Here is a 120,387-nt window from a genome sequence, read left to right on the forward strand (position 1 = left end):
TCAGGACCCCCACAGGACCACCACAGAGCAGGTATTATTTAGGTGGTGGATCATTCTCAGCACTGCAGTGACACTGACTTGGTGGTGGTGTGTTAGTGTGTGTTGTGCGGGTATGAGTGGATCAGACACAGCAGCGCTTTAAACACCTCAGTCACTGCTGGACTGAGAATAGTCCACCAACCAAAAATAACCAGCCAACAGCGTCCCGTGGCCAGCGTCCTGTCACCACTGATGAAGGTCTAGAAGATGACCAACTCAAACAGCAGCAATAGATGAGCGATCGTCTCTGACTTTACATCTACAAGGTGAACCAACTAGGTAGGAGTGTCTAATAGCGTGGACAGTGAGTGGACACGGTATTTAAAAACTCCAGCAGCGCTGCTGTGTCTGATCCACTCATACCAGCACAACACACACTAACACACCACCACCATGTCAGTGTCACTGCAGTGCTGAGAATGATCCAATACCTAAATAATATCTGCTCTGTAGTGGTCCTGTGGGGGTCCTGACCATTGAAGAACAGCATAAGAGCAAAGCATGCAGAGAAACAGATGGACTACAGTCAGTAATTGTAGACCTAAAAAGTGCTTCTACATGGTAAATAGAGCTGATAAAATGGACAGTGAGTAAAGACACAAGGAGGTGGTTTTAATGTTATGGCTGATCGGTGTAATTGTAATCTAAATAAAATCTGTCCAAAAGTCAGTAAAAATTTAGTACTGTGCATTTGTTTACAGTTTTGAGGGGGTCTGTAGTGCATTTTTGCTGACCCGATCATGCAGTGATAAGGAATGCTTTTACTACACAGTTGCAGCAGAGCTACAGTCATAGGAAATGAGCCAAAAATTGCTGAACAAATTAGTTTTTGGCTGTTGGGGAGCAAATTTGAACATTGGGACGATTCAGACATGGAATAATTTTTTTTTTTTTTTTTTTTTTTCTGGCAGATTTGAACCAGGGTTGTGCAGAGCACTATGCATAACAAGCTTTGCTAAAAGCCACTGCTATATCAAATAGAGCAAAGTTGAGAGTAATCCTCCACCTGAACGTAGGTGGTTTCATTGTAATGGCAATGCATTGGGAAATAATAGGTTTTACACACCATGAATTGGTCATATTGTTTCATTAAAAAAAAAGAAATTATTTGCTGCACAGGTGGCGCAGCAGTAAAACACGATAGCACACCAGAGCTGGGATTTCGAATACATCGTATCGAATCTCAGCTCTGCCATCCGTCTGGGCTGGGCGGCCATGTGAACAACGATTGGCTGTTGTTCAGGGTGGGATGAGCCGGACCAGGGTTCCTCATAACTGGTGCAATTATGACCACTGCTTATCAGGGTGTGGCTCTCCGTACACAACGCTGATCCACATATGAACTCGCCTCGTGCAGGTGAAAAGAAGCAGTCGGTACTATGCATGTGTCGGAGGAGACGTGTCAGTGGCGAAGCTCCTCAGTCGGCAGTGGAGGGTTGTATCGGTAGAGGTGAAGCGTAACGCAATCAGGGTAATTGGCTACGACTAAATTAGAGGAGAAAATTGGGGGAGGGAAAAAAAGTAAAGAAACTATTTGAAGTAAACAAAGATACTTTACCCAAATAATAAATAAATCTCACATGTAACAATATAAAAAACGAGATAAAAACAGTGTTAATAAACTAAAATTTAAATATCACGTTTCAAGTTTTTTTTTTTTTCAAAATAAACACAAAACAAAATTATAATAATAATAATAATAAACAAGGAGTTCACATAATTCCTTCTCACAATATTCATTATTTTTACGATCTCTACAATTCCCGATTGGAGGTAGTCAGAACACTAACAGTACATTTTTCTTCATTTTTAACTGTAATATTTTGTGACGCATCAATGACCCAAACAGTACAAAACGGCTTTGAAAGTGCATTTTTCAGGAGGTTCCACAGGGATGTTTTAAATGCACAGAACTGACCGCTTTAAAAGTCACACACTTACAGGTCAAACACATAAAGTTATGCGAAGTCAGATGGATGAGCTGTGATTCTAGAGTTGGTGATGCTGAGAAGGTGGCTGATCTCTCTCTCTCTCTCTTCTCACTCACTTACACACACACACGGCCCTGAAATTAGAGAGCAAATACAGAACAATTACATCCGGGAATAATTTGATCACATGGACTTAACTGTGATTATACAGTACAACTCAAGGTCTACATTAGTCAGTATCTGAATATCTTCCAGTAGCACTGTGGGAGTGAAGGCTCCACAACTAAGGTGGTACAATCACTAAGTTTTTTTTTCCACCAATTTTCTCCCCTAATCTAGTCGTATCCAACTACCCAGGTTGCATTACACTTTTGCCTCTACCGATACAACCCACCACTGCCGACTGTGGAGCTTCGCGACTGACACACGTCCCCTCCGACACATGAGCAGTAAAGAATGCCTCTTTTCACCTGCACGAGGCGAGTTCATATGGGGATCAGCCTTGTGCACAGAGAGCCACACCCTGATCGGCATTATTCCCCAACTCTGCGCAGGCGCCATCAATCAGCCAGAAGAGGTCGTAATTTCACCAGTTATGAGGAACCCTGGTCCGGCTCATCCCATTCCTGAACAACAGCCAATCGTTGTTCATGTGGCCGCCCAGCCCAGCCGGATGGCAGAGCTGAGATTCTTCTTTTTTTTTTTTTTTATGCATTTTCTCCCCGTTTTCCTCCCGATTTAGCGTACTCAATTTTGTCTTTCGCTGCTGGGAGATACCAGATTGCATCCGAGAAGAGCACATCGCTATACACGCCTCTTCCGCCCTGTGCACAGCCCTCCTCTTCTCGCCCATCCTTACACAGCATATAAAGACCCACCCACCCACACATAGTCCGGCCCCCACCCTGCAGATACGGTGGCCAATTAAGATCTGCTGCAGGCACTGCCAATCATGCCCGCTAGATGGCAGATGGCGCCCAGCCGACCGGTGGCAACACCGAGGTACAAACTGAGGAGTTCAGAAACTCGGTGCTGGTGTGCCAGCAGAATATCCCGCTGTGCCACCTGGGCGCCAAGACATGAACTTCTAAGTATTTATTTAACTTTATTTAAGTCAGATCTAAAGTTGTCAATTGATCACAATTTAAATCTAGGTTTTAAATCGCCATTATGGTACTAAACATGGAGAAATCCAAGAACGATGCAGAGCATCACATCTGAAGCTTCGCATGCAAAACTGCACAAGCAACAAGAACTTTTTTTATAAAGTTTTACAATATCAGGACTGAAGCAGTCAAGATCGATTACTATTAAATAGTAGGGGTGTAACAAATGTAGTGATGTGCATCGTGGACATCTGCGTGATTGCACGTGCGTTCTGTAATTTATTAGTGATGGGTCGGTCGCGAACAATCCGGCTATAAGAGTCGGCTCTTTAAAATGAATGACAGAATCCTGAGCCGATTCGTTTTTTTCCGGGGTTTTTTCCGTTTCCGTGGTGGCGTTAGCAGGAGGGGAGGGGTTACAGACGCACACACACACACACACACAGTGCGCACACGAACAGGAGGGAGTGAGAGAGAGAGCGCGAGAGAGAAAACTTGGAGTTTTACACAGCGCTCAGTGTTCAGTCTACCCACATCTTATACATGTCACTGTGTATTGTAGCAACATCTGTCCTCTCAGAGAGAAACAGGGCAGATCATAACAGAAAGGAGAAACAGGATCAACCCCTCAGAGATGAGCTCCTTGGTTTTTCTGAATGCCAATCTTCACTAAATACTTACAAATACTGTCACCTGGATGCTGCTTTTTGTTTTACACATTTTCATTTATATTTTGTTGAGTGATACTTTGTTGATGTTGTGTTGTTCCATTGTAGATGCAAATTTACAAATAATATACAGAATCAGACCTTTTTGTCTAATTAAGATGGGTCTTTGTTTTTGTATTTTATAATTTATTGTTGTGGCACTCTGTTCCACGTTGAGTATATAAATAAAGCCATTTAAATAAACATTTAATACAATGTTGTTGTTTTTTACATTAGTAATTTATTTTACATGTAATTTGTTAATAAATTAGTTCAAGCAACAAAAAAATCTGTTTAAGGACTCAGCTCAGCTCAATGAGCTTGTTTGATTACTTTGATTTTCAATTTAAGATGGCAATAAGTAACTTAAATTTGGTAAACCTGTTAGGTTACAGTAAAGTACTCTGTTCTTGGTAATTACCTTTAATTGCAGGGGACTGAAGTTTTTTTTTGTTTAAAAATTGTACAAGAAAATGTGAATTGTTTTGCACTGTTTACACTTAAAAAAAATCGTGAGAAAATCGAATCGTGAGCTCAGAATCGTGAATCGAATCGTGAGCTCAGAATCGTGAATCGAATCGTGAGCAGAGTGTATCGTTACACCCCTATTAAATAGTGAAATAATGCTGATGTTTTTACTTTGCCTGCTTCTCATTAACAGTAACATTGTCTCTTAAGAACAGCTTATTACAGTGTACAATGTACTGCTTTTTATAAAAATATACAACTAGTATTGCACAGAATTAAGTTCACCCTATTATTCCATCCTCCAGAACAGTCCCAGTTTCTTATGTGACCCTTCGGAAAATTTAATTGCCCACCCCTGAATTAATTCGTCTCTTGTCTTTTAACACCTGACCTGTTGCATCAGGTCTGACCTCTCGCCTTGTTGCTATGGAATCTTGCAGCCTCGTTGTGAGTTTGTACATGAGACTGAACTCCACTGGTGCAGAACGTTCTATACTCTCAATAAATTTTGTGTGCTCTGTTGGCACAGCTGTCTATGACCTGTCACCTCATAAAAAGAAAGTGTGTGGTCTGAAAGGCCAAATGGAATCCCACAACCACCAAAAGGTCTGCCAAGAATTAGAAGCAGCTAGAACACGGGTGACATTTAAAGCAAAGTGTTGAGTTTTGAAAAGAGTAGATAAATTCACTGTGTTAGTAACAGTCTTCTTATTCTGCTGTGTTTTCGCAGCAGCTATTCAAGACTAATGACTGAAATTTGACTGTTCAACAAATATTTGACATTAAATTTAAATGTTTTTGGATTTTAGCTTTTAGAAATGCTTGTTGCAGATGCCATGAAAAGGTGGCAGGATTTATCAGATCATGCTGTTTATACTCAATCAAAGCATATGATTAGTTTATTTAATATAATTTAGTGTAATAAATAGCTGTGTTAGAGCGGGTATAAGAGTGTTGTGTGCTGCCTTTACATATCATTGATAAATAAATCAGACTTAATCTGGTGGACATGATTAAAATCATACAAATCCTGTCTAGTGGTTCAAATTGCCCACCAACTAGTCAGTTTAAAAATTATAGTATTTTACCTATTTAATATGGGGTCCAGGGTTAGAATTCCCAGAAGTGCTATCAGCTGGTTAGGCATCTACATACAAACATGATCGTGATGATTTGGCGCCCTGTCTGGGGTGTATCCATACCTTGCACCCATTGATTTCGGGATTTTGGTTAAACATGAAAATGAAGTAATGGTGGGTCATGGTGGGTCTGGTTTCCCCAGAAACAGTGGGCGCAAGGCAGGAATACACCCCAGGCAAGTGCCAGTCTATCACAGGGCTTCGGCCATCCATTCCTCTCAGACGTGACATGGCCAATCACCTGCTGAGATTGAAACCCAGATCTCAGCGGTAGTGGGCCAGCATAATAAGACTGTTCCACATGCCAAGTATCTACTATAGGACTTATGCAGGTTTATACTTACTTTAATTAAAACTGAAGAGGTTTTGACTGTTCAGCAGACATCACATAATGGCACATTCTCCCGTTCTGAGTTTTTAATGATCCACTCAATCGCATCCCAACCCTACAGAAAACAGACACTGGTGTTAATAAGCTAATACACCGAATTAAGCACTATTGAGCAACTACAGCGTCATGCAACGTACAATAAGCAATTACAGAAGAATTAGAACAATATGTAAAATGCAAGTAAAAATAGACAGCAGTGACAGCACCCATTACAGGGTTATAAACATTATTTATAATTAGATTTAGCCAAAAAAAACAACAAAGTCTATACTACAGTACAATACATTAAACATTGTGTTGATGTACCAGTTTTAATTAGAATAAAGATTTTAAAAACAAATCAATGCATTTTACCCACTCTACCTTATTTAGTATTGAGGTTTTGGCATAAAGTTTTAACCAATAACCAACTGTTTTATGTCGATGGTAGCTTACAGAACATAAGAACATCACATGCATAGTAGCATATCCACAGCTTCATGCTTCATATAATGCTTTATATAATTAAAAAACTGCATTATATATTTTTAATTGTTGGGATTGTTTTGTACATTCAAATTTTATGATCTGGCATATAAAAAAGCATGTGTCATTTGCAGAGGTAGGCAGAGTATCAAAAACCTTTAAACAAAGCACTGTTACGTAAATACAGTAATAAGAATAAAACAATCAAATGCAAATAAAAGACAAACTACTGTAAATAAATGAAAAGAATACATAAGTATGTCCAAATAATAAGTGAATCTTTTAAATCAACATTTAAAGACATCATATATGCTGCCTAAATAGGGTTTGAGATATCAAGGTTGTAAAACCTGTGTAATGTACTGTATGTCCAATGGAATCTCATTAGTAATTCAGTAACATTCATAAAGGTCAGTACCACTTACATGAACACAGAATCCAAAATATAAATAGTAAAAATGTTTTAAACAGTATTTTATAAATAATGCATATCGTAATTAGTTCATAATTATTAACATATTCATATGCTGGCAAATTCAGTTTTGGTTTGTTATATTTGAGCCAAGCTGATGAAATATAAAAATACTTCATTGAATATTATTTCTCAGACATGGGCGAGTCCACAAGTTACAATTTGCTTCAAATTGTACTATTTATGGAAAGCCTGTGAAACAATTTGTGAGATCTGACAGTCCAGAGCTATGCGATTCTGGAAATGCAACAAAAATGATGAGAAACTAATGAACACTGGAAATGGAAAGCTCCTCCATTAAAAAATACCACTTTAATGTCTAGTAAGGTGAATTTTCCATTAGAATACACAATTTTTATTTATTTTTTTTGCAATATACATCTATCAGCCATAACATTATGACCACATCCTTTTTCTACACACATTGTCCATTTAATCAGCTCCACTTACCATATAGAAGCACTTTATAGTTCTACAATTACTGACTGTAGTCTATCTGTTTATATGCATGCTTTGTTAGCTCCCTTTCATGCTGTTCTTCAATGGTCGGGACCCCCACAGGACCACCACAGAGCAGGTATTATTTGGGTGGTGGGTCATTCTCAGCATTGCAGTGACACTAACATGGTGGTGGTGCGTTAGTGTGTGTTGTGCTGGTATGAGTGGATAAGACACAGCAGCGCTGCTGGAGTTTTCAAACACCTCACTGTCACTGCTGGACTGAGAATAGTCCACCAACCAAAAATATATCCAGCCAACGGCACCCTGTGGGCAGCGTCCCGTGACCACTGATGAAGGTCTAGAAGATGACCAACTCAAACAGCAGCAATAGATGAGCGATCGAATAGGGTCCCGACCATTGAAGAACAGCATGAAAGGGGGCTAACAAAGCATGCAGAGAAACAGATGGACTAGTCAGTAATTGTAGAACTACAAAGTGCTTCTATATGGTAAGTGGAGCTGATAAAATGGACAGTGAGTGTAGAAACAAGGAGGTGGTTTTAATGTTATGGCTGATCGGTGTATAGCTACAAAAAAAAAGCACTATCCATATTAAGTAATAATGTGAAAAATGCCTGTTCAGTGAATTCAAAGTTAAACTGCCATGCAAAGCTAGACTTATTTTGTAGCTTAGACTATATTTTATTATGCACATTATTATCATATATATTTTACCACAGGTCTGTTTGTTATAATGCTTAGCGTGTTCATTGTGTACCAAAAACTACATTTACAAAAAAGGACATTTAAGAAAAAGTACCACTCTAATATTAAAGCAGTAAATTCCTCAATTGTAGCAAATTACGTATTGTGTCATTTGAGAACTATTTTGAAGCTTCCCCTTTAAACTCATCATGTGACATGTCGTAGAGGATATTCCAGCGTAATATGTCAAAAACTGACCTACTTGTTTTGTGTGATGCATTCTAGCCATTTCCACTTTATGCATTCAAACCTACTGTATGTAGCCCTAATGGTCCTACAACACAAACAATCATTGTTCTTCACACTTTTTTTCGCCAGTGAAATAGTTCATCAGTTTTTACATGTATTTGATTAATATACGGCTAACACACATCAGCTGATTCATGTATTTCATAGTGATGTGACCGCAAAAATAAATGAGAACTATAATTCCTGCGATTGTTTTGGAGTTTGATCCCATAGCAATAGAATCCGTGCTGAAAACTTTCCCCCTTATGGCCTAGATCTGCACGTCAACAAATCACTCCGTTTGCAGCAGTGTCACCAGCCTTAATGCTCTGAAGACATTGGCTGTTACAGAATGAGTTCATTTTATGTCAAATTAATCCTCCTGCCTGGTAGAAGCTGGCGTGAGGAGCAGAGGAATAAAGACAACACAGTAAGGAAGTGTCGGCCACAGTAAGGAAGGACGTGGCCAGTGGCTTTACGTGTGTCAGAGAAAGTGCATGCTAGCCAACAGCCCACATCAGCCAGCAGTGTGCATAGGGAAATTAAATATATTCTCAGATTGGATCAGTATAAATAGGGAAAAATAGAAAAGGTCAGTATGTGCACACTTCAGTGGAGGAGAATAAGGTTTGATGGTGCTATTTGGTACAGTGCATCAGTTCTTTTAACTGCTAGTATCGCACGTATGGCTGAAAGTGATATTTAATATCTTAATATATGTGCTCCAGTGATCCAGTCCCTGGTTCTGCAATAAGCATTGTCATCTATACAGAGTCATTAGTGTAACCCTACGTACAGACCGGCAGTGACTTCATAGCATTATCATCGCCTGTGGGCGTTTGGTTGCCATGGTTTAACTGACGCCAAGCAAAAAAAAAATGCCATGGTAATACAGTGTACTTATTGTACTTACAGTGTACAGTGTACTTACTGGCTTGAATCTACAGAGCATATTCAAAACCCTTCCATCTTCCATCTTTAGTAGGAACTATTATCTATGAAGCAAAAACGGAGAGTACCAATTCAAGGTGGTGGAGATAATGTGCGTACCACTTTGCTCAATGCTTTATTCCTATGGGTAATCATCACACCACTTTGCTACTAATTTGCATAAAGTTTAACTTTGCTTAACTTTTCACAGACTCCTCCCACTTTATGTTGCTAATGTTTGCTCTGCCTACAGGTACTCGATTGCATTGGGTTTGAGAACAGAATCTGTAGTGTTTGTACCTTTCTTGCATTAGCAGACATACTAACAGCCATCAGTCCCTCAAGGTAACTGCTCAGACTCACTCCTTTCACTCTGATTATCGCCTCCTGGGTTAATATTGTGCTGGATTAAAAAAAATAAATGATGAACACAATGTTGCCATTGGACTAATATTGTATAAAAATTATTTTGCTGTGCTGTAAAAATTAAAATGCAATATTAAAAATAACTACTTACACGTCTGGATTTTCTGGATGTGGTCTGTAAACTAGTCTCTCATCTACAGATACTAAATTAGTAAGGGTTATCTAAAAAAAACCGTAACAAAATTATTATTAATAGCTCACATAAATCTCATCATAGCTTCCTAGTAAAATACTTTAGGAAGGAAATTACTTGTACATCAGGAAAATAATATCAGTGATTTAATTATCCTAAAGCTAAGTATAAAACATGCAGTAAGGTGGTTACAATTTGTTTATAAAATAATCGAATATGTATAGAACAATACTATAAACACACAATAATTCAAACAATTTAAAGATATTCGTTTTAGCTCAATACTCACATTTGTCGAGCAAAGCTCCATTTTCTTCTCATCAGGGTCGACAATGGAATGCTCTTTAACATAAGTTAGGGTACGACTTGTTCCCAAAATCTACAAAAAAGTGAGATGTATTCAGTCATTTTCAGCTGAAGGTTCATGTACATTGTTTCATGTTAACATTTCTTAAAAAAGTAATTTTACCAAATATGAATATGAATGAATGGCTTCATTTGTCCTATAAGTATACACACATAGACATGGAATTATTGTCCAGCTTGTTTGGAAGCTGAGGTCAGAGCTCAGGATCAGACATTGTACGGCACCCCTCAAGCCAAGAGGGTTAAGGGCCTTGCTCAAGCGCCCAACAGCAGTGACTTGGTGGGGCCAGGACTCAAACCAACAACCTTTCAATTGGTAATCAAGAACTCTACCCACTGAGCTACCACTGTCCCCTAAATATGATCATTTGGGTCACTTACACTATATGGTAGAAAACCTTCAAAATATAAGGACGAACCTTCAAAAAGCAAATAAACGTTATGCTTTCAACTGTGGCCACAGTCTGATGAAGGCCATACTCATGTTTGAGGACTCATGTCTGTGATGCTGTGCACAAAGGCAAGGCAACAAATCCATTATTTGATGAGTTTGGTGTGGAAGACATAAGTGGCCTTCTGAGAGCCCCAACAGGTGAAAAGATCAAATATTCTCATAATTTACAATTTATTGTTTTTTTTATTTATTATTATTACTTTGGATTTTTGCCTCAATTAGTTTCAGATAACATAAAGGCTTTTAATTTATTATATAATAAAATAATGTCATTACTTTGAATATCATTACTTCCCTAAATCCTAGAAACCATAGCCGTCTTTCTGTTTCCTAAAAATACTGCAACAATCATTTGAACTATCATCAGCTGGATAAACAGGACTGACAGACTTTTAATAGAATGCCTTCAAACAATAAATTGAGTATGCAATAACAAAGGCACACACGCACCCAGGCAAGCCACAATGTGATCACATGGTCTGTATATTGCCGTTTTGGTAACAGATCTCATTCTTATATAGTCCCTCCACGTCCGTCCTCTTAGATTATTGCCGGGTATATTTTCCTGCTCACACATTTCATATTAACATCCACCCGCAAGTCTACTGGCTTCTACTGGCTTACAGAGCATTATAAAAGCAACAGTGAGCATTTCCAAGCTCAGGCACTGATGTTGGATGAGAAACCCTGGCTTACAGTTCTAATCAGGGATGCTATTTTCTTGTCTATTTACTTGAAGCAACAACCAACACTGTTAGTTATTGATGGTTAACTGTAGTGCTGGGCAGTAGGGTGGTTCATTTGGTATACCGACTTAAATTCCTCGTACAGCATGGATTTTTTATATACTGCCGTACTGTAGCACAGTTAATACAACAGCTGTAGGCTTCAACAGGCAGCAGTGTTAATTTTGACAGCAAATTTTGATTTAGTTTTAGTCATAGTCTTTTGACTAAAATGTAATTTAGTTTTAGTCATAATTTAGTCATCTGAATTGTTTTAGTTTTAGTCTAGTTTTAGTCGACTAATTATCATAAGAATATAGTCGACTAAATCTACAGTCGATTCAGTCGACTAAAATACATGTTTGTTTGTTTGTTTATTAGGATTTTAACGTCATGTTTTTACACATTGGTTACATTCATGACAGGAACGGTAGTTACTCATTACACAAGTTTATTCGATTCTCAAGGTTATATCGAACACAGTCATGGACAAATTTAGTATCTTCAATTCACCTCACTTGCACGTCTTTGGACTGTAGGAGGAAACCGGAGCTCCCGGAGGAAACTCACGCAGACACAAGGAGAACATGCAAACTCCACACAGAAAGGACCCGGACCGCCCCACCTGGAGATCAAACCCAGGACCTTCTTGCTGTGAGGTGACAGTGTTACCCACTTAGCCACCGTGCCGCCCTAAAATAAATATAAAGGGTGTAAAATGTAAATGCTTTTTCATCAGTTCCCTTAAATTATTTAAGTCATTATATACACTTACACAAAATGAAAAATTTTTAACCAGTTATGGAATATTATTAATGTTTGAATGTGCAATACACACAAAACCAGATTTAACTTATTTCAAACAACATCTTTATTTACCTGACCTTGCTTATTGAGCATAACAATAACAAAATATTAATGACCAGTAGGCCTGCTCTGCCTGAAAAATATATGCATTGTTCATAACAAATTGCATATTACATTCTTTATAAAACTTGGTGCCGTAAAAGCAGCAGTGCCATTATGTTGCCATTATACTGCCAGCAGTGCCGGATGTCGTTTCAGATTTGTTGTTTTTACCCGTGATCGTCGCCCCACATGGTTTACACATCGTCTTGTTTTTCACGACGTCAAATGAGAAATGTGTCCATATATCGGCTCTCCTCTTTCTCCCTGTTGACATTGTGGAGTTAACTTAGTTCCATGAGTAACGACAGTTCACAGGCTAGTCTGGTCTTCCCGGGTTTAGATCAAATTTGTGCGTGTGGTCTTACCACGGTACTGCAAAAGAGATTAGTACTGATTGGATGGCTACCCGGCTTGTCCCGCCTCTCCACAAAACTAAATCAGTTCTGATTGGATGTCGTCCCTGCCAAACATTTTCGTCTCGTTTTTATTCGTTGACGAAAGTGTCGATTAATTTCCTCATAGTTTTTATCCTTTTATGTAGTTTTTATTTAGTTATCGTCTCGTTACGTTATACCAACAACACCGAAGCAAGCTGGAAGTGTAGATATATAAAGTCATCCAATTTTCTACAACAGACCTGTGATCAAGTTGTACAGTGGAGTCATACATCAGTTACAGTATAACGGTATAACTGCACGTCATCAGTGGTGACTGGATACTGCAAACGTCGTTTTATTTGTTAAAGGAAGAGCTAATGGTAATTGTACAATAGTTAAATATTAAATTAATAATAAACATTGCATATACAGTGGGGTCAAAATGTATTTAGTCAGCCACTGATTGTGCAAGTTCTCCTACTTAGAAAGATGAGAGAGTTCTGTAATTTTCATCATAGGTCTCACCAACTATGAGAGACAAAATGAGAAAAAAAAATCCAGGAAATCACATTGTAGGATTTTTAAAGAATTTATTTGTAAATTATGGTGGAAAATAAGTTTTGACCTCTGTCATTGCCAACAAAGGTTATGTTACAAAGTATTGAGTTGAACTTTTGTTATTGACCAAATACTTATTTTCCACCATAATTTACAAATAAATTATTTAAAAATCCTACAATGTGGTTTCCTGGATTTTTTTTTCTCATTTTGTCTCTCATAGTTGAAGTGTACCTATGATGAAAATTACAGAACTCTCTCATCTTTCTAAGTAGGAGAACTTGCACAATCAGTGGCTGACTAAATACTTTTTGGCCCCACTGTATTTCACCTGTTTCACATGTACCGATTCCATCATATATTGTGTCACTTTGTGGGGCCAAGCAAACCTTACAGTAATCAAAACCTTCATTATATACATGGTGAAATGAAAATGTTTATATATTCTATGTATGTAAGAGTCCCAGTCATACAAAAATAAAACATACTGTGATATACCGTGAAACTGTCAGAATCTTAAAAAAATACCGTGATACAAACTTTCGGTCATACCGCCCAGCCCTAGTTAACTGTTAAAATATAAAAACAGGCTTTTACAGACCTCAGTAATTAGCGGGGTGTCCACATACTTTGCAGCCATATAGTGTTTTCCTGAAAATACTCACCGCTCGGACCACACTCGGCAGGCCCCACTCGGTGCTCAGGAGACGATGACTGTGAAGGCGACCGTGCTTGTCCATGTTTCTATCCAGAACGTCCACTCCTACCACGCTGGGGTTCATGGGGTTGGGGTATTTTCTCATTGCCGCTTTGATTACTGTTTCCCAGGGGTAGCTGAGAGATAAAAAGAGAGAGAGATTTCTGTTTAGAGTTTTGGTTTGTTTAAGTTAGCTACAACACTTCAACAAATGTTTTACTGCTCGTAATACATAGTACAGCTTGTATTATGGTGCTAAAAATAAATTATTTCTGCAACAGTTCTTTTTATATGTGAGTAAATTATGAATCTTTTACAAATGTGTGTTTTTTTTTCTCTGAATTTTTGCTGGATCAACAATATACAGGAAAAAATTACTTTTTACTTTGTGGCACCCAATAAAAAGTACATTAAACAGTGGTCTCTTGCCAAAACCCAAACTGTCACTCAGTTCTGCACAGTCTGTCCAAACTTCTGCTTTTTCTCCATCCACATGATCAGCAATAAACTTCCATCCAGCTTTAATGTGCATACTTTGAAGCAGAGGCTTTTCTTCACAGCAGTTGGAAAGTTCATATTTGTTATATTTTCTAATTTCCAGAAAGCATGAGGTGATTGGATTGTGTTTTTCCCCAGTCTTGGCAAGAGAAGATTTTCTTATGTAAATTTTTATTGGTGTAGTCAAACTGATAATTGTACACTTCTATGGTTTCTATGTGCATTTTTTAACAAAACCTACAACATACAGTATGAAACATATGAAATAATTCATAACATAGTTTAAACATAAATAACTTCAAGACAGAAAAAGAACAGACTCAACTGTATACAGTGGTACCTTGAAACTCAATGTCAGTTGGTTCTGGAAGTGGCGCAGAGTTTAAAAGGTGTTGAGTTTTAAAGTATTTTTTTCCATAAAGATGTATAGGAAACCTATTAATGCATTCCATGGTCTTAAGGAACTGCATATATTTTAGGCTAATGTAAAATAATGAGGATGTTTTTGACACTTATACACTGAAAATAACACAAATATAATATAAAAAACACTGAAATACAATTAAAAAAATGTTAAAAATCAATGAAGAATACAATTAAACCGCAATAAAGGCAATAGCGTTTGTGCTAATTGGGCCATTATTTCTTATGGATTGTGGCAGTGCACAAAACTTAACGTGACATTGTACTAAACAACAAGTGAGGATTTTCATTAGTGGAGAAAACTTATGAGCAGTAATAATTAAGAGAGGTTTAGTGTTTCTATGTGGTCTATGATGAAGTCTTACTGCACCGCTCAAGCCAAGCGCTGAACAAAGCCGCTGTTCATTGGTAATTTGAAGTTAGATAAATAATAATAATAATAATAAAAGCTGAACATGTTGAGTTTAAGATAAACGTTGAGTTTAAGGATACAAATTTCTCAATGCAGATTTTGAGTTTAGGGGACGTTGAGTTACAAGGTACCACTGTATTAATGAAATGCCAAAAAATTCATTAGCTAGAATGACATTTCTCATCTGATGTATAAATGAGGAACTAGCAACAAATAGAGCAAACGGGGAAACATAGATGCAGCACTCTTACAAAAAGGCTTTTTTTAGACTTTATTTCATCATCATGATATTTCCTAGAGAACGTGAAAGTGAGCATTTATAAAAACACAGCAATAACATATCAGAAAGAAGTAAACACCTAATAATGTGACTGTGACATTTTACTTTGATGCAAGAAGCAAGTGCCCAACAGGGTTTTTTTCCTTACACTGATACACTTTATGGCTAAAGGTACAGTACTGTGCAAAAGTCTGAGGCCACTAGTTTTGTTGTTTTTAGTAAGCTTCTATTGACCATCCATATTTATTTTTGTGGTTACTTTAGTAAGATACAAGATGCAACCCCAAATCAGTTGGGACAATGCAAATAAAATAAAAATGCAGTGTTTCTTACATTTACTTTAACTTTTATTTGATTGCAGACAGTTTGAACCAAAGATATTTCATGTTTTATCTGCTCAACTTCATTTAATTTGTTAATATACCTCCATTCCTGCATTTCAGGCCTGCAACACATTCCAAAAAGTTGGGACGGGGGCAATTTAGGGCTAGTAATCAGGTGAAAAAACTAAAGTGATGTAATTTTAAACAGGTGATGTCAACAGGTGATTGTAATCATGGTTTGGTACAAAAGCAGCATCCAGAAAAGTCTTTGATGAGCAAAGATGATCAGAGGATCTCCAGTTTGCATGAGAAAATTATTAAAATGTTTAAAAACAATGTACCTTAAATAAAGATTGGAAGGGATTTGCATATTTATCCCTCTTCAGTGCATAATATCATTAAACCATTCAAGGAATCGGTGGGAATTTCAGTACGTAAAGACCAAGGGCTCAAGCTTAAGCTGAACGCCTGTGATCTTCGATCTCTCAGACGCCACTGCATCAAGAACCGCCACTCAACAATAGCTGATATAAACACACGGACAAGAGATTACTTTGGCAATATTTGTCAAGCACTACAATACAGAGTTACATGCACAAATGCCACTTAAAACTTTACTGTGCAAAAAAGAAACCTTATGTTAACCATGTCCAGAAGTGGCATCGACTTCTCTGGGCTCGGAAGCATCTAGGATGGACCATCACACAATGGAAATGTGTATTGTGGTCAGATGAATCAGCATTTCAGGTCTTTTTTGGAAAAAATGATGAAATGTAAATGACGAAAAAGAGCATCCAGACTGTCATGAGCAACAAGTCCAAAAGTCAGGTTCTGTCATGGTATGGGGCTGTGTCAGTGCCCTTGGCAAAAGTCATTAACACTTCTGTGATGGCAGCATTAATGCAGAAAAGTACATCGAGATCTTAGAGCAACATATGCTGCCTTCAAGACGTCATCTTTTCCAGGGACGTCCATGCATTTCTCAACAAGACAATGCAAATCCACATGCTGCACACATTACAAAGACATGGCTGCAGAAGAAGAGGGCTGCCTGCAGTCCTGACCTGTCCCCAATAGAGAATGTGTGGAGATTTTTAAAACGGAAAATGCAACAACGGACCCTGTACTGTTGCACATCTTAAGACATGTTTGCAGGAAGAATGAGACAAAATAAAAGCTGAAACACTAAATCACTTGGTATCCTCAGTGCCAAAACGTCTTTTAAGTGTGGTGAAAAGGAATGGCAACATTACAAAGTGGTAAATGCTTTACTGTCCCAACTTTTTTGGAATGTGTTGCAGGCCTGAAATGCAGGAATGGATGTTTATTAATAAATGAAATGAAAGTTGAGCAGATAAAACATGAAATATCTCAGGTTCATCCTGTCTGCAATCAAATAAAAGTCAAAGTAAATGCAAGAAACTTTATTATTTGCATTTTCCAAATCCAAAGTTTGATACTTAAAACATCTTCTACTAGTGTACGTTAGCTTTTGACCTCAATTGTATATTAATGAAATGCCAAAGATTCCATTAGCTAGAATGACATTTCTCATTTGATGTATAAATGAGGAACTAGCAACGAATAGAGGAAACGGAGAAACAGATGCAGCACTCTTACAAAGACTTTTTTAGACTTTATTTCATCATCATGATATTTCCTAGAGAACGTGAAAGTGAGCATTTATAAAAACACAGCAATAACATATCAGAAAGAAGTAAACACCTAATAATGTGACTGTGACATTTCACTTTGATGCAAGAAGCAAGTGCCCAAAATATCAGGGTAACCCTCCAAGCGCAAAACCAAACATGACGGTGTTTTCTTTACACTTTATGGCTAAAGGTACAGTACTGAGCAAAAGCCTAAGGCCACCACTAGTTTTGTTGTTTTAGTAAGCCTCTAATGACCATCCATAGTTATTTTTTGGTGACTATGGTAAGCTACAAACAGAAAATACAGAAAATCAGTACAGAAAATAGAGAAGTTGGTATGTAGTGTGACCTCTGTTAGCACTAAGCACATCTTGAGCTCTGTTGGGGATCCCACACTGCTTCTATAATATTCAGGTCTGGACAGTCCATAACTGTCAGTGTTTTATTTGCTGTTTTCTAGAAATATGATTTCACTGCATTAGCCCCACCAATTTCTGTGCTGATTAATTATGGAAAATTATGATTTCATGTCTGTCCAATGTTGGTAATCATTGGCAAATGATGTGATTAAAAGTTGGTCTCATACATATTAGCAAGCTTCCAATGACTCATACAACATGTACACCGATCAGCCATAACATTAAAACCACCACATTGTTTCTACACTTACTGTCCATTTTATTATTCTTTAATGGTCAAGACTCTCCCAGGACCACCACAGAGCAGGTATTATTTAGGTGGTGGATCATTCTCAGCACTGCAGTGACAATGACATGGTGGTGGTGTGTTAGTGTGTGTTGTGCTGGTATGAGTGGATAAGACACAGCAATGCTGATGGAGTTTCTCACGGTCACTGCTGGACTGAGAATAGTCCATCAGCCAAAAACATCCAGCCAACAGTACCCCGTGGGCAGCGTCCTGTGACCACTGATGAAGATCTAGATGATGACCAACTCAAACAGCAGCAATAGATGAGCGATCGTCTCTGACTTTACATCTACAAGGTGGACCAACTAGGTAGAAGTGTCTAATAGAGTGGACAGTGAGTGGACACGGTATTTAAAAACTCCAGCAGCACTGCTGTGTCTGATCCACTCATACCGGCACAACACACACTAACACACCACCACCATGTCGGTGTCACTGCAGTGCTGAGAATGATCCACCACCTAAAAAATACCTGCTCTATGGTGGTCCTGTGGGGGTCCTGACCATTGAAGAACAGGGTGAAAGCAGGCTAAAAAAAGGTATGTAGAGAAACAGATGGACTACAGTCAGTAATTGTAGAACTACAAAAGGCTCCTGTGTGGTAAGTGGAGCTGATAAAGATGACATTATTAAGGGTTCCATTTAGGTTTATAGGACCAGGTTCAAATGTAAAGGGATCTCACACTAAATACTTGCCAGTTATTTAATGCTGCATCTTCTCTATTTTCTGTTGGGGTTTTTTTCTAATAAAGAGAGAAATAATTATATATGGTAATATGCCATTTTACACCATTCCTAAAACAACAAATCTAATGGTGGCCTAGCATTTTTGCATGTGGGCCCCCCTCACAATTATTGAGTTCATATAAAAAAATCATATGCTTTCAACTTTTAGCTGAGGCAAGAGTTTGGAGGAGGTCTTCCTGTTCTGGCATGACTGTGCCAATGTGCACAAAGCCAAGTCCTTAAAAACATTGTTTGAAGGGTTTGGTTTGAAGGAGCCTCAATCACATTCAGCATCGTGGGATGAACTGAAATGTTGATTGTGAGCCTGAACATGAGCAAGTAGTTGCTTAATGCCCTGAAATTACAGCTACAAAATAAAGTCAAATCAGAATGAAGCCCTCTGTGAGGGCACAACACAAACACAAAGCTTGATGTAAGGAGCACCAATCTTGGACCCATGAGCAACAGGGCACATAATATCATCTAACTGGTCAACTCTTACAGTATTTCCTACATGTGAATAAAATTATGTTAAACTCTACTATTATGCTACGGGTCAATTTGACCCATTTCCACCTTTGAGTTGTATGAAATAAGGGTTTTTACCTTTTTTTAATTAGAGTACTGAACTTGCTTGTAAAGTTTGGTCACACTGATGTGTTGTCTAAGGTCTGTACAATGTTTGTGTACAAAGATAATGTCTCGGGTCATTTTGACCTGGCTGTTTTAAGTGCATAGATAGTTTCACAGACCTAAAATAAAAACATGTACAGTGTATCACAAAAGTGAGTACACCCCTCACATTTCTGCAAATATTTCATTATATCTTTTCATGGGACAACACTATAGACATGAAACTTGGATATAACTTAGAGTAGTCAGTGTACAGCTTGTATAGCAGTGTAGATTTATTGTCTTCTGAAAATAACTCAACACACAGCCATTAATGTCTAAATAGCTGGCAACATAAGTGAGTACACCCCACAGTGAACATGTCCAAATTGTGCCCAAATGTGTCGTTGTCCCTCCCTGGTGTCATGTGTCAAGGTCCCAGGTGTAAATGGGGAGCAGGGCTGTTAAATTTGGTGTTTTGGGTACAATTCTCTCATACTGGCCACTGGATATTCAACATGGCACCTCATGGCAAAGAACTCTCTGAGGATGTGAGAAATAGAATTGTTACTCTCCACAAAGATGGCCTGGGCTATAAGAAGAATGCTAACACCCTGAAACTGAGCTACAGCATGGTGGCCAAGGTCATACAGCGGTTTTCCAGGACAGGTTCCACTCGGAACAGGCTTCGCCAGTGTCGACCAAAGAAGTCGAGTCCATGTGTTCGGTGTCATATCCAGAGATTGGCTTTAAAAAATAGACACATGAGTGCTGCCAGCATTGCTGCAGAGGTTGAAGACGTGGGAGGTCAGCCTGTCAGTGCTCAGACCATACGCCGCACACTGCATCAACTCGGTCTGCATGGTCGTCATCCCAGAAGGAAGCTGACGCACAAGAAAGCCCGCAAACAGTTTGCTGAAGACAAGCAGTACAAGAACATGGATTACTGGAATGCCCTGTGGTCTGACGAGACCAAGATAAACTTGTTTGGCTCAGATGGTGTCCAGCATGTGTGGCGGCGCCCTGGTGAGAAGTACCAAGACAACTGTATCTTGCCTACAGTCAAGCATGGTGGTGGTAGCATCATGGTCTTGGGCTGCATGAGTGTTGCTGGCACTGGGGAGCTGCAGTTCATTGAGGGAAACATGAATTCCAACATGTACTGTGACATTCTGAAACAGAGCATGATCCCCTCCCTTCAAAAACTGGGCCTCATGGCAGTTTTCCAACAGGATAACGACCCCAAACACAACCTCCAAGATGACAACTGCCTTGCTGAGGAAGCTGAAGGTAAAGGTGATGGACTAAACCCAATTGAGCACCTGTGGCGCATCCTCAAGTGGAAGGTAGAGGAGTTCAAGGTGTCTAACATCCACCAGCTCCGTGATGTCATCATGGAGGAGTGGAAGAGGATTCCAGTAGCAACCTGTGCAGCTCTGGTGAATTCCATGCCCAGGAGGGTTAAGGCAGTGCTGGATAATAATGGTGGTCACACAAAATATTGACACTTTGGGCACAATTTGGACATGTTCACTGTGGGGTGTACTCACTTATGTTGCCAGCTATTTAGACATTAATGGCTGTGTGTTGAGTTATTTTCAGAAGACAGTAAATCTACACTGCTATACAAGTTGTACACTGACTACTCTAAGTTATATCCAAGTTTCATGTCTATAGTGTTGTCCCATGAAAATATATAATGAAATATTTGCAGAAATGTGAGGGGTGTACTCACTTTTGTGATACACTGTATTTGATGTATACTGATGTTATGACTGGTTCTGATTGCCCTAAACGGGTAAAAAGGAGCTTCCACACAGTTCTTCTCAGTTCTGCAGCAGGCATTATCTGACACAGAATATGGAATATTCAAGTCTACACAGGAAAGCTATGTGGAGGAGCATCTGAAGAGAACCAGATAAGGGTAGTGCTGGATATGAGCAGAGGTATACAGGGTCATAACACAACATGTGAGAACTTCTTCACAATCTACCACCTGACCATGTTAGGAACAATAAAAAAACAAGCCATAATTTCAGAGTGAGCTTGTAGATGCAAGGTTCTTTCAAGATGCAGCTCTGAGTGCAAAAAAAGACATCAAGTCACTAATTATTCTGCACTCTAATGTCACTAAAGGAGGAGTTGACAACCTGGACAAAGTCACATTGGCATATAGTTGCCAGCGCATGATTGCACATTGGCCTGATTTCTGATTTTCTGATACATGTAGATTCATCTCACAAACCTATATAATTTGGACTGAAATCAATGGAATGAGGGCAAATTGCAAATTGACGTTGGATTTTTCTGGAGGAGCTTGTCAAAGCACTCATCAGTCTCAAGATCCAAAGGCAAACCCGGCCACCTCAATCTTTGGCATCTGCAGCCATTTTCCAGAAAATTCAAGCTGGTGTATCAACACATACAGCCAATCAGCAAACAATGAATCCAGTGGGCACAGGTGAATGCAAGATAGTAAAACTAGCAGCAAAAGTGTCCGGTGCAGGAAATACATCTGCAGAAAACACACTTACAAGTGAGGGGATTGTTTGACAAAAAATGTAAGTCTATGTTACCATGTCACTATGTAATTAACAGTATTTTCACAATGCTACAGTTTATTGTTTAATAAATAATAACTAAATAAATAGTTTAAAAATAGTTTCTCATAGTTTATCTTTCTGAATTTGATAATTCTTAATAATGTTTTACAGTTGACCTCTTGCATGGTTTTAAGTGTATTTGAACTGTATGGGTCAATCTGACCCGTAACATTATGGGTGTAATTTTTTTCAAATATAATAGGAGGGTTAAGAAAGCCAAAACTGCCAGCACATGGAGACCATTATGTCCAATGATTATGACAGATGAACGCATACCAGCTAGCAAACATGACACAGGACCAGCATGGTGTAAACACTCTCACCTTATAATGAAAATGCACCCATACAGGTGCCCAGGTGGCGCAGCGGGATATTCCGCTATCACACCAGCACTGAGTTTCTGAACTCCTCGGTTCGAAACTCGGTGTTGCCACCGGTCGGCTGGGCGCCATCTGGTGGGCATAATTGACAGTGCCTGCAGCAGATACTAATTGGCCACTGTATCTGCAGGGTGGGGGCCGGACTATGTGTGGGTGGGTGGTTGGGTCTTAACACGCTGTGTAAGGACCCTGATTGGCAGAAGAGATGCCTGTGCAGAATGCAGGGGCGAAAAGAGGAGGGCTGTGCACGTGTCGGAAGAGGCGTGTACAGCAACGTGCTCTCCTCAGATGCAATCTGGTATCTCTCAGCAGCGGAAGACAAAAATTGAGTGCGCTAAATCGAGAGGAAAATGGGGAGAAAATGCATTAAAAAAAAAATAAAAAATAAAAAATAAATAAATAAATAAAAATAAAAATACAAATAAAAATGCACGCATACACAGTAAGGTGATTCTCCTTTTTTGCCAATTAATTAATCATCAGATTTAAAATTCATTAAACATTTATGAGGTGTTCTCGAGCACAGACTTTCTCCACCTATTCCTCAAAGAACTGAAAGACTTGAGATTCTTCTACAAGAATGCTCCAGCTTGCTACAACCCCTGGCAAAAATTATGGAATCACCACTCTTGGAAGATGTTCTTTCAATTGTTTAATTTTGTAGAAAAAAAAGAAATCACAGACATGCCACAAAACTATCATTTCTCAAACTGCCAACCCTCTGGCATTAAGAAACAATAAAAAAAGAAACAAATATAATAGTTGTGGTCAGTCACAATTGCTTTTTTTTAGATCAAGTAGAGGAAAAAAATATGGAATCACTCAAATCTGAGGAAAAAATTATGGAATCATTAGAAAACACTGCACCATTATTACTTTGTTGCACCACCTCTGGCTTTTATAATGGTTTAAACTCTCTGAGGCATGGAGTTAACTAATGACAAACAGTATTCTTCATCAATCTGCCTTCAACTGTCTCTTGCTGTTGCCAGATCAGCTTTGCAGGTTGGAACCTTGTCATTGACCATTTTCTTCAATTTCCACCAGAGATTTTCAAATGGATTGAGATCCGGACTATTTGCAGGCCATGCCATTGACATTATATGTTTTCTTGAAGGAAAGTTTTCACGTCCTTTGCCCTATGGCAAGATGCATTATCATCTTGAAAAATGAAGTCATCATCACCAAACATCCTTTCAACTGATGGAATAAGAAAAGCGTCCAAAATTTCAATGTGGACTTTGGCATTTATTGAAGACCATCTCCCCTGTGCCTTTACCCGACATGCAGGCCCATATCTTCAACAACTGTGGAAATTAACATGTTTTCTTTAGGCAGTTATCTTCATAAATTTCATTGGACAGACACCAAACAAAAGTTCCAGCATCATCACCTTGCCCAATGCAGATTCGCGATTCATCACTGAAGATCACTTTTATCCAGTCACCCACAGTCCACGATTGCTTTTCTTTAGACTACTTTAACCTTGTTCTTTTCTTTTTAGGTGTTAATGGTGGCTTTTGTTTGGCTTTTCTGTATGTAAATCCCATTTCTTTTAGGTGATTTCTTACAGTTCAGTCACAGACATTGACTCCACTTTCCGGCCACTTGTTTCTCATTTGTTTTGTTGTGCATTTTCTGTTTTCAAGACATATTGCTTTAAGTTTTCTATCTTGATGCTTTGATGTCTTACTTGGTCTACCAGTATGCTTCCCTTTTACAACCTTCCCATTTTGTTTGTACTTGGTCCAGATTTTAAACACAGCTTACTGGGAACAACCAACATCTTTTGCGACATTCCACAATGATTTATCTTCTTGAAGGAGTTTTATAATCCTCTCATTTGTTTCAACTGACATATCTTGTGTTGGAACCATGATTCATGACAATCTGCTTTGTGCAACAGCTCTCCGAGGTGTAAGCACTCTTTTTAAACTGAAGAATAATTAGCAAATCTAATCTGCTGCAGATGTTTTGTTTTTAAACTGCAAATTACAGAGTGATTCCATAATTTTTTCCTCAGATTTGAGTGATTCCATATTTTTTTCCTCTACTTGATCTAAAAAAAGCAATTGTGACTGACCACAACTATTATATTTGTTTCTTTTTTTTATTGTTTCTTAATGCCAGAAGGTTGACATTTTGAAAAATGATAGTTTTGTGGCATGTCTGTGATTTATTTTTTTTCTACAAAATTAAACAATTGACAGAACATCTTCCAAGAGTGGTGATTCCATAATTTTTGCCAGGGGTTGTACAACATAACATTCTAAACTTGTATGACAGCATACAAGAAGACTGAGGCATTTCTGGAGAAGTGTGTAGTCCTTCTCAGATCGTTTGTATTAATATAATGTTAAATGTTTCTAATAGGTTTCTTAGCGTCCTTGAGCTTGGTTAAAGGCACTATATAAGTGTAACCTATTATTATTATTATTATTATTATTATTAATAATATTTTATCCATTAACTGAATATCTCGTAAAAACTTTGTGGACCCAAGTGGTGCTCATCCACTATATAGCCAAAAGTAAGTAGACACCCCTTCTAATGAGTGACAGGCGTTTCACCCAAACCAACTGCTAACAAGTGTATCAAATCAATTATACAAAAATATATAAAAGAATTTCCTAATGCTTTAAATTTCTGTCCCTGCAAGACACAGAGCAAGATCAATAGACATGCTCAATAGACAAGAGCAACCATATACACAACCTTTGGCCTACAAAAAGTCCTTACCACCCCCCCACCCCACCCCACCCCACAGTATGCCAGTAGGCAAAAATAGAATTTATGGATGGAAAGCAAGGAGGAAATTACTGCCAACCAAAATAAACATTAATACTAATATTGGCTAAAACACCTGGATGACCCTCAAGGGTTTTGGGAAAATGTTTTACTGAATGGCAAATCAAAGCTTATAAAAAACATATTTCATATTTTATCTAACATTTACATTTACGTCATTTAGCAGACGCCTTTATCCAAAGCAACTTACAGTAATGTGACAGTATACAGTCTGAGCAATTGAAGGTTAAGCGCCTTGCTTAAGGGACCAACAGTGACAACCTGGTAGTGGTGGGGCTTAAACCAGCGACCTTCTGATTACTAGTCCAGTACCTTAATCACTAGGCTAGGACTTGCCTCAAACAAAAAGCAAATGAAGCATTTTTCATAATACTGAGATTATACTAAAAGTATAAGGGCAAAGGGGTATCGTAAAGCGGTTATGCTTTATCTCTACGTGGAGCACTGGCTGTTTTCGAGTAAAGAATAAATGTCATTTTCTTTAAAGAAATTCTTGTTGATAGGGTAAGGTAATCTGTCTGTGAGATGACACTGAGGCTTATGAAGTAATACAATGATCTAAAATACAAAAGTAATTTTACATAATAACTTTTGGAGAAACAAGGGACATAATTGAAGTTTTAAAGTGGCCTTTAAATAAATAAATAGTTAATACAAATGTGTTGAATATTACTTTCTGAAAAACTGTAATCTGAAACATGTCATTGTAACAAATAGGCAATGACAAAGGACATCTGAAGAGTACAATTCGGTTTGTACCACTGTGTTAATATTTCTTTATGATCAAGTCTACATGTGTTACACAGTGCTACGATTATTTTCTGTATTTACTATTACTGTACACAACACCCCACAAATTAAATGATTTTTATAAGAAAATGATCCGCAAGCCATGTTCATTCATCTATGCTGCATAGATCATGATCGTTTCCGGCCTTACTGCAGCTCTACCTGAATATATGCTCCGTGCTCCAGATCTTCATTTCTGCAACGTGATCACAGATCCCGCAAAAAGAGAATCGATCAGACTACAAACACAAAATAAGATTTATATTTCTGTAGCTCTGCTCAGCTAATAACAGCATCTTCTTCTTTGTGTAACACGGAACCTCGCCGTCATCGTCACGCCGGCTAACAGCTACATGCTCTCCGTCCACACTCGAGGCTTCCTTGTGAATATCAAGCATGCGTCAAATATGCGCAGCGCACACCAACTAAGGCACCGCAATGTTTTCAATAACGCAGCTTTTGACAATATTAGCATTTTAATGTACAATCTTACTATATTCTTACTATATTCTTGCTGTACATAACACGGTTACTTATAAAATAAATTCATACGCCTCAAATAAAACGTCAGTGTATCATAAAGAGACCTGAAATACATTTTTAGACCAAGTACAATGGTTTATCAAACCAAAATCTTCAACCCATGAAAACAAGAAAGTGGTCACAATGTACATAGTTACAGTTCTGACATTTGCAACGTATTAATGTAGTTAAAAAGTCTAAATAAAACCCTTTTAGTGGTTGTAACAATGTTGCCAATGCGCTGCAATGTAATTTAAGTAATTAAGTAACTGTTTTGCAACACAGCAGTCTGCTTCTTTAGCACACTGTAAAATCCTTATTATTCGGTAATTCTATCATTTTGATTTTGATTTTTTTTACCATTTGTCATTCAAGTTAAGAATGAAGTAAAGTACAATTTTTGTCTTGTCAGTATTTATTTATTTATTAGGATTTTAACGTCATGTTTTACACTCTTTGGTTACATTCATGACAGGAACGGCAGTTACTCATTACACAAGGTTCATCAGTTCACAAGGTTATATCAAACACAGTCATGGACAATTTTGTATTTCCAATTCACCTCACTTGCATGTCTTTGGACTGTGGGAGGAAACCGGAGCTACCCCTTTTCCACCAAAAAAAACGTGGTTCTTGAACCGGTTCTGTTCAGGTTTCTCTGAACCTTGGTGTTCTGTAGAGAACCGACGCGCGTTTCCACCAGTTTTTGAGAACCAAGCAGCGTCATCATCGGTGGGCGTTACTTAACGAAATTTAAGAGAAGTAATAACATGGAGGAGTGTGTGGATTATGTGCGAGCATTTGTGCTGCTGTTACAGATGTTTGTTTTTATGTAAAAAGCATCGATCTAACTATCGGTGATAAGAAGACGTGACTTGTTTGTCTCAGTTGTTGTTTTCTTTAGTTTATTGACGTGAGAGGAGTTTTGCGCTTCGCTCTCACCGCGACTCTCGGCGCAAATAGCCGATTTGCTCAGCGCTTAGCTTGAGCGGTGAAACATCATTAAAGTTCCACAACATGAACATTAATCTGTGTGAAATAAACATCAAATCCACTCTAAAATACCACATGTATCTGTGTTTAGCTGGATTTACTTCACGTGTGTTTATGCAGCTCGGGGAGTTGAAAAAGCTTCATGCTTTATTTTTCACGTTAAGCGTTTTTCGTTCTGTCCGGGTCACTTTTATCTCATAATATCACACAATTCATCTTTTTAAAGGCGCTTTGAAAATAGAAGCGGCAAACTGGTTCAAAATGTAATCAGGTGAAGTTTAAAAGATAAAAATGCAGCATTAAGCTCCATACGAGACTCCAGCGGACGGCATTGTTGCTAACGCGCTATGCTGTACAACATGACACGCCCACTGACGGACGTCACGGTTCGGGCTGAAAAACCAAGTATTCTGTGGTGCCAGATTGGCCCGCTAGTTCACTGTCTGGAACCTCTTTTTTCCGGTGGAAACACGCGGAACCGGTTCAAAATCAAGTTCGGGAACCGGAACGGGCTCCGTGCCGCGTCGGTGGAAAAGGAGGAAACCCACGCAGTAGGGTTGCCAACCATCCCGTAAAATACAGAATCATTCCTTAATTGGAAACTAAACGTGGTGTTCCGTATTGAACTGATACGGGACGCACTTTGTTCCGTATTTTTATCAGTGGGAGAGAAATGCTGCAGATTAGACTGAGACAGGGTAATATGTATGAAACAGAAGGAAACTGCTGCTACCGTGGTAATTACAAAGCGTTTGGTTATTATTTTAAGTAGTAACACAAGCAGGGCCGGCGCATTTTAAGTAGTAACACAAGCAGCGCCCCCCCCCCCCCCCCCCCCCCCCGATTTTCTCACTGCCCCCCTAAGCAACGCAGTCCAGAACGGGGGCTGCATGTCAGTGTGAAGATGGATTATGTAAAAATGTTGTTTGCACTATTGAGAAAAAATGTTACCTATGACGGTGTAAGACCCGTTATATTTTTTATAGGTGCAACCCTAACTGCCTACCCCCCTCCGCTCCCGCTCAGGTAAACACCTGCCATTTCACCCCCCACCCTATGCCCTCCGCCAACCCGCCAGCCCAGGGTGTTCCTTATTTCCAGTTCTAAAAGTTGGCAACCCTTCCACGCAGACACGGGAAGAATATGCAAGAATACCCCTCCTGAGGATCGAACCCAGGACCTTCTTGCTGTAAGGCGACAGTGTTACCCACTTAACCACCGTGCTGCCCCTGTTAATATTTACATTTACATTTTCGACATTTAGCAGACGCCTTTATCCAAAGCGACTTACATTAGTGTGACAGTGTGTACAGTACAGTCTGAGCAATTGAGGGTTAAGGGCCTTGCTCACGGGCCCAACAGCAGCAACCCGGCAGTGGTGGGGCTTGAACCGGTGACCTTCTGATTACTAGTCCAGTACCTTAACTAGGCTACAACGTCCCTATATTTAACATTATCCCCACAACCACATCTAAATAAATAAATAAATGTAACCAATATATGGTGTGTTACTGCCAAGCTTTCATTTTCATTTTAGTTCATTTACAGACCAATTAACTTATAGTAACTGCTATAAAATTATCTTTTATCAGGGGACTTATCTGACTGCAGCACTCATTTCTACTGTCTGTCAGTCCATCTGACATGAACTTGGGTCCATATAACTTAGCGTCATTCCTGTACTGTGGTATTTCTCTGTGTGTAAAACAGTTTCAGGTTGCATTTATTAATGCTGTGGTTTATTAATTTATTAATGCTGTGGTTTGTTTATTAGGATTTGAACATATGTTTTACACTTTAGTCACTTTCATTTAGGACATGTGGTTAGGTTACACATGATTCATGAGCAGTTTTGTATCTCCAATTCACCTAACTTGCATGTCTTTGTATCTTCAATTCACCTAACTTGCATGTCTTTGTATCTTCAATTCACCTAACTTACATGTCTTTTGGACAGAAAGGAAATTGTCCAACTGGAAATTTAACCCAGGACCTCACTGCTGCTGGGCGACAGTGCTATCCACCAAGACACCGTGCCACCCATACTCTGAAATAGTCCAGAGCCCATGTGGCTAAATTTTACATTAGTATGACTCATTCTCATTCAATCTGATGGCTCAAGATCACATACATTCATCAGTGGTCTTGCCTTGTTAATGCTGATACCAACGCTGCTGCTCAGAAACCCCAGCAAAAAGCTAAATCTAACACTGCTGCACCACAGCACAAAGCTAGATCAGAATATTACTTCCCCTTCAGTTACAAAACAGATCTGAATTACTGCAAGGCCTTTGTGAGATTCCCAAATGCAGTGAAAACACAGAAAGAGCCAGAAGTGTCAGCCAGTCACAGTGGCACAGCAATGTCACCACAGACACCCTTGTTGTACTGGTGCTGGTCATAAAATTAGAATATCATGAAAAAGTTGATTTATTTCAGTAATTCCATTCAAAAAGTGAAACTTGTATATTATATTCATTCATTACACACAGACTGATATATTTCAAATGTTTATTTCTTTTAATGTTGATGATTATAACTGACAACTAATGAAAACCCCAAATTCAGTATCTCAGAAAATTAGAATATTGTGACAAGGTACAATATTGAAGACACCTGGTGCCACACTCTAATCAGCTAATTAACTCAAAACACATGCAAAGGCCTTTAAATGGCCTCTCAGTTTAGTTCTGTAGGCTACACAATCATGGGGAAGACTGCTGACTTGACAGTTGTACAAAAGACGACCATTGACACCTTGCACAAGCAGGGCAAGACACAAAAGGTCATTGCTAAAGAGGCTGGCTGTTCACAGAGCTCTGTGTCCAAGCACATTAATAGAGAGGTGAAGGAAAGGAAAAGATGTGGTAGAAAAAGTGTACAAGCAATAGGGATAACTGCACCCTGGAGAGGATTGTGAAACAAAACCCATTCAACAATGTGGGGGAGATTCACAAAGAGTGGACTGCAGCTGGAGTCAGTGCTTCAAGAACCACCACGCACAGACATATGCAAGACATGGGTTTCAGCTGTCGCATTCCTTGTGTTAAGCCACTCTTGAACAAGAGACAGCGTCAGAAGCGTCTCGCCTGGGCTAAAGACAAAAAGGACTGCTGAGTGGTCCAAAGTTATGTGCAGTTATGAAAGTAAATTTTGCATTACCTTTGGAAATCAAGGTCCCAGAGTCTGGAGGAAGAGAGGAGAGGCACAGAATCCACGTTGCTTGAGGTCCAGTGTAAAGTTTCCAAAGTCAGTGATGGTTTGGAGTGCCATGTCATCTGCTGGTGTTGGTCTACTGTGTTTTCTGAGGTCCAAGGTCAACACAGCCGTCTACCAGGAAGTTTTAGAGCACTTCATGCTTCCTGCTGCTGACCAACTTTATGGAAATGCAGATTTCATTTTCCAACAGGACTTGGCACCTGCACACAGTGCCAAAGCTACCCAGTACCTGGTTTAAGGACCATGGTATCCCTGTTCTTAATTGGCCAGCAAACTCGCCTGACCTTAACCCCATAGAAAATCTATGGGGTATTGTGAAGAGGAAGATGCGATACGCCAGACCCAACAATTCAGAAGAGCTGAAGGCCACTATCAGAGCAACCTGGGCTCTCATAACACCTGAGCAGTGCCACAGACTGATGGACTCCATGTCACGCCGCATTGCTGCAGTAATCCAGGCAAAAGGAGCCCCAACTAAGTATTGAGTGCTGTACATGCTCATACTTTTCATGTTTATACTTTTCAGTTGGCCAACATTTCTAAAAATCCTTTTTTTGTATTGGTCTTAAGTAATATTCTAATTTTCTGAGATACTGAATTTGGGGTTTTCATTAGTTGTCAGTTATAATCATCAACATTAAAAGAAATAAACATTTGAAATATATCAGTCTGTGTGTAATGAATGAATATAATATACAAGTTTCACTTTTTGAATGGAATTACTAAAATAAATCAACTTTTTCATGATATTCTAATTTTATGACCAGCACCAGTATATGTTGGCAATGACACAAGCAAGCAAGAGTCTGAAGTTTTAAAAAGAGACTTTAATTATCTGTTTAACACACTTAGCAAACTCTTATCAGTAATGTACAGTCTTACCAGTTGTCCTCTACTTGCATGGGGAACTAATACGTTCTCAAGGTTACTTGGATTAAACACTTGGCTACATAAATGCTGTTGGTCAAATGATTTGAACCTTACTGACAACTTTAGCTTGTTTTTTTAGGGGGAAGAGATTTTTTTATGGAGATGGACTGCACACTAACAAGAGGGGTGTCAAATCTGACAGAGAACCTCATTTTCTCATTGCACAATTTTCCCACTCCCTATTATTGGAGACACGTCAGCAAACAAAACCCAGGTACTCTGCAGCTGACGTAATCACTCCAGAGCCATATCATCCTCCTCCCACTGAGAATGCCCTAGGGGAGCTGCAGACACTGGATGTGAATGGTAACAATCAACTTTATCAGATTCTGGAGACAACAAAACCTTAAGAACAATCCACACTGTCCTCTATTTCCACCACTCCATTACCCCACTTAAACCTTCCAGCAACCATGGAGAAGCTGATATGGGCTGTGGGCTGTCACTTTTCCTGTTAGCCAGCCCTCCAGTACAAAGAAGAACCATTACAGCTTTTCCTCCACCCTCATCTACTGCTTCAACCTCACTTCCCTTGACCAGACTTTCCCCTTAGAAGAATCAAGCTCTGCTACCACCCATAGCACCTTAAAGAAAAAGACAAGCTCCTCAACTACCAAAAAGGCAGCTTTTCTACTTTATAGTCAGCTGTAGGTCCACCCAACTTTGGTGAATTGACATGTTTCAGGTCGGCTGCTGCTACAGTAGTGATGTCAGCAGTACATGTTTTCAAAACAAGCTTGGACCCTGTGTGCCTGTAATCTGTTCTATTCCTGTACTTATCAGAAACAGAAAGAACTGAGTGTACATGTCAGATACTGTAAATGGAGATCTGCAGTATGTAACGTGAGTCAGAGCTTCTAGAGAAAAGTACATAAGTTACTTAGCTCTTCTATATATTATATCTCTGAGAAACATGTCTCATTTAGTTAATGAATTGATTACAACACATGGGCTTTATTTTGATCAGTCATGGCTAAATTAATGCAGTGCTGCAACTGTATGAATAAAGTCTTATAATGTGTAAGCAGAAAAGGTGAAGGTCCAGCTGCTGTGTTCCATTTGGTGACTTCACATCATTTAAAGATCTCAATTCTGTATGTGACTCCAAAAACAAGTATGCAGTTTCTTGGCAACATGTCCTTTGGATGGTCAATATGTATGTTAAAATCAACAGCAATAACAAAATGTTTAAATGCCTTGAGCACATCACTAACTGGATGAAACAGAATTTTCTTAGGGGGGGGGGGGGGGGGGTTGGTGCTGGAGCCTATCCCAGCTTTTGAATGGGCGCAAGGCACACAGTAACACCCTGGCACCAGTCCATCGCAGGGCAGGCACAAATAAACACACACACACACACACATAGGGCAATTCAGTGTCTCCAATTAACCTGACTGCATGTTTTTGGACTGTGGGAAGAAACCGGAGCTCCCGGAGAAAACCCACACAGACACAGGGAGAACATGCAAACTCCACACAGAAAGGACCTGGACCACCCCACCTGGGGATCAAACCCAGGACCTTCTTGCTGTGAGGCAACAGTGCTACCCACCGAGCCACTGTGCCGCCAACAGACTAAACACTGAGAATCAGCATTTAAAGCTCTGACTTTAGATACTTTTATATCCAGACTTAAAACATTCCTATTTGACCAGGTTTACAACTCAGTTTAAAACACTGCTCACTTTTTATTCTGCTACAGCATGTTACTTAATTTTTTTGTTTTGTTTGTTTTATTAATCATGTTTTAACAAACAAAAAATGGGATAAGCACAAATGAATGTGGTGGCAAAAATAACAGCCACAAAGTAACATATGAAAAACATAAAACATTTGCAGCCCATACTGGAGAAAGATGATAGAAAGGAAAGGAGCAGAAATTAAAACTGGTTGTCACAACAGATCAAGCTACTAAAAGCACCTGTAACAACCCAGGTAAGAGAAAAGAATGAAAACAAGCCAGGAATGGCAAGGCATGATGGCACCACATCTGGGGCAGCTCACTCATACAGGGCAGTTTCCTTATTATGACTGAAAAGTGTTGCAACACCGGGTGAGTTTCCAGAAAGAGATCTAAGTGTGCTGGTTTCATAAACCAGCAGAAAACCAGACATGATCAAGCCCAACATAGTTTCAGAAAACATATGTTTGCCAACAGAGGAGCTAGCAAATCTGTATAAAAAAAAACCCTGATAAATAAAAACACTTCCACCTGATTTTCAAAGCTGGTTTCTTTTGCCAAATACTAATCTTTCGGTTTTATGTTTGAACAACAGCAAATACTGGTTAGTAACTCCTTTGCATAAACATTTTCATAAACATTTTTGAAACACATTTTCTGATTCCTAATAAGCATAAACATGTTAAAAACAAAACAAATACTGGTCTAAATTGTTTTAGCAAAGTTTTCATTCTTTAGTTGAGCTACTTTACTGTTGTATGTAATAGAGCTGTCTAGTTTCATGTATAAGGAACACAGCTACCCTACATATACCAGTGTTTTATGTGGGCATTTCAATGGACTTGGGGGGCGGCACAGTGGCTATGTGGGTAGCACTGTCACCTAACAGCAAGAAGGTCCTGGGTTCGATCCCCAGGTGGGGCGGTCCGGGTCCTTTCTGTGTGGAGTTTGCATGTTCTCCCCGTGTCTGTGTGGGTTTACTCCGGGTGCTCCGGTTTCCTCCCACTGTCCAAAGACATGCAAGTGAGGTGAACTGGAAATACAAAATTGTCCATGACTGTGTTTGATATAACCTTGTGAACTGATAAACCTTGTGTAATAAGTAACTACTGTGTCTGTCATGAATGTAAACAAAGTGTAAAACATGACGTTAAAATCCTAATAAACAAACAAACAAAACAATGGACTTTATTCAGCAGCCTCTATTCCTTCGGGAGATATTTTCTTTGTGTGGCAGAATTTGTCCCTGATCACTCAACAGAGCATTTGCACAGCTTGGCACTAAAGTTAATTGCCTGGCTTGCTATTTATCCAATTTATCTCAGTGGTGTTTAATAGGCTTGAGGTTAAGAATAGTGCTGTTTCTTTGCACCAAAATCTCACTTATAATCTCACTTAAAATAATTGATTTTACACTTATGTTAGCACTTATGTTAGGGTGTGACTGAAATACCCAATCGCAATCATTAGGATGGGTGTCCACATACTTTTGGTTATATTTCATACAGCATACACCAATTAGCCATAACATTAAAACCACCTTCTTTTTTCTACACACATTGTCTATTTTATCAGCTCCACTTACTATATAGAAGCCCTTTGTAGTTCTACAATTATTGACTGTAGTCCATCTGTTTCTCTGCATGTTTTGTTAGCCCCCTTTCATGCTGTTCTTCAATGGTCATGACCACCACAGGACCACCATAGAGTAGGTTTTATTTGGGTGGTGGATCATTCTCAGCACTGCAGTGACACTGACATGGTGGTGGTGGTGTGTTAGTGTGTCTTGTGCTGGTATGAGTGGATAAGACACAGCAATGCTGCTGGAGTTTTTAAACACCTCATTGTCACCGCTGGACTAAGAATGGTCCACCAACCAAAAATATATCCAGCCAACAGCGCCCTGTGGGCAGCGTCCTGTGACCACTGATGAAGGTCTCGAAGATGACCAACTCAAACAGCAGCAATAGATGAGCGATCGTCTCTGACTTTACATCTACAAGGTGAACCAACTAGGTAGAAGTGTCTAATAGTGGACAGTAAGTGGACACGGTATTTAAAAACTCCATCAGTGCTGCTGTGTCTGATCCACTCATACCAGCACAACACACACTAACACACCACCACCATGTCTTTGTAACTGCAGTGCTGAGAATGATCCACCACATAAATAATACCTGCTCTGTGGTGGTCCTGCGGGGGTCCTGACCATTGAAGAACAGGGTGAAAGCAGGCTAAAGAAGTATGTAGAGAAATAGATGGACTACAGTCAATAACTGTAGAACTACAAAGTGCTTCTATATGGTAAGTGGAGCTGATAAGTAGGACAGGAGGTGGTTTTAATGTTATGGCTGATCAGTGTATTTCATAATGCTGTATAAATACATGAAGCTGACGTGCAAGATCATGGTGCAGTGTAACCCATCTGCTGAAGAATGAACGAATAACAGTGAGGTCAACCTGGGAATTCCTCAAGGGGAAGCACCGTTTGGGGCGCATGCGCACTGATGCAAGTGTGCTGCTGTGGTTTCGGTTTCAAAAGGATTAGTAATAAAGTGATGTGAAGTGGTGTAACCGCTCATTTTGTGTATGTGTTTAGCTGATGGACAGAACTTTGTCCGATATGACTGTTTTATCACCCGGTAAGTTTTCATTTAATACTTATTTAATGTTTAATTTTTTAATAATACACGTAGAAAGCCGAACTCGAAAACAAGGAAGTGGTGATCGGCTTCATGTATTATTACGGTTACTCACGTAATTTGCTTTGTATCTCAAACTGCACATAAAGATTTTGAGGCTTTTATGCGGTACATTTATAATTTATTTTTGGACTGCAAAACCCTAATTCCAATATGCAAATCCTGATTTTAAGTTATTGCAAACGCCAGTTGTTTCTGCCAAGAGGGGCACAATGAGTTATTAGATCTAGAGGTGCAAGTTTTACATCGGTGATACAGGTTTTAAATTAATATTTATTTTAAATAAACGTAATGCTTAGTTAACAGCTGCGCTTTTGTGTTCACTTTGTGTTGTCATTATGTTATATTAAAATTCAGGAAGATCCGAAGCGTTTAAATGTCACATTTGCTATATACATATACACTGATCAGCCATAACATTAAAACCACCTCTTTGTTTCTACACTCACTGTCCATTTTATCAGCTCCACTTACCATATAGAAGCACGTTGTAGTTCTATAATTACTGACTGTAGTCCATATATTTCTCTACATACCTTTTTAGCCTGCTTTCACCCTGTTTTTCAATGGTCAGGACCCCCACAGGACCACCACAGAGCAGGTATTATTTAGGTGGTGGATCTTTTTTCAGCACTGCAGTGACACTGACATGGTGGTGGTGTTTTAGTGTGTGTTGTGCTGGTATGAGTGGATCAGACTCAGTGTCCACTCTATTAGACACTCCTACCTAGTTGGTCCACCTTGTAGATGTAAATTCAGAGACGATCGTTCATCTATTGCTGCTGTTTGAGTTGGTCATCTTGTAGACCCTCATCAGTGGTCACAGGATGCTGCCCATGGGTCACTGTTGGCTGGATATTCTTGGTTGGTGGACTATTCTCAGTCTAGCACTGACAGTGAGGTGTTTAAAAACTCCATCAGCATTGCTGTTTCTCATCCACTCTTACCAGCACAACACACACTAACACACCACCACCATATCAGTGTCACTGTAGTGCTGAGAATGAGCCACCACCCAAATAATACCTAGTCTGTGGGGGTCCTGACCATTGAATAACAGCATGAAAGCAGGCTAACAAAGCATGCAGAGAAACAGATGGACTACAGTCAGTAATTGTAGAACTACAAAGTGCTTCTATATGGTAAGTGGAGCTGATTAAATGGACAGTGAGTGTAGCAACAAGGAGGTGGTTTTATGGTTTTATATTATGGCTGATCGGTGTACATATACAACCCGAAATCAGAAGGAGTTGGGACAGTATGGAAAACGCAAATTAAAAAACCCACAGTGTTTCTTACATTTACTTTGACTTTTATTTCATTGCAGACAGTTCGAACCCAAGATATTTCATGTTTTGACTGGTCAATATCATTTCAGTTATACATACACAATATACATACTGTACATTACCGCATTTAAACCTGCAACACATTCCAATAAAGGTTGGGACAGGAAAATTTAGAGTTAATAATGGTTTAAAAACAGGTGATTGTTATTGATTTGGTACAAAACAAGTATCCACATAAGGCTGAGTCTTTGAGGATCAAAGATGGGCAAAGGATCTCCAATTTGCCAACAAATGTGTGAGAAAATTATTGAAATGTTTCAATGCAGTGTTCCTTGAAAGTCTAAGCCTAACACCTGTAATCTGTAAACCGTCATTTATCTACAGCTGATTTAACTACATGGACAAGGGATTTCTTTGGCCAACCTTTGCCAAGCACTACAATATGGAGTTACATTTACAAATGCCACATAATTCTTTACTTGCTAAAAAAAAGAAGGCTTATGTTAACCAAATTCAGTGTAGGCCACTGGATGTCCCTTGGATACAACTAGTTAAACCATGTCTCCATAGACCTTGCTTTTGTGCTCAGGGGCATAAACATGTTGTAAAAGAAAGGGGATTTCCCCCAAACTGTTGCCACAATGTTTAAAGTGTTTTATTTATCTTAAATAATTCTGATACACCTAGCAATGAATGTTGCAGAAGCAACTAAATTGAATCATTGGGACAGGCTCTACATACACCGATCAGCCATAACATTAAAACCACCTCCTTCTTTCTACACTCACTGTCCATTTTATCAGCTCCACTTACCATATAGGAGCACTTTGTCATTCTACAATTACTGACAGTAGTCCATCTGTTTCTATGCATGCTTTGTTAACCCCCTTTCATGCTGTTCTTCAATGGTCAGGACCCCCACAGGACCACCACAGAGTAGGTATTATTTAGGTGGTGGATCATTCTCAGCACTGCAGTGACACTGACATGGTGGTGGTGTGTTAGTGTGTTGTGCTCTGTGGTGGTCCTGTGGGGGTCCTGACCATTGAAGAACAGGGTGAAAGCAGGCTAAAAGTCAGTAATTGTAGAACTACAAAGTGCTTCTACATAGTAAGTGGAGCTAATAAAATGGACAGTGAGTGTAGAAACAAGGAGGTGGTCATAATGTTATGGCTGATCGGTGTATATTTGGCCATATAGTGTAATTTGTTGGCTACACGTTCCAAAAAAGTTGGGAAAAGGGCGTATTTACTACTGTGTCCTTTTAACAGCATTTTCGGCAAATATTTGGGAACTAAGGACACCAGTTGTTGTAGTTGTAAAAGTTCATTTTTTTCCAGATGTTGCTTGGTAGTAAGAGGTCTCCTTTGTTGTACATTACGCTTCATAACATTGCAGCTGTAACCATTGCATTGCTGTTGGTTGATCTACAACCTGCCTTAAGATTATTATTTTAGTAATAAAATCTTTATGAATAAATAAATGTATTTTCTCTCCTTGAATAGAGAAAGCTCTGCAGCGTGAGCTGAACACACTGAGTAAGTGTATGTCTGCATGCATGGTACAGCAGATCTCCGTTTGCCTAAGAGGCTCACGTGTACTTACCGACCATGAGGTTCAGATAATCCGTGCCGAGCCTACAGAATCCCAGCAGGCCGCACGCCTCCTGCAAACACTCCTGCGCAAGGGCAGCAAGTCATGCCTGCTCTTTTTCCGATGCCTGAGTGCATGTGACCGGTCGCTCTTCCATACCGTTACTAGAGGTGCAGGTAAGTGCATAGTGTTTGGTTAATAAAGGAATCTAAGAAGACTGTCTCTAATTTGTTTGTCTGTCCTGCAGTGAAAGTATCCGATGAAGATCACCGTCATGAGAACTGTTCATTTTCAGGTATGTATTAGTAGTTTTTGTTTTGTTTTGTTAAGTGACTGTATAGTATCTAAATGATCAGAACAGCAGTTTATGGGGTGGTCTAATATGCTTGCCTACCATTGCTGGGAGCTCGAGCTTTGAGCTTGAATCGCAGTGGTGTTATCGACCTGGCTGAGCATCTAATAGGCACAACTGACCATGCCAAATGAAGGGTGATGCTGTAACTGACACCACTGCTGACTGGTTTGTGTGTCGGAGGGAGATGGGGTTGTTCTGCAGCTCCTCCTCAGTCAAAGCAGGAGTGGTGCAAGTAGCAAAGCAATTCCAAAAGGAAACGGGAACAATGCAAAATAGAAAAGTAATTTATACACTGATCAGCCATAACATTAAAACCACCTCCTTGTTTCTGTCCATTTTATCAGTTTCACTTACCATATAGAAGCATTTTGAAGTTCTACAATTACTGACTGTAGTCCATCTATTTCTCTACATACTTTTTTAGCTTGCTTTCACCCCATTTTTCAATGGTCAGGACCACCACAGAGCAGGTATTATTTAGGTGGTGGATCATTCTCAGCACTGCAGCGACACTGACATGGTGGTGGTGTGTTAGTGTGTGTTGTGCTGTTATGAGTGGATCAGACACAGCAGCGCTGCTGGAGTTTTTAAATACCGTGTCCACTCACTGTCCACTCTATTAGACACTCCTACCTAGTTGGTCCACCTTGTCGATGTAAAGTCAGAGACGATCGCACATTTATTACTACTGTTTGAGTTGGTCATCTTCTAGACCTTCATCAGTGGTCACAGGATGCTGCCCACGGGGCGCTGTTGGCTGGATATATTTTTGGTTGGTGGACTATTCTCAGACCAGCAGTGACAGTGAGGTGTTTAAAAACTCCATCAGCATTGCTGTGTCTTATCCACTCATACCAGCACAACACACACTAACACACCACCACCATGTCAGTGTCACTGCAGTGTTGAGAATCATCCACCACCCAAATAATACCTACTCTGTAGTGGTCCTGTGGGGGTCCTGACCATTGAAGAACACGGTAAAAGCAGGCTAAAAAATATGTAGAGAAACAGATGGACTACAGTAAGTAGTTGTAGAACTACAAAGTGCTTCTATATAGTAAGTGGAGCTGATAAAATGGACAGTGAATGTAGAAACAAGGAGGTGGTTTTAATGTTATGGCTGATCAGTGTATAAGACATGGTTTGACTAGGTGTGTGCAAAGGAGCTCTAGTTGTCAACACAGAGCCCTTGGTCACAACCCTAAACTTACTCACTATATTGACAAAACTCACTATATTGACATATCTCTGCAGATATGATACGCTTTTAGAAAGGGTTCCAAGAAGAGTGGATGCTAAAAAGTAAAGAGGAAGCAATTAAATAAAAATGCATCTGGTTTTGGAATAGGATGCCCAGCAAGCTCATGGACCAATACGTACATATAGTGTATGTAATTTCATGCTATATAAATAAAATGGCACACAGTATGTTGACCTGCCTATTTCTGAGTTCAGGTATTTATAAAACTTTTAAGAATTCGCTCAGGGTGCTCAGGTGGCGCAGCAGTAAAATACGCTAGCACACCAGCGCTGGGATTTAGAATACATCGTATCGAATTTCAGCTCTGCCATCTGGCTGGGCTGGGTGGCCGCATGAAACAACGATTGGCTGTTGTTCACAGGGTGGGAAAAGCCGGACCGGGTCCCTTATAACTGGTGCAATTACGACCTCTGCTGGCTGATTGATGGCACATGCACATAGTTGAGGAATAATGCTGATCAGGGAGTGGCTCTCCGTGCACAAAAGCTGATCAGCATATGAACTCGCCTCGTGCAGGTGAAAAGAGACAGTTGGTACTGCGCATGTGTCGGAGGGGGCGTGTGTCAGTTACAAAGCTTCTCAGTCATCAGTGGAGGGTTGTATCGGTAGAGGTGAAGCATAACGCAATCAGTGTAATTCAGTACGACTAGATTAGAGGAGAAAATGGGGGGGCGGATCTGCTCAGATAGTTACTAACTTAAAAACTTCTAGCTAGAGCCGCTCAGGTGGCGCAGCGGTAAAAAAAAACACACGCTGGAACCAGAGCTGGGATCTCGAATACATCGTATTGAATCTCAGCTCTGCCTGCCGGCTAGGCTGAGCGGCCACATGCACAACTATTGGCCTGTTGATCAGATATGGGTGGGATTAAGCCGGATAGGGTCTCTCTCGCTAATTGATGGTGCCTGCACAGAATGTGCAGAGTGCTCTCAGGGTGTGTCTCTCCGTACACAGTGCTGATCTGCACTGCACTTGTCAAAGTGTAGGTGATAAGATGCATACGGCATGCTGCCCATGTGGGCGTCGTTCTCCTCATTCAGAGCAGGGATCGGCATTGGTGGAGAGGAAGCATGACGCAATCGGGCAATTGGATGCGCTAAAAGGGAGGGAGAAAATGCATAAACAAAATATAAATATATATAACTTCTAGCTAAAAGTTTTAGCTTAAGAGCGATTTTAGCATATTACCAATCTTAGAAAAAACACTCTGAGCTCAGTAAGAAGCAGGACTGACCCCATTGCTAGGTGGGGTTGTTAACCAGACCAAACACCCCCTTCCCCTCCTAATTATGATTTATTCTAAGCCTGTTTTACGCTAAATACACACCTATTTATTTAGATTTGGGCATTTTCATCCAGCATTGGTGCCCTACCTCACAACTGATCATTTGAGTCACAAATTACGACAGACCCTTTTGCAAAATCTTGTAAAGGTTTTTTCAGGCTGTTATAGCTGCAAAGAGGGGACTCGATATGAATGTCTTTTAATCAACGACCCCATGATCAGGTGTCCATGTACTTTTGCTATACAGTGTACATGTTTAATTTTCTATTTAAATCTGCATCACACAGTGGTCCTTTATTCTGTTTTTTCTGTCTTTACTTTTGACAGGAACAACTGGAAGCAATCCCTCAAGTATCATAAATATTCACAATTCCCTACTGACCAACTGCATTATTGGAAGCAACAATGGCTTCCGCTGTCAACTCTCTAAGCCTGATGTCACTAGTGGTAAGAATAGCTCAAAAGTGTTTAACATCTGCACCATTGTCAACAAAAAATAAAAAAAACAGCTCAAGCTCAATAGCTCATATTGCAAGAAATTTAGGAATTAAAACTTCCACTGTGAATGATAATATTACAACTATTAAAGGAATCCAGATACATCTTTGTGCCTAATGGCACAATTCCCAGATGCCACTACATGCTTCTGTATGCTTCTACAGAAATGCTTCTGTACTGAATGTCACCAAATGGACTAGAAATACAGTGGTACCTTGTAACTCAACGTCCCCTAAACTCAAAATCTTTGAAACTCTGCGCCCTTTGTCAAGAAATTTGTACCCTTAAACTCAATGTTTCCCTTAAACTCAACATGTTCAGTTTCTCTAAAAAAATTTATTTATTTAATTTCAAATTAACAATGAACAGCCACTTTGTTCAGCACTCGGCTTGAGCGGTGTGGTAAAACGTCATCAAAGTGCGCATATGAGATGAATCTGCATTTGTGTGGAATAACCGTCAAATCCACTCTGAAAGCATCCACATGTATCTGTGTTTAGCTGGATTTTCCTCCTGTTTCACATTTAAACTTGTGTTATAGCTCGGGGCTCTAAGAAATTGTAAATTGAATAAGCTTTTTTTTTTGGAGGGAGTCTAAAATGCTTATCTTTAAAAAGCAGCGCAAAAGCTAATGTGCCGCTTGTCGTGTGAATGCTCCTTTACGGAACGATATACGAAATTCTAAGATCAAGAATCTCCACGATTAAGAAGCATAAGGAAACAATTAAGAAATAAAGGTGAACTGCAGGTTTTATTGTATTTTTTATTGATTTTTATACTGCACAGAATCGAGGGATAATGAGGACCCAGGGTGTGGCTCTCCATACACAAAGCTGATCCACTTATGAACTCTGGTAAAAAGATGCAGTCGGCTACTGCACACGTTTCAGAGTGTGTCAGTCACGGCTCTCCTCAACCAGGGTGGAGATCCACATCAGTAGAGAGGAAGCATAATGCAATAGGGTGATTGGATACGACTAGATTGGGAGGAAAATTGTAGGAAAATGCATAAAAAAGGCCCTGTGATGGATTGGCGCCCTGTTCAGATTATTCCTGCCTAGTGCCCAGTGTTTTCCAGGAAACAGGACCAGCCATGACTCTGACCAGGATAAAGTGGTTGATGACATTAAATAGGAACTGTATAACAGTGTAATTGAAGAAACTGAGTCAAGTATTTCGTATCTTATAATTTTACAATATTAGTCAGGTTATTTATTTATTAATATCAGTGTATTTAGAAGGGATGTTAGTGATGTGCACATCTGTACGTACTAATACCTATCTGTTACGAACATTAATCAATGATTAGCTAAACCCAACCAAAAGAATTATACACACTTATTCATTTACTTGCTCACTCATATTTTAAAGCAGGGAATCCACCTGTGCACAAAGAGCTTAACGGGGAAAAAATACAATTGAAAAGGTTTCCTCTTTTAAAACAAACACAATGGCCCTAAAACAATGCTAGTGGTGTAGTCCAGACCAAAGGTTTTAAGTCAAACAAAGATAGGTGGCTTTGAGTACACCACTGGTGGTAACCCATAAGCATTCAGTTCCCAATTTGTTCCAACTTAAAATGTGCTTGTGTTAAAGGGCAAGTATTCAAGATTCAAGATTCAAGATTTACTTTAGTCATTTTACTGTACACCAAAGTGTACAGAAAAAACGAGATTACGTGCATTGGTTCACGTTAAAAACACCACAGGTTTAAAAGATAAGAAATATATATAGAATAGTAATAGAATAGTAAAGTTAAATAATACTACTAATAATAATACTGACATTACGAAAATTGCACATTGTGAAAAATTCACAGTGGTTATACATAATGATAATTATTGCACATTTTGTTATTGCACATTTTGTTACTGCTTGTTAAGATTTAAGGATATTGCACATGTTATATCCATAGATGAAAATATGTACTTCTTTTTCTGACTAAATGCTTATAGCTCTGATCAGGAAAAAACTGGCAACCACAGTGGTGTGAATTGCATATGGGTAATCTAAATGGGTCACCCAGGAAATGGACCTGCATGTCTGCATGGTGTGAAAGTGAAAAACTTTTCATGTTTTTTACACTTAAAATCTATCTTTTACACTTAATATACACTGATCAGCCATAACATTAAAACCAACTCCTTGTTTCTACACTCACTGTCCATTTTATCAGCTCCATTTTGTAGTTCTACAACTACTGACTGTAGTCCATCTGTTTCTCTGCATGCTTTCTTAGCCCCCTTTCATGCTGTTCTTCAATGGTCAGGACTCTCCCAGGACCACTACAGAGTAGGTATTATTTAGGTGGTGGATCATTCTCAGCACTGCAGTGACACTGACATGGTGATGGTGTGTTAGTGTGTGTTGTGCTGGTATGAGTGGATACCTCACTGTCACTGCTGAACTGAGAACAGTCCACCAACCAAAAATATCCAGTGCTCCATGGGCAGCGTCCTGTGACCACTGATGAAGGTCTAGAAGATGACCAACTCAAACAGCAGCAATAGATGAGCGATCGTCTCTGACTTTACATCTACAAGGTGAACCAACTAGGTAGGAGTGTCTAATAGAGTGGACACTAAGTGGACACGGTGTTTAAAAACTCCAGCAGTAGTTCTTCTAATTGTAGAACTACAAAGTGCTTCTTTATGGTAATTGGAGCTGATAAAATGGACAGTGAGTGTAGAAACAAAGAGGTGGTTTCAATGTTATGGCTGATCTGTGTATCTTTTACACTTAAAATAGGCTGAACATTGCAAAGGTAAAATTTATCTGATGACAATCTTGAAGGAGGCAAGGATTTAAGTATTATGTCCACTTGCCATGCCATCATAGTGTCGATCTCTTGAAAGTTAATAATCAGTCAGAGAATTAGGTTAAAAGGAGACATTGAAGCAGCTGTTATTTTGAAGTCAAACATTAATTAATTGAGAAACAGTACATTTGTAGTACATTTCATCCTATCGATAAATATTCCAAAAGGTTTTGTTCTGCATTTGTTGCTTGAGTGAAACAAAATGTTTAATCCTGTTTTAATTTTTTGTTTAAAAGCAAGGTGCTCTGGCAGCCCACCACCACTATGATGTGTAGTATTTACAAGATTATTTACTTTGCAGTATAGTATTTTCATTTCCTGTGCATTTGCCAACATGTGCTTTTTTCTAAACAGGTACAGTGGAGCCTATGCCAAGGAGTGATCAGCAGATGGCAACATCAGACCCGGCGCAAACCATTCAGGTGGAAAGCTCAAAAGTAAAGTATGTCATTATTGGGGACAACAACCATATGAGCGTTACCTGTGTGGAATCAGAACCTGAGGAAGAAATTGAGAGCGAGTTTGAAGATTTGGATGGATGACGGGGATGAAATGGAACTTAAGCTGTAACTTATTATTTAGATGATGGATTTTTCTATGGATTATAGTGCATTAAACACACTATCATTTGTCATGATGGTACATTAAACTTTACATTAAAGGCATTGGATTATGCCTTACTTCAGAACCCAGTGAAAACCAGTTATGGTTAGGAAAGTATGCACATTTGTGTGACACATTTGTAAAGTTTTCTGATATGTGAAAGCTGCTGTATCATAAGGTGTTAGTGTTGCTACATTTCTGTTATTTCTGTTACAAAATGAATTCAGACTGTGGTGTGTATTTTTGATAGGCCACAGATCACCTTTGAGCCCTGCTCTTTTATGCATGTGGTTTTTTTTTCATTTCCGTTTTTATATGTATATTATATGTATATTTTAATATAAATATGTGTATTTATTAAATTTTTTACCTATTTATGTTAATATAGACCAAATATTATTTGAAGATTTTTTCATCTGGGTATGGATTTGCATCTGAATACACCTTGACCATGGCCAGGGTATAATAACAATGCATATGTCTAATGAAGAGAGAGAGTTCAAGTATTATGGGTTATTTAATAGGGTGTAGAAACCAATGTTACATTTTACATGTTGTGCACTAGTCATGGGTGGCCAAGGCTCATTGATGCACGTGAGGAGTGAAGGCTGGCCAACAGACGAGCTACTGTAGCTCAAATTGCTGAAGAAGTTAATGCTGGTTCTGTTAGAAAGGTGTCAGAATACACAGTGCATCACAATTTGTTATGTTATGTGGCTGCATTGTCGTAGACCAGTCAGGGTGCCCATGCTGACCCCTGTTCACTGCCAAAAGCGCCGACAGTGGGCACGTGAGCATCAGAACTGTACCACAGAGCAATGAAAGAAGGTGACCTGGTCTGATGAATCACGTTTTCTTGTACATCACGTGGATGGCCGGGTGCGTGTGCAATGCTTACCTGGGGAACACATGGCACCAGGATGCACTATGGGAAGAAGGCAAGCCGGCGGAGGCAGTGTGATGCTTTGGGCAACGTTCTGCCATCCATGGGTCCTGCCATCCATGTGGATGTTACTTTGACTTGTACCACCTACCTAAGCATTGTTGCAGACCATGTACACCCTTTCATGGAAACAGTGTTTTCTGATGGCTGTGGCCTCTTTCAGCAGGATAATGCGCCCTGACACAAAGCAAAAATGGTTCAGGAATGGTTTGTGGAGCACAACAACGAGTTTGAGGTGGTGACTTGGCCTCCAAATTCCACAGATCTTTATCCAGTCGAGCATCTGTGGGATGTGCTGGTCAAACAAATCCGATCCATGGAGGCCCCACCTTACAATTACAGGAGTTAAAGGATCTGCTGCTAACATCTTGGTACCAGATACCACAGCACACCTTCAGGGGTCTAGTGGAGTCCATGCCTCGATGGGTCAGGGCTGTTTTGGTAGCAAAAGGGGGACCAACACAATATTGGGAAGGTTGTCATAATGTTATGCCTGATCAGTATATATATCATATATGTAATCATTTTTACTGCTTTATACTGTTGATGTTCACAGTAGGTCCATTGCCACTCAGACCATGGAAGTCCAAGACAAAAAGCCAGTCTACAACACACTTATCCAATTGGAAGGGGGGGGGGGGGGGGGTGTAACCTATCCCAGCTTTTCAATGGGCGCAAGGCACACAGTAACACCTTGGACGGGACACAGTCTGGACGGGGCGCCAGTCCACTGCAGGGCAGACACACATACACACACCCATTAATCTATAGGGCAATTCAGTGTCTTCAATTAACCTGACTGCACGTTTTTGGACTGTGGGAGGAAACCGGAGCTCCCGGAGGAAACCCACACAGACACAGGGAGAACATGCAAACTCCACACAGAAAGGACCCAGACCACTCCGCCTGGGGATCAAACCCAGGACCTTCTTGCTGTGGGGCGACAGTGCTACCCACCGAGTCACCGTGCCGCCCACACTTATCCATTTAGGGGCAAATTACAATAGCCAATTCAGCTGTATGTAACCGAACTTTAGGTCATGCAGACTAGCAGTGTGTTTTAAGATCAGCAGTATTATGTAAGGGTAGAATAATTGTGACATGGCAATATAAACAAAATATCCTGCTACTCTAAGGACGTAAACTCATTCGTACTTTGATGGTAGCGTTACAACGTTAAACCTCAGGCACAGGCAAGGTTCTTTGTTGTGAGGTTAAATCTCATATGGCTTTCTTTTAACAATGTAGTGCACTACCTAGGGTGTACAAACCAAAGCGTTAATCCCAGACCGGACGAAGTGCACCTACATACGGACTACGTAGCAATTTGTGATTATGCCACAACGTGTGTCTACGTAAATACTAGCAAACAGCAACACAGTGTAACATAAACACCCATAAATAAATAAAGTTTTTAATTTACTAGAGTTATAATGCTCTTTAAAATGCATTTTTGTTGTAAACCAAATTATTTTGAAAGGTTCCTAAGTGATGGCGATGTTTAAACTTACCGGCTAGCGTAGTTGCTAACGCTACTCTGCCTCAGTTGTTAGTAACAGGTAGCTTTTCGTAGCTAACGATAGCCTGCTAACGGCATTATAGGCTGTGATCATGCAAACAGTCGATATTGGCAATAAGGAAGACGGAAAATTATGGCATCGCAAACCAGTTGTAACAAACAATGGGTAAGTCCTTGCAAAATAAGCTTACGTTACCTAAACGTTACCTAAATGTTTGGTTTTAACTTACTCAAATATGGTGTAAACACCACCACCATGCTACAAGTTTTATAACAATCACATTCAACAAATAATACCATTGGGTATATGCAGAAGGTGGATTGATTACTCAACCTTGCCCCATAATGTAAATAAACGAGGGTGTGGTACCCTGCGATTGATTGACACCCAGTGTTTCCGTGGGGTGTGTGCGTTTGGGTGAAGTTTAGTATGTTCTCTCCTAGTTATGAGTTAGTAAAGCAGGAAGAATGCTGCCCTTTGTTTCTATATATTTATTATGATTTTAACGTCATGTCTTACATACTTTGGTTACATACATGACAGGACAGATAGTTACTGGTTACAGAAGATTCATCAGTTCAAGTCTTTTAATGTCAGACACAGTCATGGACAATTTTGTATCTCCTATTCACCTCACTTGCATGTCTTTGGACTGTGGGAGCCCCCGGAGCAAACCCACGCAGACACTGGGAGAACATGCAAACTCTACACAGAAAGGACCCGGACCGCTCAACCTGGGGATCGAACCCAGGACCTTCTCGCTGTGAGGCGGCAGTGCTACTCACTAGCCACTGTGTCGCCCTGCCCAGAGCCGTAGATAGAGAGAGTTGCGACACTCCTTGATCTCGCCGCTACGCGGTCACGTGGTTCATGTCACCCTCCAATAGTTCCAAACAAACCCGGCGCTGTCATGTTCTCATATGGGACAGGCAGCAGTGAGTGAAATATTAAACAGTAAATAATAAACATTTGTACAATTTCTGGGTATTTTCAACTGCGTTTACATTTACTGCATCTGCTTTAATATCAATTTGGTATATGAAGTGGAAGATTGATGTTTATAATGACTTAATAGGTCGTTCTTGTTAACACACAGTACATTATATTAGCATACATTACATAATGCGATATCATTAAGTAGTAGAGACAATATACAGTACAGAGATTAGACAGTTTTTTATGTTTTGTTTTTTACATAAACTAATCTCCCTTCACTTTCCTGAGGATTCATAATAATAATCATTTTGGTTAAACACTAAGCCATGTGGCTGGATTCATAAGGTTTACCTGCACTGAATGAACAGATTCATAAACACACTACCGTACCAATACCTTTAACATTATAGTGCAGGTACATGAAATAGCATTAATTCATGTCTTATTTCATGAGTAAGTAATAATTTATTCCTACATGTAATACATGAATTAATTCATAATTAATATGCACTAGTTCATTTTGTCTAATGTAAGTGGTGGACAAGGTACACAAACCATGTAGTTGAGTTGAAGTAGAGATATCCAAGGTAACATATTACTCCAGTAAAAGTAGTAGTAAAAGTAAAAATACTCTTTACCTCCACTAAAGTACTAAACTAAATTTACCTTCAAATGTACTTAAGAATGAAAGTAAAAGTATAATGATTTATTATGGCTCTGATGTTTTATTATCATTTCTGTAACAAGACTCTTGATTAATCAACTTTTAATTAATCAATTTTAGGTGAAAAGACTCTAGTGTCAATAATTTAGCTTAGCTGACTAAGCTAAATTCAGTTATACCTATTAATTAAGATAAACATGTAACATTTAGTGCTGAGCAAATGCTAAATAATAACAGTATTACGTATATTAATGACATCAAATTCATTATTTTTTTTAAAACAAAGCAACAAACAGCTAAAAATGCTTGATAAGTAGTGGAAATGAATGGGGCTCTATGGGATGTTTGGAACTATACAGAGCTCCACAACCCGGAAGCTGCACAGAAAATATGTCCCGCCCCCTTTCCAACGGTTCCCTATGGGAGTGTCGCCACTCTGTTCTCTCTACCGCTCTGGCCCTGCCCATTGTTTCTGCCTTGACCAAATTTAGAATGAAGCTATTACTTAAGATGTATGTTCAAACCTAATGTTTTTCCATTTCATTTTCATGTTTTACCACTGCTTTATCTTGGTCAGGGTCATGTTTGACTGGACAGTGTTAAGTCTACACACTACTGTTACAAGGTGATGTTAAAAATAAGATCAAAATGAATAATTTCAGAACTTTTTCCACCCTCAGTGTGATCTATAATCTGTACAATTCAATTGGATTCAGGTATGGGCTCTGGCTGGGCCATTCCAAAAATTTAATCTTCTTCTAAAGAAGCCAGTCTTTTGTTGATGTGGAAGTATAATTTGGATTGTTGTCATGCTGATAGGTGAAATGCTTTTTTAGCAGAGGCGTAAAGGTTTTGTGTCTAAATTGACTGATATTTGGAGTTGTTCATAATTCCCTTCACATTGACTTATGCAAAAAAAAAAACAGCCCCAAAGCATAATGCTACCATCATCATGCTTCACTGTAGGTATGGTGTTCTTTTGGTGATGCACAGTGTTGTTTGTGCACCAAACATACCTTTTGAAATTATCGCCAAGACGTTCAACCTTGGGGTCATCAGACCATACCACATTTTCTCACATGCTTGTGGCAGATGTAGGTTTTTAAAAATTGTTCCCGAGCTTTGATGTTTTTTCTTAGTAAGAACAGGCTTCTGACTCGCCACCCTACCCAAAAGAATACAGGACATTTAAATAATACAGGAGATTGTTGTCACATGTAGTACACAACCAGTACTTGATAGAAATTTGTGCAGCTTCTTTAATGTTGCTGTAGGCCTCTTGGTAACATCCCGGACCAGATTTCTTATTGTTTTTTTATCAATTGTGGAGGGACATCCAGTTATTGGTAATAGCACTGTTGTACCACATTTTATTCATTTGTTGATTACCATCTTTACTGTGTTCCATGGTATATGTAATGCCTTGGATTTTTTTGTACCCTTCTGCTGACTGATAAGTAAATGTCAGAAAAGTCCTATTAGAACAGCTGAACTTCATATGGGTTTAATCAAAGTGACATTAATCAATGGCAAGTGTCACTGACTACTATTTAAAATACACTGATGAGGCATAACATTATGACCTATGATGATAGGTGAAGTGAATAACACTGATTATCTCTTCATCATGGCACCTGTTAGTGGGTGGGATATTTTAGGCAGCAAGTGAACATTTTATCCTCAAAGTTGTTGTGTGAGAAGCAGCATTTGAACGAGTCTGACAAGGGCCAAATTGTGAGGGCTAGATGACTCAGTCTGAGCATCTTCAAAACTGCAGCTCTTGTGGGGTTTTCCCGCTGTGTCTGCAGTGGTCAGTATCTATCAAAAGTGGTCCAAGGAAGGAACAGTGGTAAACCAGCGACTGGGTCATGGGCGGCCAAGGCTCATTGATGCACGTGGGGACTGTGTCAGACACACAGTTCAGCGCAGTTTGTTGCGTATGGGGCTGCAAAAGGGGGGCCAACACAATATTAGGAAGTTGGTCATAATGTTTTGCCTGATCGGTGTAAGCCTGAATGTGATTGGTTCATTCTGAACAGAGCCACATCCCAATTATAAGTGGGTATGCACACTTATGCAACTACAGTACATTCTAGGTCACATAAAAGGTCGAATTAAATCTACAATTAATATTTTTTACATCACAAAAAGCTGGCTATTAAAAGGGGTGTGTAAAATTGTGTAGAATTGGTGCCCAGGTGGTGCAGCAGGATATTCCGCTAGCACACCAGCGCTGAAATTCTGAACTCCTCAGTTTAAAACTCAGCGTTGCCACCGGTCGGCTGGGCGCTATCTAGTGGGCACAATTGGCAGTTCCTGCAGCTGACACTAATTGGCCACCATGTCTGCTAGGGTGGGATGACCGGACTATGTGGGTGGGATGACCGGACTATGTGGGTGGGTTCTTCAAATGCTGTGCCAGGACAATAACTAGCAGATAGAGGCCCCTATGCAGAGTGCATGGGTGGAAAGCAAAGTCCGCTAAGGACTGCGCACGAGTCGGAGGAGGCGCGAGCAGAAAATATACCCTCCTCAAATGTAATCAGGGATGCCCAGCAGCGTAATACAGATTTACTACACTAAATTGGGTGAAAAACTGGGGAGAAAATGCATAAATAAATAGAAAAAAAATAATTGTGTAGAATTGTTTTTACACAGACATAATAGGCTATGTCTAAGGGAGAAATGGAGATGGCCAAGGTCTTGCAATGGATTGGCATCCTGTGTGGGAAGTGTTACCGCATTGCACCCAGTGATTCCACGAAATCTGACCTACACAGTCCTGACCAGGATAAAGCAGTGGTAACTGCATAAAAATAAATTGTGCTGTCTAAATTCTTTTTCCTTGTTATACATTATGTGTTAAAAAGTGGTTGGATTCTTATTTTTCCTCACCCTATATTTGTATTCTTCCTTTTCTCCTTCTCAGGATCCTGGTGACGGTAATTCGCAGTGCATCTGCCTACCAAAGCAAGACTGTTCGGTTCCTTCATGTGGCTTTTGACACCACTGGCGAGTCCTTCCTTGCCGGTGATCACCATGGGAATATCTATGTGTTTGATATTAGCAGGAACAGGTATGTAAAACCTGAAAAAAATTTGAAAATGTGAGATACTGATAGCTCATGTGACATTTACTCTTTCACTCTGCAGATATAAGCTGGTGCAGAAAACGGGGCAAGCAAGCACAGCTTTAGCTTTCAACCTACGCAGAACAACTGAGTATTTGGTTGCTCTTTCTGATTATTCCATCAAATGTTACGACAAAGGTGCGTGTTTAAGTTGCTTCTACAGTCTTTTTCCCTGCCTAACGTGGTCAGTCCTCATTTTTCTAATTATTTACATTTTATGCAGCATGGTATTCTTTGAATCAGAAATATTTCAAGAGTTCTTAAAAAAGTGTCTGGACTTTTTAAAACTCTATTTATTAAGAATTTCAAAAACAAATTACATCACCTTTCTACATAGTCACCTTCCGATGCATTTTTCCCAGCATCGTACCAACTTTGTAATGCCATCAGCAAAAATGTTTTTGGTTGAGCGTGTAGCCACTGATGCACCACTGCTTTCACATCATCATCACATGAAAATCTTCTTCCTCTTAAAGCTTCTTTGAGCAGTCCAAAAAGGTGGAAATCAGATGGTGCTAAATTCAGACTATAAGCTCTCTCTCAGTCTCTCAGACAAGATCAATTCCTACTCCTCCCGCCCTCACCATTTCCAATTAAAATATGAAAGTGCGGAAACTTTTAGAGGATCTCTCGTAGATTATGCAGTGTCTGGGTATTTGGAATGTGCACTAAGTAGCTAAAATGATGTGGACACCTAATTATTGAGTTCAGGTGTTTTGGTCCAACACATTCTAAGCTAACAGGTACAAAAAATCAATATTTTAATTAATCAAAAACAATATTTAATTTAATTTTATCTTCGTCAACCACTTTATACATGCAAGGGTGGCCAGATCCACTGCTTGTTAAAAAGTAAAAATGAAATTAAAACTAAACTGAAATCCTATTTTTGCATTTCTCCCTATTTTTTCATTTTCCCTACTGCTTGCACTAACCCTGCTCTGACCGAGGAGCGCAGACTCTGACATGCCCCCTCCTACATGCATTTAGTTGCCAGTGGCTATTTATTATCTGACGAAAATAGAGTCTCACAAAGAGCAGTATTGCAATGGAGAGAAATGCGGTGCTCTCTTGTGAGCTTATTAGTTTTCATGCAAGTGCCTTGACCAGCCAGCAGAGGTCAAACTTGCAGCAGCACCGAGGAACCCCAGGCTGTACTTTAGAGCACCCTGAAATTGATGTTTGTGTCAGTTTGGGGTTTTAGCACATCTCTGCCCCGTGGGCAAAGTAAAGTTTGGTGTGGAGAAACTTCAGTGGCCTGCACAGACCCAAATACTGTCAAACAGCTTTGGGATGAATTGGAACATTGAGTGAGAGCAAGGCCTTTTGTCCAACATCAGTCAAAAGAGCATTTATGACAGGGGTATTCAACTAAAATTTAAAGAGGTCCAGTTAGAGAAAATTTCTTGAAGCAAAGGTCCGGAATGTTTAACTACATATATATATATATAGAGTCTCACAATATATATATAACATATATATTGATATATATTATATATAAATAGCCTAGTAGTTGTATCAACATCTGCATGTAATCAATAACTGACTGTCAAATCAGATGTCTGTTTGTTTATTAGGATTTTAACGTCGTGTTTTACACTTTGGTTACATCATGACAGGAACGGTAGTTACTCATTACACAAGGTTCATCAGGTCACAAGTTTATATCGAATACAGTCATGGACAATTTAGTGTCTCCAATTCACCTCACTTGCACGTCTTTGTACTGTGGGAGGAAACCAGAGCACCTGGAGTAAACCCACGCGAACACAGGGAGAACATGCAAACTCCACACAGAGAGGACCCGGGCCGCCCCACCTTATCAAACCTTTCTCTTATCAAATTAAGAGAAAATAAAAATAAATTGTACTCCAGTGGGAAGTAAGAACAGAAATGAGTCTCTCCATCACGGATTAAATGCTGTATTTTTGCTGTACACGTTTCTTTTTTGGAGAGCGCTATTTGTCTCCTGTCTCGTCTTTTTCTCAACTTTCTCCTGCACAGTAGTCTGTATCTCTCCCTTCGTTTTTTCTACGTTCGCTATCTTTCTTTTTCTTTCCACCGTCTTTCCACATGTAACTCGCCTCTAACTCTCTCATCTGTCTGCACTGTAGAGTCGCAGTGTTTACCGGCTGGAATGCACAGACTTGATTGGCTGAGTGGTGTCACGTGATAGGTCTGTGCGTTTTCTCATCCGCTAAACCGCTACCGTAAAGACTACAAAAGCTGCGCCGGTTAAAATAGAAGCGCTCCGTCAGGTTTCAAATCATAACTTTATGTTTTGGCTGTAGGTCCGGGTCCGTATGGGACAGCTTCTGGGTCCGGATCCGGACCGCGGTCCGCCTGTTAGTGACCTCTGATTTATGAGGTCAGGCACTGAACAGGCACAAATTCCCATAGACACACTTCCAAATTTAGCAGTAAACCTTTTCAGAGGCATTTGGCTACAGAGCTGCATACGGATTGGAATGTCCATCAAGCGTATGTTTAGATGTCCACACACTTTTGGTCATAGTGGATTTTGTTTAAATCTCCACCCTTGTAAAGCATCCACGTGTATAAAAATGCTTATAATTCTAGGATTATTTCTATCACTCGTTAATGCCATTGTCTAAGAACCACAAAAAAAAACCAAGTCTCACTCAAATTGGGACATAATTTTTGTTTGGGTGCCTCATATAATTGTTGCTTTGCATTTTAGACACCAAACAGCTGGTGAGCTGGATGAGAGGTCATGAGGGCGCGGTATCCTCGTTGTCGGTCCATGGTTCCGGACGCTATGCCATCAGCAACTCTTCGGATACGGCTCAGCTCTGGGACCTGGACACGTTTCAGAGAAAGAGGAAACTCAATGTGCGCCAGTCTGTGGGAATACAAAAGGTATGCATGATTGAAGATTGAAGGGTGGTCCTGATGTTTTGGCTCATCTATCGTTTAGGTCTAATAGGTATATTGTATTTTTGAATGTTCAGGTGTTCTTTCTCCCGCTGAGTAACACTATTCTGAGCTGCTTTACTGACGACTCCATTTTTGCCTGGGAGAGCGACACGCTGTTTTGCAAATACCAGCTGCCAGTGCCACAGGATGGGCCCAGGATGCATTACAAGGCATTTGCTGTTACACAGTAAGCTTGACTCTAATTTTCCAAACCAATGCTTAACTGTAAAAATAGTTTTTGATATTATTCTTGTGAATTTAATCAATCTATTGCGCATTTCATTATTCTTTATCTACTTTGTTTGCCAGTGATCAGCCTTTCAGTCAATGTAGCATTGTGTTTGCTTGTTTTTAATGTTGTTTTTCATTTAAATACATTATAAATAATCCTGTTTGGTCACATTATTATGACCACTTCATATTTTTGACGGCAGCAGCGTGTAGCTCATGAAGAAAGTCACGTTTTGTGAGCTGGCTTGGTGGGTATATAAGGTGTGGTATATAAGGTGTGGTATATTTCTGCACATATATCTCTCACTGCTGTCATGGGTAAAGTTGTCTTCCCTGGGGCGTATTGGAGCTTCCAGCAAGACAATGCAACATGTCACACAGATAGAAATGTCCGACACTGGTTGCAAGAGCATGATCGAGAATTCCAAGTACTACCCTTCCACCATAATTCCCCAGACTTGAACTCAATTGAGCATCTGTAGGACCACCTTGATTGTCGTGTTTGCTCTATGGATCCTCCCCCACGCACCCTCCAGCAACTGTGGGATGCACTGCGGTCAGCATGGCTCCAGATACCTGTGAAAACCTACCAGGACCTTATTGAGTCACTCCCAGCCCATCTAGCTGCTGTCTGTGCTGCACACGACGGTTACTCTGGATATTATCTGCCGGTCATAATAATGGGTAATGAGGAGGAACATGCTTTGCCACAGAGTCGGGAGGTAAAGCCACAACAACTGAAAATAAACCCAGTTTGCAGGATGCTTAACCAAGGTAAAACAACACTTAAAAGGAAAATAAAACAGAAGCAAAGTAACATCTGCACCTCCATGCCCCCTTAAATGGCAAGGCAGAGGGACATGATTCCATAACCCCCCCCCGATTTCAATGGCATGTCGGCCCATTACAGTAACGTATATATGGGGTCTTTCTAAAAACCTAGTGAGCTGCATTGCTGCCTACTGAGCCAGCTGCCTAAGTTGAGAGGATTCTAATTAGACATCAAACTCATAAGCAAGACTATTTAGACACACTGATTAGTCAGCGATTACAGCATTTACATCACCACAGTTTATGCTTACTAAGCTAACACAGTTAGCCTCAGGCCATTCAAACCAATTAGTTAAGCCGGCACAACTCACTAGCCTGCCAGCTAACATCTCCCTCCGTGTACCAAAAACAGTTAATTGTCAATGACAAGCCGAATTTGCAAATAAATCACACCTGTACACCTTTAAAGAAATTAAAAATCAATAAGAATTTATTTACATTTCATTAAATGTAAGAATTATAGTCTCTTCAAGACTAAATGCCTATGATATAACATAGTAGTTGAGTAGATTTGGAAAGAGGACATGTTTTAAATGGAGGCATGTTAAACACTAATATGAATCTGTCTCTGCAGAGATGGGAAGACACTGACTGTAGCCGGGCGCTCAAACCTGATTCATTTGTGGTGTTTGGCCAGTCAGCAGCTCTTGAGAATCATACAGATGCCACAACAAGTACGGACTGTGCGACACCTCGATTTCTTACCAGACAGTTTTGATGGAGGATCAAGCCAGGTACTGAGATTTTAGTAAGCAAAACCTGAGTTAAAATTCTTTTATAAATAACAGAGTAAAATTTATTTAGACACCCCTCTTAATTATTAAGTTTTGTTTTTTTTAAATAGAATAGAATGCCTCTATTTGCCATATATACATATACAGGTGTACAGTACAATGAAATTCTTTCGTCGCATATCCCAGCTTGTTTGGAAGCTGGGGTCAGAGCGCAGGGTGAGCCATTGCACATCACCACTGGAGCAGAAAGGGTTAAGGGCCTTGCTCAAGGGCCCAACAGCTGCATGGTCTAGCTGGGATTCAAACTCTCAACCTTTTAGTTGATAGCCCAAAACCCGGCCCATTAGGCTACCACTGTCCCAAACCACACCAATTGAAGTTTGCTTTGACACATTTTGTAATTTTATATTAAGATTTTTATTCACAATAATCTTTTCATTTTCCTCAACCGGTTTATCCTGGTCACCCTTCAGACATAGCCAATCATGTCTGTGTAGACACCCGACAAGCCGTTTTCACCTCTGAGATTCAAACCTGGATCTCAGTGGTGGTGGGTTAGCATAATAGCCTGCCTCACCACCTGACCACCTATTTACAGTAGGGTTCAATTAACATTTTGTGTAAGTCCAGTACAGTATTTTTCTTCTGTTTTACTAGCACTTGATAGTAGGCTTAATCTCAATATTTAGGATGTTTTACCCAGGTCGCAACCTGTACAGGGTGTTTCCTACCTCTCATCCAGTGAATCGTACACACCGAGACCCTGAATAGGTTAAAGCGGTGGTAAAACAGACAATGAATGCATATTTGAATGAATAAATATTTTTGCATATTTGTCACATTTGTTTCAGATTTTAAACAAAATTTTTAATAGTTTTTCAAAATAAATATTTTATTTAGTGAAGAAAAAGGTTTTTCAAAATCAGCGGGCAAAACAAACTGATTTTACTAAGAAAATGTGCATCTCGGGCGCCCAGGTGGCACAGCGGGATATTCTGCTAGCACACCAGCACAGAGATTCTGAACACCCTGGTTTGAATCTCAGCTCTGCTACTGGTCAGCTGGGCGCTATTTAGCGGGCACAATTGGCAGTGAATGCAGCAGACACAAATTGGCCACCGTGTCTGCTGGGTAGGGAAAATGACCAGACTAAGTGGGTGGGGTCTTCTAACACTGTGCAAGGACCCTGGTTAGCAGATAGAGGTAAAGAAGGGGTCCTGTGCATGCATCAGAGGGCAAGTGAGCAGCAATATACCCTCCTCTAACGCAATCGGGGATCCACAGCAGCGGAAGACAAATTGACTACGCTAAATTGGGAGAAAAAGGGAGAAAATGCATAAAGAAATAGACACAAAAAAGAAAATGTGCATCTCAAACTAAAATTTACTGTAAAAATGTGCAACTATGTCTCACTCAATAAACATTTACTTATTAATAATTAATAGTAAATATTTCATCTGCGTTTTGTTATTGGCTAATACTAACTTGCAAGTTGTTTCTAGTTTGTTCCCTTGTACAACGTTTTCTGATATAGTTTGAATCATTTATATTGTCCTTTCTGGGGTTTCTTGAGTCCAGAAATTGTAATGTTATGTTTCCTCTTTTGAATGTTTTCTGTACAGATCCTGGGTGTTTTGAGCCAGGATGGCATCATGCGTTTTATCAACATCCAGACGTGCAAGCAGCTATTTGAAATCGGCTCCCATGACGAAGCAATCAGCTCTGCAGTTGTTTGTCCCAAAGGCCGGCACATTGTATCAGTGATGGACAGCGGTGCTCTGAGAATTTACAACGTGCAGGCTCTCACTCAAGAGATCAACAAGGTAGCTGAATACTTACAGTCATGTGTATTCAAACATTCAAATCTGGCATGTGCAGTGTGTGGGGGCCACAGCAGTTGAATACGCTTGTTTACCACTGCAGAGAACCCAGTACAGCCCTCTGCTAACTAGATGTTATCAGTGTTGTGGTAGCTTAGCCGTTAAGGTACTGGAATAGCAGTAAGAAAGTTACTGGTTTAAGACCCACCACTGCCCTTGTTTCAAAATTAAATTAAGTGTTTGGTACAGCTTTTTTCACTCTATCAAAATTTTCTTCTTTTTTGTAGCCTCCACAGTCTCTGGTAAAAATGGTGACCTCAGGCAACAAAGCTGACACCTCCTGCCTAAAGATGAAAGTGCACTCTGGAACTGTGCAGCGTCCAGCCAAAACCTCTGGCCAGCGAAAGACCAAAATACTGCGGCCTTCAGCTCTTTCCACCCTGGATGACAAAGAGGTTCTATTGTATTCTATTTAGAAATGGACTGACCTACAGTTTTTAATTTAGTCAAGATTGCAATTTACTTTAGCATGCCTATGCAGATTTCACGACACCCAAATACTTAGGGAGACACCAAATCAGGTATTAAAGGTTTTTTTTATTACATTTTATAACAAAGAGGATGTAAACTTAGTGTCACTAAGTTTACACTAGTGTTTGTAGCCAAATTCTAAAACCTTTAAACAGGGTATTTACAACCTACAGAGCCCACCTGTTAAGAGTGACATAATATGACATTAGGAATGCAAATCTACAGTGTGCCTTAAATACGTTTAGTTAATTACGAAAATAGATTATTAGTTCTTTTTGACCATGAGATGTTCTGGTGGCACAGCAGTCTATAGCGCTGGACCACCACTCCTAGGATCTGGGATCGAATCCTAGCAGGTGACATGATTGGCTATATCTCTTGGATGCGGCTCTGCAATGGATTTACGCCCTGTCCAGGATGTATTCTTGCCTTGTGCCCTATGTAACCTAGAAACCTGCAGCCACTAAAACCCTGACTAATGCAAGTCTAGGTCAAAACAGCAGACCAAAACAATTAAACAATTAGGAGCCCTCATATTAAATCAATATGTTTATCCTAGGGAGAACATTGATCAACTACATGGCCAAAAATATGTGATCACTCTTCCTTATTACTAAATTAAGGAGTCTCATGTGTTTTCACCCAGTTCAAAAATAGGTCTTGGGTGTATTTCTGCCTTGTGCCTAGTGATGCTGGCATGTTACACCAATGCCAATGGGATGATCCTCGGTTGATTATTTGGCTTGGAGAACATGAATCCCATCATTACTTAAAAACATTTGCAAGGCTGACTTTTCATACCACAACAACTTTTCACTTTGTGTTGGTCTATCTAAGATGAGATGGTTTTTGGTCTTGCCTCATTCATCAATATTTCTCTGGAATCTAATTTTCTAATAATGTTCTGAACAGTATATGTTAAGATCCCTAAACACAATTGTGCGTTGAGAAACGTTGTTCTTAAATTGTTTGCACACATTCCTTAAAAACTGGCAAACTTTGACCAAACCTTTCTCATATTTTACTATTGTATGTTCTTAAAATATTTCACGTACCAAGCTTCAAAAATGTTGGTGCTTAGGTGTCTGTAGCATAAACAAGGCTTTAGGCAAAGTTTTTCATTTACTATTTTTGTCTTTTACCTTTGCCATCCAGAATGACTTGCCAGGCGGCCTTAACAAGAAGCGACTCCAGACAATACTAAAAACATTTGGAGAATATCCAGCCAAGTACAGGTGACACACAACTGACATCGAGCTTTTGTTGTTTTAATAGCTTTTGTGTATACATTGTTTCTCTTCTGAGTATTGGTGTGTCTGTGAGCATGTATCATTGTTTTTGCTGTGTAGGATGTTCATTTGGCGCTCTTTGCTGCGGCTGCCTGAAAACCATGCTGCCTTTAGCAGTCTGACTGACAAAGGGCTTCACTCAGCCTATGTTTGCCTGCATGAGCGCTACCCAATCAAGAGCCACAGACTGCAGCGAGGTTTACAGAGGTAATCACGATAATTAATGAAGTCAATTCATACAGCACTGTGTTTGTGCGCAATTGTGATAAGGTACTCAAGTAAAGTAGATCTAAAGCATTCCCTCTACACAGAACCAGCAGAACCTGGCATTATTAACCAACGTAACACTGTAAAATACTACATATGGTTAGATTCAAGTTATATGGTTAAATACATGAGCCAGAAACAATGTGGCCAACAGCATGTGGACACGTGACTGAGAGAAGTCTATTGATCAAATTGTTATCCAGGCAAAAAGAGGCATTTGTAAAGAAATTTTAATCTAAAAAAGTTCACTACAAACCTTGCCAGGTGTCTACACAATCACAGTTGGCCGTGTTTGAGGGAAGGAAGGTTGGGCGGGGTCTCTTCCCACTGCTGCCTGTGATATGCGACCTCTGCAACTGGTTCAGGCGGCTGCACAAGTGGTAGGGGATTTTTAGGGAGGGTCACAAGAAGCGAAGTGTGGCTCTCCATAGGCTATACAGCTCTGTGTGTGAAATGAACGCTGCCAGTAGATAAGAAGCAGCTGGTGACTGGGTGTGTGTCGAAGGGGGCATGTGATGGTCTCAGCACTCTTGCCAGAATAAAGGTAGTGCAAGTGGCATTGGAGTTTCAATCAGGAATCTGAAATGACTAGATTGGGAGGGAAAAAAACAGTTTAATTCCACACTGTTATATTTATAGTTTTAATACCTATATAACTTTAAAAACAACAAAAAGCAAGTCTACAACGATATGTAAACTTTTAATTGTAATACGTTGTATTTATTGACGTTACAGCTATAACATTTCCTTTAGCCAGAATTATTGAAATTTGCTCAGTATTTGATTGAATGTTTGCCTTGTATGTATTCTTTCTCTCACAGGTTGCTGTCTGCTCTGGCGCACTGGTCAGCCATCTTTGGTGAGGCGGAGTATATCCCACTGTTGGCATTTCCATTCGTCAAACTTTTTCAGAACAATCCACTTATCTGCTTTGAAGTTGTAGCAACTGTCATCGGTACGAACACCAAACACTTTTTTCAACATATTGCACTGTTCTTATACTTAGGGTTGGGTGGGCGCTTGGGTGGTGCAGCAGTCCAAAATGATACAAACTGGGGTCTCAGCAGTGCTGAAAGTCTGGCAGGTGCTCATCAGACACTGTTGTACATCAGGAAGTGAAGGCTGCATGAAGGAATTACCTTTTTTACACTGCAACAGTGAAATCGGACCCACTGCAACCCTGACCAGGATTGCGTGCTTGATGAAAATGAAATTTAAAAAGTGAAGGAAAAAAAACAGGCATTAACAGGACTTGACTTTACCCCGTTCTGGCTATAACTACATCCACTATCAGCAATAAAATCAATAATTATGAAGGGTGTCCACATACTTTTGACCATATAGCATAGCCAGAACTAAATGTTGATACTTCAGGCTTGGTATGATGTTATCAGCTGAATGCATGCTATAAGGACAAAAGTATTGGAACACCCCTTTCCATTTTTGAATGCATGTGATTTAACCACAACAATTGCTAACAGGTGTATTAAATCAGTTATGTAAAGGAAATTAAATGCAACAGTTTAGGGAAGGCCCTTTCCTGGTCCAGTATTACTCTGCCTCTGTGCACAAAGCAAGGTCCTTAAAGACATGAGGAAAAGCTCGGTTTAAAGAAACTCCATTGGCCTGCACAGAGCCACACTGGCTTTGACCAGCCCCCCTCAGACATAGCCAATTTTGCCTGTCTGGACTCCTGGCCGGCCAGTAGCACCTCTGAGATTCAAAACCAGACTTCAGCGGTGGAGGGTTTGCACCTTCTGAGCACTCAAGGTTTCATTTAAATGGTAAATATTAGTAATTATAGTAATAATATAAATAATTATTTAGTAATATAGTAATAGTAATTATTAGTATTATTTTTAAATAGTTAGAAAATTGACATTTATATTTTATTTTCATTGAAATTGATATTTTATTTTAATCAACTGCCCAATCCTGGTCAGGGTAGCATTGGGTCCGGTTCCACCGGAACACCTCAGATAGGGTGCCAATCTATTGCAGGGCTTCAACCACCCACCTTCGAACTTGGATCTCAGCGGGTGGTGGTTTTGTGTAATTTTTACTCAGTACCATGTACTGGCCAACATTACACTTGTCTCATCTCCCTTAATTACTTTTTAGATCAGAAATGCCTTTTATATTTATTGTACTGTTTTTATCTGCACTGTGTACTGTATTGTCTCGCACTTTTTGTTTTATGTTGCATTCTGGTCCTGGAGGAACGTTGTTTCCTTTCAATATGTACTTGTACAGTATATAGCTGAAATGACAATAAAGCCTCTTTTGAACTCTTGAACTTGAACTAGACTGCTGCAGCTGCCGAGCACCCCTGGAAATTGACACTATATTACAAATATTTGTTGTAGCCCTATTTAAAATCTATTGAATGCTCACTTATCTTTTCATTCTGTTTTTTTCTGACACTTTTAGTGAACTGGTGCCAGCACTGGTTTGAGTATTTTCCAAACCCACCGTTGAACATTCTGAGCATGGCAGAGAATGTGCTGGCACATCATGATAAAGAGCTGCTGTGCCACTTTGTTGACTGTGGTGTCACTTCACAGGTATGCAGGCATACTTAAGATCTGTTTACAAAGCCTATGAAGGGTTGATTTGTTTCTGGAACCTTTTTTAATAGAATTGTAAATATCTCTTCTGCTCTTTGCTTGTCGCTAGCTTTATGCCTGGCCGCTGCTTAAAACCCTGTTCTCTGAGGTGCTGACCAAAGACGAGTGGCTGAAGCTGTTTGATAATGTTTTCTCTAACCATCCTTCATTTCTGCTGATGGCTGTCGTGGCCTACGTGACCTGCTGCAGAGCGCCGTTGCTCCTCTGTACTCATAAGGATGACTTCGAGGTTGGACACTCGAATTCCTTAAAATTTATGAAATTAATGTATTTATTTATACGCAGTATGGCCAAAAGTGTGTGGACACCTGACTGTAAGGCCATGTCAGTCCAAAACCATTGGATTTGTGTATGGATTTTACCACCCCACGCTTTGTGACAGTAGCAGGCTTAACTTTTCTGGGAGGGCTTTCCACAAGAGTGTGTCTGTAAGAATTTGTGCCTATTCGGTCAAAACCTTGCTTTATGCACAAGGCACAGTCATGCTGAAACAGGATAGGGCCCACCTCAGGTCCTGACTGATAGGGCTTGACTGTTGCCACAGATTTGGAAAAGTGCAATTTATATTACTGATTTTGTATAGTCAGTAATTACAAAGAGTGTCCACATACTTTTGGCTATATATTGTATTTGTAGTTGGTTAAATTAACACATGTGCAATTGCATTTTAAAAATGTTATGCATTGTAACAGGGTGGGTCGCACCTCACCACTGAGGCACCAGATGTAGCCCCGCACCTGCAAGAATTGAACTTGAACCCATTGTTCAGTATGCTTAACCAAGGTAAACCAATAATGTGGCTAAAAGCCACAAACAGAAGGGGTAGAGGGAAAAAAGCGGTGGCCAAAATAACAGAAACAAAGAAAGCAACCGATTAAAGACAAAAAAGCATTCTCAGCCTGCAGCAGAGAAAACTCTGAACAAGCTGGGGATAGCAATACATGAGCAGCACTCCACCCCACCAACTGGCTCAGCCCATGCCCAACATGGATAAAAACATGGAGCCCTTCACCCCACCTCTGGGGCAGCTCGCATGTCCAGGGCAATGTGACACCCCTAAAATATCCACAACACTGGCTATGTTTCCAGAAAGACACAAAGTATGCCTTGCATCATACGCCATCAGAAAAGTAGACCAGATCAAGCCCATGATTTCACAACAAAGGAGCTGGTAAGTCTGTGAGGAAAAATACAACCACTTCCATCTGGAGCAAATTAATGCTCAATAAGGTGACAGAAAAACTGACCAATCATCTGTGCCTCTATGCCCCCTCTGCCAAACATAGAAAATGTTGTTGTGAAAGCAATTACGGTTTAATTTACAAAATGTACCCTACTAATGTCACTCTTATCAGAGTCTGATCAAGTACAAGTGAGTGCAAGTCAAATGAATAATATTTATTAATCCATTTATTGTTTAGTTTATGAGCTGCCAAGGGGGAATCTCCATGTTCAGCTATTTCTTAGTAGTGAAAAAGGTTGCCAAATATGCCATTTGCCAAAGTGTTAAAAATTGTCATTATTTAATTATTATTTAATTATTTACCACCAATCAATTACACCGTTGTAAGCCAGGCCTTCTTGTCCAATATAACACATCACAAGTCCTTTAAAATTGATCCCATAAGACTCGAGGCTTTTATAGCTGTGGGGGTTGGTAGGGGGACTCCATATTAATGCACATAATTTTGAAATGTCCACATACTTTTGGCTATGTTGTGTATATCAACTCAGGGTTCCCAATATAGTCCACATTGTTCCCTTGTTAAAATACACATGTATTTTAACAGTCGACTGCTTTATCCTGGTCTGATTTGCTTGGGTTCGGTTCCACAAGGGAACACCAGTCCATTGCAGGGCTTCCAATCATGTCTTTGTACACATCCGGCCGGCTGATAGCATGGCTAAGATTCAACCCGGGTTTCAGTAGTGGTGGGCTAGCAGAATAGGCCAAAATGGGTTGATGTGTTTTCCAACTAATGTTCTGCCTACTGGTTTCTCCCCTGTAGCACTGTTGAATTAAGCATTAGCCTAACACTATCATTGATTTTTTTTTTTTTAATGCCCCCTCTTTACAGTACTTTTTCCATCATCGAAACAATCTGGACATAAGCTCCATGCTGAAAGAAGCATATCGATTGATGGACTCCACCCCACCCGACCTGCACCCGAGTTCCATGCTGACTGACTTTGAGCCCCTGACACGTGGTCAGTACCCCATCTTCAACAAATACCCCACCTTTATCGTGGAGTATCAGTGCCAGGAGCGGGAAAGAATCTACCAGCAAGAACTGGAATACCTCAGAGAGAGGTGGGAATGGCTGCTCTTGTCTTATAAGAGATGTAAGAAAATGAGTTTGGAAGCATGCAATTATCTACTGTATTAAAACATATGCATGTGTGTGCGTGCAGACAGGCACTTCAGGAGCTGCGAGCTGAAGCAGTGAGGCAGCAAGCCGAAGACGAGGCCTGGTACACTCAGCAAGAGCTGCTGCAGCAGGCTGAGGAACAGCGCAGGAGAGTCCTTCAAGAAGAGGAGAGCAAACTCACCCAGCAAAGAGCCAGGTATTTCTGCTAGTCCTTTTTTTCCCATCTGTCCTGTTCTGTTTGTTTTACTCTTAAACAAGAGTCTATCTTTAAAGCTGACAACAAACCCTAGAGGTCAAAAGTTAACATACACTGCAAAGGTAGTATGGGGACAGTAACATGACCCAATGGATGAAAATCTTGTCATTTTACCATTAGCCAGCGTGTTTTTAGATTGCATTTATACGATTTTGGTGTAAAATGATTGAAGTTTAAGAGAAAATCAAACCTTTAGTCAAGAAGGCTCAGAATGGTCGTCATTTGGAGATGTGAGAGGATTAAAAAAAGGAAATGGGTTCATGCCACTTCATTGCTTCAAAGGGCACATTACATCTTATCAATGTGCTACAAAGCTACATCAAGCAACTCCAGTATTAGTAGACCTAGGATTGTTATCTAAAATGCAAACCCGGTCTCCCTATTTCACAGCTCACTAGTTGCCATGCTGCATATTTTAGACAATGCTGTGGTTATAATTTTAAGCAGAATTGAACAGTCCAGAGTTTTGTAAAACAGTGAAAATCAGCTTCTCTTCACCATGTCTAAGCTTCGCTTTTAATTGATTCTCTTCAACTGCTCTTGTTAGGGGTTACCACAGTTAATCGTTTATTTGCATATTTGATTTGGCACAGTCAGGGTCATGGTTGGTTCGGTTTCCCCAGAATCACTGGGCACAAAGCAGTAATGCACCCCGGACAGGACACTAATCCATCACAGGCCTCAGCCACCTTCCCATCCCATATATAGCCTACATGTTTGTAAATAGACATCCGACCCACTGAGAGCACTGTTGGGAACTCAAATGCTGGATGCCTGGCCTGTGTTTTGGGTCAAACCCTGCCCACAAAGTAAAACCTGCTTGAATCTGCCAAGTTTCTTGGCCAAAATCCAGCTGACCTTAAACTTGTTACATAAATATGTTTTCCTCATTTTTTTAATGCTTCTTAAAGCACCTCATGGTAATATATATAATGACCATGTTAGCACAGTTTTAATGTAATAAATCGATCATTCTGGTTCCAAAAAAAATAATGCCAGCCCCCTAACACCATATCCTGTGTGCCAGGGGTCCCCAGAGCCCAGTTTGAAGACTACCGGCTCACGTATGAAATGTATAAATTACATGTCATGCCCAGAATAAATTCCAAGTCTGATAACACTGGTCAACAGAGATTTTGTTTCTTGAACACTTTTGGGTGCGTCTTAGGTATTTTGAGCTGCTGATAACAAAAATCACCTCAAATTTTTCCTATCACGTACCATTTTATTGATTCATGCCTCAAGGCTGTCTTGTTATACAGTGACAATGTCTATCCTTCAGTACCTGTTGGTATGCTTTACACATGAAGGAAACATACCAGAACATGGAACTGTTGTTGAAACACATCAAGTACAGCAACTACAACTGAAACAGCTGGAGATTTAGAGTGGCACTGCTTCTTGGATTGCAGCTCAGATATACCAAGTATTGCTGCTTCATTTGCAATTGGGACAGTCATAAGAAGAATCATATTACACTAAAAATAACTGGCCAATTCATCAGAATTTGACCCCAGGGCAGAACAATATTGCACATAAACCACTTGTGGACCCAAAAAAAAAAAGATATTCACTTCACTTAAAACTCGGGCTGATGAAAAATGTTATAAAGGCAACGAACAAATAAAAAGCAAGAAGAGTTCGCAAGAATAACTGATACCATGATTAGTGAAGGCATTTCTGTTGGTCCACAAATGCGACACATCATGAATGATCAGTTCAAAGAGCTGGTGGTGAGACCTGAGAAAATCACTTGGAAATCATTCCAGGATGTTGTTGAAAAAAATTTTTTTGCAACTATCAAGCACCAAACTTCATCAAGCTGGGTGACAACCTTCTTCAAGCTTACAAAGTGATGAAGTGCAACGTCACTGAAAATTCATTTCTTGCATTTCTTCCCTAATCTTGGTGCAGTAAGTGATGAGCATGGCGAATGCTTTCACCAAGACATTGCCACAATGGAAAAATGTTACCAAGGCCACTGGAATCCGTCAGTGCTGGCTGACTATTGCTGGACACTAATACGAGATGCACCAGATGTTGAGTAGAAACGAAAATCAGCAGCAAAACACTTTTAGCTCAGTTGAACTAATGACACGTATAAGATTTAAATGTGTTATAATCAGTAAAGTTAATCTCATGTTTCTCAAAATTTCTATGTGATACAGACAATCAGAAACTACATTTGTGTTCAGATCAAATGGGTCTGTCACAATCACCAAAAAAATTCAAGGAAACAGAACTTTGGCAAAAAATTGTTGTCCAGTGTAATCTTTGTTTATTCCAGGTTAGCTGCTATGAAACGTGAGATGAAGGTCAAAGAGGTCACGCTACTCGACGCATCTCGAAGGCGTTTCCTGAAGCACCAGCAGAATCAGCGCAAGATTGAGCTCAACCGACTAGATGATGAGATTCAAAGAAAGGTCTCTTTAATTGTTTTTAATGTTTTTTTTGTACTTTAACATGATTAAAATCCTTCTTCAGGATGAATTTTACAATTACTGTGTACAGATGGCGTTGCGAGAACAGGAGACCGCCATGGCTGTGCAGGATATGGAAGTAAGGCAAATGGAACTGGATGCTCAGAGAAGATTGTTTGAGCAGGTCAGTCCCTGTCATACCTAACCCTGTGATCATAGTCATGGAATTCTACTTAGATAATTATAGCAGGTTACCATTTATTGTCTAATATTCAAATCACAATTCTGATTTTGTATGTTTTTCTAGCAACTGGCTAAGGAACAGGAGCATATGAGTCAAGATATGAGAGCTGAGGTGGATGCCCGCTGGCGGAAGTCTGAGATGGAGAATTCTGCCTTTCACAACCTCCTTCAGGCAGACAGTGATCTCAACCAGGAAACTAACAGGGTACATCACACTCTTTACTGATTGTTAGTGTAACGGATTCACCTGTCCAAGAATGGCAGGGGCACAGAAGGCAGCTTCAAGTTTACCTGCAATTCATTAGGACCGCCAAGGGCATGAGGGTGCCGAGGACTTGTGTGTCGATTTATTAAGTACCAGTGAGGCTGGTATGCTGTGGAGCAAATGTTCTCATTTTTTTTCTAGGTGAGTATGGGTTTGTCTGAAAACCTAGTGAGCCACCTTGCTGCCTACTGTCTACCTAGGCAGCTGTTTAAGTAGAGAGGATTCAAATAAGACATCGAACTTATGAAACACACTACTTAGACAGCGATCACAGAACTCCATTTGTTGCTCTGCATTCAACTCCCATATATGTAATTTTTTGTGAGAACAGTTGTGTCGCACTGAATGCTGGGATTGTCTTCAACGCTAAGGAAGCATCGGAAGCTCCCTCGTTATTTAGTCAGTTTATAGTTTCGAAATAAGGCACCTTAGTAGGCAGCATTTTAAGGTATCTTAGAATTTAGACAGCCTTTTTTCTGGGAGCATGCATATGATAATGTAAAATGCTGTCTATTTAGAGAGCTCAAAAGGTTTTTAGACAGACCCTGTAGTGTGATATCCCTTAGTCCACTTTCGCGCTAGTCTATCTGTTCTGTCACCTCTCCGCTATGGGCTGCAGATTTAGATTTTGGTTCTCTTCTGGGTTACATTTCCTGTTATTTTGGCCACTAGTTACTTTGTTTCCTTTTTTTGTTTTTGGCTCTTTAGCCACAGTATTGTTCTATCTTGATTAAGCGTTCCTGTAATTGAGTCCCACCTCACAGATACGTTACTCCTTATTGAGATCTTGACCCACCTTATTACAGTTAGCTTCAGTGCCAAGCTTCATTTATTTATTTATTTTATTCTGTTTTTGCATTTCCCCCCTTTACTTTAAGTCTAGTCATTTCCAATGACTCAGGTGTATCACTTCTCTGTTGCTGCAGACCTCTACCCTGACTGATGAGGGCTGTAATTTACACATGCCCCCTCTGACACAACTGTAGTTGCCAATGTCTTATTTTTACCTGCATGAAGTGGGTGCTCACAGGAATTAGTATTGTGTATAGAGAATCACACACTGATGTCTATTATTTTCTGTGAAGATGCCTTCAACCACCCAATAAAGGCCACAATTCCTACAGCAGTAAAGAATCCCTTTGGGCCGCTCTCCTTTAGAAAAAGTTAAGACATAGCCAATCATGTCTGTTCAGGCACCCCGCCAACTGGTGGCAGAGTTGAGAGTCAAACTTAAGAGTTGGCTAACTAAAGTTTTTAATTAGCGTTCAGCCTAGAGCAGGGAATGGCAGACTGTACTGTAGAAATGTGTCTACTGGTAGGGATTTGGCTCCACTCTTTATACTACAATATTGATAGATTATTAGAAGTATGCTATAAACAAAACAGTGCTGAACAGAAATAATTAGCAGAAGGAATGGATGATATACATATACAGATATTGATATACAGTAGCTTGTATTTTACCTCTATTTTTGCATATTTGTCTCACTAAATGGTGCGAAAACTAAATGTATGGGCATAAAACATAAGAAATAACAGTTCTAGAAAGTTTATTTAAGTTTTTTGCATAGGGTGGTTATGCATTATCTATATGACCCATAAAAAATGTAATTGCTTTCTGAAACCTAATGACTTGTTGGGCCACCTCAGAGGCAGCAAACTCCTTAATTCAGCCACACTGCAGGGCTGATAATCATAAAACGGCCTATTTCATGTCCCGCCAGTATCTTTACAATGATTCACTTATGAACACTGACCATATCTAAGGCAGGAAAGGTCTATAGTTTCTTAGATGCCTGTCTGGGTCTTGTGTGATTTCCTAAATAACTTGTCAATATGGTGGTGGGGCTTGAATCAGCGACATTCTGATCACTAGTTGAGTACCTTAACCACTAAGCAAGCACTGCGCTTTTGCCACTATGCTATTTTGTGTCAAATAAATAAAGAGTTAAATTAGTCTTGGTAATTCTGACTAGCTGTGGATCGATACATTTTGAAAACAGTAAGACTGTTTCCTCTTCAGGTACTGGAGGAGTCTCTAGCAGAGGCGGGGCAGCTGGAAGCTGATGCTGAATGGCAGACAAAAGTGATCAAACGGTTGCAGAAGGCGGAGACAGAACAGCAGAAGCAGAGAGAGCAGCTAGCCAATCTCAGCAGGTCAAACCATGCTAAAGAGGAGCAGCTAGTTCAGTTAATGATGGATGTGGAGGACACACATGTAAGATTCCTTATGTTTTCATATACAGTATTTATTATCCCTGCAGCCCTTATGGTGCATGGAATGCCAGATGTTAGGGTGTAGTAAATGGTTGTTTGGATTAGTACTAAATTGCACATACAGTGCCTTGCAAAAGTATTCAGCCCCCTTAAACTTTTCAACCTTTTGCCACATTTCAGGCTTCAAACATAACGATATGAAATTGTAATTTTTTGTGAAGAATCAACAACAAGTGGGACACAATCGTGAAGTGGAACGAAATGTATTGGATATTTAAAACTTTTTTTAGAAATAAAAAACTGAAAAGTGGGGCGTGCAATATTATTCAGCCCCCTTGCGTTAATACTTTGTAGCGCCACCTTTTGCTGCGATTACAGCTGCAAGTCGCTTGGGGTATGTCTCTATTAGTTTTGCACATCGAGAGACAGAAATTTTTGCCCATTCTTCCTTGCAAAACAGCTCGAGCTCAGTGAGGTTGGATGGAGAGCGTTTGTGAACAGCAGTTTTCAGCTCTTTCCACAGATTCTCGATGGGATTCAGGTCTGGACTTTGACTTGGCCATTCTAACACCTGGATACGTTTATTTGTGAACCATTCCATTGTAGATTTTGCTTTATGATTTGGATCATTGTCTTGTTGGAAGATAAATCTCCGTCCCAGTCTCAGGTCTTTTGCAGACTGCAACAGGTTTTCTTCCAGAATGGTCCTGTATTTGGCTCCATCCATCTTCCCATCAATTTTAACCATCTTCCCTGTCCCTGCTGAAGAAAAGCAGGCCCAAACCATGATGCTGCCACCACCATGTTTGACAGTGGGGATGGTGTGTTCAGGGTGATGAGCTGTGTTGCTTTTACGCCAAACATAACGTTTTGCATTGTGGCCAAAAAGTTCGATTTTGGTTTCATCTGACCAGAGCACCTTCTTCCACATGTTTGGTGTGTCTCCCAGGTGACTTTTTATAGATATCTTTGAGAAATGGCTTTCTTCTTGCCACTCTTCCATAAAGGCCAGATTAGTGCAGTGTACGACTGATTGTGTCCTATGGACAGAGTCTCCCACCTCAGCTGTAGATCTCTGCAGTTCATTCAGAGTGATCATGGGCCTCTTGGCTGCATCTCTGATCAGTCTTCTCCTTGTTTGAGCTGAAAGTTTAGAGGGACGGCCGGGTCTTGGTAGATTTGCAGTGGTCTGATACTCCTTCCATTTCAATATGATCGCTTGCACAGTGCTCCTTGAGATGTTTAAAGCTTGGGAAATCTTTTTGTATCCAAATCCGGCTTTAAACTTCTCCACAACAGTATCTCGGACCTGCCTGGTGTGTTCCTTGGTCTTCATGATGCTCTCTGCGCTTTAAACAGAACTCTGAGACTGTCACAGAGCAGGTGCATTTATACGGAGACTTGATTACACACAGGTGGATTCTATTTATCACCATCAGTCATTTAGGTCAACATTGGATCATTCAGAGATCCTCACTGAACTTCTGGAGTGAGTTTGCTGCACTGAAAGTAAAGGGGCTGAATAATATTGCACGCCCCACTTTTTAGTTTTTTATTTCTAAAAAAAGTTTAAAATATCCAATAAATTTCGTTCCACTTCACGATTGTGTCCCACTTGTTGTTGATTCTTCACAAAAAATTAAAATTTCATATCGTTATGTTTGAAGCCTGAAATGTGGCAAAAGGTTGAAAAGTTCAAGGGGGCTGAATACTTTTGCAAGGCACTGTACAGTCAAGATAAAATAAGGCTTACATACACAACCTACTGTAAGTGTCACATGAGTATGCTGTTGCATTCTATAATAAAGCTTGTTTTTTTCCGTGTGCCAAACAGCTCTAAATAAAATACAGTAAAGTAGCAAAAAAGAAAAGCACAGTCACACCTGATAGCTTGTCAAAGGCTCTTTGACACATTATAATTTAGCTAGCAATTTAGCCATTAATCTGCATTTTACCTGTACCTATCTTTTTATTTGGAAATTCATTATGGTTTTACAGGCGCTCAGATGGAGTAGTGGTAAATAACGATAGACCACTACCACTGGGTGAGTGTTCAAATCCCTAGCGCTGCTATCGGCCAGTTAGGTGGCTACATTCAGACATGACTGGCTGCCAATCCATTATATTGTGTCAGTCCATTGCATAGTTCCACACTCATACTCATTTACATTTTTGGCATTTTGCAGACGCTCTTATCCAGAGCGACATACAGAAGAGCTTCCATAGTAAACATTACCATACTCTAGTTCAAGTAGACTTCCAGAATACAAATCTGTGTTTTTTTTTTCAGGAAATGAATAAGAATGTTAGTAAGTAAGTACATGTCAGCTTAAGTGCTTAGTAAAGGCATGGGTTTTTAATCATCTTTTGAAAACAGCAAGAGACTCAGATGTTCGGACAGACAGAGGAAGCTTGTTCCACCACTTGGGTGCTAGTACAGAGAAAAGCCTTGATGCTTGTCTTCCTCGAGTCCTGGATGGAGGATCAAGTCGAGCGAGACTAGTGGCTCGGAGGTTGCATGGTACCGGGCAGGCTTTGATTTGACCTCGAAGGTAGTTCGGGGCTGGTCCATTTTTGCCTTTTTTAGGCGAGCATCAGTGTTTTAAACTGAATGTGGGCAGCTACAGAAAGCCAGTGAAGAGAACACAGCAGTGGGGTGATGTGGCAGTGTTTAGGTTGGTCAAAAACCAGGCGAGCAGCTGCATTTTGAATGAGTTGCAAGGGTTTGACAGTGAACATACTCATTCACTTACTTTCACATGCATAATTTTAAAAGGTAGAGTCTGTTGAGGAAGCACAGAGTATGTTAAGGTTTGAGTCTTAGTCTAAGGACTCTAGTGCTGTGCAGGACTCCTATGCACTATGCTGCCCATGATACATATTATAAACTTTATTTCATTGCTATTATTTCTAATAATTATCTTACTAGCTACCATAATCACTACAAAAATGTCTACTGGGCATTTTGAAATTTATTTTTTTAGGCAAAGGCCAAACTGGTGATAGCTTACTGGTGCAGGAACACTATTATTCACATAGTAGAATGTTTAAAATAAAAAAAATCCACAGTTTCAGTGACCATAAATGCAGCAACAGGCTTGATGTTCTAAGAGGAATAGTTTTCCACAATAACATGTTAGCCGATTACTGCTGAGATCCAGGGTTTGAATCTCAGTCGGCTGATCAAGCATCTACACAGACATGCCTATGTCTGGTGGGGGGAAGGGGGTGCAGGATGGCCTTGTCATTGTGCTCTCAGTGCCAGTCCCAAGTCCAGATAAAAATAAGCAGGAAGGGCATCCGGCATAGAAACTCTGCCAAATCAGATATGCCAACCAGAATGATTCTCTCTCGCAACCCCTGAAAATACAGAAACAGCCAAAAGGGGGAAAAGTTTAATGTATTAAATAACCTAAGTTAAGTGCTGTGGTCATTTTAAATATAACTTAATCTGTGGACTGAACTTTTATGACTGTTACCTTTGTAACCTTTGCGTTATCTCAGTGGAATGACGTGGTGACAAAGCAGGCCAAGCTGAGGGAAGAAAGGCAGATGGCTACACGTGAAGATGCCCAGCGGACCTTACACCTCTCCCAGCAATTAGACGCAACCAAAGGACTGAGGGACGGACTCCAAAAGAGCCAAGAAGAATCAAGACGTAGGTTTAGTTAAATTTACTTGTTTGCTATTTTCATTTACATTTTCAGCATTTAGCAGACGCTTTTATCCAAAGCGACTTACAATTGAGGGTTAAGGGCCTTGCTCAGGGACCCAACAGTGGCAACTTGGTGGTGGCGGGGCTTGAACCGGCAACCTTCTGTTTACTAGTCCAGTACCTTAACCACTGAGCTATCAGTGTTGCTATAACAACACTGGTGAGATTAAACCCTAGGGTTTAATAAATAGAACATTTTATATATATTATACATATTATAATGTCTGCATATGCATTACTGTGTGTTTCAGTGGTAGAGCTGTGGTTAAGGTAATACACTATTGATCATAAAGTTGCTGGTTTATGTATTATGTGTTTTTATGTAGTATGTATTATGTCTCAGGTTTAGCTCACGGACAAATGACCTTACATTAATTTATTTGTCTAGGCCCTTACACACCATTACAATACCACCCTCCCTGCTATTTGCTATTAATCAAATATAATAAGACCCATGCTGTCCAACAAGTTTTAAATTTGATTGTTAGAATAGTATTGTAAACATTGACTAGTGTTGGAATGTCAGAAGAGCACTTATGTTACACAGATAAAAGTGATATGAATTTCTAACAATGTTTTGTTTTCTTCTCTAAGAAAGAAAGAATCTATTACTTGTAGATGGCTGGTCATTTTAAGTACATTGTTTTCTGTAGATCAGCTATGGGAGAAGAACCTCCACTCACCCTGCTCACAAAAGCCCAACAGTCCACAGGCTGATCCCACCACAATCTGTCTGAACAACCAGTCTTCTTCAGAGGATTCCACATGCTGTGAGTAGCCCTTAAGTGCCTTCAATATACAAGTATTATACACTATACATGCAGTGCAACACCCAGGTGCTAACAGGTGTAAATTATAAATGATACAGTAAGGGGTGGCTCAGTGGGTAGCACTGTTGCCTCACAGCAAGAAGATCCTGGGTTCGATTTCCAGGTGGAGTGGTCCGGGTCCTTTCTGTGTGGAGTTTGCAGGTTTTCCCTGTGTCTGCGTGGGTTTCCTCCGGGAGCTCTGGTTTCCTCCCGCAGTCCAAAAATATGCAAGTAGGTGAATTGGAGATACTCAATTTTACATAACTGTGTTTCACAGTGAATTTGAACTAATGAATCTTGTGTAGCCAATGATTACCTGTCTTGTCATGAATGTCACCAAAGTGTGTAAAACATGACGTTCAAATCCTAATTAAATAAATGATTCAGTGCTGTGGAAAACTATTTGCCCCTTTCCTGATTTCTTACATTTTTGCTCATTTGTTACATTTTACTGTTAAAGATACAATATAAATACTGTATAAAGAAGGTACAGATAATTTTGTTTATTTAAGATAAAGATTTATTCAAAATCTGTTTCACCCATGTAAAAAAAAAACACTAAACCCAATAATTGGTTGTACAACCGTTGGCAGTTAATAGTAATAATTTGCAATTGTTTGCGATGAGGTTTTACAACACTGTGGAGCAACTTTAGCTCAGTGCATTTGTTTTTGAGCATGAACTGCCTCTTTAGGGTGTTGCCACAGCATCTAAATGGAAATTAAGTCAGGACCTTTTGTGAATTGTCTAAAACATGTACAGTAGTGTTAAAAAAAATAGCAGTGACTTTAAAAAAGTGAATAAAGCACAAAATCATTATAATAACTTTTATTTCCATAAATGCAAACACACTGAAAATACTACACTTTCAATTCTAAATCAAAACATTAACTAAATGTAGCCAGTTTGTGTTAATCCTTTACAGAAAGTTAAGAAAAATGAATATTAGGCTGTTCAAAAAAATAGCAGTGCCAGCATTTTTCTTTAAAAACTAAAAAAATGTATCTATAACATGAAAAAATGTTTGAGGTTTCACTTTACTTTAAATTACTGAACTAATATTTAGTGGCAAAACAATTGTTTCCGAGATCTGTGTTGCATGGAGTCGACCAACTTCTGGCACCTCTGAACAGGTATCCAGTCCAGGATGATTAGACTACATTCCACAGTTCTTCTGCAATTTTGGGTTTTGCCTCAAAAAAACACGTTTCAGATATCAGCCCACAAGTTCTCTATGGGATTGAAGTCAGGGATTGGGCTGGTCACTCTATTACCTCAATCTTGTTTGTCTGTAACCAAGATGTTTTGGGTCATTGTCATGTTGAAACACCCATTTTAAGGACATTTCTTCTTCGACATAGGGCAACATGATCTCCTCAAGTATTCTGATATATTTAAACTAGGGCGAAGTTAACGCGATAATAACGCATTAACGCAATCTCAATTTAACGCGATTAAAAAAATTTGTACCGTTAACGCAAATTCTATTTGGCCCTGCGAGTCATCCGTAGTTCATGTTGAGACTTGACCGTGCACCAACGTTTTAACGTCGGACTTGCCACCGTTTGTTTCATTTGCGGTTTGTTAACATAATGTAACCGAGCTTGTAGTGATGCACTTGCTTAATAAAGAAATAAATACACGGTATATTCACAAGTTGTCGGGAGCAGAATACTTTATTACTTCCTCTGTTACCGAATAGCAAACAGCTAGAGTCATACTGTTAGCCAAGCATGCTATTCCATGCACTATGGAAGCCCCAAAGGGTCAAAACACACTCACAATGTTTGCTGATGGAGAAATTTTAACCTACAATCTGACATTTATACGAAGTCAAGGGTCTCTTGAGTGAATAAAACTCCCTTACAGTTTTCTCTTGTCCCAGCAGTTTTTAACATAAGTACATTTAGCATAAAATGTGTTCACCATTTTAATTGTAACATTTCACTTAAAAATCCTTGTTTTCTATAACATTTACACAGATTTTTAAAAAATGCGATTAAATGCGATTAATCACGATTAACTATATGAAATTCTGAGATTAATCGCGATTAAAAAATTTAATCGTTTGACAGCCCTAATTTAAACAGATCCATGATCCCTCGTATGTGATAACTAGGCATAACACCATGGTATGAAAAACATCCCCATATCATCATTTTGTACCACCATGCTTTACTGTCTTCACAGTGTACTGTGGCTCGAATTCAGTGCTCGAGGGTCGTCTGACATACTGTCTACGGCCACTAGACCCAAAAAGAACAATTTTGCTTTCATCAGTCCACAAATGTTGAGCCATTTCTCTTTGGACCAGTCAATGTGTTCCTTGGCAAATTTGAACCCATTCAGGAAACGTCTTTTTGTTAACAACGGGACTTTGCAGGAGTTCTTGCTGGTAAATTGGCTTCACTTAATCATCTTCTGTACTCACTGGTAACTTCAGATGTTCCTTGATCTTTCTGGTGGTGATCATTGGCTGAGCCTTTGCCATTTTGGCTATTCTTCGATCCAATCGAACAGTAGTTCCACGCTTCCTTCTGCGTCTTTCAGGTTTTGGTTGTCACTTTAAGGCATTTTAGCTGAGCAGCCAATAATTTGCTGCACTTCCCTGTATGTTTTTTCCCTCTACAATCAACTTTTTAATCAAAGTACGCTGTTCATCAGAACAATGTCTGGAACAACCCATTTTACCCAGTATTTCAAAAGGAAATGTGCTATGACCAACCTGTGCAACATTTGCCACCCTCCTACCTTAAATAAGGGCCAAAATTGACACCCGTTCTTCTGCAGAATGAATGACTTCACCAATTGAACTCCTCACTGCTATTATTTTGAACAACCCCCTTTCAATCAATGCTTCAATTACTCAGAATGAGTGGGATGCATGTCCTAATTGTTGGGTTTGTTTTGTTTTCATTACTCTACTACACTTTCAAGTGAATTATTTGCTATGTAGAAATATCACTTCTACTAAAAACAGTGATTTATCAAGTTAATGGTGTTGGACTGCTATTTTTTTTAACACTACTGTAAGTGTAACAATATGCAAAAACAAAGGAAACTGGGAGGGGGCAGATGTATTCATAGCATTGTATGGTTTACATATTGGTTTACACTGGCAACAGATACTACTGGGCAGTGAAATATTGTAGCCAGTGAATGCATACATTTACACATTTACATTTTCGGTATTTAGCAGAATTTTCTCCAGAGCGACTTACAGTTGTGACTGTATATACTGCAAGCAATTGGGGGTTAAGGGCCTTGCTCAAGGGCCCAACAGTGGGAACCTGGCAGATGTGGGGCTTGACCTGGCGACCTTCCAATTACAAGTCCTGTACCTTAACCACTGAGCTACCACTGCCCCTGCATACGTCAGAGTGCTAGTCTAAATTGGGGAAAAACTTGCTACTCGGACGAATCATGTGTTTAAGTACCTTGTTGGAATAATATAATATGTTTTATATGACTGATTGATTAGATTTTCTGCACCTTTTAGCAATTGGTGTAAAACTGAAACACCTAAATTTAGTGCTTAGGATGGGAGTCCATATACTTTTGGCCATGTAGTTGATAAATGTTCTTGTTTTACAGTTTTTCTGAGTTGCTAAAACACATTTCCTGAATTGTCCTCTCCTTTTCTCAAAACAGTAAACACAAACCCCAAAATGTAAGCTACTTTCACAAAACCTCTGATTTGTCTTGCAAAATCAAACAATCAAATCAAAACTATTTTATCTTTGCTCAAAACCAAACACTGCTGTCAAAATACACACAAATCCAGCCAATGCATGAACACTACACAACAGTCATTACACGCTACATAAAACAATACAAAACACTGTGCTTTTATCATAGCAAAACCAAACATCTTTATTCTGTAATTCTGGAAATCTTTCTGTATACATGAAAACATATTTACTGATGTGTTTATATATTTGTATTCTACAGAAATATAGTATATGAACTGCAATATATTTATTTATTGTTTATACAGTTTGCAAAGTCAATAATTTATTCTGTCTCAGGATCATGTCTCTTGGCACTTCATCTACATAACAGGCCATATTCTTCCTATCTAGACAACGGGGGGGGGAATCCTTTTGCATGCAGAATCCAGGGCTTGAAAATAATCCACTCTAATGTCATCACATGCTGCATCCATTGACTGGAGTAGATTTTCCTGGGTATGCTGAGAAGAATTCCTCAAATGGGTTTAGAAGGAGAGAGTATGCTGGAAGGCTTAGATTTATGAAATGGAGGTTATTGATAAACCCTCACATATGTTTTGATAACGGTGAAAGCTCACATTGTCCCAAACAACAACAATGTACACAGGATGCTCTCTCAGCTCAGGAGCCCCCTGATCAAGTCCAAGCAAAACGTCTTGTAGACCATCTAGAAATGTTGAGATGTTCTGTGTTGTAGGGACCTAATGTAACATGTTGATGCAGAACCCCATTGCTGTTGATGGCCGCACATACATTTTACATTTTCAGCATTTAGCCGACGCTTTTATCCAAATCAACTTATATACAATCTAAGCAACTGAGGGTTAAGGGTTTTGCACAAGGGCCCAACAGTGGCAACCTAGCAGTGGTGGGGTTCGAACCTTCTGCTTACTAGTCTGCTTACTGCTTACTAGTCCATGTGCTACATGTTCACATTGCCACCACCATGGACAGGCATTTCTATAATTTCATGTTGATTAGTTATGTTGAGACCTCTTCTCCACCTCTGTGTGAGTTTAAATCCAGCCTTGTCCAGATATAAACATTCATGGGGTGTCTACGGGGTTTTAGTTTAAATGTGACATCATGACAGACCTCATGTCGTTGTATACATGTGCTACTCCACACAGAATACAGTATTTGATTTGACTGCTCTTGTTCCTGGTCATCCTCATCTTCCTCCTCGCCCACCACCTCTGACACGCCCTTCTCTTCTTCTTCTATTGTTGCCTCCATTACTGAAGTCATAATACAGCTGAGAAATGCCACATGCATTTGAACTGAATTTTATCTTGTTTACCTACTAATTTTAACCCTATTTACTGATATGACACGTGTGTGCACAGATTTTACCTGTAGTGTGTTAACAATGACAATAGTGTGTTTGTTGTGTTTAACTTTTGTGGCATGTGTGTGCCATTTTGCATCAAAGTGCACTACCATGAGAAATGTGTGTTAGTCAGTGAGAATGTGTTTAGAGTTTTGCAAAAAGGTTGAATCAGGTATGAAACGGTGTCATACTAGGAGAAAATGGTTTAAGGTTTTGTGAAAAGAGTGAGTAATTCAATAGACAAGTTTTGGCAGTTGACAGTTGTGTTCCAAGAATGTGGTTTAGTGTTTTAGCGATTGAGAAAAACTGTAATACAAGGGCAATGCAATGTCAAATGTAACATTCTTTTAATTTTTATTTTAACCTCTGCTTTAACCTGGTCAGAGTTGTAGTAGAGACCAGTTTCCACAGTAACATTGGGCACAAGGCAGGAATACATCCCAGAATTGGTGCTAATCAATTGTGGGGCTTTTTTGTGTCATAGCCAATACACAGCTGTGTAGGTGCCCGGCTGGCCAATAGCACCTGCTGAAATTCAGTGAGTCTTGATCTCACTTATGGTAGGCTAATGTGATAGACTGCTGCGCCACCCAAGAGGCTGTTGTGTAATGAATAGCAAAACTTTTTAACATTACTTTTTTACACTCTATATATTAATGTCAGCGATTGCCAATTAGTATCATACTGTGGTCATTTGAATACTGGAAAATGTCCTGATAATTATTTCACTTTAAATCACCCACACATTTAAGCGTCCATCTTTATATTCCATGTTTTAAATGATTACTTAATACCGCAATTCAATCATGATGTCTAACCGTAGCATGTTGATGTGTTTGTTTTGCAGTTTCTCTGGACCGTGGGCGAGGTAGGCTTGACTATGAAGAGAAGGCATTGCTGCAGGAAATCAGAGAGCTCCGACAGAAGCTGGCCGCCAGAGCCAGAGACTCTACTTTGCACTCAGCCTCTTCCCTACACTCCTGCTGACCCTGAAAGCTGGATGGAGTCATGAGAAAGGACAAAGACTTGAAGAGGAGGTGTGAACAGATCCAAAATGACAGGCTCATCTAATGGAATTGCAGAAATTATGGTGTTTATATTACTTACTGTTAATTGTGGTCGGGGATTTGAAAGGTTTACTTCATACTTCAGACCTTCAAGACGGATTAGAACTTATTTTGTATGCGTTGGTTTGTGGTGGACCTGTTCGCCTGATTTGATTGGAATGTACTGAACCTTTTTTTTGTTGTAGATATTATTTTGCTACACCTAGATTTTAAAATTATTTTGATATCTGTAATAACTTTTTAATATTTACATGATTAAAATCAATGTTGTTTTATGCATAAAACTTTTCATTATTACAGCTAAGAGTTTTAATAGAGGCGTTTATTCTTTCTTTCAAGTTTCAGGTTTACAGTAGCTCTGAACATCAGTGTCTGCAGCTGTTCTGTCAGGCAGTATTTCTCATAACTAATTTTTCTATTTACAGTCATAACATTTTCAATTCTGCACCTTTTTTAATGTAATTTTGAGCTTGATTATTACTTCAAAAATCTTGTCAGGTATTTATAGGCATAGATTCATAACAAAACTATGCAATTATCATTGTGATTTGAACTCATAAACTGTAACTGTGAAATTTAAGTCTCTATTTGCATTTACAAATAGGTAGTACTGGGGCCGCTCGGGTGGTACAGCTACCAGCTATTGGCCACCAGGGTGTCTACACAGCCATGCTTGGCTATATCTGAGGGAGGATGGGATGAAAGAGTTTCCTCATTACTGCAGCAATTGCGGCCTCTGCTGGTTGGTGATCCATGCGTAGAGGATAAATGGAGATCAGTGTGTGACTTTTAATACATGGTACTGAACCCACTTTGTGTGAGTAAAAACTGTCGGAGTGAATGGATGTGTGTTAGGTACACAGGGTTTTCTCAGTTAAAGTATGGATCTGCAGCATTAGATGAGAGTTACAACTGGGTAATTCAATGTGACTAGATTGGGAGAAAAGGGAACAATGCAGAAATAGACCACTTCTGCTGGGATCCAGGCTTTGAATCGGGCATCTTTCTGTCATCTACATACAGACATGATCCGCTATGTCTAATAAGGGATGGATGGCTGAGGCCCTGTGATGTAGTGGTGCTCTTCGGAGTGTGTTACTGCATTGCACCAGTGATTTGGGGGAAGCCTGGCCCACGAATACCCTGACCAGAAAAAGCGGTGGAAAACTTAATGAATAACCATTCATATTGCAAATGCAAAAAAAATTTAAGCAGTGGTTTAAGTGGTAACTCAGCTGTTCAGGTGTTCCTGCTGCCACTGTTACCACCCAGCTTTTACAGTTACCACTGTTGTGTCAGCCGTACATATGCCATTCTTGCTTTACTGTCCCAATGTTTTTTGGAATGTGTTGGAGGCCTGAAATGCAGGAATAGATGTTTATTAATAAATGAAATGAAGTTGACCAGACAAAAACATGAAATATCTCAGGTTCATCCTGTCTGCAATCAAATAAAAGTCAAAGTAAATGTAAGAAACTTTTTTTGATTTGGGGTTGTAAACGGGTATGCATGAAAAACTGTTTTTGTGCAAATTGCACCAGGTTTCAATATAAAACCATTCCACTGATTGCAAGGATTTTACTGAAGAGAGCAGAAATGAGAGTAGAAGTAAAGTAGTTTTCTGAACCTCTCAGGGACAAAATGATTAGGCAACAGTAAAATGGGAAAAGCTCCAACACCATAACAAACACCTTCTTCAGCACAGTAAAGTTTTAAGTGGCAGTTGTGCATGTAACTCTGTATTGTAGTGCTTGACAAAGATTTGCCAAAGTAATCCCTCACCCATGTGGTTATATCAGCTATTGTTGAGTGGCGGTTCTTGTTGCAGTGCCGTCTGAGGGATTGAAGATTACAGGCGTTCAGCTTAAGCTTGCACCCTTGGCCTTTATGCACTGAAACACTGAAATTTAATGATATTATGCACTGTAGAGGGAGAAATATGCAAAACCCTTCCAATCTTTCTTTGAGGTTCATTGTTTTTAAACATTTCAATAATTTTCTCATGCATTTGTTGACAAACTGGAGATCCTCTGATCATCTTTGCTCATCAAAGACTCAGCCTTTCCTGGATGCTGCCAAACCATGATTACAATCACCTGTTGACATTACCTGATGAAAATAGCATCAGTTTAGTTTTTTGCACCTCAGTACTAGCTCTAAATTGCCCTCGTCCCAACTTTTTTGGAATGTGTTGCAGGCCTGAAATGCAGGAATGGATGTTTATTAATAAATGAAATGAGGTTGAGCAGATAAAACATGAAATATCTCAGGTTCATCAGGTCAAAGTAAATGTAAGGAACACTCCATTTTATTTTATTTGCATTTTTCATACTGTCCCAACTTTTTCTGATTTGGGTTTGTATTTAAATATAAAAACAAAAGTGGCTTTTTGCAAATGTGTATGTGTGTGTATGAAAGAGAAATATAATCAGAAAGTGTTTGGTTGTTGCTGTGCGTCTAACCGAACGGCCACTTCCGGTCTTGATCAGGATGCTGCTGATGCTGATGCTGAATTTTCTAAGGCGTAACAAAAGGTTCAGTTTACAACGCCTCCCTTGCTCCCTTTTTATGCGCCCTACGTAGTTAGCTTCTGCCCCTTTATAGCGTACTATTTAGTAATTGGCGAGTCGTTTGGGATTATACCTGGGGGTTTTTTGTCATTTATTTAAGGGCCAGTCTCTATCAACCACGAAAAACGCTGATCACAACGTGCATAAAGGAAGAAAACAAAGGTACAGTTTACATGAATGTTAATGTTTTATTGTTTTTATTCTCTTGTATATGTGTTTTTATTTAAGTCTGTTTTAATATCCAGTGTTTCACTGTGTCGGCTCGAGTAAAGCAGCTAAATTCTCCTTTGTATTGTCTTTATAATTCGTAAAACATTATAATAAACCGGCGACTTTAAATAAAACGACTATGAAATTGCCGTTACAATGAAATGTTGAAATGTTTTAGCAGTGTTTGTCTTTAATCTTTCGTCGATGGAAACAGATTACTCCCTATGTATATGTATTGTGAACACGGCATCATCTTTGGTCAATAGGAACAGACAAACTTTGTTTTATAATAATGATTATTAATATATTAGATTAGATTAGATTAGATTCAACTTTATTGTCATTACACATACAAGTACAAGGCAACGAAATGCAGTTTAGCATCTAACCAGAAGTGCACTAAGCAGAAAGTGCAGGATATACAGTATTTATGATATATACATTATTTACAGTGGGTAAATAGCAGTGGTATGAACAGGATCTATAATCTATACTATAAACAAGATATGTAGCTAAAAACAATATACATATTAAGGTGCAGATTAATATGAAGGTGCTATGCAGGTTAAAGTGATTAAGGTGCTATGGACACGATCAAGGAATGAGTACGTAAAAACATTACGTACTCATTCATACCAGGCATTCATACCTATCATTCATAATAGGCTAACAACAATAGTATTAATACATGTTTAACCCATAATAAATGACATGGAACTTTTAAAATGGGATATACACTTTGTTAGCCCCCTTTATGCTGTTTTTCAATGGTCAGGACCCCCACAGGACGATTCTCAGCACTGCAGTGACACTGACATGTTGGTGGTGTGTTAGTGTGTGTTGTGCTGGTATGAATGGATCAGACACAGCAGTGCTGCTGGAATTTTTAAACACCGTATCCACTCACTGTCCACTCTATTAGACTCTTCAACCTAGTTGAAGTAGTCCTTGTAGATGTAAAGTCAAAGACGATCGCTCATCTATTGCTGCTGTTTGAGTTGGTCATCATATGGACCTTCATCAATGGTCACAGGACGCTGCCCACGGGGCGCTGTTGGCTGGATATTTTTTTGGTCGGTGGACTTTTCTCAGTCCAGCAGTGACAGTAAGGTGTTTAAAAACTCCAGCAGCACTGCTGTGTCTGATCCATTCATACCAGCACAACACACACTAACACACACCCACCATGTCATTGTCACTGCAGTGCTGAGAATCATCCACCACCCAAATAATACCTGCTCTGTGGTGGTCCTGTGGTGGTCCTGACCATTGAAGAACAGCATGAAGGAGGGCTAACAAAGCATGCAGCGAAACAGATGGAGTACAGTCAGTAGTTGTAGAACTACAAAGTGCTTCTATATGGTAAGTGGAGCTGATAAAATGGACAGTGAGTGTAGAAGCAAAGAGGTGGTTTTAATGTTATGGTTGATCGGTGTATGTCAGGGACTATAAAATCAGAGACCATGGGACAATCTGGCAGTCATGCAACCTCTGTAAAATAGCTTCATGACTATCCTTGTTGCTCTGTCATAGAATGACATGTTTTTGGTCCATGTTTTTGGTTTTTCTGTCCAGTTAGAGGTGCCCCGATAGTCTACATTGTTATCATTGTCAAAGGAAAAAGTAAAGAAATGTCAACAGTTTAGCTGTGAGGCTTAATGAGGAGAATCCTACAGAAAGGAAAATATGTCATCGTTGATTGCCACACTCACCACTAAAATGCCTCTAGAGTTAACAACCGTATAAGTTGTTTGACAGTACCCAAACACTCACCCGAAGTCTGATATCATCACAAGCAAGCACATTCTCTGGAGTGGTTTTTATATTTTACCATCTGACCATCAAATAAATATGCTGCCTGCCTGAATGCATTAAATGGAACAAACATCATATTGCAGTAGCTTTTTCCATTCTACTGTAGCTCAATCAGTTTGTTCCTTACAGCTTGAGGCAGCTACTTCTCCTGTACTAACATTTCTGCTCGACCCAACTAGTGAAAACGTTTTATAGTAAAACCAGGTGCAGTTAGCACAAGATTTTTTAGACATCCAAAACGTGATTAATTTATATATATATATATATATATATATATATATATATATATATATATATACAGTATATATATATATATATAAAAGACCCCATCCGGCTTAGTCCCACCCATATGAACAACAGGCTAATTGTTGTTCATGTGGCCGCTCATCCTCAGCCGGCAAGGCAGAGCTGAGATTCGCTACGGTGTATTTGAGATCCCAGCTCTGGTTCCAGCGTGTGTTTTTACCGCTGCGCCACCTGAGCGGCAAACTTGATAAATTTTTTTACTTAACCTATTCATTTATACATTTTTAAGATCAAAGCAAAAGTGGTTGCATACTGTTCTCATCCCCTTTTACCAATGTGTGTGTGTATGAGAGAGAGAGGAGCTTTTAATCTTGTAATTACTAACCTTTGTATGTTTTGTGTAAACAGTATATCTCAAGATGTCTGACAGAGGCGACCTGAAAGCTGAACTTGAGCGCAAAAAACAGCGTCTTGCCCAGATTCGAGAGGAAAAGAAAAGAAAGGAGGAGGAGAGAAAAAAGAAAGAGGTGCTAAAAATCGCATTCAATAAATAAACTTTTTTCTAAAAGATCATTTTTAAGTCAATGATCCGGTCTTTTAGATGTCTTTCTTTGTTGAAATTTTGCTTGTTTTCTACATGGTACAGTCAGAGGTACAGCAAAAAGCAGAGAATACATCAGAAGAGTCCGATCTTGACCGGAAAAGAAAAGAGACAGAGGCTCTTCTGCAGAGCATCGGAATTTCACCAGAACCACCTTTAGGTATTTTACTTGTTTTGAAGATGTGTGCATTTATACATGAGAAAACATTGTGTATTGTGAATTTTTTAGTTCTAATTTATGCATGGTAAACTTTACTATATAAGTTCAATAACTGCAGCCTTACAGTGGTGCACACACAGAATATTAGGTTTATTGGACAAATGACACCCACTTCAACTGGACCTTTTATTTTCTTCTGTATTTTTGCATTTCAATCATGTGCAAAACATTTGATAATATTTGACAATCTGCTATCAACTGTATAAGAAGGTACAATCTACTTATTTAAAGTGGCCAAAAGAATGTGGTCACTTGACCATGGGCTTGGTTGACATCCTATTCTAAAACCATAAGCATAAATATGGAGTTTAACCAATTTAAAACAAGAAATCACACCTATCCAGTGCATGATGAACTTATCACAAAGAGTCCAACATAATATCAGGTCAATCTCTGATAACCTAGGTCTAGTGGTTAGTTTTTGGAAACATTGACAATTTAAGTGCGATTAAGTTAAGATTTCTATGTTAACCAACAGTACAGCAGGAATGTCTCTGATGGTGGAACAGCCTCAGGCTCACAGCACTGCTGCAGGACCTCAGATGTGATCTGATTAAACATATGGTTACTGGAAAGGGTTTGGTTATAGAAGTACTGTCCTGAATTTTTTAACTATGTAAAGACAGTTACATTTGGTTCAGGAAAGAGTCAGTATTACATTTTTGGTAACCCACCACGTCCGTCGGTTCTGCTACAAAAGAGCCAGTTAAATTAATACATTCTTTACAGGAAACAAACCCTTTACAGGAATTGCTTGCTCTCCCTGTATTTGGGTTTCCTGTGGGAGCTCCGGTTTCCTCCCACAGTCCATAGACATGTCAGTTAGGTGAATTGGAGATACTAAATTGCCTGTGCTGGTGTTTGACACTGAACTTGAACTGATGAATCATGTGTAACCTGTAACTACCTGTCTGGTCATGAATGTAACCAAAGTGTAAAATATGATGATATAGCAGTGCCTCAATCAGTTTAGAGTTTATACAGACATGTCAAAGTGTGTTGGCCAAAGCCCTGTGATGGATTTGTGCCCTGTCCAGGAAATTCTTGCCTTGCACCCAGCGCCGCGACCCTAACCAGAATAAGGCGGTTAATGAAACGCTTAATTGTTTCAAAGCTCTAAAGAAAGGTTGGTAAGACAGCCAATACCATAGTTAGGGTCAAAACATTGCGTCACATTGGTCATATTAGATACCCTTTCTGATGCAACTTTCCTCATTTTATCTGGGTTTGGCACAAGCACTAAAAGCGTACTGATGCTGCACCACTAAGCACCCTACAAGTTTGATTGTTCTTTTCAGTGATGTGACATAGGCTGACTGGTTAACACTATGCCATGATCATGCCTGTAAAGGGTCATGATGCCATTTCTAAGGCTTTGGGACACCTGCAAACTACAGCATTGATTTCAATGACTGTTTATTGTAAATGGGGAAAACTTGCAACAGTGCTAAGTCTTTCCAAATGGGGCTGTGTGGCAGTAATTAAATAATCATTAAAATAAATTTCCCCATGTTCTTCTTGTCTCATATTAAATTTCTTATGAGAACCTGAAACTTTCTATTAAGACATACATCAATCAGGCAAAACATTAAGACCACTTGCCTAATTTATTGTTAAAACAGCATTGACTTACCGAGATCTGTAGGAGTCCTGTGGTAGTCCATCTGGTAACAGGACATTATCAGCAGGTCCTTCAGTTTTATGCAATGCAAGATAGATCATCCTATAGTGCATCCTGGTGAAATCTGTTCCACAGGTAAAAAGTGCATGCATGGCCAGCCATCCACATAATCTTGGAGAAAGCAGGATTTACCATCAGTATATGATCATCAACCTCCTTTTATTGCTTCGATATCCAGTTTTGACCATTACATGCTTAAGTGTTAGGAAAAAGGCATTGCTGGGGTGCTCAGGTGGCACAGCGGTAAAATATGCTAACACACCAGAGCTGACATTTCAAACTCATCGGTTTGAATCTCAGCGCTGTTGTCCAACATGCTGGGCACCTACACTATAACGATTAATAATAACGATTGGCTTGTTGTTAAGGGAAGGGTGCCGGAGAGGATTCCTCATAAATTATGCATTTACAACCTCTGCTGGCTGATTGCACCTGCACAGAGAAAAGGGATAATGTGTGATCATGGTGTGTCTCTCCGTACACAAAGCTGATCCACATATGAACTCGCCTTGGGCAGGTGTGAAGATGCAGCCGGGTACTGCTCACGTGTCGGAGGAGTCGTGTGTTAGTCACGGCTCTCCTCAGTCAATGCAATCGGGTAATTGGACGACTAGATTGGGAGAAAATTGGGGGGAAAATGCAAAAAAAATAAAAAAAATAAATTGCCATGCACATTTGTAGGGGGTGGTCCTAATGGTTTAGCTCATCAGTGTATATGCAAAAATACAGGAAATCAGGAAGGGGGACATTTGTTTTCCACCGCTTTGTATACAAGTGCATTCTCAAAGTGTATCAGAAAATAATAATTCTTTGACAATTTCTCCCTTTGTTTCCTTTTTAATTCTTTCTTTTCTCTTTGCTTTAACCATTTTGATTCATCATGTTGATTTTGCTTTGGCTCTTTCTGCCTGTGCTGGTCCTCAGTACAGCCGCTGCAGCCTTTAACATGGGATACCTGTTATTTTCATTATTTAGTCCCAACCCCTATGTCTCCCTCTTCGCTATCAGTGAGCACGTCCAGTGAGGCCGGGAGCCAGGAGTCAGTGAATGGAGGCGGTATGACCAGGTACGAAACCCAAAGTATACAAGTATGTCTTTCACAATTTTTTAAACACAGGAAGTGAGGTCATATTGTGAGATTTTGGTGCAGTTCTGGTGTATTTTACTACTAGTCACTACTATGCTTCAGATACACTACATGGCCTAAAAGTGCAAACCACATTTGCAGATAAGCTGGACCATTTAGTAAAATGCAGTAATCTGTGATTTGTTTATTCTCTTGAACCTTCATCAAACCAAGAAAATAGGACATTTCAAATGTTTCAATTTACCAAATTCATTGTATTTTAGAAATACAGTAGACCCTTGACTTACGAATTTAATTGGTTTCAAAGGACTGTTCTTAAGTCAAAATGTTTGTTAGTTAAACCTATTTTTCCCATAAGAAATCATGTAAACAGAATTAATCCATACCAGACCTCCCAAACCCCCCCCCCCCCCACCTAACCTTTCTAATGTCTTAAAAGGTCTTTTTGTTATAAATACGTAATAAGTATATTTTCCCTTAAATCTTAAATTATAGAATAGACATTACTGTAATAAACAATAATAAACAACAATACACAGTAGTAGTACTGTACTGTACATAAAGACACATCACATTTCAGTACAGTATGTGTTCTGTACCATACACCATAATAAATTTCCTTCTTTTTTTATAAAATGTATCTACCAGAAACAACAATAACTCTCATATTTCTCTATTATTTCCTTCTTTATTTCAATAATGTTGTATTTTGTAGGTGTAATTGCACTAAAGAATGAATACTTTACTGAGCCGAATTCCTTCTTTTCTCTTACTTACTGTCCCCTCTGTCTGATACACAGTGACATCTACTGGCAGGTGTAATTATACAACAACAAATAGTGATTTGTTAATTTTCTTGCCACTGCACTTTCTCTGCACCTTCTCTGGGGACATTTTAATATTGAAGCGTGTGTATGTTATGGCAGGATTTGTTTTTTATGTGACTACATAATTGGGACATACAGTGGTGCACAACAGTAGCCAGTCTTATTAATATGTAGGGGGCAGAACAGTGGCTAAGTGGGTAGCACTGCCGCCTCACAGCAAGAAGGTGTCATTTCTGTGTGGAGTTTCCCCGTGTCTGTGTGGGTTTCCTCTGGGAGCTCCGGTCTCCTCCCACAGTCCAAAGACATGCAAGTGAGGTAAATTGGAGAAAATTGTCCATGACTGTGTTTGACATTAAACTTGAACTGATGAACAGGTATAAAAGAGTCACCCAAGTTCCAGCTGATTCAGATTTGAGTTTTGATCCCAAGGTTCTTACAGAGCGTTGATAACCCCACCCCTTAGTCCGGTCTTTCCTACCCAGCAGACTGGAGGCCAATTTTGTCTGCTGCAGGTATTAGTCAATTGTGCCTGTTAGTGAGGCACCCAGCCAACCTTTAATAATTAAGCAGGGATTTTTTTAGTAAGCCCACAACAAACGTATAAAAGAACACAAAGAAGCATGTGCTACAACTATTACAATATAACAATACTTGATTTGGTACAGTTTTTATTCCTGATGACCTTAATGATGCAACCCTCCTATTTAACAGTGCTTGGTACCAACATTAAGGGTGCAATTATTTAAGCTCGCTCCCCCCAGTTGCTAGGTTCACACAATACCATGCACCTTCTGTATTTATGAGCCCAGCCTTGGGTTTAAACCCCTGGAAGTCTTACATTTACACCACACAAGAAAAAAAATGATTTTATGTTTTTAATTTGACACTTTGGTTGCTTTATATTACATTCTCAACAACTAAACCTTTTTTTACACCTCTTAATGAGCAAAGCAGATATAAGTAAGCAGGAAAGTCAAAAGTATGTTGATTTTTTATGTGTTTTCTACCTGAACCGGGTCTCCTTGTTCTTGGATGGCACCATTGTATTTATCTGTGAGTTAGACAGTGAAATTTACTGAATTCGATTCCATTCTAAACTGCTTTATTGACTAATCATGTATCTTCTTCTCTCTTGTACACCTGTATGTCAAATTGTACATGTGTGTTCAGGACATTGCAGTGGGATACAGACCCCTCAGCTCTTCAGCTCCTAGAAGACTGCGAGCATGGGTGAGAATTCAGGTTATAGTTTGTATATCCCAATACGAATAGGATAGAAGGTCTGTTGAAATTCCTGCTGTTCTCTTCTGTAGTTGCAGGATGCGGAGACTTGGAGCATCAAAGATTGTTCAGGTTGATTACATGCCCAAGGAACTTGTGACATACTGTAAAGAGACCCAGACTCCTGTAGCACTAGATCACTCTGAAGGTAAAGCTTAAGAAATGGTCAGCATCCATATGCATGTGAAATGTTAATTAAACATTCCAATAAACATCCTCACTTACTTTCTAAGCTGGTCGCAAGGCACACAGAAACACCGTGGACAGGGTGCCAGTCTATCGCAGGGTAGACATACAAACACATTCACCTTAACCCACATACACACACACATCTAAGGCCAATATTAGAATCTTCAATTTGCCTGCCTGCATGTCTATTAACTGTGGGAGGAAACTGGAGCGTCCGGAGGAAAGCCACTCAGATACAGAGAGAACATGCAAACTCCACAGAGAAAGGACCCATACCACTGCACCTAGGAATCAAACCCAGGGGCTTCTATGGGACAAATATATATATTGTGGCAAAGGCTTTTAATTCCACCTTAGTGATTTATAAAGCTATAGCTTTTGACATCTCTCTGGAAATTTCTGCTATTCTATACTTTTACTTAAAGAAAGATTGAAAATGTTCTTTTTTTTATTGCATTACAAAACTCCCAACTTTTAAATATGCACTGTTTTTGATCTTCAGTTTTAGATCTTCTAAAATGACTCTTATTTTTACAGAAGAAGAAGAGGATGAGGAGATCCCATCAGACAAACCTAAACTGGATTCAGATGAACATCAGGAAGAACAAACTCAGGAGACCAAGCAGGGTAGGAATGACCTTTTAATCCAATACTGTTTAGTTTTATAATAAGAAACAGTGTTATGACAAATGCAGTATTGTTTCGTAGATCATCCTAGAGAGCTCACAGAGGAGGAGAAGCAGCAAGTCGTTCACTCTGAGGATTTCCTGCTGTTCTTCGACCGTAGCATTCGGGTGATGGAGCGGGCACTAGCTGAGGACTCTGATATATTTTTTGACTACAGTGGGCGTGACATGGAGGAGAGAGAAGGGTCAGGACATTGCTTGTTAGAATTGCTATATATACTATATCGCCTGCAGTATGTGGACATCTGACCTTGAGCTTGAAACCAAGGGAATTAATATCTGCATTCACTTCTCCATGACTTCTTTTACACTACACACAAGATTTTGTGTTTTGAATTTGAATTGGTGAGGTCAGGCACTGTTGTTGGATTAGAAAACCTGGGCAGCTCCGGTGGCTCAGCGGTAAAAACATACGCTGGAACCAGAGCTGGGATCTCGAATACATCAGCCACATGAACAACGATTGGCCTGTTGTTTAGATATGGATGGGATTAAGCCAGATGGGGTCTCTCTCTCATAACTAATGCAATTACAACCTCTGCTGGCTGATTGATGGCGCCTGCACAGAGATGAGAAAACAGTGCTCTCAGGGTGTGTCTCTCCGTACACAGTGCTGAGCTGCACTGCACTCGTCAAAGTGTAGGTAATAAGATGCATAAGGCATGCTGCCCACGTGTCGGAGGGGGGTGTGGGTTAGCTTCGTTCTCCTCAATCAGAGCAGGGATCGGCATTGGTGGAGAGGAAGCATGACACAATCTGGCAATTGGACGTGTTAAAAAAGGGAGACAAAGGGGAGAAAATGCATAAACAAAATATTTTTTTTAAAAACATTCGCAATCAAGGTTCCAGTTCCTCTCAAGGTGTTCAGTATTGTTGAGGTCAGGATGACCATGACTTTCTGGTCCTTGCTTTGTGCACAGGGGCACAGTCATACTGAAACAGGAAATTACCTTTTCACTAGATTTTTGAATAAATTTAGGCTTGGTCACTGATGTTCTAGATTGAGGCCTGACATATAGATAACAATCTTATGGATGCTAAAGGTGTTGGATAAGCTTACAGTCAGGGCTTTGAGCAGGTCCTTCTAAAACTACTTGTAAGCTGTTTTATAGACAAAGCTTTGTGCCGGGGCAATGTCTTGCTGAAACAGGAGAAGCTTAACCCAAAGTTGTGCTAACATTGCTTCCAAAAGCCATTTATAACTCTGTAGGCATGTTAAAATGAAGAAAAAACTAAACAAATGATTTGTATGTGCTTTTTAATTGCTAGTCTTGTTTTCTGAGCTTGTGCGGCCTAGATTTTCTCTTTTCTTGTAAAGAGCATTTGAGAGTGGTGACATCCATGACAGTGTCATATTAAAAGTCATTGAGGTATTTAACATAACCCATTCTATTAAGATGCAAGCTTTTCTATTTAGAATAGGTGTCCACATACTTTCGGTAATGTAGTGTCATTAAATGTCTTTACATTGAACTAATACTGACTTAATTTTTGCTTATTAGGGACACACAGGCAGGATTAAATCTGTCCTTTAGCCGTCAGTTCTATGATGAGCAGTGGGCAAAACATCGAGTCGTCACCTGTCTGGATTGGTCACCGCAGGTAAGCAAGCAATTTAATCTACAACCCCAAATCATTAAAAAGTTTGGACAGTATAAAAAATGCACATTTCAAAAAACACACATTTTCTTAAATTCACTTTGACTTTAATTTTATTGCATACAGTATGAACCCAAGATTTTTCATGATTTGTCTGGTTAACTTCATTGCTTTTGTTAATATACATCCATTCACGTATTTCAGGCCTGCAACACATTCCAAACAATAGAATGGGCTGGTAATTAGGTAAAAAAATATATATATATATATACAGGTCCTTCTCAAAAAATTAGCATATTGTGATGAAGTTCATTATTTTCCATAATGTAATGATAAAAATTAAACTTTCATATATTTTAGATTCATTGCACACCAACTGAAATATTTCAGGTCTTTTATTGTTTTAATACTGATGATTTTGGCATACAGCTCATGAAAACCCAAAATTCCTATCTAAAAAAATTAGCATATTTCATCCGACCAATAAAAGAAAAGTGTTTTTAATACAAAAAAAGTCAACCTTCAAATAATTATGTTCAGTTATGCACTCAATACTTGGTCGGGAATCCTTTTGCAGAAATGACTGCTTCAATGCGGCGTGGCATGGAGGCAATCAGCCTGTGGCACTGCTGAGGTGTTATGGAGGCCCAGGATGCTTCGATAGCGGCCTTAAGCTCATCCAGAGTGTTGGGTCTTGTGTCTCTCAACTTTCTCTTCACAATATCCCACAGATTCTCTATGGGGTTCAGGTCAGGAGAGTTGGCAGGCCAATTGAGCACAGTAATACCATGGTCAGTAAACCATTCACCAGTGGTTTTGGCACTGTGAGCAGGTGCCAGGTCGTGCTGAAAAATGAAATCTTCATCTCCATAACGCTTTTCAGCAGATGGAAGCATGAAGTGCTCCAAAATCTCCTGATAGCTAGCTGCATTGACCCTGCCCTTGATAAAACACATTGGACCAACACCAGCAGCTGACATGGCACCCCAGACCATCACTGACTGTGGGTACTTGACACTGGACTTCAGGCATTTTGGCATTTCCTTCTCCCCAGTCTTCCTCCAGACTCTGGCACCTTGATTTCCGAAAACAGTACTTTGGACCACTGAGCAACAGTCCAGTGCTGCTTCTCTGTAGCCCAGGTCAGGCGCTTCTGCCGCTGTTTCTGGTTCAAAAGTGGCTTGACCTGGGGAATGCGGCACCTGTAGCCCATTTCCTGCACACGCCTGTGCACGGTGGCTCTGGATGTTTCTACTCCAGACTCAGTCCACTGCTTCCGCAGGTCCCCCAAGGTCTGGAATCGGCCCTTCTCCACAATCTTCCTCAGGGTCCGGTCACCTCTTCTCGTTGTGCAGCGTTTTCTGCCACACTTTTTCCTTCCCACAGACTTCCCACTGAGGTGCCTTGATACAGCACTCTGGGAACAGCCTATTCGTTCAGAAATTTCTTTCTGTGTCTTACCCTCTTGCTTGAGGGTGTCAATGATGGCCTTCTGGACAGCAGTCAGGTCGGCAGTCTTACCCATGATTGCAGTTTTGAGTAATGAACCAGGCTGGGAGTTTTTAAAAGCCTCAGGAATCTTTTGCAGGTGTTTAGAGTTAATTCGTTGATTCAGATGATTAGGTTAATAGCTCGTTTAGAGAACCTTTTCATGATATGCTAATTTTTTGAGATAGGAATTTTGGGTTTTCATGAGCTGTATGCCAAAATCATCAGTATTAAAACAATAAAAGACTGAAATATTTCAGTTGGTGTGCAATGAATCTAAAATATATGAAAGTTTAATTTTTATCATTACATTATGGAAAATAATAAACTTTATCACAATATGCTAATTTTTTGAGAAGGATCTGTATATGATTTTGGCGCCCAGGCGGCGCAGAGAGATATATCGCTAGAACACCATTGCCAAGATTCTGAATACCCCGGTTAGAATCTCAGCTCTGCTACCGGTTGACTGAGCGACATCTAGTGGGCACAATTGGCAGTGCCTGCAGCAGACACAAAATTGGCCACTGTGTCTGCTGGGTAGGGGAAATGACCAGACTAAGTGGGTGGGGTCTTCACACATTGTGCAAGGACCCTGGTTAGCAGAGAGAGGTGTCTGTGCAGAAGCACGGGCGTAAAGAAGGGGTCCACTAGGACTGTGCACGCATTCCTGGCAGGTGAGCAGTAAATATACCCTCCTCAAACGAAGGATCCACAGCAGCAGAACGCAAATTGACCACGCAAAATGGGGAGAAAAAGGGAGAAAATGCATAATTAAATTTAAAAAAATTATGTAATTTTAAGTGATGCTAACAGGTGATTGTATAATAATTTGGAACAAAAGCAGTAACCACTTAAGTCTGAGTCTTTAAGGATAGATTCTCCAGTTTGTCAACAAATGCATGTGAAAATATATGGAGTGTTCTTCTCGTTAGTAGACACAGTTACATCACTGAATCTATAAATGTAATAACACCACTTTACAAAGTAAAAGCCATATATCAACACCAGCCAAAAATGCCAGCTGTCTCAAGCTCATCTGATGAGGTCTGACAAGTTCACGTTTTGATTTCGAAATTGATTTGGAAAAGGACTATGCAGATTGTTACCAATGCAAAGTTTATTTGTCAGAGTCTGTCTTGGTATGACTGTGTTAGTGCCAATAACAGGGGTAACTTGGGGTAATCTGTGAAAGTGCCATTGATACTGAGGTGTACATAACGCATTTTGGAACAACATATGATGCCTTCTAGTTTGTCTTCTTTAAGGACATCCATTTGCTAAAAAAGATTTTCAAATTTACATTTTTCTTACTGTCCCAACTCCCATCGGTGTCATTAAAACCACTGTCATTCTTTCACACAGCCAGATACTAACAACAGATTTATAGTAAACCCTGTTTGTCAATTAAACTTAATGCTTTTGCATCTGTTTTAAAACTATGGGTGGTTAGGTGGTTGTTTCACTAAATATTCTATTTAAAAAACTAGAACAACTCTAATACAATTCTAAAAATTGGATCAATGCCTTCACAGTGTCTGTATAAACCAAAACTCTATTCTCTTTACTTCTATATAACCGGTAGATCATTGACCTTCTAGTTTATGCCACTAAATTGATTGTTATTTACAAACACCATAACGTCATTGGTCCAGATTTCTCTGTCTGTTTCTTGCAAATATTCGAAGAAACCTAATGCCTTTTCTCATTAAACAACATTTACTGATAATAAAAAATTAGTCAACTGTGGCTGGCTACTTTCAATTTTCTTTATTTACCAAAGTTCTACAAAATCATATCTCTGTTTTCAGTATTCAGAATTACTGGTGGCTTCATACAATGCCAACGAGGATGCTCCACATGAACCGGATGGTGTTGTGCTTGTCTGGAACATGAAGTTTAAGAAAACGACCCCAGAATACATATTCCACTGCCAGGTCTGTTTTGTTTTGTTTTTTGCTTGTAATGCACATTATGACATTTTAAATACATTAAACTACTAATTTGGTTCTATTTAAACTTATCCATGAAGAAAACTGCCGAATTGTTTGGTTAGATACACTACATGGCCAAAAGTATGTGGACTTCTGACCATGGGCTTGTTGGACAACATTTTCCAAAGCTATGGGCATTAAAATCTGCAATTGGGAAAAGGAAACAAAGACATAACCTAAAATCTTGTGGCAAGCCTTTTCAACAGAGTTAAGGTTACTATAGTCACAAGGCTGTTCCTTAAAAATGTCAATGGTTTTGGAATGGGATGTCCAACAAGCTCAGGGCCATGTGTCCACTAACATTTGTCAATATAGTGTAAATGTTATTAACTAATAATACATACTGTATATGTTGTTTAACTGTCTAAGTCATATCTCTCTTCTTGCAGTCCTCTGTGATGTCAGTGTGCTTTGCACAGTTTCATCCAAACCTAGTGGTTGGGGGGACCTACTCTGGCCAGATAGCACTGTGGGACAATCGAAACCACAGGAGGACTCCGGTCCAAAGGACACCTCTCTCTGCTGCTGCTCATACTGTAAGAATACATGACCGTAATATAGACTATATTAACAATGATTAACAAAAATTTTATATGATGAAATATAAGTAGAATCTTAGCATCAGTCAACAGTTGCAATCAGAAATATTCACTCTCCCCCCTTTATTAGTCTTTATTAGTTATTTATTAGTTAGTTACTATACTGCACACCACTTTTGACCAAGAAGCACAGGAAGGGTCAACTGAAGTATGCCAGAAGAAATTTGTATAGACCTTTAGAGTTATGGGACACAGTTCTATGGAGTGACAAATTAAAACAGGAACTGTTTGGCCCATTTGGATCAGAGGTTTGTCTGGCACAGTAAAGATGAGGCTTATGTTGTGGTGGCCCTTATTATTGGCACCCTTGAATATCAAATACACCACATAAAAAGGATGCTAAATTGAAAGCAATGCCAGGGCACGAATAATGGCACCCTTTGTACAGTTTGAAACCAAGGAAGAAATCTGACAAACCCTCGATTGATTAGAAATTAGACTCACCTGTCCCCACTCTGACAATGCTCACATGTACCTAATTAGCCTATAAATGGTGGCTTTGGTGCTTAAAATAGCCACCAAGGTTTTATTGCCTGTTCCTTGTCCACAATGGCAAAGACAAGAGAGCATGTGTGTTGATAGATCAACCGTTTTGTTGATTGTATTTAAACATGCTATTAAAATATACAAAGTTGGTACATGTTCTCTTATTTCTGAAGATATTGGCTTTTTATACTAAACAATCAAGGGTGACAATAATGTTGACCAGAGGAACACTGTCCCCATGGCCAAGCATAGAGGTGGGTCAGTGGTGATGGGGGATGTTTTTTTCTGACATCATGAATTCACAAAAAAATACAGAGGCATTTGGAGGAGGAATGTTATGCCTTCAGTGCTAAAATCTTAGGTGAGATTTAAAGTAAGCAGATGCAGCCCAAAAAAAACAAAACATCAAATCTCGATGAACCTTAAAGCTTTTACATGAGAAAGATGGTTAAAGATTCCACTAAAGAGGTGTCAAAGGCTTTTTAGCATTTACTAAAATAGCTTATTAGAGGTTACCAAGGCAAAATGATGCTCCACCAAGTACTGAGGCTGGGGGTTAAATAATAGTACAATAATAGTTGTAAAGAGAACTAGATGTTTTTTACTAGTTGTTTTAACTCATAATTCAATTCCATACACATCACCGTAATACCTTTTAAGATGAGTCAGATTGAATATTTCTGATTGCAACTGCAGATGTACCAGCATGCATGATTGATCTACGGTAATTAGTCCTGCGTATGAAAAACATTACATGATCACATTCCTTTCTGCAGCATCCTGTGTACTGTGTAAATGTGGTGGGAACCCAAAACGCCAACAACCTGATCACTGTGTCTACAGATGGCAAGCTATGCTCATGGAGTTTAGACATGCTCTCTCAGCCACAGGTAAACAGACAAACAGTTTAAGTCAGGGATGCTCATACTTTTGTGGTTGAAATTTACTATTTCAGTCAACGGGTCCTCGTGATCTACTTTTTAAAAAGGTTCGCCTCATAATTTTTTTAAATGTGTCTCAGTTGCCTATATTGATATTTAGCATTGAAGGACTGAAATATCACACTAACCTTATTCTGATGATTTGCACTGAATGGTGTCAGCCAGGTTTATGTAGTCTGGACAGTAGCTGGTGATACCAATTCTCAAGCAGCTTCCAAGTGTTCATCAGAAAGCGTGGACGGATATTTAGACTTTTTCATCTGGGAAAAGGCTGATTCACACAAGTAGGTTGATCCAAAAATGCTGTCAAATGTGTGGCACATTTTCCTATGTTTGGATATTTTTCCTCAGCCAGTAAGTTCCAAAATTGTCCAGCAGAGGCGCTTGACTTCATATAAATGTCAGATTGTAGGGTTAATATTTCTGTATATAACATAAGATCTGAATATTCTCCATCAGCTTCTTCCAAATAAGAATGAAACAGCCGTCTTTGCGGTGTTCTTGTCGGAATCGAAGCGTTTTTGGTTTCCTTGTGCTTGGTTGTGCACTCATCTTCACAAACAGTGTAGGTTATAAAAGGAAAAATGCAAAAATGACACAAACTGGCTACTGATGAATGAAAACTCTCTAGATTAGCAGTGCTTTAGGCGGGCTGAGGCATAGCTCTAGTAACAATCTCAGATTAAAGAAACAGTGGCCACATTTCATGTAAATCACACTGACCTGTTTGAATGAGACGCAATCTACCAAATGTGGCCACTGTTTCTTCAATTTGAGATTGTTACCATAGCCCGCCTAAAGCACTGCTAATCTAGAAAGTTTACATACAGATCGACATATTGGGCACCCCTGGTCTAAGTGTGTTGATTAGTAACATAAAAAGGGTTTTGTCCCCCTACTGATATTTCTGTTGTCCTGTAATTAAATACTTTGTCATAATAAAACATTTGGAGCATGAGCAAACACAAAACATTAAAATTAATATAGTAAAACAGTAATTTCATATACTTAAAAAAACATGTATGAACAAAATGTATATCAACAGGTGCAACAACTGCATCAAATAAATTAACATCAGCTGTTTGCATTGATGTGATGAAATTTTGTTCCTTTTTATAGAAATAAATGTGAACAGTGTGGCTAAAGAAATCACTCCTAATAGTTTTAGTAGCATATACGTTGATGACCTTCACACACAAGTACTGGCTTCACACACTGAACATCAAATGCAACTTCACATTAACAAAATCCACAGTGGTCAACATTAAACGGCTGTAAACTATCAATGGAAAGCACAATGGTTGTAACTTCTGTCAAAATGGGGCTTACACCCAGACCCAGAACTGGATGGCACTCCCATCGAATTAAATAATTAACTTTAGACTCTAAACTCACCTTCGTCCCACAACTAAGAAACTAAGAAACCACGTCTGCAGAGGCTAAACATAATAAACGTCCTGCTCAGTTCTTGTACAATTTTGTGCTTGTATAAGAACTCTTATTCACTTATCTTTCTTTTTACAGGAAAGCATGGAGCTGGTCTATAACAAGTCTAAGGTAGTAGCCGTTACTGGAATGGCTTTTCCTTCTGGTGATGTGAATAACTTTGTGGTCGGCAGTGAAGAAGGGACAGTGTACACAGCCTCACGACATGGCAGGTCAGTGTGTTAACAAGCCGTGCCAGATGAAAGATTACTGTACTTAAACCATATTTACACAACTCTGACTTTTTGTGTGTATAGTAAGGCTGGTATCGGGCAGATGTTTGAAGGGCACCAGGGCCCAGTGACTGGTATTAGCTGCCATAATGCTGTGGGCTCTGTTGATTTCTCCCACCTCTTTACTACCTCATCCTTTGACTGGACCGTCAAACTGTGGTCAACTAAAGTAAGAGTTTTATTTTGTTGTGCTGTGTTGTATTTCACCTTTTTTTGTTTGAGAGGCAGGTGTGTTTTAATACTTTATTAAATAAATATGACGATTACATGGCACAGTAGTAAATTACGCTAGCCTACTACTGCTGAGATCCAGGGTTTGAATCCTTACAAATATTATGCACATTTAAAGCAAGACACTCAAACTATGTGGACAACAACTTCTCCCCCAACTTAATAACTGATTGTAGAAACCTTTATTACCTCCTACTTTTAGTAGAAATTCTATATTTCCCAGGATTGTTTGGTAAAAATGAATCCTTTACTGGGCCTTTCGGCTGTGTTTCAGCTAAACTGGCTTCATCCTGGTAAACTGGTTAATCAAGTATCATCAGTATAATCAAGGGCTCACGACTTTCTCTCGTGAGATGTATTCATTGTAGATAAGTTAGTTTCCTAAATTATTTGTTCCTTTGTAACATTGTTCTTTAAATTATTCATATTGACTGGAAAGGGGGCAACTAGAAAGAGGGCAATTATTTTTTCCACAGTACTGTAAGGACTGTACATATTCTTTTTGGTTGGTATATCTAATAGTGTTTAATTCTGGACTTCTTTCTTTCTTTTTCACAGCATAACAAACCACTCTACTCCTTTGAGGACAATGCTGACTATGTCTACGATGTCATGTGGTCTCCTGTGCATCCGGCTTTGTTTGCCACAGTAGATGGAATGGGTCACTTAGATCTCTGGAACCTCAATAATGACACAGAAGTGAGTAGGCTCATGGCTAGCTGTGCTGGACCAGACTTACACCATATGGCGTGGAGAAACTTCACTGGCCTGCACAGAGCCCTGAACTCAGTTCCATTAAACACATTTTGGACATATTAGAACATAGATTGCTAGACTTCCCATCTAATATTAATGCCTAATCTGACACATTCCCTGTTGGCTAATGCTTAGTTCACACTACACAATTTTTGTCCTGATAGATGTGGCAGCTCAGAGGCAAATTGGCGTTCACTCAGGGCTCAAAACTTGGCTCTCGATTGCTATGTGTGAACTGTTTAATGACTAGATCTGAGCGGCTCACCAAGTGCTTGCAGACTCAAGAAAAATATCTAGCATGCTAAATATCTGAACCTGTCGGTGACTCAGAATCATGTAGTGTGAAAAGTGTTGCGATCAGGTTGTAATTGTTATGAACACAAGATACAGAAGGGAGGAGAAGGGGGAGAAGTTGTAAATGTGTGGGGCAGGGGCATAATATAGTTTTCATCAGAATACATTGGCACACACACAAGCTTTACTTTATTTGTCACTTATCATCCACACCAAACCATAATACCAACGTTGCATTGCAAAAAATATTTATTTGACTTCCAACTTTCTCTGCAGAACAGACAATCCCTGCTGGCTGCATAGCCAAATTCACTCCTTCACCCAGATTCATTTATTTTTCCTACTTGCTTTTACGCTACGCATCAGCGCACAAACAGCTTGGATCACTTGCTTCTTGTTGGCGTGCATTTTTGGGCGTGGTATCATTAAACCCCTCATCACTTCTCGCGTGTTTTTGTGACCCCCTATCGCCGATCAGTCATGTAGTGTGAAATACACAACGATTTAAAATACTCTCGATTACAAGAGATCAAGTTGTGTAGTGTGAACTGTACAGCGACCTGAACACCTTGAAAGTTGTGTAGTGTAAACGCATACATGGGCACAAATTCCCACACACAGTCCAAAATATTGCAGAAACCATTCTCAGAAAAGTAAAAACTGTTATAGCCCCAAATTGTGGGGTGAGGTTGGCAACTTCATATTAATGTCCATGTTTCATGGTCAGGTGTCCACATACTTGCCGAGGAGGTGCCGCAGACTAATACACACCTCTGTCGACATGTGTTAAGTTGTGGGCCACTTTTTTTACACCAGCCAGGATTTTTACAGAACCGTACCACGAATCACAACTTTTGGGGTCCCTCGACCAGACAGCAAAAGTCACTGTTGCTGTTGCAGCAGCAATGAGGAGAAACATTATCTGACCTTCCCTCCCTCAGACACGGCCAGTTGTGCCTGTTAAGCAGCCAGCCAGGCTGGTAGCTGTTGCTCAAAAGCTGGGAACCATTTATGGTGGGCAAGCGTATTATATTGCTGTGCCATAAGTCCCAGTTAGTTAAAATACAGTTCATTTTATGTTTTTACCACTGATTTATTCTGGCTTTCCTAGAATCTCTGGTCACAATGCATCAACACACTTCAGATAGGTTGCCAATCCATTGCAGGTTCTCAGCCATCCTTCCCTCAGACATAGTCAGTATTGTCTGTATGTAGACACCCAACCAGCTGATAGCACCACTGGGGATTCAAACCGTTGATACCAGCTATAGTGGGCTAGTGTACTTTACTGCCATGCCACCTGAGTTATGCCGGATATGACATTTTGAATAACAAATCCTTGTTTTTTACCAGGTTCCTACAGCAAGTGTTACAGTGGAGGGCTCTTGTGCTTTGAACCGGGTTAGGTGGTCGTCAGGAGGCCGTGAAATTGCAGCAGGTGATTCGGAGGGTCGAGTGTGGGTCTACGATGTTGGAGAGGTAGGACAGATTTTTAAATAGTATATCCATTGACATACTATGTAATAATTAATTAATTAACTACAATATGTGTTATATTATTAGTCTTCTGAGGTCAAAAGTAGTATACCTGGTTATTCATCAAGTTTCCTGATTGAAACAGATGCGAGATTTGTTCATGTGTTTCTTGTTTTGTGTATTTTAGCAGCTGGCAGTGCCACATTCTGAGGACTGGAGCCGACTTGCCCGTGTTCTTATGGAGATTCGAGCAAATGGAGAAGGAGAAGAGGAAGATGTCCTAGAAGTGACAGGCTAAAAATGTAGCTTTTGTGTAAATTACACATCAGCCATAACATTAAAACCACCTCATTGTTTCTACACTCACTGTCAATTTTATCAGCTTACTTACCATATAGAAGCACTTTGTAGTTCTACAATTACTGACTGTAGTCCATCTATTTCTCTACATACTGTTTTATCCTGCTTTCACTCTGTTTTTCAATGGTCAGTGCCCACACAGGACCACCACAGAGTAGGTATTATTTAGGTGGTGGATCATTCTCAGCACTGCAGTTACAATGACATGGTGGTGGTGTGTTGTGCTGGTATGAGTAGATCAGACACAGCAGCGCTGCCGTGTCCACTCACTGTCCACTCTATTAGACACTCCTACCTTGTAGATGTAAAGTCAGAGACGATCGCTCATCTATTGCTGCTGTTTGAGTTGGTCATCTTCTAGACCTTCATCAGTGGTCACAGGACGCTGCCCACGGGGCGCTGTTGGCTGGATATTTTTGGTTGGTGGACTATTCTCAGTCCAGCAATGACAGTGAGGTGTTTAAAAACTCCCATCAGCACTGCTGTGTCTTATCCACTCATACCAGCACAACACACACTAACACACCACCATGTCAGTGTCACTGCAGTGCTGAGAATGATCCATCACCTAAATAATACCTGCTCTGTAGTGGTCCTGACCATTGAAGAACAGCATGAAGGGGGCTAACAAAGCATGCAGAGAAACAGATGGACTACAGTCAGTAATTGTAAAACTGATAAAATGGTTTTAATGTTATGGCTGATTGTTGTATGTTTTATGGCCAAAACTATGCGGACACCCCTACTAAGTTTGACAGCAACTCCCACTGCACCCACTTTATATATATATATATATATATATATATATATATATATGTACTGTATATATACAGTATATACAGTTATACAAAACAGTGCATTTTAAGGCCTGGCCTTCTAGTTAATATTAATGCCTGACCTTACAATGCTATTTTGACTGAATGGACAGAAATTCCCAAAGACGAACTCCAAAATCTTGTGGCTGAAGCTGTTACAGATTGCTATATTAATGCCCATGGTTTTGGAATGGGATGTCCAGCTAGCTTATGACCAGGTGTCCAGATAGTTTTGTCCAAATTGTGTTCATTCACATTTTTACTTTAATAGTAAAATTAAGCTGTTTAAGTAATGTTGAGTTTAACAATTAGGATCAATTCTAAACAGAACTGTTACTGACCTTCTAATAGCATATTAATCCAATTCCAAAACATAAGACAGCTGGTCAATATAATAAAATCAGACAGCAGTTATTTGCAAATACGTTTTATCTATATTCAGTTAAAACATGCTCCTGTTCGGGATCACCACAGCGGAGCATTCATGTCCATCTTGCCCTGTCCTGAACATCCTCCTCTATCAACCCAACCACCTCCATGTCCTCCTTAATGCATCCATAAACCTCCTCTTTGGTCTTACTCTCCTCCTTCTGCCTGGTGGCTCCAACCTCAGCACCCTTCTCTTGATCTGCACTGCATCTGTGCTGTCCCTCTAATGAACTTGTTTCTAATCCTGTCCATCCTTGAAATTGCATCATCTTTATCTCTGTTACCTCAGTATAAAGTCATGTGTACTGAAGAAACCAATAGTTGTAGTTGAAAAATGGAATTCTCTTCCCATTCTTGCCTGATAAAATGCTTGCAGTTTGGGATCTTCCTAGATGCATACCCTCCTGAGATCCAGAAGAAAAAAGGTTTTGATATTAAATTTGTTTTGATAATTTAAGTATTGTGGTTGAAAGAAACATAGCACAAAATTTAATTTTTCAACCATGTTATTTATTTGTTTTTTATCATCTGTCCTTTGTAGTGAACAGCAGGTCTTGTTTGATTCAATAATGTAATTGGTATAATGTAATGATAGTGTATGAATTTTTGTATATATTTTAATTAAAATTTAATTTCACCTACATTAAAACAGTTTGATAAAGGAAACACATTTAAACACTGAAAATAAACTTTAGTCTTTAAACTGCATTCACTTAAATAGTCACCTAAAGATCACATCACACAGCATTTACAGCATCACACATGGTATAACAGGAAGCTGTTTGTCTTTGAAATGCATAAAAACATGTTACATTTAATAATACATTCCCATCCTGCATGGTGATACATGTACTGCATCCAGCATTTTTGGCAAATGCAGTGCCCCATATTTTTTGACCTTGTCATTGGACTGTGGATCAACAGGCCTCCTTTTCTTCCAGCTCTACAGTCTGGCCCTCCTCTTCATCGTCTCCTGGAAGCTCTAAATCTGACTCTCCTGCATACATTCTGAATATAATATTTTCTGCCTTACTCAGCCTATTGCTTCCTTGTATAGAAATAGGCTAAAACAGGAGGTAGTAAGTCCTGCTGTCCACTACAAAGGACATTAAATAAATGTTGTGTTTTGAAAGGGTTAAAATTGCTGTACATTTCTGAAATATTTTTAAATTGAAGTTAAGACTCTCATATAGATGAAACAATTTGATTATTAGCAACAGAAACATAATATTAGCAAAAAACTGATTTATTATCTTCATTGTTGCCATAAAATGTGAAATATGAGATGGCAGCTATTTTGAAAAGAAAGATCATGAGCTCTGTTTGCCACAACCCCACGAATGTGGCATTACTGAAAAGTCCAGGATGTACTCTATACAGTACAGTAGTACTCAAATGGATTGCATAAATGGTGCTTGAGTTAGAGATTTCAAACTCATGTCCCCCACAAAGGACAAAAATGAATTGCTGGGTCTCAGGAGGATACTTCACTTAATAATGCACTACGCAATTACAGTAGGAGACAGGTCTGGACTGCAGGCTGGCCATTCTAGCATCTGCACTCTCTTCCTATGATGGCATGCTGTTGTAACACATGCAGTGCAATATGGCTTGCTGTTGCCTGGCTGAAACAAGCAGGGGCATCCCTGACAAAAACAGCATCTACGTTACAGCAAATGTATGTTAGTCTCAGCATTATTTGTGCCTTCATAATTGTGAATTGTAAATATCTGTAAAAGACAGTTTACAAGGAACTGCTTACTGTTTTTAATTTGAATGTTACTTACTGACCAAACTGGCATTGTGATTAATGTGATAAAGACACTAAATATAACAAAAATGGTTGTATATGTCATAGTTAGGAGTATGCAGTTATGGACATTTTTTGACAAACCATCACAGTCCACAATTTGTAATCTCAAATTACAATGTTCACTTGTGTGTAATGTAATAACAATAGACAAAATACTCTATAAACTCCATATAAGATTATTCATGTATCAAATAAAGTATTGTTTTTTTATTATTTAAAGAAACTCACTCACTTTCTTAACCGCTTATCCAATCAGGGTCGCGTGGGGGGATGCTGGAGCCTATCCCACCTTTTCAATGGGCACAAGGCATACAGTAACACCAGTCCATCGCAGGGCAGACACACATACACACACCGACTGTGGGAGCCACCGTTTATTTAAAGAAACTAAAACGTGGAATTTTGGCATTAAAAAACTTTTTTGATGCTCTTTTGACTGAGACACACTTCAATATCTTGTAAAAAAAAAAAAAAACTTCCTAGAAGATGTGTCTGGTCTACTTAAACCAATTTTTATTAAGTTAATTAATTAAATTTTTAGAGGTCTAAAGGGTTAAAGGGCCACACAGAGCCAGATGAAATTTAAAAGCATTTTCATGGTTTTCCACACTACGTTTTGTCACGAAAACAAACGCGAGAAGTGACGAGGGGTTTAATGATACCACATCCAAAAATGCACGTCAACAAGTAGTGAGCGATCAAAGTTTGTGTGCAGCGTAAAATCAAGGAGAAAAAATAAATGAATCTGAGTCGATTTGGCAACGCGAACAGCATGGATTGTTCTATAGTGAGTTGGAGGTTAATAAATATTTTTTGCAATACAGCGTTGGTGTTATGTTTTGTAGAGAACGATCAGGTCAGAAATACTGTAAAACTTTTGTGTGTGTGCCGCTTTATTCTGATACAAACCATATTATGCTCCTGTCCCACATTTTTACACTTCTACCCTGTGTTTCCCCTTACACCGTATCTGTTTGACATAGCACTTATTGCCAGTCGGGCAACTCAGATTCAGTTATCTGACATGCTAGAAACCTCACTTCGGTCGCCGAGCGCTCAGTGAGCCGCTTGGATCGAGTTGTTGAGTAGTTCACACATAGCGATTGAGAGTCTATTATCAATCGCCGAGCGAACGCCGAGTTGCTCCCGAGCCGGCAAATCTAGCGCCGACCAGTCGGTGAGTGAAAATCAGGGCACAAGTCATGTAGTGTGAACTACGCATAAGTAGAGAGGATTCTAATAAGTCATTGACTTAAGTCAGGTTAATACGAACGCACTACTTAGACAGCGATTCCATCAGTTTTCTCTTACTAAGCTAACACAGTTAGCCTCATGCCATTCAAACCAATGGGATGAGGTGGCACAATGTGCTAGCATGTCAACTAACATCTCCCTCTGTGTACCGAAAACAGTTAAATTGTCACTGACAAGCCCAAATTTGCAAATAAATACAGTTGTACTTGTTTATACAAATTAAAAATCAATGAGAATTAATTTACGTTTAAGTTTTTTGTGAGAAAAGTTGTGCTGCACTGAATGCTGGGATTGACTTCACCACTAAGGAAGCATGAGATGCTCCCTCATTATTCAGTCAAAATACCATTCAAATTTAAGGTACCCTACTAGGCAGCATTTTAAGGCATCCAAGAATTCGAACAGGCTTCTTCTCGGGAGCTCGCGTAGGATGACGTAAAATGCTGTCTGTAGAGAGCTCACTAGGTTTTCGAACATACCCATGGTCTGGTGTTCACATACTTTTGGCCATATAGTGTATCATTCTACAGAATTGTCTGTCCAGACTTTGAAGTAATCAAACTTCATTGTGCTCTTGCCTGGATTGACCTATTTATGACAGGAGTGTTGATTGCAGGGTCCTTTTACAAGCTGCTGCATTTTTTCCACAGCACACAGTGACATGGGGAAATTCATTTCTGAAGGGGATATTTGATGGTTCAAGAGCTGATTTGGGTTGTATTGGACAGGGTGCACACATTTATTTTTGTTGTTGAGATGTGAAAGTAATCTTTTTTACAATCTAAGAAAAAAAGAACTTACATTATGCATTACATGAAAGTTGTTTTTTACTTTACATTTATGTCAGACTTTCCTCACAGGAGAGACTTACAGAATACTTTGTGCTTCCATTTTCTTATTCTAGTACAAATACTTTGTCTAAAAATACAGTTAAAACTTATAGCTAAAACCTTAAATCTTATTTGTTTTTTGTTTTTTAAAGCCATTCAAAGATAAACCTATTCTTGTGCTTATTGTATCGTTACATAACAACTGTGCTTAAGCTCACTGACTGTTTTTTTCTGGATTTTCTGGTAGAAAGCACAATTCATGGTTCTGTTAATTATGGCAAGTTGCCCAAGCCCTGAATCAGCAAAGCATCTCATGTTCTGCTGTTGGTATAATGTTTGTTTAGTGAAATGCTCATTAGTTTACAGAACATTTTTACCCATTTACTTTCCGATGGAGGAATCACACATGCTTACCTGATCAGTGATAAAGAACGTCTACAGTTTAAATCACAGATGTTGATCAGTCCGGCATCTACGCAGACATTATTGGCTATGTCTAAGGCGAGATGGTCGAAGCCTGTATGCCCCTAAGCCCCTACTCCTTATTTGTTTTTGTCCATGTTATCAGCAACATACTTTGTTTAAGATTAAATGTTTAATTTTGGACTATGGGCTTCTTTCTTGTATGGCAGCTTTTAAACCCATCTTAAAAAAAGCTAACTTCATAAAGGTGAAATAATAAAAAATCTACTGTGCAAAACACTATGGTGTATTTTGTGTTTAAAAATTTCTCATCAGGTTTAAAGTTATTTGTAATTTAAATAACAATTAAAATACTGACCAGTTCACCTTTACTCTCACTCATTTTCTTAACCGCTTATCCAATTAGGGTCATGGGGGGCGTGCTGGAGCCTATCCCAGCTTTTCAATGAGCGCAAGGCACACAGTAACACCCTGTACGGGGCGTATTCCTTGGTTTTTAAAGAAATCAAAAAAAAAAAAAACATAAATCCAGTGACATTTTTAGGGGGTGGGGTGTAGTTTCTTACTCGAGCAAACCAAAATGTTGACTTGCAAATTTTTTGTGTTCTAGTTGTTGGTGGTGTCTCAGCTGTGGCATTCAATTAATTAGGGGTACAGGGCTATCAAGCTTAAGCTCCTTAATAATAACATACAGCATTTTCAAGTATATAGCTGTGGTACATACATTTGCAATGGCATTGTGATCTTAAGTGTATAGAAAAACACTACTGGAAAACACTCAGATTTCATTTTAAATCAATTTACAAAACTTCCACAGATACCCCTAAACAAAAAGCCTAAAAACTCCACTACATAAGTCCATACCTTAAAATATACATTTGCCAGACACTTTAATAGGAACATAAATGGCTTGTGGCAAGAGGTCAGAGGCAAATGACCATACTGGCTTAAGAAATCAGGAGGACTCTGGCAACTCGAATAGCCACTCTTTACAAACATTTTGAGCAAAACAGCATCTCAAAACATGCAGTCAAACCACTAAACCATGAGACAAGACCAAGAACAGAAATTTTAGTCTACTGTGGGCACATCCTGACTAAACCTGAGCACTTAGTTTGGAAAAACAAGTTCCAATAAATTTTGCCAGTTAAAATCTGGTGTAAACAGCACTGTCCATGTCTGACAGGAGGGAAACATAAGTGGTCTTCTCTTGTAGCTTATACGAGCGTTCTTTAAAAAGTTTCCACACTTTTTTTAACTCTATTTATTAAAAATTTCAAAAACAAATTACATCACTTTTCTACCGTCACCTTCCTTTGCAATGCATTTTCTCCAGCGTCGTACCATTTTAATGGCATCAGCAAAATGTTTTTGGTTAAGTGTGTAGCCGCTGATGCACCACTGCTTTCACATCATCATCACATGAAACATGGAAATCAGATGGCGCTAAATCCAGACTATAAGCTCTCTCTCAGACACATCTAATTACTACTCCGTTTCCAACGAAAATATAAAAGTGTGGAAACATTTTGAAGATCCCTCTTACTTTTCAAGGTTCTTTGATGCGTTTTGCCCGTTTTTGAAGAATAGTTAAGTTACCATAAGTCTTTCTGTCAGCTCAGACCAGTCTGGTTATTCTTCTCTGACCTATCTGACAAGGTATTTCTGCCTTCAGACCTGCTTTTACTGTGTGTTTTTGTTTTTGCACTATTTTGTGTGAAGTCTAAAGAGTGCTGTGTGTAAAAGTTCCATATCAATTGTTTCATACACATCAAACCAGCTTTTCTGGCACCCGCCATCATGTCATGCTTAGAGTAATCGAGATAACATGTTAAAGCTCTGGGCTAGTGTCTATATAATGTATTGGACTGCTACAAAATGGCTGGGTGATAATTACTAAATGAGCGATTGTACAAGTATACAGGTATTACTAATTAAGTTGTTGGTAAATATATACCCCAGCAATTATTAATTAAGGAATCGAATGCCATGCCAGACAATATAAGGGAATTAGGCTGATTAAGAGGATTTTTTTACTTTTGTATTGGCCATATTAACATACACTATATGGTCAGAAATATGTAGTCACTCAGCCATGAGCATCGTAGACATACCCTTTCAAAACCATGGGGTTATTGTCTTCAAGTCATTTTACAATATTGTGAAAAGTTGTGCAGGTACGCCTGTCTCACATTTGACATTCCAAAAGTTTATCCCAAATGTGTTTAATAGGGTTGAGACTAGAGACCCAAACTTTACAAACTAGGACTTTGTGCCTTGTGCACTCTGGCATACCCATGTGAGAACAGAACAGTCTTTTTTTTTTTTTTATTGCTGCACCAAATTTATTTTATTGACTTGTGTAGGCAAAACACCTAAAGTCAATAATTAAGAGGGGTGTCCAGATAATTTTAGCCAAATAGTGTTTAACAGAACATAACCAATGTGTCACGTTGCGTGTAAATAGACCGAGCCTGGCTGGCTGATGTGCTGGACTACAGCCCAAACCGCATACTACTGTACTAGGTAGTATGCTGCAGTAGGAACTTTATGTGGAAAAAGCCTAGGTGACTTCATTTGCGTAGTGTGCACATTGGAACGCGGCCGCAGGTGTCCTTAACCTCGGGCTCCCTGCGTCCTCTCGTGAACGCGCACGGCCGCACGTACGAGGCGGGATCCTGTTACCATGGCAATTACGTCAACACTAGTGTCGCGCGCGGTCGGGTAACTAAAGGTCAAACTAAAGACAAGCGAGAGGAGAGACGGAAGGAAGCAGAATGGCGGAGTCTCTGGATTTTTTGGCAGCAGGAGCCGCAGGAAATAGAAAAGTCATAAAGTGTGGTGTAACCAGCGCCGTCGTTAAGTGTTTTAGACCGGAGTGAAGGTTAACGTGAGGAGGCATTGGAGTGGAAGGACACAATCGACGGTAGTTGTGTTTGCGGAGCTTAGCTACCGTTAGCTAGCCGCACTGTACTGTACGCTCAGTTCTGACTTCATTAGCAGAATGACTTTGACCTGTCTCTCTCCCAACTGTACTACGCTACTTTTCCGCGTCGTTCTGTGGACTTCATTCGAAATATACTTCATTTAAATCCTAATGTGTGTTTAAGGAGTAGAGCACTCTTGGGGTTACTGTTAGCGCGTCTGCTTCCTCTTCGGACAACTTTGTGGTACATAAAGAAGTTGTTTTCTGCTTCTTGTGTTTTAAGCCACAGATCACTATCAATACTAAACGAAAGGTCACTGTGTTCCGTACACGTATTTAACTGTTTTGATTACTTTTTTGCAACTGTACATTAGTGTGACGACGCATCAACTGTACTAATAGTCACAAATCTCTGGATGCAGTCTCGACTGTATTTTTAAATCTTTGTGAGTTTTATTTTGACTGGTCACAAGACTAATATAAAGCTTGTTTACCAGGAACGCATACAGGGCTGATTTATCTAAAGACATCGGCAACATTCCAGCTTCAAATTCCTCACTTGCTGATGTTTCTACTGCTGCTTTTTACGGGTTTAGTCTCATTACATAACGAGATGGGCGTAGACTCTCATAGAAGTTGTTTAAATCAATTGATCAATTGATCATTTTCTTGATTTTAAGTGCCAAGGTATTTAACTCGCAGCTTTGACTCATTTTTGAGAAATATGAACTGTAGATGGCAGCCGACACACTAACTTTTCCCATCTGAGCTTCTCCTTTTTTTGTTTGTTCTGTGTGAATTTATCTGGTTGTTTGTGACTGTAAACATCCCCGACTGGAAGCTGTGTGTGAACCATTTAGCTTCCAGTTGGATGTTTGCTACCACTGACCACCCCTGTTCATCTAGAGCTTAGGAGCAAACTCAATATGCAAAAGCTGTACTTTTTAAAATGAGCAGAAGTTCATTGAGAACACTATGAAGACTTATTTTGCTGCAAGTTTATTCCAGCTGCAGTCCCTGTAAACATCCTACACTCAGCTTTATTCTCTACAAAAGGCTGAGAGGAGGGTGTTTGCTTTGACTGGTTGGAGAACCAATAAAATGCAGATGCAGGAAGAGATCTGTAACAAATGTGTAAAAATGTGTTTTGTGTAAATATGTTAAGTATATCAGCGTAGTCAGTCAGTTGCTTAATGTTGCTATCAATGATTTGTCCTTCCTGTTGACCTTAAGCCGACATCATAAATCCGATGGATATACCTGTAAAGATAACCTTTTATTGACATGAAAATAATTTAAAAACGGAGTTTGTAATCTTTTGTGTAGGGGAGCCTACTTTTAATACAATAAAATATATGAATGTTTTCTCTACTATAAAAATATATACATTCCTAGTCTATCTGATAGACTTCAGCTGCTCAACAGTTCTTTGTCATCATTGTGCAGTTCTCCTCTTTGTGGTGCTGCATACATTTTTAATAGGAGACAAATCTGGACTGTACAGAATGATGCCTGTCACTTGCTAAAATAACCATAAGCTACCCAATAAAGGACTGTTCACCTCAGCATTAATAGTACCTTCATACATGTGCAAGTAACCCATGCCATGGGCACTGACGCACTCCAGATGTTTGCTTTTGCACCATTCGCTAACAACTGTCTGGCTGATCCTTTTGTCTATGGTGTGGAGAACTTGATATTCATTTTTAAGGAAAACAAGCTGAAACGTGGACTCATCACAGCACATGTTTTCACTGTCTTTTGGTCCATCTGAGATGAGCTTGGGTCCCGAAAACCTAATGGTATTTTTGCATATAATTGATGTATGGCTTTCTCTCTGTATAATAGGGTTTCAGGTTGCATTTTCTTGCTATAGTGGCATACTGCGTTAAGGTTTCTCATGCAGTGCCAACTGAGAGCTCAAAGGTTATGCACAAGCAACATGGACTGAGATTTCTCCATATATTTTTCCACTATTGTGTACAGTAGATGGTGATACCCTCATCTGTTACCAATTCACATGCTTATTGTGGAATGTTTTGCATGCATTAACATGAAGTGTGTTGCAGGCATCAAATTTAATTTTTCTTTCATTTTTACAAAATACAATCAAGTTGGTTAGCCAAAATATGAAGTTAATTTGTACTATTGTTGAATAAATAAAGGTTTACAAAAATTAACAAATCACAGATTCTTGTTTTCATTGCATTTTATGAAATGTTCCAACTTACTTGCATAAATGGGGATTGTATATTTATGATTAGAATTATTATTATTATTATTTTTGTTAGTCCTGATATAAATTGTGTGCAGTGAGTATGTGGTGTTTCACTTAATAAATGGTTTTATTCTCTTTAGTTTAAGGCCTGTTTTGTCCTGTTAATCTTTGTTTACTTTTAGATAAGAATCATTCTTATTCACCAGGTATGATTGCACACATAAGGAATTTGTTTCCGGCTGTCGGTAGCTCTCTATAATATACAGACAGTACAGTATAGACAAAACAATATGCAGACAATGTACAGATTTTAACATGCTTAGCAACATTTTTTTATAACAGACAAATAGTGTAAGACAAAAATGAAATTATATATATATATATATATATATATATATATATATATATATATAATTTCATTTTTGTATATATATAAATTATAAAATGATTATATAAACTGTAAACAACAGGTGAGTTAATGGCATGGGGGGGCGTTTCTGTGGATTTTGTGTACAGGACTCTGTAGCGCCTGCTAGAGGGGAGAAGAATCCTAACTTGAGGCAACGTTTACTTTTTTAATAAAACTAGTATTTTATTTCAGACCTAAATATGTGTATTACGATAAGCCTGTTTTTAAAAGCACTTTGTTTTTACTTTATAGTATGAAAGTCTTAAAAGGCTGTGATAGTACAGACTCAATACAATATGGATTGTGGTGCTAGCTTATTCTGTAGATGAAAGCAGAGTTGACTGGCACTTTGTTATACAATACCTTACAATAACCTAGCATTAGTTTAATTATATCATAAAGTATTTGGTAACGGTAGAATATGTTAGTCAAATTATTAGTTTATTAGTTTTACTAATTATACAGCTGGGCAAAATGTTAACAGGTTTAATGTAAATGTGTATAGTTCTAAAGGATTATACACAATCAAAGCTTTTAACCAAACCATATTTCAATTAAATGCCAAGTATATCTCTTCCATCAGGCTTATACAAACAACTCACAAATAATAAGACACATTTGTTACATAAGTTTGGGTGACCATACGTCCTATTTTGTTCCCCAGAAATGTCCTCTTTTTTGGACCTAAAATGCACCCAGTCAGGATTTCTAAATCACAAAAATGTCCAGGATTTGGCTTTTTGTAGTCTGCAGATGCTATTCTTTGCATGTTTTTGCACTGATTTCACCTTTCTGTTTAGATTCAGCCTTCTCACACTTTTCTTAAAAATGCCCAGGATCAAATGAAAATTCACAGACAATGACAGAAAAAAATCTGTGTTTTAGTCTCGGTCAGGATCCTTTGGAAGCAGAATGCATGACCTGCAAAGCTGGCACATTGGTCTATTAAATAAAGGTGACAGTTCAGCAAAACACAAAACTGCAGCTAAAGTAAAGAGTTTGTCAGGTAAAGACCGTGTGACACAGAAGATGTTGTTACTGATGCAAAGGGAGTTTTTGCATTTCACACCACGAAGCATCACAACAGCTACAGATCAATGGACTGCAAGTCTGCCTTGTTAAAAAATCTTTCCCTGATTCTAAAACAGCATAAACATTTCCGAATAAGCGTACTGTAATTACTGTCAACGTTGTGATAGCTCCACATTGTTGAAATAGCTCTACTGATGGACTATTTTATTTGTTATTGTTTAGGACTAAACACTGAACTGAAAGATTATCTGACCATAAATGCATTTATTGTCTTGATAAAAAGTAGCTGTTAATTAATTTTAAGTTACCTAACATAGCTGCATGGCTATTGATGCATTTGTCAAATATTTAAACTGCTACGTTATACACGTTGCCATGGTGCCACCAATTACATTTTTTACCAATTACCAATCCGACCCATTTACCCTAAACAAAACTTCCACCCAGTGCAGGTGTCTGTCTGGCCCATGCTGCCATTCTGCCAAGTGTCCTTTTTTTTGAATACCAAAATATAGTCACCCTACATTAGTAATTATTATAATATTATTATTTATTAGGATTTTAATGCCATGTTTACACACTTTGGTTACATTCATGACAGAAACGGCAGTTACTCGTTACACAAGATTCATCAGTTCACAAGTTTAATGTCAAACACAGTCATGGACAATTTCATATCTCCAATTTACCTCACTGCACATGTCTTTGGACTGTGGGAGGAAACTCCCGGAGCTCCCGGAGGAAACCCACAGAGACACGGCGAGAACATGCAAACTCCACACAGAAAGGACCTGGATCGCCCCACCTGGGGATCGTACCCAGGACCTTCTTGCTGTGAGGCGACAGTGCTATCATTAGTAATTAATAGCAGTGATTATCAAGTCTAAAATCATAAACCACCCTAAGCAAACCAAAATCTTAAAAACCTTAAAAAAAAAATACAAATCCTGGTTCAACCGTCTCAGTTTATGTAATTACCAAATTAGGAGAAACTGTATGGTTCACCAGCAGTGATGGCTTGCCATCCTCACTGTCAACAGGTATGTGCTACACTAGAGTTTTCTTGTCCCGTCATCTATTACCTTTAGTCATGACATTGTATTAAGTGTTTCTGGGTGACGCCAAGCACACTGCAACCTTGACCAGGATTAAGCAATAAATTTAAAGGTCATTAGTATAGGGTCTTGGGAAATATTTATTTATTTAGGATTTTAATGTCATGTTTTACACTTTGGTTACATTCATGACTGGGCAGGTAGTTACTGGTTACACAAGACTCATCAGTTCACAAGTTTAATGTCAAACACAGTCATGGACAATTTCATATCTCCAATTTACCTCACTTGCATGTCTTTGGACTTGGAGGAAACCGGATCTCCCGGAGAAAACCCACGAAGACAACATGCAAACTCCACACAGAAAGCCCCCAGACCGCCCCACCTGGGGATTGTACCCAGGACCTTCTTGCTGTGAGGCGACAATGATACCCACTGAGCCACCATGCCAGATAGATAGATGCAGCACTGCAGTGACAATGACATGGTGGTGGTGTGTTAGTGTGTGTTGTGCTGGTATGAGTGGATAGGACACAGCAGCGCTGCTGGAGTTTTAAAATACTGTGTCCACTTACTGTCCACTCCATTAGACACTCTTACTTAGTTGGTCCACCTTGTAGATGTAAAGTCAGAGACGATCACTCATCTATTGCTGCTGTTCGAGTTGGTCATCTTCTAGACCTTCATCAGTGGTCACAGGACGCTGCCCACAGGGTGCTGTTGGCTGGATATTTTTGATTGGTGGACTATTCTCAGTCCAGCAGTGACAGTGAGATGTTCAAAAACTCCATCAGCATTGCTGTGTCTCATCCACTCATACCAGCACAACACACACTAACACACCACCACCATGTCAGTGTCACTGCAGTGCTGATAATGATTCACCACCCAAGTAATACCTACTCTGTAGTGGTCCTGGGAGAGTCCTGACCAGTGTTGTGCCAGTTCACAGCTTTTCTGAACTAGTTCAAGTTCAGTTCATACATGCTCAAAGTGAACAGTTCACGTTCAAAGTTCACAATTTTAATTCTGAACTAGTTCAAAGTTCAGTTCATTTTACTTTTTTCGTGAGATATTCAAATAAATACTTTTTTTCACACTACAAGCTAGAAATCACTATACGTTCTTTGAAACTGCTCATTGTAGACATTTGCTCATGACACTGCAATTGTGGGTTTCTTACCAGGTGATGAAACTTGCAGCAGTACAGACAAGGTAGACCAGTTCTATACTTAGTGCAATGAAATCTA

The 120,387-nt window shown here is 39.4% G+C and overlaps 4 protein-coding genes across 6 annotated transcripts; 3 read left to right on the forward strand and 1 right to left on the reverse strand.

Moving 5' to 3' along the window:
- Positions 1-644: 644 nt before the first annotated feature.
- Positions 645-26,237, reverse strand: prelid3a (PRELI domain containing 3A). Of its 2 annotated transcripts, XR_010011295.1 has the most exons (8): positions 26,107-26,237; positions 13,696-13,864; positions 9,931-10,020; positions 9,600-9,670; positions 9,383-9,485; positions 5,735-5,836; positions 1,981-2,104; positions 645-1,524 (listed from the first exon to the last, which is right to left on the reverse strand). XR_010011295.1 is itself a non-coding variant. In XM_062991944.1 (7 exons), exons 1-6 carry the CDS (start codon positions 26,136-26,138, stop codon positions 5,765-5,767), a joined length of 537 nt encoding a protein of 178 aa, XP_062848014.1. In that variant the 5' UTR covers positions 26,139-26,237; the 3' UTR covers positions 1,696-2,104; positions 5,735-5,764. The 2 variants fall into 2 exon arrangements, 1 of the variants encoding a protein (XP_062848014.1); XM_062991944.1 differs by lacking the exon at positions 645-1,524 and having other exon boundaries at positions 1,696-2,104.
- A 12,601-nt stretch (positions 26,238-38,838) lies between these two features.
- si:dkey-29h14.10 (uncharacterized) lies at positions 38,839-46,073 on the forward strand. The gene is made up of 4 exons (XM_062992275.1): positions 38,839-39,049; positions 39,121-39,168; positions 42,105-42,224; positions 45,448-46,073. Exons 1-4 carry the CDS (start codon positions 38,839-38,841, stop codon positions 45,633-45,635), a joined length of 567 nt encoding a protein of 188 aa, XP_062848345.1. The 3' UTR covers positions 45,636-46,073.
- Positions 46,074-48,222: 2,149 nt separating this feature from the next.
- Positions 48,223-82,862, forward strand: tbc1d31 (TBC1 domain family, member 31). 2 transcript variants are annotated; one of them, XR_010011296.1, is made up of 22 exons: positions 48,223-48,324; positions 52,689-52,835; positions 52,912-53,027; positions 55,591-55,769; positions 55,862-56,013; positions 57,463-57,622; positions 59,245-59,445; positions 59,730-59,897; positions 61,129-61,208; positions 61,323-61,469; positions 62,351-62,484; positions 63,960-64,093; positions 64,206-64,385; positions 66,235-66,467; positions 66,569-66,721; positions 69,069-69,204; positions 69,293-69,385; positions 69,509-69,649; positions 71,733-71,927; positions 75,431-75,584; positions 76,300-76,411; positions 82,359-82,449. XR_010011296.1 is itself a non-coding variant. In XM_062991945.1 (22 exons), the coding sequence occupies exons 1-22, from the start codon at positions 48,251-48,253 to the stop codon at positions 82,496-82,498; spliced, it is 3,234 nt and encodes a 1,077-aa protein (XP_062848015.1). In that variant the 5' UTR covers positions 48,223-48,250; the 3' UTR covers positions 82,499-82,862. The 2 variants fall into 2 exon arrangements, 1 of the variants encoding a protein (XP_062848015.1); XM_062991945.1 differs by having other exon boundaries at positions 76,295-76,411; positions 82,359-82,862.
- A 2,199-nt stretch (positions 82,863-85,061) lies between these two features.
- On the forward strand, positions 85,062-105,915 carry dync1i1 (dynein, cytoplasmic 1, intermediate chain 1). The gene is made up of 17 exons (XM_062991946.1): positions 85,062-85,310; positions 87,828-87,946; positions 88,066-88,180; positions 90,897-90,987; positions 93,006-93,065; positions 93,149-93,264; positions 93,843-93,932; positions 94,014-94,176; positions 95,494-95,593; positions 98,890-99,015; positions 99,462-99,608; positions 100,934-101,047; positions 102,623-102,756; positions 102,841-102,985; positions 103,606-103,746; positions 105,451-105,576; positions 105,764-105,915. Exons 2-17 carry the CDS (start codon positions 87,839-87,841, stop codon positions 105,869-105,871), a joined length of 1,884 nt encoding a protein of 627 aa, XP_062848016.1. The 5' UTR covers positions 85,062-85,310; positions 87,828-87,838; the 3' UTR covers positions 105,872-105,915.
- The last annotated feature ends 14,472 nt before the right edge of the window (positions 105,916-120,387 follow it).

This window comes from Trichomycterus rosablanca, chromosome 3 (genome assembly GCF_030014385.1).
Source record: "Trichomycterus rosablanca isolate fTriRos1 chromosome 3, fTriRos1.hap1, whole genome shotgun sequence".
In the NCBI taxonomy this organism is placed as follows: Eukaryota; Metazoa; Chordata; class Actinopteri; order Siluriformes; family Trichomycteridae; genus Trichomycterus; species Trichomycterus rosablanca.

Coding starts and splice junctions, on each gene's coding strand:
- tbc1d31 (XM_062991945.1), top strand. CDS start 48,251: ATGCAAACAGTCGATATTGGCAATAAGGAAGACGGAAAATTATGGCAT. Junction 69,386..69,508: donor AGAGAAGATTGTTTGAGCAG/GTCAGTCCCTGT, acceptor ATGTTTTTCTAG/CAACTGGCTAAGGAACAGGA. Junction 76,412..82,358: donor TTCAGAGGATTCCACATGCT/GTGAGTAGCCCT, acceptor TTTGTTTTGCAG/TTTCTCTGGACCGTGGGCGA.
- prelid3a (XM_062991944.1), bottom strand. CDS start 26,138: ATGAAGATCTGGAGCACGGAGCATATATTCAG. Junction 13,865..26,106: donor AGCACGGAGCATATATTCAG/GTAGAGCTGCAG, acceptor TTTATCTCTCAG/CTACCCCTGGGAAACAGTAA. Junction 9,671..9,930: donor TGGAGCTTTGCTCGACAAAT/GTGAGTATTGAG, acceptor GGTTTTTTTTAG/ATAACCCTTACTAATTTAGT.
- si:dkey-29h14.10 (XM_062992275.1), top strand. CDS start 38,839: ATGGTACAGCAGATCTCCGTTTGCCTAAGAGGCTCACGTGTACTTACC. Junction 39,050..39,120: donor TACCGTTACTAGAGGTGCAG/GTAAGTGCATAG, acceptor TCTGTCCTGCAG/TGAAAGTATCCGATGAAGAT. Junction 42,225..45,447: donor TAAGCCTGATGTCACTAGTG/GTAAGAATAGCT, acceptor TTTTCTAAACAG/GTACAGTGGAGCCTATGCCA.
- dync1i1 (XM_062991946.1), top strand. CDS start 87,839: ATGTCTGACAGAGGCGACCTGAAAGCTGAACTTGAGCGCAAAAAACAG. Junction 93,265..93,842: donor AGCACTAGATCACTCTGAAG/GTAAAGCTTAAG, acceptor TTATTTTTACAG/AAGAAGAAGAGGATGAGGAG. Junction 103,747..105,450: donor ACCTCAATAATGACACAGAA/GTGAGTAGGCTC, acceptor GTTTTTTACCAG/GTTCCTACAGCAAGTGTTAC.